Source organism: Dipodomys spectabilis, unplaced genomic scaffold (assembly GCF_019054845.1).
Source record: "Dipodomys spectabilis isolate Male_0828 unplaced genomic scaffold, ASM1905484v1 ptg000422l, whole genome shotgun sequence".
Classification (NCBI taxonomy): domain Eukaryota; kingdom Metazoa; phylum Chordata; class Mammalia; order Rodentia; family Heteromyidae; genus Dipodomys; species Dipodomys spectabilis.
In genome coordinates this window covers 7,198,504-7,303,841 of record NW_024871099.1, presented here as the reverse complement: position 1 = coordinate 7,303,841, position 105,338 = coordinate 7,198,504, and the positions used below count along the sequence as shown (strand labels likewise).

Here is a 105,338-nt window from a genome sequence, read left to right as displayed (position 1 = left end):
CATTTGCTGTGGCAAGTGAGAGGCCCCGGGTTCCATCCCTGTACTGTTACACAAACTAGATGGCTGGCTATTCTCAAGGGGCTCTTGAACCCCACTGTTTAGGTGGGGAGGTCCCCCTCTATATGCTGTGTTCACTGGGCATCCCAAGTTCTGCCTCTGATTCAAGGTACTCATTTTGTAGCTGCATGACCAGGAAGGACTGGGCTACACTCTTCACCGATAAGAAGGTTCAGAGAGGGTGAGTGAGTCATCCAAAGACCCACAGCAGCCAATTGTTAGAAACCCAAACCTGCCACCTCCCAAACCAAGGCCTCCCCCCCTCCACTACTCCAGGCCCCCCAGACTGCCCTGACTCACCAGACCCCGGGGGGCGGCACAGGAAGCACAAGTACCCCCACATGCCCCAGGCACCCACTAGGCTGCTGCCTCCGCTGCTCGCGGCTCTCTGAGCCAGGACCTGGGGCGGGGGCTGGGACGAGGCTGGGGGATTACCCCCAAAGCATATGTCAGCAGCTTCTGCCCCATTGTGTAGCCAGGCACAGCCATGGGGCTTGGGCAGCCACAGGCCCAGGCACCAGCTCAGGTAATCCCCCTGCCCACCTGTCCCCCCCACCCCAAGTGCAGGCCTCCTCTGAGGGCCTGGAGGGGGGCAGGGCGCAGGACCAGGATGGCAAGATCCCAGAATGCTGGGGGCCTCCCTCCTCTCTTCCAGATTGTCCCCCTGCCCACTCTCAGCCACTGGGGAAGATAGGAATGTGCTGAGCTCTGGGAAATGCCTTCCAGGCCTGGGGCGGGGCCGGGACCCAGCCAGCACCGGCGCCAGCCTTCAGGGACCATGGAAGGAAATGGGACCCTGTGGTCAGCGTTGCTGGGAAGAGAGACCTTCCCTCTCTCTGTCTCTCTGTCTCTCTCTGTGTCTTTCTGTCTCTCTCTGTCTCTCTCTCCCGCCCCCCTCTTTCTGATTGACTCAAAAACATTCCCTTATTCATTTATTCATTCAACAAACCTTCCAGAGGCTGAACCCTTGGGGGGACCTCCACCTTGGGGATAGACTGTCTGGAACCACATCCTCAGATTGCAGCCTCCTGAGGAGCTGACATGACTGTGAGCCATAGCACCTGGCTTTGTTGGTTGTCCTGGGGCTTGAACTCAGGTGCTGTCCCTGAGCGTTGAGTTGTTTTTTTTTTTTTTTGGTCCGGTCGTGGGGCCTAACTCTGGGCCTGGGCGCTGTCCCTCAGCTCTTCAGCTCAAGGCGAGCGCTCTACCACTTGAGCTACAGCGCCACTTCCGGTTTTCTGGTGGTTTATTGGAGATAAGAATTTCATGGACTTTACTGCCCAGGATGGCTTTGAACCGTGATCCTCAGATCTCAGCCTCCTGAGTAGCTAGGATTACAGGCGTGAGCCACCAGCGCCCGGCTCACTTCTGGTTTTTTTGGGGTGATTAATTGAGATGAGAGTCTCATGAGCTGGGCGCTGGTGGCTCATGCCTGTCATCCTAGCTACTCAGGAGGCTGAGATCTGAGGATCGTGGTTCACAGCCAGGCCAGGCAGGAAAGTCTGTGAAACTCTTATCTTCAATCAACTACCAGAAAACTGGAAGTGGCACTGTAGCTCAAGTGATAGAGCTCTCGCCTTGAGCTGAAGAGCTGAGGGACAGCGCCCAGGCCCAGAGTTCAAGCTTCACAAACGACAAAAAAAAATGTCTCATGGACTTTGCCTACCCAGGCTGGCTTTGAACCTGAGTAGCTAGGCCTATAGGCAATGACCACCAGCACCCATCTTTTTTTCTTTTTCTTTTTTTTTGCCAGTCATGGGGCCTGAACTCTGGGCCTGGGCGCTGTCCCTGTGCTCTTCAGCTCAAGGCTAGCGCTCTACCACTTGAGCCACAGCACTTCTTCCAGTTTTCTGAGTGGTCTATTGGAGACAAGAGTCTTATGGACTTTCCTGCCCAGGCTGGCTTTGAAACGCAATCCTCAGATCTCAGCCTCCTGAGTAGCTAGGATGACGTGAGCCACCTGCACCCGGCGTTCATTTTTCATTTTTAAAACTGTCTCACTCCGTAGCCCAGGCTGTCCTTGAATTTATCATCTTCCTGCCTCAGTCTCCCTAGTGCTGGGATTACAGGTGTGTGCCACTACATGCAGCTCCTCTGTTTTTCTCTCTGTCTCCCTGTCTTGCTTCTCTTCATCCAAGGGGGTGTGGCTAGAGGAAGTTGAGTTTAGCAGGCTGGGGGGGGAGGGGAGTGAGGGGTGGCACTAGTGTCCGGTTCCTGCCCAGGTCACTCCAGTAAACACAGGACATCCTGTGGGGCTGGGGTGGGGGGATGGGGAGGAAGGCGGAAGCCACTCCCCCAGGGACCACCCTCTCCTGTCCCAGGCAGGCAGAGGACTCATCCTGTCCTGCCCAGTGAGGCCCAGCCCATTCGTACCCACCCTTTATGCCCGCTCTCACTCCCTGCTCTGTCTACAGAGCCCCTGCTTTGGGGCCCTGTGCACCGCCTCCCTCTCAGATCTGTTCTTCCCCCTGGTCACCATCCCTGGGTACCCTGATCATCCCCCTCAGGTCCCCATACCTCCTTGCACACCCCATCCTCCATCACCCTCACAAGTCCTGCGGCCTCCCTGTCCCTCCCCTGGGCTTCTGGACTCCATTATTTATTTATTTTTTGGTACCAGTCCTGGGACTTGAACTCAAGGCCTAGGTGGTATTCCTGAGTTCTTTGGCTCAGGCTAGAACTCCACCATTTGAGCCACAGCTCCACTTCCAGTTTTTTCCGTGGCTCACTGAAGATAAGAGTCTCATGGATTTTCCTGCCCGGGCTGGCTTTGAACCGAGATCCTCAGATCTCAGCCTCCTGAGTAGCTAGGATGACAGGCGTGAGCCATGGGCACTCGGCTTGGAGTCCATTCTTATACCCCAACCATCTGACAGTTGGAGGGACAGATTCCCTAATGTCTTCCTAGTAGTTTCCTCTCATGTCTCCTCTGCTGTCTCCCTACAGTGACCACTCCTCAGTTTCCCAGTTGCTTAGAGACCCCTGAAAATATGAACATTATAGAGTCCTTTAGCCTTTGCACATGCTGTTCCTATCTCCCTCACCCTCCCCTCCCCAACAAAAACAAAACAGCTCTGGGAAGTAGATCCAGTTATTGTTTAGGTTTACAGACAATGACTGGGTGATTTTAAGTACCTTCCTTACAATCATACAGCACCAGAGTAGCTAGGAGTTACACACACACACACACACACACACACACACACACACACCATGGTGGCCTGGCTTGCAGGTGCAACCTCCCCTTCTTTTATTTATTTATTTTTTGGTTGGTCGTGGGGCTTGAACTCTGGGCCTGGGCGCTGTCCCTCAGCTCTTCAGCTCAAGGCAAGCTCTCTACCGCTTGAGCCACAGCGTCACTTCCTGTTTTCTAGTGGTTTATTGGAGATAAGAGTTTCACGGACTTTCCTGCCCGGGCTGGCTTTGAACCGTGATTCTCAGATCTCAGTCTCCTGAGTAGCTAGGATTACAGGCGTGAGCCACCAGCGCCCGGCAGAAACCTCCCCTTCTCTTTCAAGCTCCTTCCCTCAGTAGTGTATGAATGTCATTACATTTCTGCAAGGTAATATTCTCCCCTGTATCTGCGTGGCCTATGATGTTCCCTCTCTCCATTGCTTCTGAGTTCTGTCGTGCAGACAGCCTCACACACAAACTCCATATTAAAAAAAAAAAAAAGCATATCCTCTGTACAACTAGTCTCCATATATTTGTTTGTTTCTTTGCTTTGCATATGCTGGGGCTTGAACTCAGGGCCCTGGGAGCTGCCCCTGAGCTCTTCACTCGAGGCTAGCGCTCTACCATGTTGAACCACAGTGCCACTTCTGATTTTCTGGTAGTTCATTGGAGATAAGAGTCTCATAGACTTTCCTGCCCAGGCTGGCTTCAGACTGTGATCCTCACATCTTAGCCTCCTGAGTAACTAGATTACAGGCATAAAGTACCAGTGCCTGGCATACAACATCGCTCTTAACAAGCACTCAGTTGCTTATCATATGATGCTCTATCTTTGGCAGAGAAAAGGGAAGGGAATTTTGTTTGTTGTTTTGTTTTTTCTTTTGCCAGTCCTGGGGCTTGAACTCAGGGCCTGGGCGCAGTCCTTGAGCCACAGCACCACTTCCAGCTTTCTCTGGGTAGCTTCTTGGAGATAAAGAGTCTCATGGACTTTCCTGCCAGGGCTGCTTTGAACTACAATCCTCAGAGCTCAGCCTCCTGGTTAGCTAGGATGACAGGGGTGAGTCACCAATGCTTAGTTGTTTTTTGTTTTTTTTTTGGTACTTGGGGGGTCAAATCTAGGATGTTGCACTTGCTAAGCAAGTGCTCTCTCCAACCCAGCCCTTATGTCCATGTTTATGGTGACAGTTTTACAACAACAGAGGCCTGATACTTTGGGAAAGGAGCATGTCCTTTTGCATAAAAGTACCACTCTGATCCCATCCTTCTGGTATCCCTGCGCGTATGAGGGGTTCAGGCCTGAGACCCTGCCTCTCTCCACCTCTGGCCCCCCTTCCATGCTAGACTCCCACGTGTTGGGTCGGCCCCTGGGGGCCAGGGCACCTCAGCCAGCAGATTCCAGAGCCCACGTCATTCCCGGCAGAGCCGCCCGCCCTGGCACCACTACTGCTTTTCACAGTGCCTTTGTGTATTCCAGTGGGGACCCCTCACCCCAGCCCCTCCACCCACCCCAGGCCAGCTGCGCCCTAGGGTGTTCACTGAAAGGCAGCCCAGCCACCCACACACATTTCCTGACACCTGGAGAGCCGTCTTCCACTTTCTCCCCTCCCTCACTTTTAAAATCCTTCCATCATTCAGCAGAGATTTATGCCCACATCTTGTGTACCTAGCCCCAGAAAAAGTTTGGTCCTCTTCTTTTTTTTTTTTTAAGTCGGTCGTGGGGCTTGAACTCCGAGCCTGGGCGCTGTCCCTCAGCTCTTCAGCTCAAGGTGAGCACTCTACCTCTTGAGCCACAGTGCCACTTCCAGTTTTCTGGTGGGTAATTGGAAATAAGAGTCTCACAGACTTTCCTGTCCAGGCTGGCTTTGAACCGCGATCCTCAGATCTCAGCCTCCTGAGTAGCTAGGATGACAGGGCGTGAGCTACCATCTCCAAACTCCTTTTTAGTTATTTCTCAGATAAGGTCTTGGACTCTTGCTCATGCTGACCCCCAACTCCATCCTCTAAGTCCTTGCCTTCTGAGTAGCCAGGATTACAGGCATGCATTACCACATGGGACCCCGTTTCACTGCAGACCAGCAGACTAGCTGAGAGTGCAGGATGCAGAGATTCCCCCGGCCCCAACCCCTGTGCCCGGTGAGCAGGAGGTAAGGCCGACCTGGCCGTCCCGCTGGCCCCGCCTCCCCTAGCCGCCCCGCCCCTCCCGCAGGATGCAGGGCCGGGCGCCAGGGGGCGCCGGCGAGCGCGGCGCGGACTCCCGCGGTCTGGGTGGTTCGCGCCGGGCGGGGATTCACCGGGGCGCCGGGGAAGACCCTCACGCCAGCCCGGGCACCTGGACACCCCCCCACCCGCCTCCCCCGGGCCCAGCACCGCGGCTCCGGGAAGCCGAGTTCCGGCCGCCCCATCCCTCCTCCCAGCTCCACCCCGGGCCGGCCGCCGCGCCCGGAGCTTCCGGCCCGCGGGGAGGAGAGGAGAGGGGAGGGGGCGGGGGAGGGCCTGGGGTCGAGTCCGGGCCGGCCTGCAGCCCCGCCCCGGCCCCGCCCCCTTCCGCCCCGCCCCCGCCGCCCCCGCCCCGCAGGAAGGACGCCGCCCGGTCCCGTGCCAGGCCCGCGCGCGCGGCCCCGCCCAGCCGGGCCAGGAATGCGGCTGGACGGCGGGGGCGGCCGCAGGCGCCCGGCCCCGGATCCGGCTCCAGCTGCGGCTGTGTGGCTCGGGCCCGGCCTGGCACCTGGGCAGGTGACCCCCAGCCTGCCCCGACCCCGACTGGCTGCTTCTGGCAGGAGAGCACCCCCCTCGCCCCCACCCCGGGCGCCGGTGCTCCCTCTCCCGGCCGCCGAGCCAGGGGGCTCCGGTTTCAGCTGTCCTGCCTGCCCTTTGCCCAAGGCGATCGGAGGCCAGGAGACTTTTTTTTTCTTAACTGAGGCCGTGTCTCCCTCCCTCCCCACCCCCCTTTTACTATTTTCCTAGAGAGTTTGCCCTTGCCCTGTGGGGTTCTGCTTTCCTTTCTAGCCTATTCTCTTGGTTAGCTTTTTACTTATTTATTTTGGCCAGGTCTGGGTTTGAGCTCAAGTCCTGGACGCCGTCCCTGAGCTTCTTCAGCTCGAGGCCAGTGCTTTACCACTTGAGTCCCAGCTCCACTTCCAGCTTTTTGGTGGGGATCAGAGTCTCACTGACTTTCTTGCCTGGTCTGGCTTCCAACCGTGATCCTCAGATCCCAGCTTCCTGACTAGGTAGGATGACAGGTGTGAGCCACCAGCACCCACCCAGTCTGGTGTCCTTTTTGAAGTAGGGGGTGGCTGTGTATCTCAGGCTGGCTTTGAACTGTCTGTCCTCTTGCCTCAGCGAGCTGGGACTACAGGCGTGATCTTGCCCATTCTGGAAGCTCTCTTCCCTCTCCCTGCAAAACACACAGGGAAGGACAGATTTATTCTTTTTTAAGTGGCCTAGGGCTTCACACTTAGGAACACACAGGCAGGGCAAGGAAACAGGGCTAGGTGTTCTGGAGAAAAAGTCCCACCAGTTGTCAGACTAGTTCTGCTTCTTCAGTGAAATCCATGGTTTGAAACAGTTCCCCCAGTGGTCATTGCCAGAGCCTCAGTCTCTGTCATGGTTGTTTTGGGATTAAGTGAGCTAATACGTGTCAATGCTTAGAACAGGCCTGGAGCCCCATTTATGCTCAGTAAAGCTTCATATCTTCGTTTTAATAAACTTACGTATTGTCAGCTGTAGGGCTAGAACTCAGGGCCTAGTGCTGTCCCTGAGCTCTTTTAAGGATAGCACTCTACCACTTTGAGCCACAACCCCACTTCCAGTTTTCTGATGGTTCATGGGAGATGAGTATTACAGACCTTCCTGCCTGGGCTGGCTTTGAACATGATCCTTAGATCTGTCTCCTGAATAGCTAGGATTACAGGCATATGCCACAGCTGCCTGGCCTATGATTTTTTTTTTTTAAGGTGCTACAGCTCATGCTTTTATTAATGAGATCAGACAAAGAAGCACACAAAGTTGAGATTTCTCAAGAATGCTTTTAATTTCAAAAAAATAAGTTGAGCTCTCTTCCTATATTAGGGAAGGAAAAGCCAGGGTTAGTGCCCCAGGAAATAGTCTAGTACAGGGCCTGGGCCAAGCATGTCAATCACCAGGTCCTGTCACTCATCAGTAGGGGCCTATTCCACTCCACCACCAGCCCCAGACAAGAGGATGGACGTGAACTTGCCCAGGGACTGATTCTGTCTCTCCAAGATGGTCAGGCCCCATCCTCTATTCCAGGGAAGCCAGCCGTGTGTCTCTAGTAAGGGCTGGTCCTACCACCAGACTCAGCTCAGCTAACTATCCCAGCCCTGGGGGTCAGCGCTCAAGCCCCTGTGTGCCCACCAGCACATCCATGAGGTAGTCCAGCTCCGCCTCATCCAACACAGGAGCTTCCTCCTTCCCCAGCCCGTTCTCAGAGTCCGGTTTATGGCCCTCGGCAGCTGCAGGTGCCCAGAGTTCGCTGTCATACATAGAAGTATCAATATCCTCAAACAGACCCTCCAGTCCATCGTCCAGCAGACAGCCTGTGGCTGGGCCTAGCAGGTCCAAGGCACCCAAGCCTGCTGGAGCTCCCCCAATGGGGCGGCCTGGTGGCCCCTCGTCTGGAAGGGGTTGTGGGGCCTGACTCAGGCCCTCAATATGGCTAAGGTCCTCCAAGAGGCCAGCCATGGAGGCTGAGAGGGCGGCATCTGAGCTGGCCAGCAAGTTATCAGTCTCCATGGGGGCCGGGGGTGGGCTGGACACGGAGGGGAGGGCTGCCGAGGGGGCCATGGAAGCCTGGATCCGGCGCAGTGTGTTCACCACCAGCACCAAGTGTCTCAGGTCAGGTTCGCTCTGCCGCAGGCTGTGATGGAGCTTGAGCACGGAGAGGTCAAAGAGGGAGTTGGAGGCCACAACTGGAGGAGCTTGTGCTGTTGAGGGGCCTGAGTCCAGCCACCAGGTATCCACTGTCAGGGTTTCCTTCTCCACCACCTCCTCCTCCTCTTCCTCCTCCCGCTTGCGCTTTAGACCCTTGCTCAGCATCATCTGCGGGGAGGGAGAGCAAATATTAAGTTCACACACTGGCTGTGACACACTGGATAAGTGACTTAACCTCTCTGAACCTTGGTTTGTTTTCTTCCTTCCTTTTTTCTTTTTCTTCACCCCCTCTCCCTTTTTTGGTACTATCCTGGGACTTGAACTCAGAAACCTCAGACTGTAGCTCAGCTTTTTTTCTCTCATAGGTGATGCTCTATTACTTGAGCCGGGCCTCCAGATCTGGCTTTTTGCTGGTTGATTAAAGAGGAGTGGCTCAAACTTTCTGTCTGGGCTGTCTTCAAACCATAATCCTCAGACCTCAGCCTCCTGAGTCGCTGGGATTACAGGTGGGAGCTACTAGTGCCTACTTTGAGCCTGGGCTTTCTAAGGGAACTTTGAAGATTTGGAGGATAGGTATTCCTACTTTATGCATTGTTTTAGAGATTAAGTGAAATAAACAAAAAGGACTTGAGAGGAGGATGAGTTTAATGGGATACATTGTATGGCAATGAGACCCCTGGTACAACTAATAAATGCTAATTTAATGAAAGCACTAGCAACACTGCCTGTTACTTGGTAATTGCTCTTATGACTACATAACTTCATAATATCTCTTCACCAAATGGTGTGGAATAGTGAGCCTTCTTTTCATTTACAAAAGCACCTGTTTGACATAGCGTATCTGTTATGCATTGAACACTAAATTTGAAAATGCAAATAGTCCTAAGAAGACACCAAAAGATTCTAGAGGTAATCTGGGAAGACTTCCTGAAGGAGGTGACATTGGAACTGAGCCCTGATAATAGGAGGTAGGAGCCATGGAAGACCCAGGGGAAAAAACATTCTGGGAAGAGGTCACAAGGCAAAGAAACATCCAGAAGCTTGGTAAACCAGAGCTGCAAAAAAAAAAAAAAAGGAAAAGTCCAGTGTGTGGCCTGCCCACTCAGAGGGACCCCCGCAGGGGTCCGGGTGGGGGTGGGGCACAGGGAGAAGACCGCAGCTGGGCGGAGCAGGGAGCTGGGCTTCGGAGTGGCGGGAGTCACAGGCCCGAGGGTGTCAAGCAGGGTGTGATCTGATTTAAGTTTCCAGAAGATTCCCCTTGGCTATGGCAAGGGGGAGGGGGTGTCGCAGGGCGGTTGTGGGGTCTGAAACCCAACCCATTGAGGTGTGTGTGTGGGTCTCCGTAGGTAGGACAGGAGATGCTAGTGAGGGGCATGGAAAGGGGTTGAGGACTTCTACGGGAGAAAGAGTTGGACGGGGCTTGCGGAATGGGGGGTGGCAGCAATCGAGATGGGCACGGGGGGGGGGGGGGCGGTGAGAGACAGACAGGGGGTCGGTGACTGACAGACGTTTCAAGACGCAGGGTGCGAGGGCCTGAAGGTGTTTGGACCACTGACCCCAAACTACATGGGGGGGGGGGTTACCAGGAAGATCACAGGGTCCGGCCCCCCGGACCTAGGCTAGATCTCACGACTCAAAACCGGAGTCTTCTCGGCCCCCCTCGGCCACAGGCAGCCCGGGAGTCCGGGAACCGCAGGAATTCAGCCCCCACCCTGGCTCCGCCCCCGGGCCCGCAGCGCCCCCTAGCGGCGTCCGGGACGCCCCCCCACCCCCATCCCAGGGGATTCCGGCCCTTCTGACCCCGGGATCCCCAACACTGCCTTCAGTCTCGCCCTGCGACTTCTGCCTGCCGGGCAAGACGTCGGGACCCCCCCCCGACGGGCGGTTCTGTACGCCCCGGGCTTCCGGAAGGCCGTGGAGGCGGCGGCGGCGGCGGCGGCGGCGGCGGGGGCGGGTGAGTCACGCAGCCGGAGCCAGGGAGCCCGGCGCCTCCGCCCCCTTCTCGGGCTGCGGCGTGATTCACCCAGCCCGGCCCCGGGCGGGTGGCACGTCAAGGCCCGGACGTCTCGATCCTAGGTAAACCTTCATCTAACCTAAGCCTTGGGGATCGAACACGCCAAGAAAGCGGGGGCCCGCCGGTAACCCCTTCTCACCCCAGGCCCCTTCATTTACATACCCAGTTCACTCGCTGCCAATCAGAACGAAGACGTAGCCACCTGCAGCCAATCAGGAAGTGGCGGCGGCAGCATCGCTCGCTCACTTTCCACCGGCAACCGGCGCCCGGCTCGGGAGACGCAGTTCTGACTCTGGCGCACGACTTCAGACTCTCGACTACCCTTAAGGGCCGCCCACTCGCGTGGCGACCACGCCCTCCTTCCCAATGATTGGTCCTTGACGGGGGTGGGAGGAGCCTGGATGCGGTCGATTAAAAAGGCGAGGTCGGCTTTAAAGGCGCATGCCCAGATGGCTGCTGGAGGCTAGGAGCAAAGGCTAGTAGTGATTTGCCCGAAGGGAGGCGGGAAGGGAGGGGAACTGAGGCAGGTTGGAGAGGCCTTTTGGCTTTTGAAACTACAGATCCAAACCCAGAGGGTTAGGTACCCAGACCCTCAAAGGGGGTACACGCTAGGGCTCAAATCCTATCTCTATAACTCACTAACCTGTGGAGAAAGGCCTGAACTCTGCGCCAAAAATCTGTTAAATGGGAATCTTCTTGCTTACTTCTTGAGAGTTAAGGTCAGATCGTGTCTGTAAGAGCATTCTACCGGATTCAGCGGATGATGGACAGTTGGATTCAGTTGTGGTTGAAGACCCAGGGTGAGGTGGGAAGGCAATGTCACCTATGGGTGCCACCTAGATAGGCATAGGTGGCTTATTCTTGTAATCCTAGCTACGCAGGAGACTGAGATCTGAAGATGGAGGTTTGAAGCCAGCATGGGCAGAAAAGTCTGTAAGACTCTTATCTCCAAATAAACTTCTAGCTAAAAGCTAGAAGTAGAGCTTTGCTCAAGTGGTAGAGCACCAGCCTTGAGCAAAAAGGCTTAGGGACAGAGCTCAGGCCCCGAATTCAAGCAGCAGTACCAGCACAAAATGAAAAAAAAACAAAAACAGAAAAACAATGGGGGAGGGGGGTGGTAATTGGGGGAGAGCCCTTGAAAAATACTATGTAGTTTCTTTATTGCAACCAAAGTAGCAGGTGAACCTTTTAGTTAGTTCTTGAGTTGGGATAGAAGGAAAGCAACTGTAAATGACTTTTACCTAGGCATAGCAGTGTCTACTGGTAGTTCTAAGCTGGGAAGGATCTCCTGGGTTCAAAGGCAACAAAAGATATTTGCATATGAACTGGATAGTAGGGGCTGTATTAGGAAGATCTTCCATCTCCACTACAAATATCTTAAGAAAAGTAACTTCATGGGAAGAATTATTTTACTCAACAGTTTCAGAGTTTTCAGTCCATCCTGAAGGAGGGGTCGTGAGGAAATAACAGCAGCTCACCTCCTGGCAGCCAGGAAGCAGAAAGAGGGAGGGGGAAGAGGGAGAAAAAAAGAGAAACAGAGTACTAGCTTTTTACTCTAGAAAGCGTCCTCCTTTGTAAACCCTTTTCCTTCAGTCAACCAAGTTCTGTGGGATGGTGGCACCAGCATTCAGGGCCAGCCTTCCCCCAGAGTTAATCATCTCTGGAAATACTTTCACAGACACACCCAAAGGTGAGCTTCAACTAATTTCCTAGGCACTTTCCAGTGCAATCAAATTGGCACTTAACTTTAACCATTGCAGATGATATTGTGGAATTCTCCACTCTCTTAATATGGGAAATAGTATTTCACTTGTGGTTTATAAGTGAATATTCTTTATTTTTTTTCTTTCACTTTTGGGGGTATTGGAAGAGAAGCCAGTGACCTGAGGGTTTTAGGCAACCACTCTGACACTCAGCTTTACCTCAGTCATCACCCCTAGAAATATCATTGACCATTTTTTCTTCTTTCTTTCTTTCCTTCTTTCCTTCTTCCTTCCTTCCTTTTTTGGCATTGCTTGTCTCACTGTACAGCCCAGATTGGCTTAGAACCCAAGATCCTCCTGCTATAGCCTCTCAGTGCTGGAATTACAGGTATGCATCCCCATGCTCCACTTAACTTTTTTCTTTCTTTCTTTTTTTCTTTTTGCCAGTCCTTGGACTTGGACTCAATGCCTGGGTGCTGTTTCTGAGCTTCTTTTGCTCAAAGCTGGCCTCCACCACTTGAGCCACAGCTCCACTTCTGGCTTTTGGTGGGTCATTGGAGATGAGTCTTATGGTCCTCCTTACCGGCCCTGGCTTTGAACCATGATCCTCAGATCTCAGCCTACAGAGTAGTTAGGATTATTGGCATGAGCTACCAACATCTGGTGGGCTGATGGCTTTTTTTTGGGGGGGGGGGAGCTTGAACTCTGAGCCTGGGTGCTGTCCCTCAGCTCCTCAACTCAAGGCGAGTGCTCTACCTCTTGAGCCACAGTGCCACTTCTGGTTTTCTAGTGGTTTATTGGAGATCAGAGTCTCACAGACTTTTCTGCCCAGGCTGGCTTTGAACTGTGATCCTAAAGTCTCAGCCTCCTGAGTAGCTAGGATTACTACAGGTGTGAGCCACCGGCGCCCGGCCTGATGGCTTTTTTTTTTGGGGGGGGGGGGAGGTCAGGTCGTGAGGCCTGAACTCTGGGCCTGGGCGCTGTCCCTCAGCTCTTCAGCTCAAGGCTAGCACTCTACCACTTGAGCCACAGCACCACTTCCAGCTTTTTTCTTTTTGCTTATGTGGTGCTGAGGAATCAAACCCAGGGCCTCAGGCATGCAAGGCAAGTGCTCTACCACTGAGCCACCTTCCCAGCCCCCTGATGGCTTTTTAAGAGGCAGAAAGTCAGAACTGGAGGCATGGCTTAAGTTACAGAGCACTGAGTTCAAGCCTCAGTATAGTAATGAGGGAGGGAGACACAGGGGGAGGGGGGGGAGAGAATCCTTGAGCATTGTGGCTCATATCTGTAATTCCAGTTGTTCAGGAGGTAGATATCAGGACAGTCCACATTTGAGGCCAGCAGAGGCAAAAAAAAATTGTGAGACCCTTATCACACCCAATATGATTGCAATTAAGCAGGAAGTATTGATAGGAGGATCATTGTCTGAATCAATCTGGGCAAAAAACAGGAGACCCTATCTGAAAAATAACTAAAGCAAAACAGGGTTGGTGGTAGAAAAGCCTACCTTGAGTTCAGTCCCCAGTACTTTCACAAAACAAAGGAAGAAAAGAAATAAAAAGGGGCCAGGCAGGTGCTGGTGGCTCATGCCTGTAATCCTAGCTACTAAGGAGGCTGAGATCTGAGGTTCATGGCTCAAAGCCAGCCCGGGCAGGAAAGTCCGTGAGACTTAATCTCCAATAAACCACCAGAAAACTTGAAGTGGCGCTGTGGCTCAAGTGGTAGAGCACTAGCCTTGAACTGAAGAGCTGAGGGACAGTGCCCAGGCCCACCCAGAGTTCAAGCCCCACAACCGACAAAAAAAGGGGGAGGGAGAATAAAGTACAGAGGGAGAGAAGTGAGGAAGCGTCATTTGAGCAGACATGACAAAATTCAAGCAGCAGCAAAACTCTGGGCATTCTTACTGGGAACAGCCAGTGCAAAGGCCCTGAGGTGCTATATGTCAGATAGCAAAGTTAATTGAATTGGGAGCTGCCTGGGAGATGGAAGAATGTATCAGGACCTTTGGACCATTTAGTGGATCTTCTTTCTCCACCTGCAGAATTAATTGGGTGATGCAAAAGTCCCTGGAAGATGAGTGAAGACAAAAAAAGAATTTCTGCTTGTGTTCAGTGCTAAAAGAGAAGAGAGGCCTGGGAGTGAGGGGAGGGGCCTTGGCTAGGGTGATTAGACTGAGCTTCTCCCGAGGAGGTGACTCGGGAGCAAGGAATTCGAAGTTGGGGAAAAGAGAGAGGGGGGAGATAGAAGGGGATCAGAGAGAGGGAGGGGGAGGAAAGAGGAAGGGGGGGGGAGGGAGAGAGCGAGAGAACCAGAGCGAGCAAGAGAGCGAGCGAGCAGGACTTGAGAAATGGAACCAGAAGGGAAGTCACCAGCCCTGGGGAGGGGGGAGGGGAGGGAGGGGGAGGGAGGGCTGATGCCTGGGGAGCTCAGCCTCAGCCACTGGTCCCGCCCAGCCTCGGCCTCCAGGGAGGGAGGAGGCGCCAAGGCGGCTCCAGCTGCCGTCGTCTCTCTGGTCTCCTGCTGGCTGGCCAGCCAGGGAGGAGGGTTGGTAGGTGGGAGGGGCAAGGCCTCCCTGTCCCGCCCAGGGCCACCTCGGCCCATTTTTACCCCCCCCCCCCCCCCCCCCCCCCGCAGTGCGGCGGGGGGAGGACGGGTTGGGGAAGGTGGACTCTGCCCTCAGGGGCTCCATTCCTCCTCCACAGGGCCAGCCTTTCCACTTCTGCAGCCAGCGTTTTGCTGGGTGCCACAGGAGCCTCGATGATCCCCTGCACTGGGGGGAGTGATCCCAATGAGGCCTCTTCTTTCTGTCTTGCAGCCCAGTAGCAGTGGCTCACATCTGCAATCCTAGCTACTTTGGAGGCTGAGATCTGAGGATCTAGTGGTTTGAAGCCAGCCCATCTGTATTGATCTAATTAACCAACAAAAAGCCAGAAGTAGAGCTGTGTCTCCAGTGGTAGAGCACTAGCCTTGAGGAAAACAAACAAAAAAGTGACAGCATCCAACCTTAGGACTGGAATGCATGTGTGCACATGCACATAATCTTTCATTTAAAACAGAATGAATGTTGTGTGCATGCTACAAGAACCTAGGGTCTGGGGCTGGGAAGGTGGCTCAGTGGTAGAGCGCTTGCCTTGCATGCATGAGGCCCTGGGTTCGATTCCTCAGCACCACATAAGCAAAAAGAAAAAAGCCGGAAGTGGCGCTGTGGCTCAAGTGGTAGAGCACTAGCCTTGAGCTGAAGAGCTGAGGGACAGCACCCAGGCCCAGAGTTCAGGCCCCATGACCAGACTGCCCCCTCCCCCCCAAAAATAAACAAAATAAAAAGAACTTAGGGTCTGAGACTTGCTGGACCACTGATTACTCCAAATCATCACACTTCAAGGATTTCCTAGGTAATTAAACTCTGGGCCTGGGCGCTGTCTCTCAGTTCGGCTGAAGGCTATTGCCTTACTACTTAATCCACAGCACCACTTCCCATTTTCTGGTGGTTCATTGGAGTTAAAGTCTCATAGACTTTCCTGCCTAGGCTGGCTTTGAACCTAGATCCTGAGCCACCAGTGCCTAGCATACAACAGTGCTTTTAACAAGCACTCAAACACTTACCATACAATGATACATCTGCTCCATCTTAGACAAAGAAAAAGGTAAGAAATTTACTAGATCCCTCCCATCATCCCAGGGACATTTACACACTGAAAGCAACACCAGCTCTCTCCAAAATACTTTTATTTAAAAAAAAAATTACAATAATAAAAAAAAAAAATCCCCAAACCCACAAACCCTGCCTTTCTTAAATATAATGTGGTTTCCATCCATTATTGCACATGGTCCGGCCTGGTTATGAATCAGGCTGCTGGAACCGGGGTTCTGCCAAGGAAATGGGGTTCAGCCTGGGAGGAAGATGATGGGGGGAGACCAGTCTCTCCTCCTCCCTCAGAACAAGCTGGCTGCACAGTGCTGTCACTCTTGGACTGGCCCAGTTTATCTTTCCTGAGGCCCCTGTGTGGTCAACCAGGGGAGTGGGAGGTGGACATGGACGAAATGTGGTCATGAGAAGGCAGACTCCAAGCAAGAGTCTCGTTAAGGCATCTGGAGCAGATAAATTAATTCAGGAAGAGCCACCTTCACAGAAGGCTGCGGTAACCAGACATACACACGTGCGGGACAGTTTGTGGAACCCTGAAACAGGAAGAAAGGAGGTCACAGTCTCTTTTTCAGAGTCTAGACACACACATACACACAAAGTCACATCCAGGGACCCAGCCCACCAAGGCTGACTGGAAGAAGGATTGTGGATGGGTTTTAGGACCCCAGAATGATTTCCATAATGTGGTCTAGTTCATTCCACTCCCAGGACCCAGGGGCACAGAAGAGGTTGTGTGAAGGTTCTGGGGCAGCCAGTGCAGGTTCCTTTTCCACTCCAGATGTGTCAATGTCCATGAAGAAATCATCCAGGCCAGAGTCCCCCAGGTACTTAGAGCTCAAAGCTTCTAAGAAGACTGGCCCAGGCTGGGCCAGCCCTTCATTTTGAAGGCCTGGGGCAGCCACTGGAATCTGAGGTGATTCTGTCTCCATGGAGGTCTCCAGCTCCCTGAGGATGGAGCCAATGGTGGTGGAAAGGGAGAAATCTTCTTCGCCCAGAAAGAGGGGCTCAGGGGGTAGGGCCGGAGCTGGGGACAGATGAATGGCAGCCTGGAGCTGTTGCAGGGTGTTGTGGATGAGGACATGCCTACGGAGGCTGGGAGCTCGGGGACCCAGGCTTTGCTGGACTTTGTCTAAGGAGATTCGGAGCAAGGCCTGGTGATAGCTCTGAAGGCGTGCTGGGCTGCAGTCCCATTTCTTTTCCTCCTCTTCCTCATCTAAGTCCGAGTGTTTCCTCTTCAAGCCTCCCACCATGATGCCCTGTGGAGAGACAAATGACAAATAAGGCATAATAGTGGCCTGAAATCGCATTTCTCAGGCAGGCCTGTAGAGCTGCAAGTGATTTTGTCTCTCTGTGTGTGTGTGTGTGTGTGTGTGTGTGCGCGCGCGCGCGCGCGTGCACCAGTCTTGGGACTTAAACTCAGGGCCTGGGCACTATCTCTGAGCTTTTTTGCTCAAGGCTAGTGCTCTAACACTTGAGATACAGCTCCACTTGAGACTTTTTGGTGGTTAATTGAGATCAGAAGTCTCACATACTTTCCTGCCAGGGCTGGTTTTGAACTGCGATCCTCAGATGTCAGCCTCCTGAGTAGCTACTATTAAAGGCTTGAGGCACCGTTGCCCTGCTGTCTTGTTCTTGGTCTCAACTGACTGGGAGCGCACCCAAGAGCAGGGAAGGAGCCGCCTTCCTCATTCCTTCCAACAGCGCCTCTGATTTCCCTAAAGTGCGCCCCAAAGGAAAGCTTGCTAGATCTCAACTAGCGCCAAGCTCCGCCCCCTCACGGATCACCCAACCAGACCTCGGCGTCCCAGAGGCCCCGCCCTCCCCCGGATAGCTATTGAGCATCTAGGACCGCCCCCACTTGCCCCGGCGGCTTCTGGGAAATGTGGACCCACAGTAGCTCGGCACGCACAGTGACGTGAACGGGTACTACAATTCCCAGGGGGCTTTGCTCTTCAAGGGGACGGAGTTCCCCCGCCCCCACCGCAGAGCAGGCGCACTAGGCTCCTGGCTGGTGGGGGGAGGGGAACCCGGACGTCCAGCTGCCGGGCGCCAGCCGAGCCCCGCCCTCTATTGCCTCCGGGGCTGTGGGTCTGAGCTCCACGCCCGGAACACCCATCCCCCACCCGACTCCAGCTCTAAGACTGCTTTCACCCCGTCTCTACAATCGCCCCAAGGTCCAGGATTCTTCCCCAAACGGCGGTGGAGTCTAGAAACCCGGGCTCTCCTCAGTTTGTTCCAAGCTTTCTGATACAAATGCTTTTGTAGGGGGAAGACTTAGTATCTCAATTCTGAGATTTTCCCCCCAACCCCTATCCTCCGACTATTTTCCTATTCTCCGACTACACGACACCCCTAGATTTCACCTCCAAGTGCCACGTCCGGCAGCTGAGACCCTCCAACACTGAACTCTTCCCCGGCATACACTCCCTGCCACGGCGTCTGGTGAAGAGTCTGGGGATTCCACAAGTCTCGGGATTGTCTAGAAATGCTCGAAACCCCAGCCTTAAACCTCTTACAGTTTTCCCAGAACCATCACGAAGTTCCCAATCCAGGCCGTCCCGAGAAGAGCCGAACTGTCCCATTAAATTCTTTGCTCTCCAAAAGTTTCTTCCTCTGATTCGCTCTCGTATCCAAACCCGCTCCCCTCGCCAAAGCGCAACTCTAAACTTCCTCCAGTTCAAAAACCTTTCCTTGCCTCCCTTCTGGGATCTCGAACTCAAGTCTCCACCGGTCCTTAGCCCTCAAAACCGCATCACTCAAGCTTAATAAGGAGCGCCCTCTACTCCGGCTCAGACTCCTCCTTCGCCCGTCCCTTCCCGCCCCCAACCACAGGTAAATCCCACTCCTCACCACAGCCTCCAGGTTCGCAACCACCACCTCCAGGGACGCCGGCCAGACGAGCGTCCGAACAGAGCCGAGTAGAATCCTCGCTCACCTTCCTTGGGCCTCCGAGTCTCGGCCTGGACCCATCCAGCCCCGCCCCGGAGCTGGACCGCCACCTGCGATTGGCTGGAATTCTGCCCAGGGCAGGGCGACGATTGGCTGGGCGGAGCCGCCGCCCGCCGCCCGGCACCGCCCTCCCTGCCTGCCCCTCCCTAACGCCCGGGACCATTTAAAGGATTTTTGACTTGTCAGGGGCCGGGTTAAGTCTCTGGGCTGGAGGATGGCGAGGCCATCAGAACGTTTTTTTTTCTTCTGCCGGGCGCTGGTGGCTCCTGCCTGTAAACCTCGCTACTCAGGATCTGGCGATCGTGGTTCTGAAGCCAGCCCAAAGAACCATCCAAAAGCCGGAAGTGAAGCGGTGGCTCTATCGGTAGAGTTCTAGCCTTCAGCGAAAAGCTCAGGGAAGGCGTCCCAGGCTCTAACTTCAAGCCCACGACGGACACACGGACACACACACACACACACACACACACACACACACACACACACACACACACACAGAATCTCTTTTTTTATTCGGCTAAGATTCCTGCCACATAGAGTTCTCGCTCTCTCTCTTCTTGGGCTGAACCTCATCTGAAAGAAGGAAGGGTGGCACTCCCCACCCCCACTCGGCGTCTCCCCCCCCCCCCCCCCGCCGGCTTCACAGCAGGGCGGGGCTAAGCAGCCGGAGCAGGCCACGCCCCCGGGTTTCCCGAGGCGGGCGCTTGGGAGCGGAAGGTGATGACGCACTAAATACCAGCCAATAGTATGGCGCGGCCTCTGTTGCTTGGCGACCTCAGCCCCGCCCCTCTTAGGCTCTGTGCACCCGAAGTAGGAACCCTGTTTTAAGGTTGGTTGGTGGTTTCTCTGCGCGTTTTCTGGTGGTCCCTCCCGGATAGCCACTCTGCAGCTGGAAAGTTTTCATGACTCCCCACCACTCTGGAAATAAAGTTCAAAGCCTTTGTTTGTTTGTTTGTTTTTGAAACGGACTGTTTCAAAGGGCTGGCCCTTCTATTTTCCTAACTCCACCCCTGAGTGCTAGGATTATAGTAGCACCACTACCCTTGGCTCAAACTTCTTACTTTCCCCTGGAAGCCTTTCAGGATCTGGCCAGAGACGCCTGGCACTATAAAATTCACTTTGTTTCCTGGCTATAATCCTGGCTATTCCAGAGACTGAGATCTGAATATCCCGGTTCAAAACCAGCCTGGGCAGACATTAGGATTCCCAGATTTCTAGTTTCAATTAACCAGCAAAAAGTGAGCCAGGAGCAGGTGGCTCTAAAGATCTCCTCTGTGATCCTATCTATTTACAAGGCTGAGGATCACATGTTCCAAGCCAGCCCAGGACAGGAAAAGCCAGAAGATTCTTTTTTTTTTTTTGGGGGGGGGGGGGTCCGGTCATGGGGCCTGAACTCTGGGCCTGGGCGCTGTCCCTCAGCTCTTCAACTCAAGGCTAGCGCTCTACCACTTGAGCCACAGCGCTACTTCCAGCTTTTTTCTTTTTGCTTCTGTGGTGCTGGGGAATCAAACCCAGGGCCTCAGGAATGCCAGGTAAGCACTCTACCACTGAGCCACCTTCCCAGCCCCCAAGCCAGAAAATTCTTATCTCCAACTAACCTTCAGAAAGACAGAAGTAGAGCTGTGGCCTAAGTAGTAGATCATCAGCCTTGAGCAAAAGAAAGCTCAAGGACAATGCTCAGACCCTGAATTCAAGCCCCGGTAACCAAAATTTAAAACAAAACAAAAAACTTGAGAAAAGTATAAGTGAACAAAGAGATAAGCTGAGAGAAGAGTCAGAGTCAGAGTTGAGTCTTCTGGAATAAATTGAAGCTCTTGGCTCAAGATTTACTTATCAGTCGTTCCTCAGGGCTCATTTCCCAGAATCCCAGCCTTCTAGGCAGGGGCAAGGTCTTAGTCGTACTGATGGGATGGGTAAGTACAGTGCCCATTGTACTCATCCGTGGTGAGACAGCGCAGCATGAAGTGACCCAGGTCATGCTTAGAGATGACCCTCGAAGGCCCCCGTCCATCCAGAGTCACAGTGTAGGCCCCAGTGAGTGGCTGGTCCCCTGAGAAGTAAAGAAAGGCAGGGTGAACTTGATGTCCTTTTTTTTTTTTTTTTTGGGTCCAGTCATGGGGCCTGAACTCTGGGCCTGGGCACTGTCCCTCAGCTCTTCAGCTCAAGGCTAGCACTCTACCACTTGAGCCACAGCGCCACTTCCGGCTTTTTTCTTATGTGGTGCTGAGGAATCGAACCCAGGGCCTCGAGCATGCAAGGCAAGTGCTCTACCACTGAGCCACCTTCCCAGCCCCTTGATGTCCTTTCTTTCTCCTCCCCTCCCCCATTTTTCCTACTGTGTATGTGTGTGCCAGTACTGGCACTTGAACTCAGGGTTGAAAATGTGTCATCAGAATTTGTTAAGACAAACAACCAACAACAAAACCATCAAAAAAAAAAAAAAAAAAAGCTGGGTGTTGGTGTGGTTCACACCTACCCTTTTAGTTCCTCAGGAGGCTGAGATCCAAGGATCTGGGTTCACAGCCTGTCTAGGCAGGCAGGCAGGAAAGTCCTTGAGACTCTCCATCTCAATTAATGAATTAGCCTCAACTGCTGAGATGACAGGCTTGTGTCACCTAACCCAGCTCAATTTTTACTTTTAGAATAATGAGAAGAATCCCTATAGATACCTCTGGAAGGTGTGGTGGAACAGGCTGGTGACAACTTACCTATATGTGGAGGCATAACAGCCACATACTTCAAGCCAGACTCCTGCAGAACTTTGTGCATCCGGATGTGGTCATTGGTCACGTCCTGCAGGCGTGGGGGCACCTTAGCAGGGTCCCATAACAGAAAAGCTGCAAGGGTGGGAGGGAATATATGGAGCAGGTCAGCCAGAGCTGTCTTGTCTTTACAGTAAGGACAGAATCTTTCAGCAGCTGAGTGCTAGTGGCTCACGCCTGTTAATTCTAACTACTCAGATGGCTGAGATCTGAGGATCGAAGTTCCAAGCCAGCCCAGGCAGGAAAATCTGTGAGACACTTAGCTCCAATTAATCAGAAAAAGCTGGAAGTGAAGACACAGTGCAAATGGCTGAGTGCCAGCTTTGTATGAAAAAGCCCAACGAGGGCTGGGAAGGTGGCTCAGTGGTAGAGCACTTGCCTTGCATGCTTGAGGCCCTGGGTTCGATTCCTCAGCACCGCATAAGAAAAAAGCCGGAAGTGGTGCTGTGGCTCAAGTGGTAGAGCGCTAGCCTTGAGCTGAAGAGCTGAGGGACAGCGCCCAGGCCCAGAGTTCAGGCCCCACAACTGGACCCCCCCCCAAAAAAAAAAAAAAAAAGAAAAAGCCCAATGAGATCATGAGTCCCTGAGTTCAGTACCAGCACCAAAAGAGGGGGAAAAAAAAAAAACCAGAAAAACAAAAAAACTTGGCCTGGTGAGGCAGGCATTCAGGAGGCTGAGGCAGGAGGATCCTAAGTTTAAGGGTGGCCTGGGCTACACATCCACATCATGTCTTCTTCCAACACACTTCCTTCCCCCACCCCATTTACATATTTGGGTTCCATTTCCCCTTCAAAGTTTGAGGTAAATGAGTCTGGTGGCTCACACCTGTAATCCTAGCTACTCAGGAGACAAGGATCTGTTTTTGTTTTTGTTTTGTTTTTTGGGTCTGGTTGTGGGGCCTGAACTCTGGGCCTGGGTGCTGTCCCTCAGCTCTTCAGCTCAAGGCTAGCACTCTACCACTTGAGTCACAACGCCACTTCCGGCTTTTTTTTCTTTTTGCTTATGTGGTGCTGAGGAATCCAACCCAGGACCTCATGCATGCAAGGCAAGCGCTCTACCACTGAGCCACCTTCCCAGCCCAGGATTCAAGGATCTGAAGATAGAGGTTCAAAGCCAGCTGAGGCAGGAAAGTTTTTGCCACTCTTATCTCCAATTAACCACCAAAAAGCTGAAAGTGCAGTGCCCAGGCATTGAGTTCAAGCCCCCGTACCGGTACACACACACACACACACACACACACACACACACACACACAAAGAGCAACAGAGATGACTTTACTCAAAGGCCTCTGGGCCTTTGCACATGCTGTACTTGCTGCCTCAGACCCCTTATCACTATCTGGCAGCTTTCCAACAATACAATCCAGCTGCTCCCTCACAAGGGAGGCACCTAAGGATGACGTGTATAATGACAGCTATGGAGAGAGTCTGGTGTACCTGCCAACTGCCGCAGTGTCAGCTGAGATGCAGTGAACCCAGCTGGGAGCCAGCCATTGGGTTTGCTGCTTCCTTCCTGGGAGAATCTTACACACAAAGGAACTCTGTAAGTTCCCTGAGAGGCTCAGACAAGGGATTCAATAAATGCTGCTACACTGATTGCCTGTAACTCTTGTTAGCCACCTGCAGCCTCCCTTCAGAGCAGTGTGTGTGTGTGTGTGTGTGTGTGTGTGTGTGTGGTGGAACTTGAACTCAGGGCCTGGGTGCTATTCTCGAGCTTTTGCTCTCAAGGCTAGCACCCTGCCCCTAGAGCCACAACGCCACTTCTGGCTTCTGGGTAGTTCTCTGGAAATAAGAATCTCACAGACTTTCCTGTCCAAGATGGCTTCCAACTGCGATCTGCAGATCTCAGCCTCTTGAGTAGGTAGGATTAGAGGCATGAGCCACTGGCGCCTGGCTCAAGCTTTTTTTTTTTTCCTTTTCTCTTTCTTTCCTTTCAGTGCTGGGAATGGATCCCAGGGCCTTATGCATGCCAGGCAAGCACTTGGGCCTTGGCTAGATCCCAGCCCCTCAAGACATCTGATGGTATAATGGACATCCATCCATAATGGGGTCACCACTTGGAACCCCTCTGTGAGCTCTGTCAAGCACATTCAACTGGCCAACAGTTTGTCCCTTGAGTCAGCCAGCACACAGGTCAAGGCACACACTTGGTGCTCAACAGATGCTGGAAATGCGAGAGCCCTGGCTCACCAGCGCGGTTTGAACCCCCCGACTCAGCCCCACCTCCAGGACCCACCACCCACCCGAGGTGCACGCCACGACCTTGTCCACTCCGTGCGCCTTCATGGCCGCCACTATATTCCGGGTGCCCTGGGACATCACAGTCGTGGGACCTTAGAGGGGACAGAGAGTGGCTGTCACTGCTGGGTGGTGGCGGCGGTGGCAGGGGTGGCAGGGGAGGGGCTGGGGGTGGGACTGGTGCTGGGGGCCGCGGTGCAGGGGTGGGCCGTGGGCACAGGGGGGGCTCAGTACTGAGGTCAGTGCCAGTGCCCAGGAGGATAATGATGGCTTCCTGTCCCGCCACCGTCTTGTCCACATCGGCGGCCTGTAGAACGTCACCCACGACCACGTGGGCCGGCTGGGGCCCCTCAGACGGCAGCCTGGATGCGTCCCGCACCAGCACAGTGACTTCATAACCTGTGGTCAACCAGAAGTGAAAAGGGAGGTCAGCGGATTTGTGGGAGAGCACTCGGAGTCTGGATGGTGCCATAAGCCCCCAAATCCATTGCCCACATCCACTAGGCTGAGACACTGGTTCACTGGTATAGGACTTTTGTTGTTGTTGTTTTCTGCCAGTCCTGAGGCTTGAACTCAGGGCTGGGCACTGTCCTTGAGCTTCTTTTGCTCAAGGCTAACACTCTACCACTTGAGCCACAATGCCACTTCTGGCCTTTTCTGTTTACTTAGTGCTGAGGAATTGAACCCAGGGCTTCATGCATGCTAGGCAAGCACTCTACCACTAAGTCACATTCCCAGCACTGAGATACTGGTTTGAAAGGTACTGGTTTGTAATCATTTCCCGCCGCCCCCTCTCTTTTTGTTGGTTGTGGGGCTAGAACTCAGGGCATGGGTACTATCCATGTGCTCTTTTCCTCAAGGCTAGCACTCTACCCCTTGAGCCACAGCTCCACTTCCAGTTTTCTGATGTTTAATTGGCACTTTCCTGCCTGAGCTGGCTTCTAACTATGATCCTCAGATTTCAGCCTCCTGAGGAACTAGATTACAGGCATGAGCCAACAGTACCGCCCCCTCCTTCCTTCCTCCATCCCTCCCTCCCTCCCTTCCTTCCTTCTTTCCTTTCTTCCCTCCTCCCCCCCTCTCTCTTTTCTTTCTTTTCCCCTACCACTTGAGCCACAATTCCACATTTGAGATAAGACTCTTGGGGTTGGGAAGGTGGCTCAGTGGTAGAGTGCTTGCCTTGCATACATGAGGTCCTAGGTTTGATTCCTCAGCACCACATAAGCAGAAAAAGCCCAAAGTGGCGGTGTGGCTCAAGTGGTAGGGCACTAGCCTTGACGTGAACAGCTGAGGGACAGTGCTCAGGCCCAGAGTTCAGGCCCCACTACTGACAAAAAAAAAAAGAAAAAGGCTCTCATGGACTTTGCTGCTTAGGCTGGCATTGAACCATGATCCTCAGATCTCAGCCTCCTGAGTAGTTTAGGATTACAGGTGTGAGCCACCAGCACACACTCTCTCTCTCTCTCTTGTTCCACCACTTGAGCCACAATTCTACTTCTGACTTTTTTCTTCTTAAATGGAGATAAGAGCCTCATAGACCTTTCTGGCTGTGTTAGCTTTAAACTACGATTCTCTGGTCCCAGTCTCCAAAGTAGGTAAGATTACAGGCGTGAGCCACCAGTGCTGGACTCCAAGACCGTGGTCAGAGCAGGTAAATCCACAGACACAGGAAGTGGATAAGTGGTTGCCTCAGGCTGGGGTAAGGTTAAGGCAGAAAACAGTGAGTCGGTGGGTGGAGGCAGTGAGAAAGGAGAGGACTTCTAGGAGTTTCTTTCTAGGATGATGAAAATATTCTAAATTGATTATGATATCATTTGCAGAACTGTGAATATATTGAGAGCCATTTAATTGTTTTTGTTTTTTGTTGGTCCTGGGGCTTGAACTAAAGGCCTGGGCACTGTCCCAGAGCTTTTTAGCTCAAGGCTGATGTTCTACAACTTGAGCCTTGACTTTCCTGTCTGAGTTAGTTTTGAACTGTGATCCTCAGACCTCAGCCTCCTAACTAGCTAAGATTACAGGCGTGAGCCATTGTTGCCTGGAGAATTGTGCATTTTAAATGGAAGAGTTCTATAGTAAGTGAATTATAGCTCAATAGAACAGTTACAAGAAAAAAAAAAAAGAGCAGGGGCTGGGAAGGTGGCTCAGTGGTAGAGCGCTTGCCTTGCATGCATGAGGCCCTGGGTTCGATTCCTCAGCACCACATAAGCAAAAAGAAAAAAACCGGAAGTGGTGGTGTGGCTCAAGTAGTAGAGTGCTAGTCTTGAGCTGAAGAGCTGAGGGACAGCGCCCAGGCCCAGAGTTCAGGCCCCACGACTGGCCCCCCCTCCCAAAAAAAAAAAAAAGAAAAAAGAAAAAGCAGCCAGGGCATGGCACTTCATGCCTGTAATCCCAGAACCTGAAAGGCAGAGGCAAAAGGACAAGCCTGGGCTTCATAGTGTTCTACCTGCTCCTAGCTTTCCAGACAGATCTTTCCAGTTATGTCTAAGTGTCTCCTTGATCAGATTCTCCTAGGGACCCGCTCCCCCCGCCAAGCCTTGATACACAGCCTGCTCTCCTCAGTACTGTCTCTTCCAGGACCCCTCAGGACCTGGCCTGGTCTATCCAGACACTGCACTCCTTCTGTTCCTCAAACACACATGATGTTCCCTGCCCCCTGGCCTTTGCATGTGCTTTGCCTCTGTCTGGATCACCCTTCACCTTCTTTCCCCAGGTCCCCCAGCCATTTGTACTTCCTCTGTCACCGTGCTCCTGCTGACAGGAGAAAAACAAGAGCCCTCTGCAAGTACAGGGCTGAGTCATTTGTCACTGCCGTCTCCCTGACCCCATACAAACGTGAAAACTCAGGTTTGAATGCCCCGTGGACCTGTTTTTGTTTTGCTTTGTTGTTTTGTTTGTTTTGAGATAGCCCAGGCAGACCTCGAACTCTAGACCTCAAGAATCTGAGTTTACACACTGGCTTGGTTACTGATTGCCTAAAGAAATTCATACAATGCCTTCCTCCACTGGGCCTCAGCTGCCTCTCCTGTGCTCACTCTCTGTGATCACTCTTCTTTAAAAAAACAACAGAAAAAAGACACGCAAAAAAACACTGGGCACTAGTGGCTCCTGCCTGTCATCCTAGCTACTCAGGAAGCTGAGATCTGAGGATTGTGGTTCCAAGCCAGCCTGGGCAGGAAAGTCTGTGAGACTCTTATCTCCAATGAACCACCAGAAAACTGGAAGTGTAGCTGTGGCTCAAAGTGGTGGAGCACTAGTGTTGAGGGAAAGAGCTCAGGGACAGCACCCAAGCCCTAAGTTCAAGCCCTACAACCAACAATAAAGAAAGAAAGAGCTGGGCACCAGTGGCTCATGCCTGTAATCCTAGCTACTCAGGAGGCGAGATCTGAGGATAGCAGTTCAAAGCCAGCCCAGACAGGAAAGTCCATGAGACTCTTATCTCCAGTTAACCACCAGAAAACTGGGGGTGATGCAGTGGCTCAAGTGATAGAGTAGCCAGGCCCAGAGTTCAAGCTCCACAACCAAAAAAGAGAAAAAAAAAGAAAGGAAAGAAGGAAGGAAGAAAGGAAGGAAGGAAGGAAGGAAGGAAGGACACAGGCCTGGTGTTGATGGCTCACATCTGTAATCGAGGCTCATCAGGAGGCTGAGAGGTATCTAAGCTATCAGTTTTGTTTTTTATTTTGTTGTTATTGTTGAAGGCTTCAGCCACACCTCCACTTCCACCCTTTTGGTGGTGAATTAGAGATGAGCTCACAGTTTCCTGCTGGGCTGGCTTTGAACCAAGATCCTTAGATCTCAACCTCCTGAGTAGCTAGGATGACAGGCAGGAGCAACTAGTGCAGGATTAGCTAAAATACATTTCTGTCGTTGATAAGCCATCTAGTGGATAGTATTTGTTATGGCAGCCCAAACAGTTCTCAACTCAGCCCTGGCTTTGACTCCGAGTTGATGTTACGTAATAATGAGAGGCAATGGACACACAGAGAATTTCCAACATGACAAGGGCTCTGCTTCACTCTTCTCAGGAGTGAACTGGGTGCTTTTTGTTTGTTTTTGGCTTTTTTACTTCTTGTAGTGATGGAATAGAACCCAGACCCTGGGTTCTATCCATGTCAGGTAAGCAAGCACTCTTTTTCTTTTGTGCCCATCCTGGGGCTTGAACTCAGAGTCAGAGGCTGGGTGCTGTCCCTGAGTTCTTTCACTCAAGGCCAGCGATCTACCACTTGAGCCACAGCTCTGCTTCTGATTTTTTGCTGGTTCATTGGAGATAAAGAATCTCTCAGGGCTGGGAAGGAGGCTCAGTGGTAGAGTGCTTTCCTTGCATGCCTAAGGCCCTGGGTTTGATTCCTCAGCACCACATAAGCAAAAAGAAAAAAGCCGGAAGTGGCGCTGTGGCTCAAGTGGTAGAGCGCTAGCCTTGAGTTGAAGAGCTGAGGGCCAGCGCCCAGGCCCAGAGTTCAGGCGCCATGACCAGACCCCCCCCAAAAAAATCTCTCAGACTTTCCTGCCCAGAGTGGCTTTGAATCATGATCTTCATATTCTAGCCTCCTGAGTAGCTAAGATTACAGGCATGGACACCAGTACCTGGGATTACAGGCGTGGGCACCAGTAGTCCAACAGACCTCTTGGTTAACAGAATCACAAGGAGATAAATAAGCCCCAATTGATCCAAACCCTTCTTATTTCCTTTTTTTTTGTCGGTCATGGGGTTTGAATGCTGGGCCTGAGCGCTGTCCCTCAGCTCTTCAGCTCAAGGCTAGCGCTCTACCACTTGAGCTAGGTAACACTTCCTGTTTTCTGGTGGTTTATTAGAGATAAGAATTTCACAGACTTTCTTGCTGGGGCTGGCTTTGAACCTTGATCCTCAGATCTCAGCCTCCTGAGTAGCTAGGATTACAGGCGTGAGCCATCGGCGCCAGGCTAGCCCTTCCTATTTCTGATAGGAACAAGGGAGAACTTGCAGAGTTCTCAGAAAAGGCAGAGCACCCCTATGTTCCCCACCTCCTTAGCCCACAATCCACTTGGGTCAGCCCTGGGACCAGCAGGCATGTAAGTGAAACCTATGGATTTAGGGATTAAGGTGAAAGTAGTCACACACACACACACACAAAAACCAGATATTTAGGATGACTCAGCATGTTCCAACTTCTCCCTCTTCCTTCCCATCCAGTCCCTAGAAACGCTTATCAGCAAATTAAAATTTAATTGAGCCCTGGGCTCAACTACTTCCTCAAATCCAAGATCCTCACACAAGGCCCTAGGAGCAGTGGACAACCTGCCTAGTAGTGGAGAAAAGAGTCCCCTCTCCCTAGCAGCAGGGCATGGTAGGGCTCCTATGCAATCCCAGCCGTTGTGAGGTTGCGATGGAGGATTGTGAGTGTGAGATCAGACTTCCAAACTGTCTCCCCCCCCCCCAAAAAAAGTGCTGGGCAGTGGTGGCTCATGCCTGTCATCCTAGCTACTTAGGAAGCTGAGATCTGAGGATCATGGCTCAAAGCTAAGGGACAGTGCCAAGGCCTTGAGTTCAAACCCCAGTTTACAGAGAGAGAGAAATGGGGGCGGGGAGACATTGGCTGAAAACAGCAAATTCTGGATACTGAAGATCTCCACTCCTTTTGGGGCACACAGATATTTTATCTTCAGGGTCCCTGAGGCTTACTGGGGTGGAGCCCCATATCTGGAAGTCCCAGGCCCTGCTGGTCACTGGTAAACTCTAGAATGAGGTGCAAGAGGTAACAGATAATCCTGCACCCTCTCCTGGTGTAACCAGAATTTTCAGCCCTCACTGACATTTCTAGGATTAGAGCAGGTGTTCACAACAACTTTTCCTGTAACTTTTTCAATGTTCTTTTTGTGGTATCCAAGTCAAAAATCAGCAAATTTATTTTGTGCTTAAGAGCAGGACCTGGCACACTCGTAACCCTAGCTACTCAGGAGGCTGAGATCTGAGGACTATGATTTGAAGCTGCCAGACGTTGGGGCTGTGGCTTCAGTGGTAGAGTGCCAGTCTTGAGGGAGAAAGCTAAAGGACAACACCTAGGCTTCTGAGTTCAAGTCACAGTACTGGTGCGTGCACACACACACACACACACACACACACACACACACAGAGGAATTGAGTTTAAACCTTAGCACTACCACTCCTGTGTCATATTGGGCGAATCATTCTCTGGGCCTCAATGGTCTCCTCTATCAAGTTGCCCTAATACTATCACTCTCCCCAGATGAGGGCTGTCAGGTTATAACACAAGTGGACAGAAAGCACTGCTGGATGGCAGGCAGACGCTGGCTGGGTAAATTCTCTCTGGGTGTACCCACAGTCACCACTACAATCACGGTGAATTGCACAAGAGCCCTGGATTTACCCACTGCTGTGTCACTGGAGTCCCCCAGGCCCTCATGGGCTGATTTCAGTTTTTTGTGCCTTAGACTCACATAAAACGAAATCTCCTGGCCTCCCTGCATTCATTGGCCCCGTGGTCTTCTTCCTTTGCTAGCTGACTCTTCACGCACCTGACTGGGACACTGAGGGCTCCATCCAGCCCCCGCCTGGTCCTATGACACCCCCCTTTTTTTTTTTTTTTTGGTCGGTTGTGGGCCCGAACTCTGGGCCTGAGCACTGTCCCTGAACTCTTCAGCTCAAGGTTAGCCCTCTACCACTTGAGCCACAGCGCCACTTCCGGCTTTTTCTACTTATGTGGTGCTGAAGAATCGAACCCAGGGCCTCATGCATGCAAGGCAAGCGCTCTAGCACTGAGCCACCTTCCCAGCCCTGACACCCCTTCTTAATGCTCTGCCACGTGCACCGCCCCCATCCCACCAACAATGACCCCTGCTCATGCCTGCTTGCACCGCCTGCGCCATGGTGGTGAGTCCGGTCTTTCCAGTGGCACCGAAGATTGCGATCTTCTTGACAGTCATGATGCCAGGGGGTCCAAGGGTCTGCAGGCCAGAGGCTCGGGACGCGCGGGAACTCAATGGCCGCTGGCAGGGTTCTCCGCCCTTCTTTAGTTGGAGGGACGGGGCGGAGCTAGTTTAAAGAGCCACGCCCCAGGCCCGCCCCTGGTTTACAAGTCCGTGGGCGTGGTCATGAAACCACGCCCCCTCGACTGGGCGGGGCAGGAGTCCGTTTTCATTTCCTCACTGTCTAGCGCCACCCTCTCTCACGCTTACACTTGAAGGCCCCGCCCCCATCTGGGAAGGACGCGAGTAGGAGGAATCAAGGGAGCTTGTCACTCATCATCCCGCCTCCACGCTCCAGCCAATCAGAGAAAGCCAGGCTGGGCGGGAGTCACGCCCACTGCCTCTGCTCCCTTTCGCCCGGTCTTCCCAGCATCTGGGGTCGGAGGTGGGACTCTGTTCCGCTTAGAGCTTTACCAGACAAGCTAAGGGCCAAAGGACAGGGGGCGGCGGGGGTGTGCCACTGTAACGGTGTGACTATGCACTTGTGTGACCGTGCTTGTGGGTGCCGTCCCGTGTGTGTGTGAAGGCGTGTGATCCCACGTGTGGGAGGCACTCCATGTGTTCTTTGGTGACCTTGGGTGACACTGTGACAGCGAGTGTCAGCCTGTGTGACAGCACAGGAGTGTGGCATTATTCGATTGGGGATTATTCGATTGTTACTGGGACGCCACATTTGTCATGGAAGGATGTGTGAGCCCAGAGCCCCATAGTCGGTGTCTCTGGGGGTGTTACTAATGGTGGTGACCATGTGATTGATGTCTGAGTGTGTCCCCTTGTGCCTGGGTGTTTGGTGTGACAAGCTTGAATTATTATTATTTTTTAAAATATTGGTCGTGGGGCTTGAACTCTGGGCCTGGGTGCTGCCCCCCGGAGCTCTTCAGCTCAAGGCGAGCACTCTACCACTTGAGCCACAGCACCACTTCCAGTTTTCTGGTAGTTTATTGGAGATAAGAGTCTCATGGACTTTCCTGCCTGGGTTGGCTTTGAACCATGATCCTCAGATCTCAGCCTCCTGAGTGAATAGGATTACAGGCGTTGAGCCACCAGCGCCCAGATCACAAGCTTGAATTTTACTTACTTATTTTTGTGCTGGCATTGGGGGTGGAACTCAGGGTCTGGGAGCTGTCCCTCAGTTTTTGTTGTTTTGTTTTTTCTTCACCCAAGGCTGGTACTCTACCACTTGAGCCACAGCTCCTCTTCTAGATTTTTTTTCTGCCAGTCCTGAGGCTTGAACTCAGGGCCTGGGCACTATCCCTGAGCTTCTTTTGCTCAAGGCTAGCTAGCACTCTACCATTTGAACCATAGCACCATTTCTGGCTTTTTCTGTTATGTGGTACTGAGGAATGGAACCCAGGGCTTCATGCATGCTAAGCAAGCACTCTACCACTGAGCCACCTTCCCAGCCCTCTTCTGGATTTTTTGCTGGTACATTGGAGATAAGAGTCTTATGGACTTTCTTCCCCGGGATTGGGGTTGGGGTTACTCAGCCTCCTGAGTAATTAGGATGACAGGTGTGAGAGCCACCAGCACAGGTGGCTGGTGTGACAAGCTTGAGTGTGTAAACATGAAGGCAACTATGAGCTGGTGAAGATGGGTGATGGTGTACAACACCACATTGTTGTTGATGGTGATAGTGTCCTATTTGAACATGTCACATGGGACAGACACTCTCTTCTTGTGTGGGATAACTGGGTGTGACAGTTTGAAGGTCTGACCCAGAGTGATCTCACACAGGGAGTGACACAGATATGGAGAATGTGCTTGTGATGTTGTGGTGACCCAGTGTGTGTGTGTGTGTCAGTGAATGTCAGCGTGGGAATGTGTGTGTCAGTGGGGGTGTGGGCAATGTGTGTGTGCATGTGTCAGTGTGGGAATGTTAGTGTGTGTATCAGTGTGGGATGTGTCTGTGTGTCAGTGTCAGTGTTTGTGGGGGTGTCTGTGTGGGAGATTTCAATGTGTGTGTCAGTGTGTGGTATGTTCTGTGGGTGTCAGTGTGGGTGTGTGCAACAACCAGTGTCAGCGTGTCAATGTGTATGTATCAGTGTGGGAATGTTAGTGTGTCAGTGTGGGTCAGTGTGGGATGTGTCCATATGTATGTCCATGTGTGTCAGTGTGGGTGGTGTCAGTGTGGGATATGCGTCTGTGTGTGTCAGTGTAGGTGTGTGCAACAATGTATGTCAAGGTAAATGTGTCAATGTGTATGTGTCAGTGTGGGAATGTTAGTGTGTCAGTGTGGGCAGTGTCAATGTGTGTTTGTGAGTGTGTGTTAGTGGGGTTGTCAATGTGGGGGTGTCTGTGTGTATGTCCGTGGAGGGTGTCAGTGTGGGGGTACCAGTGTGTAAGTGTGTGTGTGTCTGTGTGTCAGTATGTGACAATGTCAATGTGTGTCTGCATATGTGTCAGTGGGGGTGTCAATGTGTGACAGTGTGCATCTGTGTGTGTTGTGTCTGTAGGGTTGTCAGTGTGGGAGTGCCAATGTGTTCGTGTGTGGGTATCAGTGTGTGTGTGTGTCAATGTGGGGTGTCAGTGGGTGTCAGTGTGTGGCTGTCAGTGTGTGTCTGAGTGTGTCAATGTGAGGTGTCTGTGTCAGCGTGGGTGGGTTTCAGTGTCTGTGTGTGTTCTGAGTGTGTCAGTGTGGGGATGTCAGTGTGTGTCAGTGTGGGGGTGTCATTGTGTGTGTGTAAGTGTGTGCAGTGTGGTTGTCAGTGTGTCAGTGTGTGTCAGTGTGTGTGTCAGTGTGGGGGTGTCAGTGTGTCTGTCAGTGTGTGTGTCCGTGTGTCACTGTAGGGTGTCAGTGTGTGTCAGTGTGGGGGTGTCATTGTGTGTATCTGTGTGTGCAGTGTGAGGTTGTCAGTGTGTCAGTGTGTGTCAGTGTGAGTGTGTGTCAGTGTGGGGGGTGTCAGTGTGTCTGTCAGTGTGTGTGTCCGGGTGTGTCACTGTGGGGGTATCAGTGTGTGATAGTGTCGGGTGTCAGTGTATGTGTTAGTGTGTGAGTGTGTCCGTGTGGGGGTGTCAGTGTGAGGTGTGTGTCAGTGTGGGGTGTCAGTGTGTGATACTGTGTGACTGTGCTGTGCCCCCTCTCCAGCGGAGCGCACGCAGCGTGCGGTGGGGGTGAGGGCGCAGGATCCCGGGGTCCCGGGCGTGGGGCGCGGGGTCCCGGGGTCCGGGGTGGCGCGCGGGGGCCCCGGGGTCCGGGGCGGGGGCGCGGGGTCCCGGGGTCCGGGGCGGGGGCGCGGGGTCCCGGGGTCCCGGGGCCCGGGGTGGGGCGCGGGGTCCCGGGGTGGCGCGCGGGGTCCCGGGGGTACTGGGTGGGGCGCGGGATCCTGGGGTCCGGGGCGGGCGCGCAGGGTCCCGGGGTCCTGGGCGGGGGCGCGGGGTCCCGGGGTCTGGGGCGGGGACGCGGGGTCCCGGGGTCTGGGGCGGGGGCGCGGGGTCCCGGGGTCCGAGGTGGCGCGCGGGGTCCCGGGGTCCGGGACGGGGGCGCGGGGTCCCGGGGTCCGGGGTGGCGCGCGGGGTCCCGGGGTCTGGGGCGGGGGCGCGGGGTCCCGGGGTCCGGGGTGGTGCGCAGGGTCCGGAGGTCCGGGGTGGGGCGCGGGGTCCCGGGGTCCGGGGTCCGGGGTGGCGCGCGGGGTCCCGGGGTCCGGGGCGGGGGCGCGGGGTCCCGGGGTCCGGGGTGGCGCGCGGGGTCCCGGGGTTCGGGGCGGGGGTCGCGGGGTCCCGGGGTCCGGGGTGGCGCGCGGGGTCCCGGGGGCGCGCTCCGCTCGGCGGCGGCGGCCGCGCTCGTGGGGGAGGCGCCCAGGCTGGGGGAGGCGGAGGAGGCGGCGGCGGCGGCGGCGGCGGCGCATGCGGATCTGGCCGAGCTGGGGACCGGCGGGGCCGAACCGAGCCGGGGCCGGGCCGGGCCGCGGACACCGGCGACGGGGAGGAGAGCTGCCGGGCGCGGCGACGGCGATCGGCGGGGAAGGCAGCCCCGGCGTGCGGCCGCGGGCCCAGGTGAGCGGCGGTGCGGCCCGGGCCCCTCCCGCAGCATCCTCCCCTGCGCCCCGGCCTGAGCCCCTGCCTCCCGCATCCCAACGCGGATCTCCCAGAGCTGAATGGAGGCTGGGGGTGGGGGGGTGGATCAGAGCAACACGAGCCCCCGACCCCCCGATCTGGTCCGTCCTCGGAGCCAGGTCTGCCCGCAGGCCTTGTCCTTCCCCGGCCCCCTCCTCCCCAGGATGACCGGTCCTGCGGGGACACAGGGAGGCATTGCCGCTCGGAAACGCCTGGCATTACCCATCCCACCGCGGCCCGGCTCTGCGGCCCGGCCAGGACCCCGCCACCCCTCCCCTCCCATCGCCTTCTCCTCTCCCTGCTTCACCTAAGGCCACTGCAGCTCCCCGGCTGTGTGCGACCCAACTCGCCAAGTACTGTATAGAGCTTTGAGCCCTACTTCACAGGGAAGGAAACTGAGGCTCCGAGAGGCCAAGTGGAAGATAGCGGCTGAAAGATGCAGAAAGAATACAAGCAGGGAAGTGGAGCTGTGGTTCAAGGGGTGGAGCGCCAGGCTGGAGTGAAAAGAAAAGCTCAGGGACAGTGCTCAGGCCCTGAGTTCAAGCCCCAGTACCGGCACACACAGGCACACACTAAATAAGAAATCGTATTGAGAGCCTGCCGTGTGCCAGATACCACAATCCCTTGCTTTATTCACTCGTGTCACCTCCTGGACTCTAACAAAGGAACCAACTGAAGATCAGAGAGGGGACGTGATTTGGCCCAGGTCACACAGGTGGTCATAGACTTGCTTAACAGCTTTCCAGAGAAGCAAAGAATAGCAATGGATTTTGGTGTGTCCTCGAAAGGAGATAATTAACTCCACTCTGGGCTACAATCCAGTGGATTGCAACTGTCTGGGTCTTTGTGTGTGTGTGTGTATGTGTGTGTGAGAGAGAGAGAGAGAGAGAGTGTGTGTGTGTTTATGGGGTTTGAACTCAGGGCCAGGGCACTATCCCTGACCTCTTTTGCTCAAGGCTAGTGCTCTACCACTTTGAGCCACAGCTCCTTCTGGTTTTCTGGTGGCTCATTGGAGATAAAAGTCTCCTGGGCTGGCTTTGAACTGCAATCCTCAGCTCTCCGCCTCCTGAGTAGCTAGGATGACAAGTGTGAGCCATGGGCACCTGGCTCTTATAGACACTTTTGCATGGCTTGTTTTCTCCAAGCAATCTGCTGCTTGAATCTACTTCTGGCTTTTTCTTGATTAATTGGAGACAAGAATCTGATGGTCTTTTCTCCCTGGTCATTAGTGTTATTATTTATTTATTTATTTTGGGTCCAGTCATGGGGCCTGAACTCAGGGCCTAGGCGCTGTCCCTCAGCTCTTCAGCTCAAGGCTAGCACTCTATCACTTGAGCCACAGCACCACTTGCGGCTTTTTTTTTCCTGTTTATGTGGTGCTGAGGAATCGAACCCAGGGCCTCATGCATGCAAGGCAAGCGCTGTACCACTGAGCCACCTTCCCAGCCCCTCATTAGTGTTATTTTACTTTGAGTTCTGTTCTTAATGTTATTGTTTAATAATAATAATAACAGGGACAGGTTGCGGAGTGGTTTTTCTGGTGCGTGCCACTAAGTCATGTGACATTCACATAGTCTTTTGAAAGTAGTCAGGATGGACATTGTTGTCACCCTCTCTCAGGGACAAAGACTACTGGACTCAAAACCAGTCATGGGGGGGGGGGAATCTGAGCTCAGACTGTGGTTCCAGCCCTAACCTACCTTTTCCCATCCCTCTCCCCCACCCCAGGCCTTATCTTCCCCAATGGCACAGGTTCCAGGGGAACTGGACAACATGGAGGGCTTGCCTGCCCCCAACAACAACAACCCTGCAGCCCGCTGGGAGAGTCCAGATAGAGGCTGGGACCGGGAGCCAATGGCCACCTCCACAGCAGCCGCTTCACTCTTTGAGTGCTCTAGGATCAAGGCCTTGGCAGGTCTGTGGAAGAGGGCTGAGAGTGTGGGATGGGGGGGGGGGTGGTTGGGAGGACAGAGAGGGGAGAAGAGGGAAGTGGGAGGGGATCTTGGGGGAGCCTTAGACGCATTACTGCCTAAGAACCTTGCTAGCTGGGAGTAAGGAGGAAAGTAAATGAGCTTTGCCCAACAGAACTTTCCATTGTTTCCATTGTGAGGGAAGCCTGGATCTGTGGTGGTTGGAACAATGACCATGAGTATATATGGCTCTAGAGCACTTGAACTGTGGTTAGTGCCACACTTGAGGGACTACTTTACATCTTAGTGTTTTAATTACTTTTAATTTATGTAACCACGTGGAGCTCAGCGCAGAGCTGAGCATGGGCCAGCCCCACCTTAGAAGCCAGCTCTCCCTCAGTAGCTAAGGTAGTTTCAACTCCTTGTGTAGCCCAGCCTGGTTGCAAACTTGAGACCCTTTTGCCTGAGCTCCCTGGACGGCTGGGATTATAGAGGCAAAGCACTATTCCTGGCTCATAAAATGAAAATAATTGCAAATATATAACTTTACAGTCACAAGCCTTAGAAATGTGTGTGTGTGTGTGTGTGTGGCTTGAACTCAAGGTTTCTAGTACTCCCTTAGCTTTTTTTTTGTTGGTCATGGGGCCTGAACTCTGGGCCTGGGTGCTGTCCCTCAGCTCTTCATTTGAGCTACAGCTCCACTTCCGGCTTTTTCTGCTTATGTGGTGTTTAGGAATCGAATCCAGGGCCTCATGCATGCAAGGCAAGCGCTCTACCACTGAGCCACCATCCCAGCCCCGCCCTTAGCTTTTTTAGCAAGGCTGGCACCCGACCATTTGAGTCACAGCTCCACTTCTGACTTTTTGTTGGCTAAAAGATAAGGATCTAGCAGGCACTGATGTTCCCTGCCTGTAATCCTAGCTACTCAGGTGGATCTGAGATCTGAGGATGTTGGTTCAAAACCAGCCTGGGCAGGAAAGTTCATGAGACCCTTTCCTCCAATTAATCACCAAAAAACTGGAAGTGGAGCTGTAGCTCAAAGTGGTAGAGCAATAGTCTTGAGCAAAAGAGCTCAGAGACAGCACCCATGACCATGACCAAGAAAAGAAAAGAAAAGAGCTGGGCACCTGTGGCTCCACCTGTAATCCTAGCCACTCAGGAGGCTAAGATCTAAGGATCAGGGCTCAAAGCCAGCCTGGGCAGGAAAGTCCATGAGACTCTTATCTCCAAACCACCAGAAAACCGGAAGTAGTGCTTTGGCTCAAGTGGTAGAGTGCTTGCCTTCAGCTGAAGAGCTCAGGGACAGCTCCCAACAACCAACCAAAAAAAAAAAAGAAAAAGAAAAAGTTAAGAGTCTCATGAACTTTCCTGCCTAGGCTGGTATCAAACCAAGGTCCTCTGATCTCAGCCTCCTGAGTTGCCAGGATGACAGGTGTCAGCCACCCAGGTCCAGTGCAAGCCTTAGAAACTTTGATCCCTGGCTGGGCGCTGGTGGCTCACGCCTATAATCCTAGCTACTCAGGAGGCTGAGATCTGAGGATCGTGGTTCAAAGCCAGCCCCGGCAGGAGAGACCGTGAGACTCCTATCTCCAATAAACCAACAGAAAACCGGAAGTGGCGCTGTAGCTCAAGTGGTAGAGCGCTCGCCTTGAGCTGAAGAGCTGAGGGACAGCGCCCAGGCCCAGAGTTCAAGCCCCACGGCCGACCAAAAAAAAAAAAAAAAGAAGAAACTTTGATCCCTGGCTCCAAGGATTGCAAAGCTGTGAAAGACTAAACTCTAATATACATAGATCCTTAAGACATCATTTTGAACTGTTAGTGTTGCAGATTAGAAATAAGGAAATCTGGGGCTAGGAATGTGCCTTTGTGGTAGAGTGCTTGCCTAGTATGTGTGAAGCCCTAGGTTCGATTTCTTAGTATCACATAACAGAAAAGCCAAAAGTAGCACTGTAGCTCAAGTGATAGAGTGCGAATCTTGAGCTGAAGAGCGGAGGGACAGTATCCAGGGCCAGAGTTCAAGCCCCACAATTGACAAAAAAAAAAAAAAAGGAACTGTGATGTGATCTTACAACTGTGGATCTTTCCTGGTGTTTGAGTGGATTGGATCCAGGACCTTAAGATATCAAAGTATCAAAGTCTGAGAATGTTCAAGTGCCTTATTAAAAACAAAAACAAAACTAGCATAATAGGGCTCGGACTGAGTTCAAGCCTCAGGACTGGCAAAAAAAGAAAAAAAAAAGAAGTGGATGTGGCTCAACTGGTAGAGTACCAGTCTGACCTTAGACCATAAGGCCCTCATGTATTCAAATCACAGTACCAGCATTAAAAAACCACCACCGGGGCTGGGAAGATGGCTCAGTGGTAGAGTGCTTGCCTTGCATGCATGAGGCCCTGGGTTCGATTCCTCAGCACCACATAGCAGAAAAAGCTGGAAGTGGTGCTGTGGTTCAAAGTGGTAGGGTGCTAGCCTTAAGCTGAAGAGCTGAGGGACAGTGCCCAGGCACAGAGTTCAGGCCCCACGACTGACAAACAACAACAACAAACAAACAACCTACCACCACAATAAATAATAATAATAATAATACTGCTACTCAGAAGTCTGAGATTTAAGGATTGCAGCTTGAAGCCAGGCCTGGGCAGGAATCTCCAATGATCCACCAGAAAAACCAAAAGTGGCATTGTGGCTCAAAGTGTTAGAGCACTAGCCTTGAGCAAAAGAGATCAGGGACAGCACTCAGGCCCCAAGTTCAGGCCCCACAATCAACAAAAAATAAATAAAAGTTAAAAAAAAAAAACAAAGCTGGATGCTGGTGGCTCATACCTGTAATCCTAATTACTCAGGAGGCTGGGATTTAAGAATCAAGGTTCAAAGCCATCCAGGGCAGGAAAGTTGGTAAGAATCCTATCATCAGTAAAGTACAAAGAAGCCTGTAGTGGAGCTGTGGCTCAATTGGTGAGCACTAGCCTTGAGCAAAACAAACTCGGGGATAATGCCCAGGCTTTGAGTTCAAACCACAGGACTGGCAGAAAGAAAGAAAGAAAGAGAGAGAGAAAGAAAGAAGTAAATTTGATACTATGTAATTTATATCTTTTACTGGAGATGTAATAATAGTAGTACTAATATTAAAGCAGCTAGGAAGAAGGCTCCTGATCAATTTCTCTGTAGCCAAATGAAACAAATTTTCTGCTTTCTTCTGCTACCTTCTCATGTACCTTCTGGTACCCTTGGGAGGCAGGAAATGTAGAGTCAGCTTGTCCAATCCTGTTGCTCTAGACAGAGAAGGCCTTCCTGTCTCTTCTCCACTCTGCAACCAGAGGAATTCCTGAGCTACACCTGTCATCCTGACAATCTCCTCCTTAAGTGTTCACTCACCATATTGCCTGTGTCCCCACTAACCTGCATTCTGTAAATACAGTTCCAAGAATGGAGTGAGCACCTGTTGCACAAATGAATGAACAGTTCCAAATAGGCTAGCAAACAGGAAAAGATATTTCAGGAACATCTGTGCTGGTGGCTCATGCCAGTCATCCTAGTTATTCAGGAAGTTGAAATCTGAGGATCTCAGTTCAAAGCCAGCCTGGGCAGGAAAGTCTGTGAAACTCTTATCTCCAATGAACCACCAAAAAGCCATAAAACGGAGCTGTAGCTCAAGGAGTAGAGAGCTAGCCTTGAGCTAGTCAGGGACAGCATCCAGGCTCTGAGTTCAAACCCCAGGACCTGCACCAAACAAACACAAATATTTCAGGATAACTTCATAAAAGAAAGCAACCTTGTCACCAGGCACAGCATCCCTGGTGGGAGGAGCTGCCAAGACCTAGGCCTGAGCAGGGTTCAGCTGGGTGGTGCAGGGCTGGAGAGGAGCTGGAAAGGGCCCCCAAGGCTTCGCGGAGGTAGGATTCATGAGGCCCCTTCCCCAGATGAACGGGAGGCCGTGCAGAAGAAAACCTTCACCAAGTGGGTGAACTCCCACCTCGCCCGCGTGGGCTGCCACATCGGGGACCTCTACACCGACCTGCGGGACGGCTTCGTGCTCACCAGGCTCCTGGAAGTGCTGTCTGGGGAGCCGCTGGTAAGGGGGCCAGATGGACTGGAGAAAGGGGGTGATCCTGGGGGTTGGGCATGGCTGGAAGGGCTGGATTCCAAGCAGGGGGTGGGGAGCCTAGTTAAAGGTTGGGTAGGGCACCCCACAAATGCCCTGTGAGTACAAAGCGCCTTGGTTTGAATGGGTGGAGCCCTGGCACAGGGATGAAGCTTGGTAGTGAGGAGTTGGGGTGCCTAGATTGCAGAGGAACTATTGGAGGGGGCGTGGCTTCACTGCAGGGGGCGTGGCTCCCAGGAAGGGGCGGGGCTTTGTTATAAAAGGACAGCCAGGTTGTGAGCTAGAAAGGAGCCTGGCTGTAAAAAAGCCAGAAAGAATTCTGTTGCAAGGAATCAGTGGATTCTACGTTGGAAGATAAGACTTAATGAAGGGGAGGGGTCTTGGGGTGAGGGCAGAGACCCAATGGAAGGGGCGGGGCTTCATGATGAGCGTGGGCAGACCCAATGAAGGGGCAGGGCTTCAAGTGGAGGGGCGGGGCTTTCAGGGAGGAGGTGGGGCATCAGTGAATAAGGGTGAGATCAGAAAGTTGAGAAGCCCTTGCAGTGTGACTCTGGAAGGGATCTACAAGGAAGGACTTCTTTCTTCAGACCTGGGTGGGTTTTGAATCTAGATAGGACTGAAGGGGCGTGGTCTGGTCTTGGAGGCAGGGGCGTGGCTACGCGAGGGCGTGGCCGAGGGCACCTTGCCCACTGCCCCTCTCCCACCCTCCCGCTGCCCTAGCCGAGGCCCACGCGGGGCCGCATGCGGATCCACTCACTGGAGAACGTGGACAAGGCCCTGCAGTTCCTCAAGGAGCAGCGCGTGCACTTGGAAAACGTGGGATCGCACGACATCGTGGACGGGAACCACCGGCTGACGCTGGGGTTGGTCTGGACCATCATCCTGCGCTTCCAGGTGATCACCGAGGGACCCCTGATCAGCTCTCCCCTTCCCCATGGGTCCTCGGGAGGACGTCCACCATCCGTTCCCTAGGTGGTGGGAAGGGAAATAAGGAGAAACTAATTGTCAACTCATTATGATCATGTCTATATTGTTTATTCTGTGTGTGTGTGTGTGTGTGTGCCAGTACTATGGCTTGAACTCAAGGTCTGGGGACTGTCCTTTAGCTTTCACTCAAGGCTGGTGCTCTATCACTTGAGCCACAGCTCCATATCCAGCTTTTTTTTTTTTGCTAGCTAATTGGAGATAAGAATCTCACAGATTTGTCTGCTTGGGTTTGCTGGCTTTGTACCTTGATCCTCAGATCTCAGCCTCCTGAGTAGTTAGGATTCCAAGTTCGGCCACCGGTGCCTGGCACTCAAACCTTTCTTTGCATCTTCCCAGATTCAAGTCATCAAAATCGAGACGGAGGACAACAGAGAGACGCGCTCAGCCAAGGATGCTCTGCTTCTATGGTGCCAGATGAAAACAGCTGGGTGAGCGCCCCCTCCTCACAGACAGGTGGGCCCCTAGCCTTTGGGGTTCCTACTGGGACAAGAGCTTAAGGAAGAGCCAGCCGGAGCTAACAAATTGGTAAATAAAACATGTCCACTTGAAGGCCAAGTTCAAATGTGGTGGGGGGGGGGAGGGGGAGGTCCCAGTGCTAGGGAAGTGGTGGCTGTTCCCCTGCCCCCTTCCCCATCCCGCCCTATACATCAGGAGGTTCCCCAGCCCATGTCCTAGCTCTGGCCACTCTAACTCTTGGCAGCCACCCCTCTCTTTAGCAGGGTACTTGCCTGGTCTCCAGCAATCCAGGGAATGTAATTAAGGGTCCTGGGCACCTTCTGTGTAGTTGAGATGATGAAGGTAGACATGGGCTCTAGTGGGTGTGTTATGTTGGCGGCCCAGCTCTCTGCCTTGTGAAAGGAGCATGGCCTAGAACTCCAGCACACCCAGGAAAGCAGAAGGGACAGATGGCAAGGAGGGTGGGCTTCTTGGTGACGCCATTCTGGGGCTGTCTATGCCTTGCAGTGAGGTCTGTGACTCCATGTGTGTCTTTACCTCTATGTCTGCTGGTCCCTGGACTGACCTCACACCTGCCCTACTTTCTCTCTGCCTTCCTGTCCCTCTGTCTGTCCGGTCCCTCTGTCCTCCTGTCTCTTTGTTGTTTTTTTTTCTGTCTCCCTCCACCCCATTTCTATCTCTCTCTTTCCTCTTTCTTCTCTCCTTTCTTTCCTTTGCCTCTTTCCTTGTCCTCTCTTGTATTTCTTCATCTCCCTGGCTCACTTGACCGATCGATCAATTCTAATATCTATCTGTCTGTCTATCTATCTATCTATCTATCAATCATCTATCTACTTTCTATCTTAAATATTCATCTACCCATTATCTATCTGCCTATCTATCTCTATCCATCTGTCTGTCTATCCACCCATTCATTGGTACATTTCCCTACCCCTACTGGACATCCATCTTTTATGTCTTCCCTTCCTGTATTCCATCCTGACTCTGCCCACCTCTGCCTCTGCCTCTCCCTCCCCACTGCTAGTTACCCAGAGGTGAACATACAGAATTTCACCACCAGCTGGCGGGATGGCCTGGCCTTCAACGCCCTCATCCATCGGCACAGGTACCACCTGCTCGGGGACAGCCCAGCTCTGATCCACCTCCTGCCCTGTGCCTCTGCATTTACACCTGTGTGTGTGTGTGTGTGTGTGTGTGTGTGTGTACAGACCGCCACACCTCCACAGCTTCCATTCCTTTATTCCAACACACACATACACATTCATTTCCCTTTCCACATCTGCCCTTCATATTTTTCAGGCAGGCACACCCACATAAAAAACTTTTGGGAGGAGTTGGCAGTACTGGGTTTAAACTCAACACTTGCTAGGCAAGAACTATACCATTTGGGCCACATGCTGTCAGGCCACAGTTCCACTTTCAGTTTTTTGGTGGTTCACTGGAGATAAGAATCTCACAGACGTTCTTATGCAAGCTGGCTTCAAAAGATGATCCTTATATTTCAGCCTGCTGAGTAGCTGGGATTATAGGCATGAGTTAGGATCATCCCACAAAGACTCACACAAACATTTCTTCCACAAGCCAGGTGCTGGTGGCTCATGCCTGTCATCCTAGCTACTCAGGAGGCTGAGATCTGAGGATCATGGTTCAAAGCCAGCCCAGGCAGGAACGTCCATGAGACTCTTATCTCCAATAAACCACTCAGAAAACTGGAAGTGGTGCTGTGGCTCAAGTGGTAGTGCTTGCCTTAAGCTGAAGAGTGCAGGGACAATGCCCAAGCTCAGAGTTCAAGCCCCATGACCAAAAACACCAACACACACACAAAAAAACAAACATTTCTTCCACAGATTGGCAAACCCACATATTGGCATGTAGACTGATTTACAGGTGCCCAGCAACAAATGCACATACCATGTACACTCCTAAGGCTGTTCACAGCACAGATACACACAGCTCAGCCCCACACCAGCACCCCTTGGCTTTGTAGGGGCCCCTTGCTCTGGGTGGGACTCGGATGAGGCTATCCCTGGGAGCCTGCCTGCTGACTGCCTGCTCTATGCCCCATACCCAGGCCCGATCTTGTGGATTTCGGCAAACTCACCAAGTCCAACGCCAACTACAACTTGCAGAGAGCCTTCCGCACAGCTGAGCAGCATCTGGGGCTGGCACGTTTGCTGGACCCTGAAGGTCAGCCCTGGGTGTCCCTAGCCCTGATTTCCTCCCTGGGGAGGGGGAATGGCCAAGATCAGTTCCTTCTCAGATTCCATCCCTTCTAGCACTGCCACAGCCCAGACTCAGTTCAAAATCCCACCTGTATCCCAGCCCTGCCTCCCCCTCGATTTCCCTTCCCACACCCTCCTCTTAGCCCTCCCACCCCCTTCTCCGGTATCTCCGATCTGATGTGTGTGTGTGTATGTGTGTGTGTGTGTATGTGTGTGTGTGTGTGTGTGTGTGTGTGTGCCAGTAGGTACTGTCCCATAGCTTTTTCACTCAAGGCTAGCACTCTACCACTTGAGCCACAGCTCCACTTATGGCTTTTGCTGGTTCATTAGCAGTAAGAGTCTCAGAAGCTGGGTGCCAGTGGCTCACGCCTGTAATCCTAACTACTCAGGAGACTGAGATCTGAAGATTACAGTTCAAAAGCCAGCCTAGGCAGGAAAGTTCAGTGAAACCTCCAAAACGGGAAGTAGAGCTGTGGCTTAAGTGGTAGAGCACCAGCCCTGAGCAAAATAGCTCAAAGACAGCATCCAGGCTGTGAGTTCAAGCCCTAGGGCTCTCTCTCTCTCTCTCTCTCTCTCCCCACCCCTCTCTCTCTCCAAATAAACCAACAAACAAACAAATAAGGGGTTCAAAGATTTTCCTGCCTGGACTGCTCTGAACTACAATCCTCAGATCTCAGCCACCTGAGTATCTAGGATGACAGACGTGAGCCACGGGCATGAGGTATAGACTAATCTCATCATGGTTTCTATGTGTCAGGCACAATTTAACTTCATGAGGTGGGTTCCCCCAGGGGACAGATACAAAACCAAGGGACAGGCCATGTCACTGAAGGTCACAGCTACTGAAGTCTCCATCATGTGCCCTTTCTTCCCTCCCCGCCCCCCCCCCCACTTCCCCTTCCTCTTCCCCCCCAGATGTGAACATGGAAGCTCCGGATGAGAAGTCAATCATCACATATGTGGTGTCTTTCTACCACTACTTCTCCAAGATGAAGGCCCTGGCGGTAGAGGGCAAGCGGATTGGGAAGGTTAGGAGGAGCAGAGGAGTGGGCCTGGGGAGTGGCTGGGGCTAGGAGCCAATGACACTAAGTCCACCTTCCTTTACTGGCTCAGGTCCTGGATCAGGTGTTGGAGGTGGGAAAAATCATAGAGCGCTATGAGGAGCTGGCAGCCGAATTGCTGGCCTGGATTCATCGCACCATAGGTCTTATCAGCAACCAGAAGTTTGCCAACTCCCTGAGCGGGGTGCAGCAGCAGCTTCAGGCTTTCACGGCCTACTGCACACTGGAAAAGCCTGTCAAGTGAGACCCCCAGCTCAGGAGGAAGGGAGAGGGGTTGGAGATGGAGGCATGGAACAACACCCCCTGAGTTCATGCCCCTTCAAGGTTTCAGGAGAAGGGGAATTTGGAGGTGCTTCTCTTCAGCATCCAGAGTAAATTGCGTGCGTGCAACCGTCGCCTCTTTGTGCCTCGGGAGGGCTGTGGCATCTGGGATGTTGACAAGGTAAGGCTGGGGGTGTAAAGGACAAATGAAGTTGTTGTTGTGCACTGTTCGAGAGAACACATTGTAGACATTATGAGTCAGATGCTTATTAGGTTATTAGATAGTTTCTCAGGAGTTATAAGGAAACTTTTTTTTGTTTTGTTTTGTTGGGTCATGGGGCTTGAACTCTGGGCCTGGATGGTGTCCCTCAGGTCTTCAGGTCTACGCTCTACCATTTGAGCCACAGCACCACTTCCAGCTTTCTGTAGTTTATTGGAGACAAGAGTCTCAGGAACTTTCCTGCCCAGGCTGGCTTTGAACTGTGATTCTCAGATCTCGGCCTCTTGAGTAGCTAGGATTACAGATGTGAGCCACCAGCACCTGGCCACTTCCGGCTTTTTTTTTTTTTTTTTTTTTACTGGTTAAATGGCGATAAGAGTCTCAAGGACTTTTCTACCCAGCCTGGCTTCCATCTGTGATCCTCAGATCTCAGCCTCCTAAGTAGCTAGGGTTACAGATATGAGCCATTGATGCTTGCTTACACTTTTTTCCCCCCTAATTTGCATTAAGGTCTTATCTCTGACAGAAATGGTCTCCAACAGGGTCATTAAAGTGGGAGATAAGCTGGGTGCTGATGACTCTGGCCTGTAATTCCATCTACTCAGGACGCTGAGATCTGAGGATCGTGGTTTGAAACCATCCCGGGGAAGAAAAATCTGTGAGACTCTTATGTCCAATGAACCACCTCCAAACCAGAAATGGAGCTGTGGCTCAAGTAGTTGAGCACCAGCCCTGAGTAGAAAAAGCTAAAAAACAGCACCCAGGCCCCGAGTTCAAGCCCTAGGACTGGCACAAAAGTAAAGTGGGAGATACTGTTGAAATCTGACTGTGTTTTGTCTTCCTCAGGCCTGGGGTCAGTTGGAGAAGGCAGAGCATGAGCGGGAGGCTGCCTTACGGGCTGAGCTGATCCGGCAGGAGAAGCTAGAACTGCTGGCCCAGAGGTTCGACCACAAGGTGGCCATGAGAGAGAGCTGGCTGAATGAGAACCAGCGTCTGGTCTCCCAGGTACAAGGTGGAGCTGGGCTCCATGGGAAGGGAGGGAACGTAGGACACATGGCCTTGAGATCAAGGGAACCTTGATTGCCTTAGCAATGGGGAAAGGTTGAACTCACCTCCTAGGTTGACAAATGATGGCAAGAAAGGTGTCTTAAGAGATGAGAGGAAGCCGGGTGCCAGTGGCTCACACCTGTCACCCTAGCTACTCAGGAGGCTGACATCTGAGGATCGTAGTTCAAAGCCAGCTAGGGCAGAAAAGACCATGGTGCTGTGGCTCAAGTGGTAGAGCAATGGCCGTGAGTGAAAAAGCCAAGGGACAGTGCCTGGGACCTGAGTTCAAACTCCAGGACTGGCAACCCCCTCCCCCCAAAAAAGAGAGAGAGAGTGGAGCTGAACTCCAGGTGAACAGAAGAGGGAGCATGGTCCCCAGGAAACTAAAGAGGAAAGAATTTATTTCTTTGGAAATAGCGTTGTAACTGGTGTGGGAACTCAGCAGGATAGAATTGGGCTCCTAAGTAACGGAAGAGTAAACCAGACTCGAGGACAATGGGAAGATGGGGTCTGCTTCCTGGGTGACAAGCTGAGGGGTTAGAGATGCAGCAGAGGGGAGGGAGAGATTGGTCTCCAGCATCATGGAGGAGGTTAGGGCTCAGTTCCAAGGTAGGTGGACAGGATGGGGCTGGTCTTCAAGGTAACAGGAAACTAGAGCTGATTCTTAAGGTAATTGAAAGGCGGGGCTGGTTGCCAAGGTAACAGGAGGAAGGTAGGGCTGACTTCCAGGGGAGCTGAAGATGGTGGGGCTGGTTTCCATGGTAACTGGGAAAGATGGGGCTGGTCTCCAGGGCAACAGAGGATGGTGGTATTGGCAGGCAGGATAAGTAGAAAGTGGGGAGTACCTGGTATCTAGGGTGATGGGGAGGGGGGGGGAGTAATCAGGGCCCAAGGTAACAGCTGGACTGGGGAGGCCCCATGCTGAGCATCTGGCCTGCACTATTCAGGACAACTTTGGGTACGAGCTGCCAGCCGTGGAAGCAGCCATGAAGAAGCACGAGGCAATCGAGGCAGACATCGCAGCCTATGAGGAGCGGGTGCAGGGAGTGGCCGAACTGGCTCAGGCATTGGCCACCGAAGGCTATTACGATGCCCGGCGTGTGGCGGCTCAACGGGACAGTGTCTTACGCCAGTGGGCTCTGCTGACTGGGCTGGTGGGTGCCCGGCGGACTCGCCTGGAGCAGAACCTGGCTCTGCAAAAGGTCTTCCAGGAGATGGTCTACATGGTGGACTGGATGGAGGAGATGCAGGTGGGGACCAGAGGAGGGACTGGAGGCCAGTGGTGGGTGTGGAGGACAGTGGGGTCAAAGAGGTAGAGATGGAGTGAGAGAGACGAAGGACCAAGATTAAGAGACAGAGAGCCAGGCACTAGTGGCTCATGCTTGTAATTGCAGCTACGCAGGAGGCTGAGATCTGAGGATTGAAGTTCAAAGCCAGTCTGGGCAGGAAAATTCATAGGACTCTTATTTCCAATTAATCACAAACAAACAAACTCTAGAAGTAGAGATGTGGCTCAAATGCCAGCCTTGAGCAAAAAAGCTAAGGGACAGTGTTGAGGGTCTAAGTTCAAGCCCCAGAACCAACACACACACACACACACACACACACACACACACACAACAGAGAGAACCAGAGTACAAGCACAAAGTTTGCTTTGATCTCTTTAGATCTACAGAAAATTACACGCTGCTAATGTCAATTTGGGAACGAAAAGACATTAACTAAAGATAAGTGAATAGCTGGGCATTCATGGCTCATGCCTTCCATCCTAGATAGTCAGGAGGCTGAAATCTGAGGATTGTGGATAAAAGCTAACCAGGCAGGAAAGTCCTTGACACTCTTATCTCCAATGAACCACCAAAAAGCCAGAAGTGGAGCTGTGACTCAAGTGGTCGAGTGCTAGCTTTGAGCAAAAATCCCTCAGGGACAGCACCCAGGCCCTGAGTTCAAGCCTCAGGATTGGTGTGCACGCACACGTGCATGCACACACACACACACACACACACACACACACACGATAGATGGAGACAGACAGAAGGGATGGAAGGAGAAAGAGAAGACGACAACGGAGCAGGAGTAGAGGTGAGGAGTTATGAGATGAAGGCAGAGAGGGGATCCCACCGAGATGGGGGGCCAGAAACAGAGGTGAGGGAGAAACACACCCAGGGAGAGTCAGAAACAAAGTCCACTCAGGCAGAGATCAGAGTTCCAACCATGATATCCTGTGGCAGAGGGCTGGTATGGGGGAGGGGATGAGACGGGATAGATGAGTGTCCTCCCCCCCCCCCCCCCCCCCCCGGCCCACAATTCCACATGCTTTGTGCTTCCTGATCTACAGGCTCAGCTACTGTCCCGGGAGTGTGGACAGCACCTGGTGGAGGCGGACGACCTGTTACAGAAGCACGGGCTGTTGGAGGGGGACATCGCGGCCCAGAGCGAGCGGGTAGAGGCTCTCAACGCTGCGGCCCTGCGATTCTCCCAGCTGCAGGGTAAGTCCAGGAGGAGGGGTGAGTTGAGGTGTCTGAGGATTGGCACTGATGGAGGTGAGGAGGATTCCTGACAGATGGAAGAGAGTGAGAGCCTTGTCTGTGGAGACATGTAAGCAGGGACTAGGTTCTCTTTTCTTTTCCATTTCTGTCCAAGACTGGGACTCGAACTCAGTACCTGCTGCTTTCACTCATTGGCTGGAGCTCTACCAACTGAGCCATGCCTCCAACCCTGTGACTAGGATCTCATGTTCATTAGGAAATTTTGGAGAGAGGTTAGCCCCCCTGACCCCTTCCTGCTTTGAGATTCTACAGTAAATAGCCCATATTTATTGAGCATTTAAGGGCTCAGCCTTTCCCAGGTCCATCCCAGTGAACACCACTAAAAATACAACATGCTGGGCACTGGTGGCTCACGCCTGTCACCCTAGCTACTCAGGAGGCTGAGATCTGAGAATCATGGTTCAAAGCCAGCTCAGGCAGGAAAATCCCTGAGAGTCTCCAATGAACCACCAGAAAACTGGAAGTGGAGCTGTGGCTAAAGTGGTAGAGTGCTAGCCTTGAGCAAAAAGAGCACAAGGACAGTGTCCAGGCCTAGAGTTCAAGCCCCAGAACCAGAAAAAAAAGTCACCCCCCCCCCAAAGATAATACCTAATCAAGACCTGTTGGATAATACCTAGTCAAGACCTGTTCAGTCAAGACCTGTTTGAAAGTAATGGATAGAAACTCAATGCACTCTATATGAAGGAGTCAAGAGAAGTATATTAGTCTATGTAAATGACTAGGGAGGCATGTGGTTCTATAATGCTTTCAAGACTTAGTCTCTCTCTGTTTCAAGTGTCTATGTTAGTGTCACTGTCAGTCAGTTCCTCCCCTTGTGGTGAAAAACTGGGGATGCTTCGTCCTTGTATCCACAACATCCCAACCACTTAACACACCCAGAAGGAGAACAGTTCCCCTTTCTCTCAAGTAGTTCTGCCAAAAGGTCCAAGGAAGGATTTCATTGGCCCACTGTGTTTTCCATCTTCATTGCTCAGCCAATCATGTGGCACCAGGACATGCAAGGCTTTCATTGGCCTATATCTATGTGACATGTCTGCCCGTTCCAGGGCTAAGAAGAGTGTCAGACCCCTGACTGAGAAAATCAGGAAGAAGTCTCGAAAGCAGAGCATGGATGCTGATAGACAAAACTAAGATGGCATCTAGAAGGTTCCTATTTACTGAAGCCAATGCCCATCAGTCAGAGAACGCCAGGAAGCTCTCTATAATCCAACCAAGGTGGATTGGTTGGCTATGGCATACTTGGGACACCACACAGCCTGTCAGTAAGAATCATTACAAGAAGGCTGAGTGTGATGGTATATGCTTGTAATCTCGGTTACTCAGGAGGTAGAGGTAGGAGAATCACCATCTCAATCTTGCCCAGGCAAAAGTGTAAGACTCTGTCAGAAACAGCATAAAACATAAAGGGCTGGTGTCATGGTTCAAGTGGTAGACATTTGTTTGGCAAGACATTTGTTTTGGCCCAGAGTTTAATCCCTGGTATACCAAAACACCCCACAAAACTTGCAAAAGGACTTGTTGGTAGGATTTGGTGCTGGCTTAGGTGAGGAGATGGGTCAATGCAGTGGGTGTTTTGGATAGGAATGAGAGGAAATTACATGATTGAATGTACATAGTAATTGCTTATTTTGTGTGTATATGCTAGTACTGGGCTTGAACTTTGGGTTTGAGCACTGTCCCTTAGCTTTCTCACTCAAAGATGGTGCTCTACTACTTGAGCCACATGCACTCCAGTTCTGGCTCTTGGCTGGAAATAAGAGTCTCATGGATCTGTCTGCCTGGGCTGGCTTCACTCTGTGATCCTTGGATCTCAGCTTCCTGAGTGGCTAGGATTACAGGTGTGAGCCACTGGTGCCTGGCTGTATTAATTATTTTTGTGCGTATGTGTGGGTATGGGGCTTGAACTTAGGGCCTGAATGTTGTCCTTTTATCTATTTTGCTCAAGGCTGGAGTTCCACCACCTTAGCCACACACATACCTCCACTTCTGGCTCTTTGCTGATTCATTGGAGATAGGAATCTCACAGTCTTTAGTGCTTGGACTTGTCTTTGATCTGCGATCCTCAGGTCTCAGCTTCCGGAGTAGCTGGGATTACAGGCGTGAGCCACGGGGTGGGGTGGGGGGAACACTCAGCCACAAAGATTTTCTAAATGATCTTCCTTTCTCTTACCTCGTGGGCCTTGGAGAAGGGACAGCTTCTAATGGGATGGAAAGGAGGTCTGGATAAGTAACGTGAGCATCATCTTCTCTCGGAGGTCCATACCCAACTCCATCCTCTCCTTCTCCTGGCCCAGGCTACCAGCCTTGCGACCCGCAGGTCATCTGCAATCGCGTGAACCACGTGCATGGCTGCCTGGCGGAGCTGCAGGCGCAGGCGGCCCGACGGCGCGGGGAGCTGGAGGCGTCGCGGAGGCTGTGGGCGCTGCTGCAGGAGCTGGAGGAGGCGGAGAGCTGGGCCCGGGACAAGGAGCGGCTCCTGGAGGCGGCGGCGGGGGCCGCGGCGGGGCCGGCGGCGGGGGGGCGCGGCGGGGCCGGCGGCGGGGGGGCGCGCACGACCTGTCCAGCACCGCACGCCTGCTGGCCCAGCACAAGATCCTGCAGGGCGAGCTGGGCGGGCGGCGGGCGCTGCTGCAGCAGGCCCTGCGGCGGGGCGAGGAGCTGGCGGCGGCCGGCGGCGGCCCCGATCTGGGCTCCGGCGCCGACGCCGTGCAGCTGGCGGGTTTGGCGGAGCGCGCGGCGAGCGCCCGGCGCCGTTGGCAACGCCTGGAAGAGGCGGCGGCGCGGCGGGAGCGGCGGCTGCAGGAGGCGCGGGCCCTGCACCAGTTCGGAGCCGACCTGGACGGGCTCCTCGATTGGCTTCGCGATGCTTACCGTCTGGCAGCCGCCGGGGATTTCGGCCACGACGAAGCGTCCAGCCGGCGCCTGGCGCGCCAGCACCGCGCGCTCACCGGGGAGGTGGAAGCGCACCGCGGGCCCGTGGGCAGCCTGCGCCGCCAGCTGGCGACGCTAGGGGGCGCGAGCGGCGCGGGGCCGCTGGTGGTGGCGCTGCAGGTGCGCGTGGTGGAGGCCGAGCAGCTGTTCGCCGAGGTGGCCGAGGTGGCGGCGCTGCGGCGCCAGTGGCTGCGGGACGCGCTTGCCGTGTACCGCATGTTCGGCGAGGTGCACGCGTGCGAGCTGTGGATCGGCGAGAAGGAGCAGTGGCTGCTCGCCATGCGCGTGCCCGACTCCCTGGACGACGTCGAGGTGGTGCAGCACCGGTGAGCGCGCGCTCTGGGGTGGCAGGGTTGGGGGGGGTCCCCCAGCCTCCGGATGCTTTGCTCAGTCCCCAGGCTCATCCTTAATGGGCTTTGTGACGATCTGGAGTTTGTCCAACCTCTCTGAACTTCTCATTTTGCCCATCTGTAAAATGGGGAGGAAAGCTGGGCGCCGGAGGCTCACACCTGTCATCCTAGCTACTCGGGAGGCTGAGATCTGAGGATCGCGGTTCAAAGCCAGCCCCGGCAGGAAAGGCCATGAGACTCTTATCTCCAAGTAACCACCAGAAAACCGGAAATGGCGCTGTGGCTCAAGTGGTAGAGTGCTCGCCTTGAGTGGAAGAGCTGAGGGACAGAGTGGGGGGGGGGGGGGACAGTTCCACAAACTGGTAGGAACATAAAATGAACTCAGGAGGGAGGGAGTGCGCTGGTGGCTCAAGCCTGTGATCCCAGCTACTCAGGAGGTTGAGCTTTGAGAATCACATGTTCAAAGTCAGCCTTGGGCAGGAAAGTCCTTGAGACTTTTACCTCCAATTAACCAGCAAAAAGCCAGAAGTGGAGGTATGGCTCAAGTGGTAGAGCACCAGGCTTAAGGGAAAAAGCCAAGGGAAGGTGTGAAACCCAGAGTTCCAGCCCTAGTACTGGCACACAAGAAGGAAGGAGGAAATAAGGCAGGCAGGCAAGAAGGAAAGAAAGAAGGACGGAAAGAAATGTTAGTAGGTGTGAGACACTTAACAAGTTCCCTAGGGGTACTACAAGCATTCCCCATGAATTTATCTTCATCCCAGCCAAAGTTACTCACAGACAGCCCAGCCTAGGCTGCCGCTCAAGCCCCCCACCCTGTAGCAATGCTATCTCCACCTCTTTTTTTGGGGGGGGGTCCAGTTGTGGGGCCTGAACTCTGGGCCTGGGCACTGTCCCTCAGCTCTTCAGCTCAAGGCTAGCGCTCTACCACTTGAGCACCAGCGCCACTTCCGGCTTTTTTTCTTTTTGCTTATGTGGTGCTGAGGAATCGAACCCAGGGCCTCATGCATTACAAGGCAAGCGCTCTACCACTGAGCCACCTTCCCACCCCTATCTCCACCTCTTGTCCCTCGCCTGCTTTACATTTACTTCCCACCTTCCTGCTCCATGTATCATGCACCAAGTTGTCTGTGGCCTGACCTAAGCCCAAGTGTTAAATTAATGGGTGGACGTCTGTCCTCTACCTACCCCCACCCTAGCATCTTATCCATACATTCATCCATGCATGCATGCACAGAGATTTTTCTGAATTCATCTCCAGTTCCAGAGCGGGGCTTGAATAACTGTGCTCACAATTGTTTTATACATTTTTTTGGGGGGGTCCGGTCGTGGGGCCTGAACTCTGGGCCTGGGCGCTGTCCCTCAGCTCTTCAGCTCAAGGCTAGAGCTCTACCACTTGAGCCACAGTGCCACTTCCGGCTTTTTTTTCTTTTTGCTTATGTGGTGCTGAGGAGTCGAACCCAGGGCCTCAGGCATGCAAGGCAAGCACTCCACCACTGAGCCACCTTCCCAGCCCTACATTTTTTTTTTTTTACAAGAGCAGACCATGCTCAGTCCCTTGGCATGCCATGTGGTGGGGCAAGTTGGAGCAAGAAACAGCTGGAAATTTAGAGAGGCAGTTAGGTTGGGGTCTCGGGTTGGAAGGAGATAGGCTTGAACTATAGTTAAGAGTACAAAGCCAGGTGCCAATGGCTCATGCCTGTAATCCTAGCTTACTCAGGAGGCTGAGATCTGAGGATTGTGGTTCAAAGCCAGCCCAGTAGAAAAGTCCATGAGACTCTTATTTCTAATAAAACCAGAAAACTGGAAGTGGCGCTGTGGCTCAAATGGTAGAGCGCTAGCCTTGAGCTGAAGAGCTAAGGGACAGCACTCAGGCCCAGAGTTCAAGCCCCATAACCAAAAAATAAATAAAATAAAAGAGTCCAAGTAAACTGGCCCTGGCCTGGGGGCTAATGGACTGGGATCGAGGTGCTAATCAAGGCCCAAGGGGGTCAGTTAATCTTGGAAGATGGTGGGGAATGCAGAGGAAGGCCAGGGCAGAGTCACAATGGCCATGAGAGCCCCAAGGAAATGTATAGCAAGCTTTAAGGTTAGAGGTAGATCAAAAAGGAGTTTAGGCTGGTGACTGAATTGTGACTGGTGGTCAGGAGTTCGAGGTGTGGGGTCTGAAGATGTGGGGGGTGGGTGAGATGGGCCAGGGAGGGTGTGATGGACAGTCCATAGACTCAGGATGGGGTACTTAAGCAACCAAACATGTCTGTAGTCAATCAAAGAGAAGGAACTGGCAAAGGATTCTGGGAAATAGCTGGAAAGGTAGGACCAGAGCCAGGAAAGAGGAAGTGAATCAAGACTCAGGGCAGGGCTCCAGAAGTCTGACCCATGAGCATCTCCATCCTCTTTTTCAGATTCGAGAGCCTAGACCAGGAGATGAATAGTTTCATGAGCCGCGTCCTGGATGTGAACCACACGGTCCAAGAGCTCGTGGAAGGAGGTCACCCCAGTTCAGATGAGGTGCGCTCTTGCCAGGACCACCTCAACAGCAGGTAAATGGGGACTGGGCCTGGAAGTTCTTCCTGGTATCGTACACTGGTTTTTCCCCATCTTTCTCTTCATATTCAACCACCATGATAATCAAACCAAATTGTAGCAAATTGGTAGCCTCCCCCTTCGACTTTTCTTCCATCTCCTCGTCCTCCATCTTCTCCTCCTCCTCTTTCTTGTGGGGTTTGAACTCAGAGCCTGAGCACTGTCCCTGTTCGCCTTTGTGCTCAAGGCTGGCATTCTAACACTTGAGCCACAGTGCTATTTCCAAGTTTTGAGTGAATGTAGATGGCTCTCATGGGAACTTCTGTGCCTGGGCTGGCTTCAAATCACAGTCCTCAGATCTCAGCCTCCCGAGTAGCTAGGATGACAGGCGTGAGCCACCGGCAACCAGCTCCAACTGGTTTCTTTCTTCTTAAAACACTTCCTGAATGTTCACTGTGTGTAGAGCTCATAAATTGTGTGTGTGTGTGTGTGTGTGTGTGTGTGTGTGAGAGAGAGAGAGAGAGAGAGAGAGAGAAAGAGAGAGAGCATGTGTGCCAATACTGGGGCTTGAACTCAGCACCTGGGTGCTGTCCCTGAGCTTTTTCACTCAAGGCTGGTGCTCTACCACTTGAACCACAGCTCCACCTCTGGCTTTTTGCTGGTTAACAGGAGATCAATATCTCTGCCCCCCACCCCCAGCTGGCTTCAAAATATTCCCCCCCTCCCCTGGCTCCAAACAGCCATCCTCAGATCTGAGCCTCCTTAGTTGCTTGGATTACAGGCTTGCGCTACCAGTGTCTGGCTTGCCCTACATCCAGGACCTGTTTGCTCGAAGCTGTGTGCTGGATGGGGCTCCATTTTAACAGGCTAACGGGTCTTTTCCAAGTCCGGGCCCGTGGCCTGGCTTCTCTCCGGGATGGATGGGTGGGGCTGAGGGGAGGGCCCCTCCCTGTATAAGCCGAGCCCCTGCCCTCCCGTTGCTCTCTTTCCCCTGGGCAGGTGGAACCGCATTGTGGAGCTGGTGGAGCAGCGCAAAGAGGAGGTGAGCGCGGTGCTGCTGGTGGAGAACCACGTGCTGGAGGTGGCGGAGGTGCGCGCCCAGGTGCGGGAGAAGCGGCGGGCGGTGGAGAGCGCACCCCGGGCCGGCGGCGCCTTGCAGTGGCGCCTGAGTGGCCTAGAGGCGGCTTTGCAAGCGCTGGAGCCACGCCAGGCGGCCCTCCTGGAGGAGGCGTCCCTGCTGGCCGAGCGCTTCCCGGCGCAGGCGGCGCGGCTGCACCAGGGCGCCCAGGAGCTGGGGACCGAGTGGGGCGCCTTGGCGAGCTCGGCCCAAGCCTGCGGCGAGGCGGTGGCGGCGGCCGGGCGGCTGCAGCGTTTCCTGCACGACCTGGATGCTTTCCTGGACTGGCTGGTGCGTGCCCAGGAGGCAGCGGGGGGCAGCGAGGGGCCCCTGCCCAGCAGCCTGGAAGAGGCCGATGCGCTGCTGGCGCGCCACGCTGCCCTCAAGGAGGAAGTGGGTCAGCGCGAGGAGGATTACGCGCGCATCGTGGCGGCCAGCGAGGCGCTGTTGGCGGCCGATGGCGCCGAGCTGGGCCCGGGCCTGGCTCTTGATGAGTGGCTCCCACACCTGGAAATTGGCTGGCACAAACTGCTCGGCTTGTGGGAGGCGCGCCGGGAGGCCCTGGTTCAGGCCCACGTCTATCAGCTCTTCCTGCGTGACTTGTGCCAGGCGCTCGCTGTGCTGCGCAATCAGGTGCCAACTCGCAGGGGGTATGAGGCTGGCGTGGGTGGGGGTCCTGGGCCCCCTGTGGGGACGGTGGGAAGTGATCTAAGTGCGTGATCTAATTTCCAGATCATTCTGGGAAGGGAACCAAATATAAGAATTTAGAGGATAGAAAGCCTCAGTTCAGGGGCTGGGAAGGTGGCTTAGTGGTACAGTGCTTGCTTAGCACGCATAAAGCCCTGGGTTCAATTCCTCAGAAAAATCTAGAAGTGGCACTGTGGTTCAAGTGGTAGAGTGCTCGTCTTGAGCAAAGGAAGCTCAGGGACAGTGCCCCAGGACTGGCAAAAAAAGGGGGGAGGTCTGGGAATATGGCTTAGTGGTAGAGTGCTTGCCTAGCATGCATGAAGCCCTGGGTTCGATTCCTCAGTACCACATACACAGAAAAAGTCAGAAGTGGTGCTGTGGCTCAAGTGGTAGAGTGCTAACCATGAGCAAAAGAGACATGAGCTCAGAGACAGTGCCCAGGCCCTGAGTTCAAGCTCTAGGACTGGCAAAAAAAAAAAAAAAAAGGAAAGAAACTTTCAGTTTAGCTGGGCGCTGGTGGCTCACGCCTGTAATCCTAGCTGCTCAGGGGGCTGAGATCTGAGGATCACCTGTTCAAACCTAGCCTGGATGGGAAAGTCCTTGAGACTCTTATCTCCAATGAATCTCTCTTCCTCTCTCTCTCTCTCTCTCTCTCTCTCACACACACACACACATACACAGCCATAAGTGGATCTGTGGCTCAAGTGGTAGATCACCAGCCTTGAGTGGAAAAAGCCAAGCAAGAGTGTAAGGCCCTGAGATCAAGCCCCTAGTACCAGCATACACACACATACACACACAAAGCTAAAAACCAAGGCAAAATCAAGCGCTGACAGCAGGTATACGCTATGGGCACCAAGTGCAGTTGAAGGATATACTCGCTACTTTGGCAGAGACTGGTAAGTTTCAGAGACTTGAAAAAGAGAGGAGGCCGCCCTGGTGCTATCTAGAGGTCAGACAGAGCATTCAAGCATGAGCAAAGGCCTTGAGGTAAGGCCATTTCTGGCGTGATGCACTTGAACCCAGGAAAGGGGAATGGGAAGAGTCCTTGGATGGTAGCTGGAGCTGGAGGAAGCTGACCTGTGTTCCCTTTCATTCCCAGGAGGTGGCGCTGTCCAGCGCAGAGCTCCCAGGCACGGTAGAGTCTGTAGAAGAAGCCATAAAAAGACACAGGGATTTTCTCACCACGATGGAGCTGAACCAGCAAAAGATGCAGGTGGCGGTGCAGGCTGCCGAGGGCCTGCTGCGGCAGGGCAACGTCTACGGGGAGCAGGCCCAGGACGCTGTGACCCGGCTGCTGGAGAAGTAGGTCCTCACATGGAGGGGGACAGGGACAGACATGCGCTCATGCCAATGTGGGACCCATACCTTTTAGAAACCTGAGCCTACACTGTGAGCAGAGGCCAGGCTGACTGGAGATGGATGTCTGGGCCTGGGTCCAGCCTGCTAAGTGTTCTCAGGCCAACACCTGCCCCCCCCCACCTCCCTATGCCCTGTGGGGGCATCATCCTGCCTCCCTGTGCTCCAATGCCATCTCTCTCTTCTCTCTTTGCATTTCTGCCATCCCCTGTCTGTCTATCAGACTGACTCCCTGGTGGCATCTGACCGTCTCTCTGCCTGTCCCTAACTGGGGTCTCCCAACTTCCTCCGTCACTTCCCTCCCTCTTCCCCTCTCTTTCATTGTCTGAAACTGCTTCTCTTTGTGCAGATGTGCTGCTACTGGGGCTTGAACTCAGGGCCTGGACACTGTGCCTGACCATTATGTGCTTAAGGCTATCACTCTACCACCTGAGCCACATTTCTACTTCTATCTTTTTTTGGTGGTTCATTGGAGATAAGAGTTTGTGGATTTTTCCCACCCAGGCTGACTTTGAACTGAGAGCCACAGATCTGCCTCCTAAGTAGTTAAGATTACAGGTGTGAGGGGCTGGGAAGGTGGCTCAGTGGTAGAGTGCTTGCCTTGCATGTATGAGGCCCTGGGTTTGATTCCTCAGCACCACATAAGCAGAAAAAGCCAGAAGTGGTGCTGTGGCTCAAGTGGTAGAGCGCTAGCCTTGAGCTGAGGGACAGCACCCAGGCCCAGAGTTCAGGCCCACGACAAAAAAAAAAAAAAGAAAAAAAGAAAAAAAAGAAAAGATTACAGGTGTGAGCCATCCATCTCCTCCCCTTCTCCCTCCCCCCTCCTCCTCCTCTTCTTCCCCCCCCCCCCTCCTCCTCCTCCTCCTCCTCCTCCTCCTCCTCCTCCTCCTCCTCCTCCTCCTTCTGGATTTACCAGGTACTACACAAGTGTTCTACTACCACATTCCCTAGCTGTCTGTTTCTCTTTCTCCTCCACCTCTTTCCTTGTCTTTGTACCCCTATGGGTCTCTGTCAATATTTCTCTCTTGAGGTCTCTGGCCATGTTTATGTGTCTGTGTCTCTATATTAATACGTCAGGCTCTTTTTACCCCCCCCTCCACCTCTCTCCTTTTTTTACTTAGTTTTAGTCTCTGAGTATCTTTTACTTTATCTTTAGTTCTGTATTATCTCTGGGCTTGACTCTCTTTTTTTTTTCCATTTTTGCTTAATTTATTTTGACTCTCTTTTCCCCCTGATTATGTGTGTGTGTGTGTGTGTGTGTGTGTGTGTGTGTCTGTCTGTCTGTGTGTGTGTCTGTGTTCTGTGTGTCTGTGTGTGTATACGTGCATACCAGTCCTGGGGCTTAAACTGAGGGCCTGAGCACCATTTCTGAGTGTTTGTGCTCAAGGCTAGTGCTCTACCATTTTGAGCCACAGCACTGTTACTGGCTTTTGAGTAGTATATTGGATAGACCTTCCTGCCCAGGTTAGCTTTGAACCATGATCCTCAGATCGCAGTCTTCTGAATAGCTAAGATTACAGGTGTGAGGCACCTGTTTTATTTTCATTACCTCTGTCTCTCCAGATTTGTCTAATTCTCTGTCTCTGTCTCTCTGCAGTACAGCCCCTGCCTCTGTCCCACCTCCTCCTCCACCCTTTCTTCCCCTTCCCCCTCCTCCTCTTAAATTTTTGCGTCTCCCCACCAGGGTTTCTCCCAACCCTTCCCTCTCCCATCCCTAGGAGCCAAGAAAACCAATTAAGAGCCCAGCAGTGGATGCAGAAGCTATACGACCAGCTTGGACTGCAGCACTTCCTCCGAGACTGCCATGAGGTAGGACCTCCAGCTGGGCCCCCGGGGGCCTGGCAGGGAAGGGGGGCAGTGGTGTCCCCTTTCCTGGGGAGGGACTTGCTCCGTGGCAGAGGTGGGTGGGGGTGGGGACGCCCCATCCAAGTGGGTCGTGGAGCGATGCTCCCCCTGCGCCACCAGGGGGCGCGCGGGAGCCCGGTCTCAGTGCGCATGCCCCGCGGCGCTGGCCCGCCCACGCCGGCTCCAGGGTATAGGGGTGGGGCCCGGGCGCCCCTGGCAACGGCGCGCGCCCGCGCCTACGGGTCCCGCGGGGACGAGCACCGATCTCACCTCTCTAGAGGTCTGAGAAAAGCGATCTGTTCCAGGAGCTCCAGAGAGTGGGGGTGGGGTTTTGGACAGTTGGGGGTGGACCTTGACTCAAACTTTGGGCCCCCTCCCCACAACTCTAAAAGCGTCCTGGAATGTAATGTCTTCTACACACACACCTAAGGCCGGGTCCCTATCAGAGATGACGAGTCAGGAGACTGGCTGCTTCCCCTTCCTTCTAGAACTGTGGTAGACTCTGCTCACATTAGTTACGGCCCAGTATTTCCCTAACCTCTAAAGAGAGACAATCCTAGCCCCAAAGATCTTCCATCTGAGCCCCTTCCCCCCCAGATCCTCCACCTGAGCCCCAGATCCTCCACCTGAGCTCCTTCTTCCCAGACCCTCCATCTGAGCCCCTTCTTCCCAGATCTTCCACCTGAACCCCTTCCCTCCATCCTCCATCTGGGCCTCTTCCCCCCAGATCCTCCACCTGAGCCCCTTCCCCCCCCATCCTCCACCTGAGCCCCTTCCCTTCCCCCCCATCCTCCATCTGAGCCCCTCCTCCGCCCTGGATCCGCATGATGAACCAGAGATGGCTTTGGAGTCAGGTCCTTGTTCTCCTCCCACCCCAACTAACGATAGTTCCACAGGGAACCCCCAAACACGCCATGGACGAGGGGATCTCCGCACCCCACCCTCCTCCACGCGCAGGTGGCTAGGCCAGGCCGCGAGCCCAGCGGGGATGGTTGTCCTGCGCGCCCCCGCCCCGCAGACGGTCCTGGAGTATTACAACAGATGTTCCAGGTCCCCGTCCCCTATTTCCTTCCTCCATCTGGACCGCCAGAAACCTGAGCCTCTTCCCGTTAGAGATGCCTCAGGGGGTGCCTCGCATCTCCCCGAGTCCTCCCCACCCCGGGGCTCAGGTTCCCCCCCACCCTCGCCATTGTATTTGGTCCAGTGCGCCCCCCCACCCCACTCCTGAGACGGGAGAGTGTCCTAGACCCAGAGGTCCCCACGGGAGCCGGCTCAAAATCCCCTCCCTCCCCCCAGCGTCAGGGGGAGTGGTGAGTCCTCCTTCACCCCAATTAGGGCCTCCTCCCCCGCCCCCCCCCACCCGCATGGAGGCGGGCCCGGAGGCCGGGGTGGGGGGGGGAAGGCGCGCGCGCGGGCGGGCGCGCGTCCGCGGCGCGGGGGCGAGGAGGGAGGGGGCGCGCGCCCGCCGCAGCTCCGCCGCCGTCCCCGCCGCCGGCCCCGCGTCCCCGCCGCGGACTCCCCGCCGCCGCCGCCGCCGCCGCCGCCGCCAGGTCTCGGGGGCGCCGGGGTGCGGGGGGGAGGGGGCGGCGCGCGCGCCCGCGGGCGGGGCGGGGGGCGGGCGGGGGCGGGCGGGGCCGCGGCGGGGACCCCCGCCCTGGGGGAGGGGCGAGGGCGCCGAGAGCTGTCCGCGGTGCTGGCGCGGGGCGGCGCGGGCGCGGGCGGGACTTGGGGAGCGGGGAGGGGGGGAAGGAGGGGGTCCCCCAGGAGAGGGAGGGGACGGGGGCCACTTAACAGACCTCCTCCTAGGGGAGTCCGCTTATCTTTGGGGGCTCAGCCTCTGGGGGGGGTCTCTGCTCTGGGTCAGGAGGGCGATGTGAGGTTTGCCGTGGGGTTGTCCATCTTCTGGGGTTCTGGCGGGGGGTCTGTGTCAGCTGCGGGTGATGGGGGGGTGAATCACTTTTGCGGGGGCCTCTGCTCTTGGCGATAGGGTTCGCGGATTGAATCTGTGTTTGGAGGGGAGGGTGACTGACTTGGGGTGTCTTGGTCGTTGGGGAGTTCGGCTTTATCCGCAGTGATAAGAGGTGGTAATTACTTTTTTTGGGGGGGGGAGGTCGTTACCTGGAGGACCGGTACCGTCTCCTCCTTGGGGGGCGCTTTGCCTTCGCCGTGGGCTCTGGCTGCCAGGGAACTCTGCCCTGCGTTGGGGCAGCTGGGGATTGATTGATCTGGGGACTGGGCATTTGTGTGTGCCTCTGTGTGTGTGTGTGTGTGTGTGTGTGTGTGTGTGTGTGTGTGTGTGTGTGTGTATGTCCCTGGGGAGCAAATACTTAAGGGGTGCGGGGTGGGGCCTGGCCAGCTTGGGAACTGTCCTTCGGTATGACAGCATCTGCCTCCGGGGACCGTGGTGTTGGAGTCCGTGGTGTTTCTCTCTCTCTCTCTCTCTCTCTCTCTCTGGGGGGGGGAGGAGGAGGATCTTATGACTAGATGGGGGGGGGGAAGAGGAGGAGGAGCAAGCTTGTCTCAGGTGTCAGGTCTGGCCATAGCAAAGAGGTTGTAGCTTGGGGGGGGGGGGCAGCGTCCTGTCTTGCCTTTTATTTTTATTTATTTATTTTCTTGGAGAAGGTCTCGGAAAACCCCTGGTCCTGTGTGCAGGGAATTGAGCTGATGGCGTGATTACATTTTGAATGGTTTTGTTGCTGGTTTCTGTTTGGGGAGCAGAGTGTGAGAGAGGTTTGGTTTAATTTACCTTGGAGAGTCTAGGGCTGGATTTTGGGGGGCTTGGCTGGTTCGGGGAGCAAGAAGGCAGCCTTGATGCTCTCATTTTTTGGGGTAAAGGTGCAAAAGGATTAGCTTTGATTGGGAATTTAAGCTGATCATAGTTTGGGGAACTACGGGCTGGATTTAGGGAGCCCTATGGGTTCCTCTTGGGGAGAACACGAATTCAGTTGTGTAGGATTGGGTCTGCATTAGATGGGGGGCTATTGGAGTTCAATCTGGCTGCGTTGGTGTGAGTGCTGGAGTTAGGTGGAGTGAGTATATTAGAAAAGGGTGAAGATCTTGAACCAATCCTTAGGTAGGGGAGCAGGCGACTGAATTGATAGGTCTAAGCTTGGGGCTGGGAGCTGAATTGGGAGTTTGCTAGATTTGTTTGGAGAGCTTGTTTTGGTGCTGAACATGCCCCTGGTCTTGCGTGGAGACTTGTCCAGTCTCAGGACAGGTGAACTGAAGGATTTGCTAGTATTTGGGGAACTTTCCATACATATTCTACAGAGGACATAGCTTGAGTTTGTCCCTCTCCACCCACCCACCCACCACCAATGTAAAGGCCTCCCTTGCAAAGATTTGCCCATCTCTACCTCGTTTGGATGGTTCAGCCACCTGCTCTCCCAACCCTCCCCCCCCCCCCCACCTCAACAGCCCAGGATCTGACAAATGGGGTTTCCTGTAAAGACTGAGATGGGGTGGGGGTGGGGGTGGCTGAAGCATCCTGCCATGCCCTGCACAGCTGGATGGCTGGATCCACGAGAAAATGCTGATGGCGAGGGACGGCACACGTGAAGATGGCCACAAGCTTCACAAGAGATGGCTCCGGCACCAGGCATTCATGGCTGAGCTGGCTCAGAATAAGGAGTGGCTGGAGAAGATCGAGAGGGTGAGGATCCCGAAGGCCCCTCTGCCTCATTTCCCATGCCTCTCCGTGGCCATCCTGCTGACCTTGCAGCCCTGAACTGGTTCAAGCCAGCTCTGTGTCCTCCTAGCAGTGCAACCTCTTTGAGCCTCAGTTTACCCACCTACCTGCAAAATGGCCAGCCTCTCTTCTAAATGATGCATTCTGTTTGTGAATTCTTCCACCTCCTGAGGCTTGAACTCAGAGCCTCATCCTCTCCCCTCATCCTCCCTCTCTCTCTCTCTCTCTTTTCCCTGGTTAATTGGAGATAAGAGCCTCTAAGATTGATCTCCCCAGGCTAGGAATGTGGCTTAGTGGTAGAGTGCTTGTCTAGCATGTATAAAACCCTGGGTTCCATTCCTCAGCATCACATAAACAACAAAAAAAGTGGAAGTGGTCTGTGACTCAAGTGGTAGAGCGCTACCCTTGAGCACAGAGAGTGTTGGGCATAGAGACCAGGCTCTGAGTTCAAGCCCAGGACTAGAAGAAAAAAAAACAACCTGTGATCCTCAGATCTCAGCCTCCTGACTAGCTAAGACTCCAGTTGTGAGCCATCAGCACCCGGCTTGTGGTAGTATTTTTAATATTTAAGATCCATGTGGCTTTGGGCTACCAAAGTACTGGATCACCATTTTGGAGGCATCCAGATAGAGAATTACTTATGATCCAACTCCCCAAACTACCCTTACTGCCCATGTAATTGTAACTCCTCTGTACAGTATTCTCACACACACAAAAAAAACTACCCTTACTCTGCCTGAACCCCTAGACCTGCAAGCCCTGGAAACCCCCAATCTTCTTCCTCAGATGAAGAGATGGAGATTGTCCTTATACCTTGAAATAGCCATTGGTACCTCATAAATGGTAGCATAGAGCCAAGTCCAGTTTTCTGGACTAGGAGTTAAATGGAAATTCATTCTTTGCCTCTTGATCACTCTCTTCTATCTCTCCATTCTGCCCGCCTCTTCTTCCTCACTTCCTGCCCTCTACCACTGCCGCAGGAAGGCCAGCAACTGATTCAGGAAAAGCCGGAGCTGGCGGCTTCTGTGAGGAAGAAGCTGGGTGAGATCCGGCAATGCTGGGCCGAGCTGGAGAGCACCACCCAGGCCAAGGCCCGGCAGCTCTTTGAGGCCAGCAAAGCAGACCAACTTGTGCAGAGTTTCGCAGAGCTGGATAAGAAACTTCTTCACATGGAAAGTCAACTGCAGGATGTGGATCCTGGTGGGGACCTGGCCACTGTTAACAGCCAACTCAAGAAGCTGCAGGTATGGATGGCTGGGGATGTTCAGGTTCCACCCACCCCCTGACCAAAGTATTTCAACCTGAAGGGATTTAATGCTGGGATTTATTTCAAGCTTGTGGAAGAGCTGGAAGAGCACAAAAGGAATACTGAGGCAGTATTTGCTAGTAATAACTGTTAGAAGCAGTCACTACTCACAGGGCACAGGGCATGGAAAGGAAGCTGGGCGCCGGTGGCCCATACCTGTCATCCTAGATACTCAGGAGGCTGAGATCTGAGGATCGCAGTTCAAAGCCAGCTCAGGTAGGAAAGTCTGTGAGACTCTTATCTCCAATGAACCATCAAAAACCAAAAAGCCAAAGTGGAGCTGTGGCTCAAGTCGTAGAGTGCTAGCCTTGAGCACAAAAGCTCAGGGATAGTACCTAGGCCCTGAGTTCCAAGCCCAGTACCGACACAAATTAATTAATTAAGAGGAGCCAAGGAGCAGTAGATACATAATCAGCACACTGAAGCTCTCTCTAGATCCTGGTACCTTTTGTTTGAAGAAATGAAGGATCAGAGGTAGGAAAGTCATTGAGACTCCAATTAACCAGAAAATAAAAATGCTGAGCTAGAAATAAAGCTGTGTCCCAAGTAGTAGGACACCAGCCTTGAGCAGAAAAAGTCAAGCAAGAGCCGGGTGCTGGTGACTCACTCCTGTAATCCTGGTTACCCAGGAGGCTGAGATCTGAAGATCTAGGTTCAAAGCCAGACCAGGCAGGGAAGTCCATGAGATTCTTTTTTCTTTGTTTTTTTTTCTTTTGGTGGGTCGTGGGGCTTGAATTCTGGGACTGGGTGCTGTCCTTCAGCTCTTCAGCTCAAGGCGAGTGCTCTACCACTTGAGCTACAGCGCCACTTCCAGCTTTTTCTGCTCATATTGTGCTGAGGAATCAAACCCACGGCCTCATGAATGAAAGGCAAGCACTCTACCACTGAGCCACCTTCCCAGCCCTTCCATGAGATTCTTATCCCCAATAAATTACAAAAAAAAAAAAAAAGCTGGAAGTGGAGCTGTGGCTCCAGACGTAGAGTATTAGCCTTAAGCAAAAGAAGCTCAGGGGGGCTGGGAAGGTGGCTCAGTGGTAGAGCGCTTGCCTTGCATGCATGAGGCCCTGGGTTCGATTCCTCAGCACCACATAAGCAAAAAGAAAAAAAGCCGGAACTGGTGCTGTGGCTCAAGTGGTAGAGTGCTAGCCTTGAGCTGAAGAGCTGAGGGACAGCGCCCAGGCCCAGAGTTCAGGACCCACGACCAGACCCCCCGCTAAAAAAAAAAAAAAGAAGCTCAGAGATAACACCCAGACCCTGAATTCAGGCCCCAGTACTGGCACACACACAAAAAATCAGTAGCCAAAAGCTGGGTTGGAGGCATGACTCAAGTGGTAGGGCACTAGCCATGTACAAGGAAACTAAGCAAGGGTGGAGCATAAGAAGATATGATTTAGCCAGGCAGTGGTGGCTCACACCTGGAATCCTAGCTACTCAGGAGACTAAGATCTGAGGAACTTGGTTCAAAGCCAGCCTGGGCAAGGAAAGTCCCCAAGACTCTTATCTCCAGTTAGCCATGTAAAAACGGGAAGTGGCACTGTGGTTCAAAGTGGTACAGCACTAGCCTTGAGTGAAATAGCTCAGAGATGGTATCCAGGCCCTTAGTTTAAGCCCTACAACTGACAAAAGAAAAAAGAAAAGGACAGAGAAAAGGAAAGACAAGAGAAAAGAAAAGAAAAAAGTGGCTGCTCACATACGCTTCTGCATTTGATCTGTCCCTGTCCCCTGGGTCATCTTGTTTCTGAAAAACTCTGTGGAACACTCCATAGGGCATTAGAAGGAGAAAGGCAAATAAGACCTTACTTTTATTTATTTATTTATTTTAAAGTTGTAACTAACTAGTAGCCAAGTGTGGTATTACTTTCCTGTAATCCCAGTCACTTGTTAGGCAGAGATAGATGGCAGTTTTGGAGTCTGGCCTTGGGCAAAAAAAGGGTAAGATACTTATTTTAAGGAAACAAACCAAGCTGGGTGCTGGTAGCTCACACTTGTAATCCTAGCTACTCAGGAGGCTGAGATCTGAGGATGGCAGTTCAAAGCCAGCCTGGGCAGCAAAGTTTGTGAGACTCTTTATCTTCAATAAACCATCAGAAAATCAGTAGTGGCACTGTAGCCCAGGTGGTAGTGAGCTCGCCTTGAGCTAAGAAGAGCTGAGGGACAGCACCCAGGCTCAGAGTTCAAGCTCCATGACCACCACCACCATCACCAACAAAGAAAGAAAGAGAGGGGGGGAGGGAGAAAGAAAGAAAGAAAGAGAGAGAGAGAGAGAGAGAGAGAAAGAAAGAAAGAAAGAAAGAAAACCAAAAAACCAAAGCACTGAGGATGGGATTTCCCTCTGAGACCCTTAATTCAATCCTCAGTACTGAAAACAAAACAAACAAAACCCCAAACAGTGACCTTGTCCACAACCTTGACAAGATGTTGGATTCCAGGGTGTCGAGGCCATACTTTGAGACGCGCGGATGGCTGCACCAGGCTGTGCCTGGCACCGTTAGCCCCGCCTCCTCTCTGCAGCATTGCCAGCAAGCCACCGTTACCTCATGCGTCCAGAAAAAGCCACTGCGCAGCAAGCATCTGTGGTTAGCTCAAGGTCACACAGCCACCAGGTGGCTGTGTAGTACCCTGTAATTCCCCTCCACCTTTCTCCCTGGATTACTTGTGGACCCCATTGGAGACCTGTGGCGATCCTCAGGCTGGCCTCTGACAAATGAGTCACAGCTAAGATCTCCAGGCCCCTCCCTGGCTGGCAGGTACTGAACACAGCAGTGACTTGGCTGTAAGTCTTCTCTTCCGGGTGAGGCCAGTAGTGTAGATGGCCAGACTCGAGGAAACAAACAGGAAAAGCAGCCAGGGACCCAGGAGGAGAGCCTGAGCTCAGTTCCCAGCCCAGATGCATGCTCTATTTCCCCCCCCCATCTCCCCTGCTATCTCAAGGAACTCATCTGTGTGAGCTTTACTGGGTATAGAAAGGTGCCACTTAAGCCAGGCCTGAGGATCACAGGTCAAAGCCAGGCCAGCCAGGCCAGTCTGTGAGACTTATCTTCAATGAAGGCTCAGAAAAACCTGGAAGGGGCATTGTGGCTCAAGTGGTAGAGCGCTAGCCTTGAGCACAAAGAGGCTCAGGGACAGCACCCAGGCTGAGAGTTCAAGCCCCAGGACCAGCAAAAAAGAAAAAAGAAAGGAGCTGCTTAGCACAGTATTTTTTTTTTTTTTTGTCGGACGTGGAGCTTGAACTCTGGGCCTGGGCGCTGTCCCTCAGCTCTTCAGCTCAAGGCGAGCGCTCTACCACTTGAGCTACAGCGCCACTTCCGTTTTTTTGGTGGTTTATTGGAGATAGGAGTCTCACGGTCTCTCCTGCCCGGGCTGGCTTTGAACCGCGATCCTCAGATCTCAGCCTCCTGAGTAGCTAGGATTACAGGCGTGAGCCACCAGCGCCCGGCTAGCACAGTATTTTGAACCTGAGTTCAAGTCCAGCCTGAACTACAGAGCAAGTTCCAGGTTAACTTGGTCTATCCACTGAGACCCCAGCCCCTAAATAACTGGGGCTATGGCTCAGTGGACGGAATACCTGCCTAACATGTTTGAGGCCCTGGGTTCTATCCCCAATGCTGGAAGAGATAGATAGATAGACAGACAGACAGACAGACAGACAGATAGATAGATAGATAGATAGATAGATAGATAGATAGATAGATAGAGTGGCGCCCTGTTGGCTCCTACCTGTCATTCTAGCTACTCAGGAGGCTGAGATCTGAGGATCATGGTTCAAAGCCAGCCCAGGCAGGAAAATCCATGAGACTCTTATATCCAATGAACCACCAGAAAAGTGGAAGTGGCGCTGTGGCCACAGTTATTTTTTTCTCCCCCTTTCCCTTGGTCATGTTTTACTTACGAATTTCATTTGTTTCTGTTCATATCCCTCTTAGGGCACTTTTCTCTGTGTTGCTTTAAAAATATATTTTGAGGGGGCTAGGAAGGTGGCCTGGTAGAGCGCTTGCCTTGCATGCCTGAGGCCCTGGGTTCGATTCCTCAGCACCACATAAGCAAAAAGAAAAAAGCCGGAAGTGGCGCTGTGGCTCAAGTGGTAGAGCGCTAGCCTTGAGCTGAAGAGCTGAGGGACAGTGCCCAGACCCAGAGTTCAGGCCCCACGACCGGACCCAAAAAAAAAATATATATATATATATATATATTTTTTTTTTTGAGGGTAGCATATGGAATATGAATCCACTCTCTGAATTTTGCCAATTATGGGGTGTCTTATGCAGAGTGATGCTCTAGCCCACGGGGCAGGCACTCCCATCCCCCCCCCCCCCCCGGGGCCAACACTAGGGTCCCCACCACAGCCTCTCCCCCTCTCCACAGTCAGATGGGTGGGACTCAGGCAGCTCTCTCTGTGGCCCTCCCAGAAGTGGCCAGCTTGGGCCTTGCGTCCCTCTGGCTGGCCATATTGGTGTCAGAAGGCAGATATGGGGTCTCTGGGGTGGGGGTGGGGTAACAGTGAGAATAGGGTGTCCATTATCGAGAGGAGAGGCTGAGATCTGGGTAGGACAAAGGATCTGTGGTCAGAGGGATGGGGGAGGGCAGTCTTGGCACGCTGGGCTCTGTCCCGTTCCCCAGCAGAGGGAGCTCGAGGCAGGGAGCGGACCCAGTGGGGCCAGCGCCCCCAGATGGTGCCCAGCTAGGGCCTTAGAAGCTGCAGAGGGGAGGGGCGGGGGCCTCCCGAGGCCCTGCTGTCCCCTTGGGGCCTGGCCATCCAGCTTAGTGTGTGGCCCTGGCTGTCCCCCCCCCCCCCCCCAGTCTTTGTTCCTTCCGTTACCACCTCAAGGTTTACCTTCTGGATCGTTCTCTCTGCTGGCCACCTCACTTTTTATTTGAATTTCTCCTCTCTGCCACTCTTCCTCCCGCTGCCATTACCCCCTGGTGGCCTCCCCAGGTCCCCACTATTCCAGTCGGGATGTCACCTCCCTGCTCTAGGCCGTGTGCTCAGCATCCTGGCTCATGGCCTCTTGCCTGTCCTTACTGGCCCAGGGAACAGATGGTGGCGTCCTGAACCCCTGATTCTAAGCCCTCAGGGGCCCCCCAGCCAGCTGGTCCTGCTGAGTGTGACAGGGTGTGGGGGAGGGGATCCTTCCCCACCCCCCTCTCCCGGCTGTGCACCCCAGGGTTTGAATCTCTCCTGTGAAACCCAGATCTGTGACTCCCACCTATTTGAGATGCACTGTCCCGTTTATAGAGAAGCAGAATGGCCAAGAGTTTGGCTGGTGAACTGTGGTCCTAGGTTCAAATTCTGACTCAGGGAAGTTTTTACTGTGGGCCAGAGATGGCTCCCATTCCTCTTGGAGCTTCAATCTCCACAGCTGGAAGTTGGAAAGGAGCATGGAGGATCCAAGTGGGAAGGAGGCTGATCCAACATCTTGACTACTGTATGACCAGGAACTGAGGCTGCTATGCAAGAAGGCTCTTCTGTTTTGGTTTGTTTTCTGGTCCTAGGGCTTGAACTCAGGGCCTGGGCTCTGTCCCTGAGCCTCTCTGTGCTCAAGGCTAGCACTCTACCACTTGAGCTACAGCACCACTTGTGGATTTTTCAGTGTATGTGGTACTGAGGAATGGAACCCAGGGCTTCATGCATGCTAGGCAGGCACTCTACCACTAAGCCACTTCCCAGCCCCTATTTTGTTTTAACTTGGATACCTTAAAAACAAAATAACAAGCCAGGCATGGGGGAATACACCTGTAATTCCAGCCCTTGTGAGACTGAAGCAGGGGGATCAGGAGTTCAAGGCCAACCTAGGCTAGGTAGTGAGACTCCTGTCTTAAAATAAAACACCCAAATAAAACACCCAAAAACTGTTACATAATATGCTACAGAATGGTTTGGTAGGGCTGGGAAGGTGGATCAATAGTAGAGCGCTTGCCTTGCATGCATGAGGCCCTGGGTTCGATTCCTCAGCACCACATAAGCAAAAAGAAAAAAGCCAGAAGTGGCGCTGTGGCTCAAGTGGTAGAGTGCTAGCCTTGAGCTAAAGAGTTGAGGGATAGCGCCCAGGCCCAGAGTTCAGGCCCCATGACCGGACCACCCCCCCAAAAAAAAGAATGGTTTGGTAAATTTTTTGTTTTGTTATGTTTGGTGCTGAGGATGGAACCAAACCCAAGACTGCATATAAGCTAGGCAAGTGCTCTAGCACTTGGGTTGACTTGGGTTGAGCTACAGCCACAACCCAAAAGTCTAAAAGGACCATTTCTTCTTTAATTCTGCTTTTTTTTTGGCAGTTGTATGGCTTGAACTCAGGGCTTGGGCACTGTGTCTGAGCTCTTTTGCAAAGCTAGCACTCTACCACTTTGAGCCACAGCTCAACTTCCAATTTTCTGGTGGTTAGTTGGAGGTAAGAGTCTCACAGCCAGCCAAGGCTGGCTTTGAACCATGATCCTCAGATTTCAGCCTCCAGAGTAGCTAGGATGATAGGTGTGAGCCACCAATGCCCAGCTTGATTCTGCTTTTTTTTTTTTTTGTAAATCTTTTTTATTTTACCGCAATTGTAATTGTTCATCTGTTTGTGTGTGTGTGTGTGTGTGTGTGTGTGTGTGTGTGTGTGTGTGTGTGTGTGTATGTATGTGTGTGTGTTGGTACTGAGGCTTGAACTCAAGACCTTATGCTGTCCCTTAACTTTTTACTCAAGTCTAGCAAATGGAGTCACAGCTCCATATTTTGTATGTGTGTGTGGTTAATTGGAGATAAGAGTCTCATGAGCTTTTCTAGCTGGGCTAGCTTCCAAATGTGATCCTCAGATCTTAGTCTCCTGAGTTACTAGGATTACAGGTGTGAGCCACCAGTACCCAGCAATTGTACCTTTTAAATTTCCATCTTACAAGGTTTTGATTTGTGAAGTGCTGAATTTCCCCATGCCGATTGTGCATTGGATAGGTTGGGATTGTGGGGTACAGTTCACACCCAAATCAACTTAGGCAACATAAACTGAAAATCCCAGGGCTTGTGTAGCCACAGGGATGGCTGGATTTGTTTTCAAATTAAGTTCTCAGGAATCTGTCCATTTTTCAGATGTCTGGTTTTGTCACTCACTGACTTCTTTTTTTTCTTTTTGCTTATGTGGTGCTGAGGAATCGAACCCAGGACCTCATGCATACAAGGCAAGCACTCTACCACTGAGCCACCTTCCCAGCCCGAATCTGTCCATTTTTGAACCTTGTGTTAGTCTTTGGGAGGCAGGTGGTCATGGGCCTTGAACTCAGGGCCTGGGCGCTGTCCCTTAGCTCTTCAACTCAAGGCAAGCACTCTACCACTTGAGCCACAGTGCCACTTCTGGTTTTCTAGTGGTTTATTGGAGATAAGAGTCTCACAGACTTGTCCTGCCTAGGTTGGCTTTGAACTGTGATCCTCAGACCTCAGCCTCCTGAGTAGCTAAGATTACAGGTGTGAGCCAACAGTGCCCAGCTTTCCCTGAGCTCTTTGACTCAAGGCTAGCGCTCCACCACTTGAGCCACTTCTGGTTTTCTGGTGGTTCATTGGAGATAAGAGTCTCACAGACTTTCCTGCCCAAGCTGGCTTTGAACCGCAATCCTCAGATCTCAGCCAGGGTTATAGGGATGAAACACCAGCGCCAGCCCCTGTGTTAGTCTTACCAAGCTTTGCCCTTCCTGGGGGTGGGGGGAGGGTCTGCAGTATCCTAAACTCTGTCAGTTTAGGAACCCCATGGGAAACTGAGCACACACTTTCCCAGCCTGGGAGAAGAGTTTTCATTGGCTCATCTTGGGTCACATGCCTACCTTGACCCAATCATAAGCTGAGATGTTTCAAGTTTTCATTGATTGGCCCTGAGTCACATGATTAGGTTTCATTCCCCCCCCCCCCCCCCCCCCACCAAGAAAGCTAGAACTAGAAGTGTTTTCATTGGTCTACTTTAGGTAACTTGACCATATCTCACCCAATCATGATTGCCAGAGTAACTTTACTGTTCTGATTGGCCATGACCTAGCATGGAGCTCTAGGTTTGATTAGTTCCTCGGTGGGATTTAAGATCTTTGTAAAGCAGGGAATGGGTGTTGGCCCTCGGGCAAAGCCACAACTCTACACTACAGAACATTAGAATGAACATTTTTACTCGGAAACTCTGGGAGGTAGTTGCACACTGAAAATCTCAGCTATTGGGAAGTTAAGGCAGAAGGATCATGAATTGGAGGCCTCGGCTACATAGCAAGACCCTGTCTCAGAAACAAAACAAGAGCCAGGTGCTAGTGGATCACACCTGTAATTGTAATTATATAGGAGGCAAAGATTAGAAGATTAAACTTGGAAGCCAGCCTGGGCAGGAAAGTTTGTGAGACTCTTATCTCCATTTAACCACCAAAAAGCCAGATGTGGAGCTGTAGTTCAAGTGGTAGAGCGCCAACATACAACACCTAGGCCCTTAGTTCGAAGCCTAAGGCCAACCACACAAACAAAAGCAAAAACAAAAAGCCTTGACTCAGTTCTTAAGTTGTAATTTTTGGTTTATAGCCATTTTCTATAATCTGGTACCTCTTAATTTTATTATTTTGTTTTCTTCTTTAGCTTTCCTTCATCTGTTTAGAATCACATAATTAATAGATAATCATATTCTTTTGATTAACTCACTAACCTAGAAGTCTTCAGTAAAACATCTCCCTGAACCTCTACATCCACTCAAACACCCCAATATGAACCTTAGGTTTTACTTGGTGTGCATATTTCCAGATCACTGAAGAATATTTTTATTATACATTTACAATCTCTTCTTATAATTGCATTATACATTCACTTCATTGAAAAATACTTTTATTAAGTAGTTGTGCAAAGTACATTCACTTTTAATGCTTTCATCTTATTTATCTTTCATCTTTGATTTGCACGTTTGAAAAAAATACATCTTCATGGTCCAAGCATCAAAAATCATATTTTAAAAAATCCTTTGTGAAATTTTTTTCCATCAGTCCATGTTCCTTTCACAAAGTTCCCATCCCCCACCCCATCAATGCCACCTGCTATTAATTACTTGTTTACTCCCAGGCAATTTTTCATGCATGTACAATTCCCTACAAATACATATCATATGGAAGTTTCTCGATGGCTTTTTTCTCTTCCTAGGAACTCTGCTCACCCACACTCACGCAGATTTGGTTAACTATTTCATTCTGGCTGGGCAATGAGGTCATTCCCAAGTTTTTCTCATTACAAACTCCATCCACTACAGTGAAATTCCTGGACACATCTTTTTTTGTGCGTGGGTGCCAGTGTGTCTGGAGCTCGTTCCTCGAAGGGGAAGTGCTGGTTCCCAGTTAAGCATCTACACATTTTGCATTTTGATTAAGACCTGCCAACTTGCTTTCTAAAGAGGCTCAACCAATTCATACCACCCATGGTGGCTGAACACTTCTATCTCCCTCCATCCCTCCATCTCTGCCAACCCTAGATACCATCCGTGTGTGTGTGTGTGTGTGTGTGTGTGTGTATGTGTGTGTCTGTGTGTATTTGTTGCTGGTGGTGGTGGTGGTTGTGGGGCTCGAACTCTGGGCCTGGGCACTGTCCCTGAGCTCTTCAGCTCAAGGTAGTGCTCTACCACTTGAGTCACAGTGCCACTTGTAGTTTTCTGGTGTTTAATTAGAGATAAGAGTCTCAACGGAATTTCCTGTCCAGGCTGGCTTTGAACTGTGATCCTCAGATCTCAGCCTCCTGAGTAGCTAGGATTATAGGTGTGAGCCACGGATGCCTAGCCATCTTGTATATTTTTGCCAGTTGGATAGATAGGAAAGAATATCAAGCTGGGCATGCCATGGGCTCACACCTGTAATCCTAACTACTCATGAGACTGAGATCTGAGGATCATAGCTCAAAGCCAGCCTGGACAGGAAAGTCCAGGAGAGTCTCTTTTTGGGGGGGGGGGGGTCCGGTCGTGGGGCCTGAATTCTGGGCCTGGGAGCTGTCCCTCAGCTCTTCAGTTCAAGGCTAGCGCTCTACCACTTGAGCCACAGTGCCACTTCCAGCTTTTTTCTTTTTGCTTATGTGGTGCTGAGGAATCGAACCCAGGGCCTCATGCATGCAAGGCAAGCACTCTACCACTGAGCCACCTTCCCAGCCCCAAGGAGAGTCTTATCATCAATGAACCACCATGAAAAACAGAAATAGAGCTGTGGCTCAAGTGGTAGAGGTGTTAGCCTTGAGCAAAATTTCAAGAACAGTGCCCAGGTGCTAAGGTCAAGTCCCAGGACCAACACACACGCATACACACACACACACACACACACACACAATCAATCAATCAATCAATCAATCAATCTGGATGCTTGTAGTTCATGTCTATAATCCTAGCTACTCAGGAGGCTGAGATCTGAAAACCTCCGTTCAAAGCCAGCCCAGACAGGAAAGTCCACGAGACTTCATCTTCAAGTAGCAAAAAGTTGGGCTGGAAGTGTGGCTCAATGGGTAGAACCACACTGTCCAACTTTTTAAATTTATTTTATCAGATACATTTTGTCCTGGGGAAGCCATAGATTAAAGTCCTTTTACCTATCCCCACCTTATAGCTAGGACAAGTACACGCCGTCATGCCTGGCTTGCTGGATGAGATGGGCTATTGCTTTTTCTCCCACGTGGCCTCTAACCTGAATCCTTCCAATCTCTTCCTTCCAACTAGCTGGGATTACAGGCATATGCCATCACATCTCAATGCTTTTGCACTTTCTGCCTATGCTCAAGGTCCTCCGATGATCCAGATTACTATAGTTTTGTATTTCTTTTTGCTATGTGGCAAAGTAATTTAGCCCTTTGGAAAAACTACTTCACCTCTGTGAACCTCAGTTACATTCTCTGTAAAACTGATATGATCAGCCGAGAGGGTGGCTCTGAGGATGGATAGACCATCTTAGACCTGAAGGTTAGGTAATCTTCTTTAAGTGAGTTATTTTATTTTATTTTGTTTTTTTTGTTGTTGTTGTTGTTTTTGTTTTTTGCTGGTCCTGGGGCTTGGACTCAGGACTTGGGCACTGTTCCTGGGCTTTTGTGCTGGAGGCTAGGGCTCTACTACTTGAGGCACAGCCCCACTTTGGTAGTCAATTGGAGATAAGTCTCACAGACTTTCTTGCCTGGGTTGGCTTTGAACCGCGATCCTCAGATTTCAGCTTGAGTAGCAGGGATTATAGGCGTGAGCCACCGGCTCCTGGCTGAGCAGGTGATATTTGAGTTGAAGTCTGACTGGCCAGGATAAATGTGCCTGGCAGAGAAACAGCAAAGCAGAACCCGGAGTCAGGGACTGGCTCAGACTGCTGCGGTATCATACGATACCCCTCATTGTGGCTGGTCAGCATGGATCTCACTGTGGCCTGGGTTCCCATTGGAAGGGAACTGGGGAGCCACAGCAGGCTGGCAAGGGCGGGCACAGCATAGTGACGCTGCCCCTGTCCCCACAGTCCATGCAATCTCAGGTGGAAGAATGGTACCGAGAGGTGGGAGAATTGCAGGCGCAGACGGCTTCGCTGCCGCTGGAGCCGGCGAGCAAGGAGCTGGTGGGCGAGCGGCAGAACGCGGTGGGCGAGCGCCTGGTGCGGCTGCTGGAGCCGCTGCAGGAGCGCCGCCGCCTGCTGCTTGCCTCAAAGGAGCTTCACCAAGTGGCCCACGATCTGGATGATGAGCTGGTGAGAAGAGGAGGGAGGGAATGGGGGCGGGGTGAGGAGTGGGAGCGGGATGGGGGGAGGAAGAGCTGGGTGGTGGCCATGACAGGTCCAGGCTGACAGCCCTTCACCCCCTCCCCCCTGTTCCTGCCGCTCACTGAATTATTCATGAAGGCATTTATTTATCCACTCATCCATTCTTTATTCTGTTTTATCTACTTCTGGTGCATTCTCTCCTCTATTCATTTCCTCCTTCAACCACTCCACTCCTAAGTTTGCTCATTCATTTACTGGAGCAAGAATTTGTTCGCCCACTCCATCACTCTAGGTCCAGCCCTGTGTTTAGAATCTATCCTGGTCAGCAGGATGACTGCCCACAGACAATTCAGCATCTAAAGGGAAGCCGGGCACTGGTGGCTCACGCCTATAATCCTAGCTACTTAGATGGTTGAGAGCTGAGGATCATGGTTCAAAGCCTGCCCCGGCAGGAAAGTCTGCGAGACTCTTATCTCCAATAAACCATTAGAAAACAGGAAGTGGTGCTGTAGCTCAAGTGGTAGAGCACTTGCCTTGAGCTGAAGAGCGCAGGGACAGCGCCCAAGCCCAGAGTTCAAGCCCCACAACCGACAGGAAATAAAAGGTGTGTGTGGGGACACAGATTTGCGATCACTGGGCCCACTTATGGCAAAAGTTCAAAGTTATGGAGGGCTGTCTGAGGACTTAAGCCTCTGAGGTCAAGAAAATCCAGGAGTGAGAAGAATGGACTGGGAATTTCAGGAAGCAAAACCTCCATGTGGCATGTGCAAAGGTCCTGGGCTAAGCAGAATCTGCCAAAGTACAGACATCAAGACTAAGTGTCAATGCAGGCAGCTCAAGGCAAGTCATGGCTCTTAGGCAAAGGACCTTGAATACTGTGGCAGAGGGGCTGGAAGGATTCTTGGGATGTAGGCACTCTTGGAGATAGTCTCTTTGACCTGGCTCTCTGTGTCCTTCCCAGGCTTGGGTTCAGGAACGGCTGCCTCTGGCCATGCTGACTGAGCGAGGGGATGGTTTGCAGGCTGTCCAGCAGCACATCAAAAAGAACCAGGTGAGCGGAGCCCATTGACACACAGAGAGAAACAGCTCAAGGGGGTAAGTAAGGGAAAGACAGACAGACAGATGGGCACCGCAAATTTTTCTTAGATTTTTTTTTCTTAATTTCTCTGTGTATGTACACAGGTGTGCACTGGGGCTGGGGCTTGAACTCCCTCTCACTTGGCTTTTTCCATTCAGGACTGCCACTCTACCACTTATGTTACTTTTTAAAAACTTACTATAAAAGTGATGTGCAGAAGGGTGATTCACAGATCTCAGCCTCCCGAGTAGCTGGGATTACAGGCGTGAGCCACTGACATCCAGCCTTAAAGCCACTTCTTTTGTATTTTGATGAAATACTATGGCCAGTGGTTCATCCTTGTCCTAGATGATGCGTGGTTTTTGTTTGTTTGTTTTGCTTGTTAGGGTTTTTGTTTGTTTTCTGAGAACAAGCTAGCCTCCAACTTGTGGTCCTCCTGCTAGCAGCCTCTTGAATGCCAGGATTAAAGGCATGGGGTTTATGAGTGATCGAGTACTGGCAAAATGGTAGCTAGCCCGTGGTCAGTGATGGGTGGGTGTCACTCAGTGGACCCTGCTTCTCGGGGTCTCTGGAGGCCCCCCTCTATTCGGATCTCCCCTCTCTGCAGAGCCTGCGTCGCGAGATCCAGGCGCACGGGCCGCGTCTGGAGGAGGTGCTGGAGCGCGCAGGCGCCCTGGCCTCGCTGCGCAGCCCCGAGGCCGAGGCCGTGCGCCGGGGCCAGGAGCAACTGCAGAGCGCCTGGGGCGGGCTGCGGGAAGCGGCCGAGAGACGGCAGCAGTCGCTGGACGCCGCCTTCCAGGTGGAGCAGTACTACTTCGACGTGGCCGAGGTGGAGGCGTGGCTGGGTGAGCAGGAGCTGCTCATGATGAGTGAGGACAAGGGCAAGGTGCGCCCGGGCTGGGGGACCGCGGGGGGTCCGGGGGCGCCGCAGCCGGGGGCCGGCCGCTGCCGCCTCATGGCAGGCGCCCTGTGTCCCTCCCTCCCTTCGCCACCCCCCCCCCCCCCAGGATGAACAGAGCACCCTGCAGCTGCTCAAGAAGCACCTGCAGCTGGAGCAGGGCGTGGAGAACTACGAGGAAAGCATCGCGCAGCTTTCGCGCCAGTGCCGGGCGCTGCTGGAGATGGGGCATCCGGACAGGTGGGCGGCTGAGGGGCGGGGCAACGAGGGCGGGGCAACGAGGGGGCGGGCCGGTTCCCAGGAAAGGGCCAATAGAAACCGAGGCTTCACTGTTAAAGGGACCAATAGAAACTGAGGCTTCGCTGTTAAAGGGGCCAATAGGAGCCGAAGCTCCTCTGTTAAAGGGACCAATAGGAACCAGGCTTTGCTGTTAAAGGGGTCAATAGGAGCCGAGGCTTCACTGTTAAAGGAACTAACAGGAACCGAGGCTTTGCTGTCGGAGGTTGGGGCACGACTAGGATTGGATGTTGGAGTGGGATGGGCCCTCAGGGTCGTGTACTGGAACCCTTGGATTAATGGCTGGATACAAAATTGGTGCCACCGTGGGACCAGGAACAGCTGGGAGGAGGGTCGTTGGATATCAAGGAGTGAATTAGGGAAGCCATGGCCAGGACAGGCTGTGTTGGGAGGACAGAAAAACCTGGGGTGTGGAGATGGGTGTGGAGGCCAAGGCTTGAGGCCTCCTGATTTGGTTGGGTGGTGTCACTTCACTGGGCCTCTGGGAAACCAGGCCCTGGGCTGGGATCCGTTAGGGGGCACACTTGATAGACATTGGGAACTGGGCACTTGTGGCTCATAGTTGTAATCCTGACTGCACAGGAGAGTGAGATCTGAGGGTCGCAGTTCAAAGTCAGCTAGGGCAGGAAAGTCTGTGAAACTCATTTCTAATTATCTAGCAAATCTGTTAGTGAAGGTATAGTTTTAAGGGGTAGAGCACTAGTCTTGAAGAGAAAAAGCAGCTAAGGGACACTGACCAGGCCTTGAGTTCAAGCCCCAGAGCTGACACAAAAAGAGAGAGAGAGAGAAAGAGAGGGAGGGAGGGAGGGAGGGAGGGGAGGAGGAAGGAAAGAAGGAAGGGTTGATGATCACTGCAAAAGGAATTAGATGATTGTGACTTACTTAAGTGGTAGAGTGCCAAGCAAGCTTAAGGTCCAGAGTTCAATTCCCTAGTACTGTAATAGAAAGAAAGGAAGAAAGAAAGAAAGGAAGAAAGAAAGAAAAGGAAGGAAGGAAGGAAGGTCAGACTCAAAGAGTGAGCAAGGGGCTGGGAATGTGTCTTAGTGGTAGAGTGCTTGCCCATCATGCATGAAACCCTGGGTTCGATTTCTCAGTACCACATAAACAGAAAAAGCATGGCTCAAGTGGTAGAGTGCTAGTCTTGAGCAAAAGAAGCTCAGGGACAGTGACCAGGCCCTGAGTTCAAGTCCCAGGAATGGCCACACACACAAAAAAAAGTCAGCAACCCCCAAAGCAAAAACAAATAGAAATTGATCAGGAAGGGCTAACAGCATAGCTTAGTGGTAGATAGTTTGTAAGGTGATTGAGTTCCCTGGTCCCTGGACAGAGTAGGGGCCAGGTGTAAAAGAAACTGGGTGAGTCTGGATTGGGGGCAAGCTTATCAAACCTTGGATGTAAACACTTTCCCTGAGTGCTGAGATCCAGTGCAATGGGCTGAATCTGAGACTTGCAGAAAACAGTGGGGGACATGACCCTTGCCTGGCAATGCAGGGAAACAGCCTTGCTGTGAGAAGAGGAGATTCCAGGGTGGGAAGCCTCAAGGGGCTCTTTTCCCTGCCCTCCTTTCCCTCATCAGTGAGCAGATAAGCCGGCGTCAGTCTCAGGTGGATCGTCTGTACGTGTCACTCAAGGAACTGGGCGAGGAGCGCAGGGTGAGCCTGGAGCAGCAATACTGGCTGTACCAGCTCAGCCGTCAGGTGGATGAGCTGGAGCATTGGATTGCAGAGAAGGAGGTAGTAGCTGGCTCACCTGAGCTTGGCCAGGACTTCGAGCATGTCTCGGTGAGCATCATGGGGAATTGCATGGGTATGCATCAGGAGCAGTTACTGAGTATGCTAGTAAGGTTCTCTGGGTCTCAGTTTCCCCATTCAATATCATAGGGATAGCAGAAGCACTCCTGGCTCTGTTATGAGACAAATTAACACAATGCAAAGCACTTAAAACTATATGTGAGACTCGGCACTGGTGGCTCACACCTGTTATTCTAACTATTCAGGAGGCTGCGATCTGAGGATCACAGTTCAAAGCCAGTGAGGGCAGGAAAAATCCATGAGACTTTTATCTCCAGTTAACCAGCAAAAAGGTGGAAGTGGAGCTGTGGTTCAAGTAGTAGATGCTAGCCTTGAGCAAGAAAAGCTCAGGCACAGCACCCAGGCCCTGAGTTCAAGTCCTAGTCCTGGTATAACACATTTTTATTTATTTATTTTATTATTTAATTTATTTATTGCCAGTCCTGGGGCTTGAGCTCAGGATCTGTGCACTGTCCCTGAGCTTCTTTTGCTCAAGGTTAGCACTCCACACTTGAGCCACAGCACCACTTCCAGCTTTTTCTGTTTATGTGGCACTATTGCTATGGTACTAAGGAATGGTAGTAAGGTACCCAGGGCCTCATGTTTGCAAGGCAAGCACTCTACCACTAAGCCACATTCCCAGCCCCACAACACATTGTAAAAGGCTGAAGATGTAGCTCAATCGTAAACACTTGCCTGGCATGTGCAAGATCCTATGCTGAATTCCCAGCATCTGACAAAGTACAACTGTGCATAGCACGTATTCAATATGCAGCACAATGTCATTTATTAATACTCTATTATTATATGATTCTATTATTGCTACAGATTGTTTAAGAAGTGTTAGATGTTATTTCTATTTTACTGGTTTATTGTTATGACTGTATCTGACATAAGGAAGCAGGTTGGAAGGGCTGGGGGTGCAGAACTTTTGCCCACCTTGATGCTATGCACCCCCCCCCACACCCACACCCACACCATGGCCTTGTGGCAGGTGCTGCAGGAGAAATTCTCAGAGTTCGCCAGTGAGACAGGCACAGCCGGCAGGGAGCGGCTGGCAGCCGTGAACCAGATGGTGGATGAGCTGATCGAGTGCGGGCATACGGCAGCAGCCACCATGGCCGAGTGGAAAGATGGGCTGAACGAGGCCTGGGCCGAGCTGCTGGAGCTCATGGGCACGCGTGCCCAGCTGCTGGCTGCCTCCCGGGAGCTACACAAGTTCTTCAGCGATGCCAGAGAGCTTCAAGGACAGATCGAGGAGAAGCGCAGGCGGCTGCCCCGCCTGACCGCTCCGCCGGAGCCGAGACCCAGTGCCAGCTCCATGCAGAGGACCCTGCGAGCCTTCGAGCACGACTTGCAGCTCCTCGTGTCTCAGGTGGGCGCCAAAGGTGCCAAGTGGAAGGGGCCTGGACAGCAGGGCCAAGCGAAGTGGGCCTGAGCCAGAGGGGAGGAGGAAGGGGCGGGACCTGGGCCACGGGGGCAGGGACTGAGGGTGGGGCCTGGGCCACAGGGCGTGGTGGGGGCGTGGCCTGAACTGCAGGGAAGGGGTGGGGCATGGCCTGAATCATACGGATTGGTGGAGGGGCCTTAGCCACGGGGGAGGGGCGTGACCTGTGCCGCAAGGGGGCGTGGCCTGGACAACGGGAGGCCAGGAGTAAGGGCATGGCTTTGGACCACAGGGGAGGTATGGGGCGGAGCCTGGGCCTCAGGGGAGGGGGTTGAGGGCGGGGCCTGTGCCACAGGGGCGGAGAGAGAGCGGAGCCTGTGGCAGGTGGAGGGCTGGCCCCCCGACCTGGCATGCCCCTCAGGTACGGCAGCTGCAGGAGGGCGCAGCCCAGCTGCGCACCGTGTATGCGGGCGAGCACGCAGAGGCCATCGCCAGCCGGGAGCAGGAGGTGCTGCAGGGCTGGAAGGAGCTGCTGGCTGCCTGCGAGGATGCCCGGCTGCACGTGAGCTCCACGGCCGACGCCCTGCGCTTCCACAGCCAGGCCCGGGACCTGCTGTCTTGGATGGACGGCATCGCCAGCCAGATCGGAGCAGCTGACAAACCCAGGTTGCCCTTCATCCCACTTGGGGCTTCCTAGATGCTTCTAGCATCCTTCCCCAGCCATCCCCAGCCTATGTCCAGTCACCTTCCTGTAGCAAAGAGCTGATATCCGGGCACAACCTGTGTGTGCCAGACTTGTCAAGATTCCTGTCAGGCCTAGCATTGGGTTAGATGGTTACCCAGGAGACCTAAGAACTACATGCTTCTAACTAGTGGCCTGTCCTGTCTGCCAGGGAGGCTGAGGCCAAGTCCAGGAGTGTGCACTAGAAGATAAGGACCTGAAGGGCAAGGTCACGTGGCATTGTTCTTGTGATTATGGGCCTTGAGCCTTCTTTACTCAACAAAGATTGTTTTTATTTTATGTATTTATGTATATATTTATTTATTTGCCAGTCCTGGGGCTTGAACTCAGGGCCCGGGCACTGTTTCTGAGCTTCTTTTGATCAAGGCAAGTGGTCTATCACTTGAGCCACAATGCCACTTCTTGCTTTTTCTGTTTATATGGCACTGAAGAATCAGACCCCACTCTACCACTTAGCCACGTTTCCAGCCCAGATTTTTTTATATTTTTGTGCCAATCCTGTGCCAGGCCTCAGGGCCTGGGCGTGCTGTTTCTTAGCTTTTTCACTCAAAGCTGGCGCTCTACCCCTTGAGCAACAACCACTTGGGCTATTGCTGGTTAAGTGATGGGAGCCTCAGGGACTTTCCTGTCTAGGCTGGCCTCAAACCTCAATCCTCAGATTTCAGCCTTGTGAGTAGCTAGGATTACCCAACAGCGAAGATTTATAGATTTGATGTTGGGCCTTTCATATGCCAGGCTCATGTGCTACTCTGAGCTGTTAGAAAATATTTACTGAATGCTTGTTGGGGTCTGGATGGTGAACAGGCTGAGCTCTTGCCCCAAGGCTGCTTACATTCTGAGAGGGAAGACTAAACTACTCTCCCCCAAATATTAGTTCATAGAGTGAAACATTGCAATGAAGAAAAATAAAGCCAGGTGCTGGTATTTTTTTCTTACACCTTTTTATATTTTATTATCATTATATAGTTATACAGAGAACTTACAGATGGTAGGGAAAAAACAAAGGAGGAGGTAACAATGCTTGATAGGAAATGTGCTCATTACCTTGCTCATGTAATTGTAACCCCTCTGTATGTTATTTTTTTAAGTTTTTGTGAAAATACTGTACAGAGAGGTTACAATTACATGAGCAAGGTAATGAGTACATTTCTTATCAAGCATTGTTGCCTCCTCCTTTGTTTTTCCCTTACCATCCCTGCCCTCCCATCTCCATGGCTACATTGCCCCCCCCACGCCACAGATGCTGATTATACCTATATCCTAGCTGAGATCTAAGGACTGAGATTCAAAACCAGCCCAGGCAAAGTGTGTGAGATTCTTCCTTACAATTAATCACAAAAAAAGCCAGAAGTGGAGCTGTGGCTCAAGTGGTCGAACACCAATTTGAATGAAAAAACAAAAACAATATAAACAAGTGTGTGAGCCTTTGACCTCAAGCCCTAGTACCAAGATACAACACACACACGCAAGCACACACACACACACCTCTCTCATTGAATTAGTGAAGATGCTTCAGACCCAACTTGGTCATAAGAGGAGGTCTGAAAAGCTGAGAAGAATCCATTTCAGGGATTTGGGCTCATTAGCACCTGCCTATGGGGGACAGGCAGAGGCAGGGCAGCTGCCTGTGGCTCAGGTCCCCGCCCACCATCCACTGCAGAGATGTGTCTTCTGTGGAGGTGCTTATGAACTACCACCAGGGCCTGAAGACGGAGCTGGAAGCACGGGTGCCTGAGCTGACTGCCTGCCAGGAGCTGGGGCGCTCTCTCCTGCTCAACAAGAGTCCCATGGCTGATGAGGTAGGAAGGGGTGGGAGTAGAGGGTTCTCCTCTGCCCCTCTCATTGGCCCAGGAGTTACCCCTGATGTTCTTCCACCCAATCATTGATCTCAGATCCAGGCTCAGCTAGACAAGCTGGGAAGTAGGAAGGAAGAAGTGTCGGACAAGTGGGACCGCCATTGGGAGTGGCTTCAGCAGAGTGAGTGGAGACCTGGACACGTGTGGTTCAAGGACACAGGGACTTCATGGCTGACCAAGGTTCCAGGGATGACACGGACATATTGCATCCAACCCATGGGTCCCAAGAAACAAATCTCAGGGCCTGGGAGAGTGAATATGAGGGCTCCCTTACTATTGAATCTGGTTGTATTGGACTACAGGAGAGAACCTGGAACAGGTGGCCGAGATCTGAGGATCATGGTTCAAAGCCAGACCAAGTAGCAAAGTCTACTTTCAATAAACTAGTCAAAAAGAGGGTGGGGGGGAAGGCTGGATGCGGGCACCAGTGGCTCATGCCTGTCATCCTAACTGCTCAGGAGACAGATCTGAGGATTGCCTTTCAAAGCCTGGGTAGGAAACTTCATAAGACTATTTATTTTTTTATTTTTGTTGGTTGTGGGCCTTGAACTCTGGGCTTGAGCTCTGTCCCTCAGCTCTTCAGCTCAAGGCTAGTGCTCTACCACTTGAGCTACAGTGCCACTTCTGGTTTTCTGGTGGTTTATTGGAGATAAGAGTTTCATGGGCTTTCCTGCCCGGGCTGGCTTTGAACCACGATCCTCAGATCTCAGCCTCCTGAGTAGCTAGGATTACAGGTGTGAGCTACTGGTGCTCGGCATCCTTATGTCAGTTAACCACCAGAAAAATGGTAGTGGCTCTGTGGCTTAAAGTTGTAGACCACTAAAAGGGCTTAGGGACAGCACCCAGGCCCATGACTAACCAAAAAACAACAGCAACCAGAAGTGGAGCTGTGGCTCAAGTAGTAGAGTGCTAGCCTTGAGCCCAGAAGCTCAGGGACAGTGCCCAGGTCCTGGGTTCAAGACCCAGGACTGGGTTCAAGAGCCAGGTACCAGTGGCTCACACCTGTAATCCTAGCTACTCAGGAGGCTGAGATCTGAGGATTGCAGTTCAAAGCCAGCTTGAGCAGGAAACTCTGTGAGACTCTTATCTCCAATAAACCACTCAGTAAACCATTAGTGGCGCTGTGGCTCAAGTGGTAGAGTGCTAGAGCGCTCGCCTTGAACTGAAGAGCTGAGGGACAGCGCCCAGGCCCAGAGTTCAAGCCCCACGACTGACAAAAAAAAAAAAATAGAGGAGATAGCTCTAGGTTGACTCTGCTGTACAGCCAGCATGTCTGGGCCAGGATGGGTGAAGCAAAAGAGGGATTAGATGTCCCCCCAACGCCTTTCCCTGCATGCCTGCCCCCAGTGCTGGAAGTGCACCAGTTTGCCCAGGAGGCGGTGGTGGCTGATGCCTGGTTGACAGCTCAGGAGCCCCTCCTGCAGAGCCGGGAGCTGGGCAGCAGCGTGGACGAGGTGGAGCAGCTTATCCGGCGACATGAAGCCTTCCGCAAAGCAGCCGCAGCGTGGGAAGAGAGATTCAGCTCTCTACGACGCCTGACCACGGTCAGCACCCCAGACTCTGCCTCCCACCTGGACTTGGAGGCCTCAGTCCTGTGTTGAGAGTGGAGACAGATGCTTACTGGGCAATCAGCAGGTGTGAAGGGGGCAGGAACAGACTGGCACTAGGAAAAGCCAGAGGGTACAGGATACAGGGAGCCTGGATAGCAGAGGCCCAGAGGGCCAGGAGAATAGAGCAGCACTTGATCTGGTTGTAAGAATGAGGTGAAGAGACCATTATAACTTACAGTCTGGGGGCTGGGAATGTGGCTTAGTGGTAGAGTGCTTGCCTAGCATGCATGAAGCCCTGGGTTCAATTCCTCAGTACCATATACACAGAAAAAGCTGGAGGTGGCGCTGTGGCTCCAGTGGTAGAGCGCTAGCCTTGAGCTTTGAAACAAAGCTCTGGGACAGTGACCAGGCCCTAAATTCAAGCCCCAGGATTGGCAAATAATAATAATTGTTATTATTATTTAAAGTCTGAGTTGGGATATTAAGGAATTAGTGTAGAGGAAGGTCAGAAAGGCACCTGTAAAATAATCACAGCTACTCTGGAAATTGAGCTCTGGCGGCTCTTGAGTGAGCTCAATTTCCAGGCCAGCCCAAACAAAAAGCTAGTGAGACCCCTATCAACAAATAACAGGAAGCGGGTGGGGAGACCAAAAAACAAAACAAAACCAAAGCCTGTAATACCCTGTCTGAAAAATCACTAACGCAAAAAAAGGACTGAGCTCAAGAACCTGCCCTGACCAGTTCAAGGCCCCGAGTTCCAACCCCAGTGCCATCAAAAATAAAGATTTGGCCTTCGTTTACCTAAAGACTAGGCATTCATTAAGCAACTGGTAGAGAATAATAACGCAGGGCCTGGAATCCTTGCTCCTACAAAGCACCCATAAAGCTGAATGTCCAGGCAGAACCGCCCCTCCAACTGACCCCTCTATCCCCACCCCTTCTTGACTCCAGATCGAGAAACTGAAGGCCGAACAGAGCAAGCAACCACCCACCCCTCTGCTGGGGCGCAAGTTCTTTGGGGATCCCACGGAACTGGCAGCCAAAGCAGCCCCTCTGCTGCGACCAGGGGGCTACGACAGAGGCTTGGAGCCCCTGACCCGAAGGGCCTCGGACACGCTGTCGGCCGAGGTGCGGACCCGGGTGGGGTACGTGCGCCAAGAGCTCAAGCCCGAGCGCCTGCAGCCGCGCATCGACCGGCTGCCCGAGGCCCCGGCCAGGGCGGAGCCCGTGTCCCCGCCGGCCGCGCCCTCGGACACGGTGGACGCGCCAGTGTCCCCCATCACGGTGGTGGAGCAGGTCCGGCCTCGGCCCGAGCGCCAGGAAGCTGCAGATCGCGCCCCCGAGGAGCTGCCCCGGAGGCGGCGGCCTGAGCGCCAAGAGTCGGCCGATCAACCCGAGGAGACTTCCCGGAGGCGGCGGTCGGAGCGGCAGGAGTCTGTGGAGCACGAGACGGCGCACAGCCTGACGCTGGGCCGCTACGAGCAAATGGAGAGGCGAAGAGAGCGGCGGGAGCGGCGGCTGGAGAGGCAGGAATCCAGCGAACAGGAGACGCCCACCAGAGGAGAACTGGTCAAGGGGTGAGGCCTCCCAGCGATCCGGAAGGGTGCGGGGAAGCCAGACCTCCCAGAACCCCAAAGGCCCCCAAGAGTCAGGAACCCCAAGGAGCAAGGTGGCATCCTGGGTCCCGCCAGAGGTGGATGGGCCTATGGTTCGCATGGGCAGCCTGCTTGATTGATTGGAGGAAGAGCAGAGACCAAATCTATCCTAGCTCTGCCTCCAGGAAGCTCAGAATCTGGGGGAGAAGTCCCTGGGGGATGACAGACTTGTCACCAATCAATGATAGGGCTGGGATGAGGATCCCAGTGGAAGAGAACTCAGGGGGGGAACGTATAGAAAGGTGACAGTGGGTTCGAACACTTGGAGATGGCAACTTGCTTTTTTTTTAATCTTGAGACTGGTTAAAATTCAAAGGGGGAGCTGGGCACCGGTGGCTCACTCCTAGACTCCTGGCTACTCAGGAGGCTGAGATTTGAGGATCATCGTTCAAAGCCAGCCTGGGCAGGAAAGCCTGTGAGATTTTTTTTTTCCTTGTCGGTCATGGGGCTTGAACTCTGGGCCTGGGTGCTGTCCCTCAGCTCTTCAGCTCAAGGCAAGTGCTCTCCCACGTGAGCCACAGGGCCACTTCCAGCTTTCTGGTGGTTTATTGGAGATAGGAGTCTCACAGACCTTCCTGCCCAGGCTGGCTTTGAATGATGATCCTCAGATCTCAGCCTCCTGAGTAGTTAGGATGATGGGCGTGAGCCACGACCGGCCACCTGTCGGATTTTTAAAATCTCTAACTTCCCAGCCCAAAGCAGGCAGTGGAGAGATGGTTCAAATGGTAGAACGCCAACATTGAGCAAAAAAGCTAAGGGACTATACACAGACTATAAGTTTTCACAGCCTTAAGTACTAGCGTGCATGCGTGCGCACGCACACACACACACACACAAACACACAATCTATAAGAGATACTGGTGCCATGGCTCCTCTGAGTTTTAACCTCAGTACTGTCAAACCTTAAAGGGAAGAGAGGCTTTGTATTGGGCATTGGTATTTTCACACATCTGTGGAGACAGTGAACAGTGGACAGGGACTGGTGTTTCAGGTTAATAGACAGAAGCCCTCTCTCTAGTCAGGCATGCCAGGCTCTGATAAAAGGCACTCCTGCTCCATTGAATCTTTTTGTCCCTCCTCCCTCAGGAAGGCCACCCTGGCTGACATTGTGGAACAGCTGCAGGAGAAAGAGGCAGGCCCGGGGCTCCCAGCTGCAGTGGTAAGTTGACCAATGGCTGGCTGTGGGGGACTATGAAGACCCCTCTCCTTAGAGCAGGACCAAGGATCTCAGAAACAGTGATCAGTGTCCATCTCCGTACCTGCACCTGCACAGCCAACGTGGAACTCTTTTTTTATTTTTTGGCCTGTCTTGGGGCTTGAACTCAGGGACTGAACACCGACCCTGAGCCTCTTCGTGCTCTACCACGATCCACAGCGCCACTTTCAGCTTTTTCTGAGCAGTTTATTGGAGATAACAGTCTCACGGACTTTCCTGCTTAGGCTGGCTTCAAACTGTGATCCTCAGATTTCATCTTTCTGAGTTGCTACGATTACAGGTGTGGGCAGCACCCAGCTTCAACATGGAACTCTTAGGACACCCAGAGGCGCCCTACAATCTGAAAAATTCTCTTAGGCCTGGTGTTGATGGCTTACACCTGTAATTCTAGCTACTCAGGAAGTTGAGATCTGAGGATCGCCATTCAAAGCCAGCCTAGGCAGGAAAGTCTGTGAGACTCATCTCAATTCACCACCAGAAAACCAGAAGTGGCGCTATGGCTCAAAAGTGGTAGAGCATTAGCCTCAAGTGAAAAAAACTCAGTGACAGTGTCTAGGCCTGAGTTCAAGCCCTACAAATGACAAAAGAAAAATCCTTCTTAGAAAGGTGGAATATCTGGCTGGGAATGTGGCTTAGTGGTAGAGTGCTTGCCTAACATGCATGAAGCCCTGGGTTCCATTCCTCAGTACCACATACACAGAAAAAACCAGAAGTGGCGCTGTGGCTCAAGTGGTAGAGTGCTAGCCTTGAGCAAAAGAAGCTCAGTGACCAGTGCCAGGTCCTGAGTTCAAGCCCCAGGACTTGCAACACACACACGGGTAGAACCTCTAACCTAAGAGATCATCCCCTCCCCAATCCTTACCCTTCACCCTACACACATAATTAGGTTCATGTCCTGGACTCCCTATTTCTTCAGCCTTGTGGGGACCCAAATTTCCTCATGGACAGCCACAAAAAAGAGAAGACACCCCTAGATTTCCCTTTACACCTGACCTATAGGTCCAGCTCCCTTTTCTTCCCACATTTGGGCAGGATTCCTGGCAGACTCACACCCAAGATCTAAAGGAACCCCCAAAGAGTTAACCAACCAGTCCCGAGTTCCTTCCATGCTAGCCTCCAAGGCAGACACGGATGGGACCCAGACCCAGGGCGCCTCCAGACAGATAACCTCCATGCCCTTCCCTTCATTCACACAGCCATCGCTGCCCCAGCCTCGCGAGCTTCCCCCGGGCCGCCTGCCTAATGGGCTTGAGCCGCCCGAACGGACACCTCGGCCGGATCGGCCGCGGGCTCGGGACCGGCCCAAGCCCCGACGGCGGCCGAGGCCCAGAGAGGGTGGCGAGGGCGGGGGAAGCAGGCGCTCACGCTCCGCCCCGGCCCAGGGAGGCTCCGCCCCCGCGCCTCCGCCCCCGCCCACTCACACGGTGCAGCACGAGGGCTTCCTGTTGCGCAAGCGCGAGCTGGACGCCAACCGCAAGTCATCCAATCGGTGAGCATGTGGGCGGGCTTTCGAAGGCGGAGCCTCCAGGCTCACAATGTCCAATCAGTGAATAGCAAAGCATGGGCGAGGCGGGACTCAACTTCTAGGTAGCGTAAGCTATGAATGGGAGAGGGTCTAGTTAGTGGCTGAGTGGACGGAGATGGGTTGGGACCTTGACAAAAATGTCCTGAAGCCGGGCACTGGTGGCTCACGCCTGTCATCCTAGCTGCTCGGGAGGCTGAGATGTGAGGATGGCGGTTCAAAGCCAGCGACTATGGTTAAGGAGCAAGCCAGAGGTGGAGTCTTGTCACGAGGGTTCTAGTGACGTATGAGGTAGAGGCTCAAGATGTCATACACCATCTGGGAGTCTTGAGGAGGCATGCATGTCTCAGTCACTCAGGAGGCTGAGATCTGAGGATCAAGAGTTAACGCCAGCCCGGGCAGAAAAGTCTGAGAGATTCTTACCTTCAATTAATCAGCAAAAAGCCAGAAGTGAAAGGGTGGCTCCCGGTGGTGGAGTGCTAGTCTTGAGTAAGGGATGGTGATGCACAGAACCTGGAGGAGACAGTAATTGACTATTGTGGGAGTAGGCTAAAGAAAGACAAGCCCTGGAGGCACCGCACTGGGCAATAGGCTTGATATTGGGAGCCTTAGATGATTCCCACAGTGCAGGAACAGCCAGCCACAGGAAAGAGAGCCCTGGGTAACTGTGCTAACTAGCTTGGACAAAGGCCCATTGGTCGGAAGGTCTACTGCCAAGCCACAGTGTTGTAGCTTTGCCTAAAACTTTTATGTCATCTACCCAGGTCGTGGGTGAGCCTCTACTGTGTGCTCAGCAAGGGGGAGCTAGGCTTTTACAAGGATGCCAAAGGCCCAGCCTCAGGGGGCACGCATGGTGGGGAGCCACTGCTCAGCCTGCACAAGGCCACCAGCGAGGTGGCTAATGACTACAAGAAAAAGAAACACGTCTTCAAGCTCCAGTGAGCAGGCCCCCATCCCCCGACCCCATCCATGGCAGGTGGGAGGGATCCAAAAGGCCCAGCTTGCTTTATCCAGCAGGCCTTGGGCTCCCCTGAAGGACATTGGGAAGGGAGGAAGAGGGAAACTGGGCCCCTTGAGATCTTTCAAGTCCTATGTCTCCTCTTCCAGGACCCAAGATGGCAGCGAGTATTTGCTTCAGGCTAAGGATGAGGTGAGATGACCCTCTATGTAGCCCTCAAAGTGATATGGCTGGTTGGGTGACTGGGTCCTGATCCAGAGTGATAGGGCTATAGCAGGGATGTACATAGGCTAGCGTTATCAAGGCTATAATGACAAGATAGTGGGAACCCAGGGAAGGCCCCTAAACCAGGAGTGGTAGGAAGAGGCTCAGCGAGGACTGCCTGTAGTCCCTGATGCCAAAGTCCAACTTCCTTACCTTGGGTACTTAGGTGATATTGGAAAGATAGGAGGAGAGACTAATTTCCAAAAGGGGTGATCCAGGGTCTGGGCACCAGTGGCTCACATCTTTAATCTCAGGATAAGATCTGAGGCTCCCGGTTCAATGCCAGCCTGGGCAAGAATAGCCCATGAGACTCTTAGTTCCAATTAACCCGCAAAAAAAAATACGGGAAGTGGGTGTGAGGCTCAAGTGGTAGAGCACCAGCTTTGAGTGAAAAAGCTGATAGTGCAAAGGTCCTAAATTTAAGCTACATTGCCAGCACGCGCGCACACACAACTGTGAAGTAGGCCTTATTCTGCCAGCCCTCATTTTCCTTATCCCTAAAATAATTTGTTATGATAGTGTATTTGTGAGAATTAAATTAGTTGATACATACAAAGTACTTTACTCAGAGTCTGGAAAATATCACTGAACTATATCTGCCAGGATATTTCCCCTTGTTTTGATGATTTATCTCTAGCAAAGGTTGCATATAATCCTAGATACGTGTAAGTGAAAGAATTCACAAAAGTGCCCTGAACAGACAATGGTACATTATAGATTGCTGCGTAAGTGCTTGTGTCCTCATCTTTATTAACATGATTACCTGGGGGGAATGAGGGCATTCAGTTCTAGATCATTCAGCTCCTGTCTTCCAAATATGGACCCTGTGTCCTGCTTCTTCCTCCAGGAGGAGATGAACGGTTGGCTGGAGGCTGTGGCGGCTTCGGTGGCCGAACATGCAGAGATTGCCCGTTGGGGCCAGACACTCCCTACCACATCGTCTACAGATGAGGGCAATCCCAAGCGAGAAGCCGGGGAGCGCAGGGCCAGTGGGCGCCGGAAGTGATCCCCAGCACCTGCCCCCAGGTTCTGACAAATCTCCCTGGCCCTCCTCTCTTGCACTGTGGGCACAAAGACACTTTCCCTTCCGCAATGGCCGCGGAGGCACCCTGACGGGCACTGGAAAGGAGGGGACTTCTCCCACACCCCAAGAAATGGGTGGGTGTATGTGTGGGGGAATTGCTGCCCCTATAGCCATATCTTGGGCCCCTTCCCGCTCGCCAGCCCCATCCCCCCACCCCAGGTGCTGGGGATCCATTATTTTTATGCAATAACTGAGCTTGGGGGGTGGCGGGCAGGGGGCCAGTTAAGTCAAGCCCCTCCCCTACTCCAGTCCCCAGATCCTGCCCCCCCCTCAAAAGAAACTGAAGTGGTGGGGGCAATCATTCCTGGACTCCTCTCCGCCCTAAGGATGGGCACGGGGGGCGCTGGTGAGGTCCCCTGGACCATCCAGGGTGCTAGGGGTGGGGAGGGGACAGCCCCTCCTTGCCTTTACCTCACTTCCAATGCTGCCTTGACTTCTGTCTGGGAGGGGGGAGCTAAGGGGCCCAGGTCCCTGCACTCTGCCACCTCAGAGCCATGCGGTTAATTCCTGACTTAGTTTATTTTTGCAAAACGTCGACCCCCACCTCTATCCTTCCCCCTCCCCCTCCCCCTCCACCCCTGCCCCGCATCCGCGCCAAGGCTTTTAAATGGGAGGGGGCGTCAAAGCTCAAGAAAAACAAACACCTGTCTTCCTCTCCTCCCCCCCCTCCAACTGTAAATGACATGTCACAGGAAGGGAGGGGAGAGGGGGAGCCCTCCCCCCTGCATGCTTCTGGCTGGAGCACCTCTCTAGGGAGTCTGGCAGGGTATCGGGTTGTGGCAGTCCCCCCATGGCCGCCTGGAGGAGCCGCTGGAGCCCCGGGGTGTGGGTGTGGGGCAGTGTGGCTGGCGCACACTGTATGTACCTATAATAAACCCTTTGGCTTTGACGGTCTGCACTGGTTTGTTCGCGCGTTACCGGCTCAAGCAGGAGGCTTGAAGAGTGGGCTGGAGTGGCGGGGTGCAGGGACCTTCTTTATGTACCCCTCCGTGTGGGTTGATTTCTTGGTCTAAATACATGCTCCTCTGTACTGGTACTGGAAGCTGGACTCAGGGCCTGGGCACTGTCCCTTAGCTTTTTCCTTCAAGGCTGAGCACTCTACCACTTAAACCATACCTTCACTTCTGGCTTTTTGATGCTTAATTGGAGACGAGTCTCATAGACCTGTCTAGGCTGGCTCTGAACCCAGATTCTCAGTTCTCGGCCTCCTGAGTAGCTACAATTCCAGTCGTGAGCCACTGGCACTCACACGTGCGCTTTGATGAACCACTAAAGTCACACCTAAACCGCAAACCCTGAAGCGATGGGAAAAAAAAACACAAACTTCCCCAAAGAAGCCACGGCGCCCGTCCGCTCCGTCCAGGGCAGGAAAGGCGGATCCCTTTAAGGAGGCGGAGAACTAGTTGCGACCTGCGAGCACTCTGTCCAATCACCAGCTGTCCCGGGAGTCTCCTAACCAATGAGCAAGCATCGGGGGCGGGATTTGAGTGCACACCCGGAAGTGAGTGCAAGCTGACCGGCTCACCCCCAGGGGCCATGGCGGCGGCTGAGACGGCGGCCGAGGGGGTCCTGGGTCGCGGCCCTCCCGGGGAAGTGATTCATCTGAACGTAGGAGGCAAGAGGTGATGGTGGGAGATTCCTTAGACACCCCCTCCCCCCCATCCTCGGAGCCGGGGAGCCGGATGGGAGTCGTAACTTCATCCCTGTCAATCAAGGGTCGCCCCGCCCCCGTGCGGGGAGGCCCGGAGCCTCCCGGGGTGGGCCGCGAACTCGCGGCGTCCGGCGGGGGGGGGGGGGGGGAAGGGGGGAAGGGGGCGTCGTGTTTCACCCTCCTCCCCATTCTTCATCTCTTGCTTTCCCGGTTTAGATTCAGTACCTCCCGCCAAACGCTCACCTGGATCCCAGACTCCTTCTTTTCCAGGTGATCGGGGAAGGGAGTTTGGGGCGAGGTAGGGGTGGGAAAAGAGGGCGGGGTGGGAGGGGGGAAACCTAATCTGCACCATTTTCCTATCTCCCATCTCTGGTGTGTGGTTACCTGCTGTGTCTCCTTGCTGTAGTCTTCTGAGCGGACGCATCTCGACTCTGAAAGATGAGACTGGGGCTGTGAGTAGTCAAGCCACGGCTGAAATGGGGCGGCCCATAGCGGGGAGAGCATCCCACTCAGTCCCGCTTTGTCCTGTCCATCCTTTTCAAATCCCCCCCCCACCCCATCTTTCCATCCCTCCCTCTCTTCCTCCCTCAGATCTTCATCGACAGGGACCCCACCGTCTTTGCCCCCATCCTCAACTTCCTACGCACCAAAGAATTGGACCCCAGGTTAGTATGGATGAAAAGGAGGGAGGAAACACCACCATCTTCAAACCCTTAGAAATCTCTTAAGATAACCAAAAAGCTCCGCTCCATTTGGCTTACTTAGACTCTTGATTCTAGTAGAAATGAGTGCTTTAGCTAGGGAGAATGGCTCATAACTGTAATTTCAGCTACTTAGGAGGCCGAGGTCTGAGGAGCACAGTTCAAAACCAACCCAGGCAGGAAAAGTCTAGGAAACTCATATCTCCAAAAAGTCATGAGAAGTATTGCTATGGTTCAAGTGGTAGAGTGCCAGCCTTGAGTGAAAAAGTTCTGGGACAGCACTAGGCCCTGTGTTTAAGCCCTAGTACTGGCAAATAAAAAGAAAGAAAGAAAAAGAGAGAGAGAGAGAGGGAGGAAGGAAGGAAGGAGGAAGCGGAAGGAAAGAAAGAGGAGGGAGGGAAAAGAAGGGAAAAAAAAAACTGCCTTCCCAAATTTTCTGTACAGTTTTCTTTAACTTCTCCTTCAGAATTCTTTGCCCTTTCCTATACTCCATACCTTGACTCCTAGTCAATTCCTCTACCCAGGGGTGTCCACGGTTCCAGTCTCCTTCATGAAGCCCAGTTCTATGGGCTCACTCCACTAGGTAAGTGGGGATTCTCAGTTAATATGCTCACTGCATAGGCAACCAGTCTTCTGGGGATGCTTCCTGAATGTTCCCTATCTTTATTCCCTCTCTCTCCTGAAAGAGGGGTGGGTTAGAACTAAGACCACAGGGATTTGGCTCTGCCTCTGAGGGGATTTGCTTATTCTGTAGAGAAAGAGATAGGGAGGTAGAAAGGGACCTGCCTCAGCATCCCTTAAAGCCCAGCTTTGAGTCCTTCGTTGCAGTTCGTCGTCTACAGCTGAGGGAGGAGTTGGATCGATCTTCCTGTGGAAATGTCCTCTTCAATGGTTATCTACCTCCACCAGGTGAGAAATCCCAAAGGATAGGCTGTAATCTATATTTAACACAATGCTTCAGCCTTGTGAATCCTGAGACCTGATGGGAATTGTAGTTCTGTATCAGATGTTTGGCCTGATGCTTGGAGAGGAAGTAGGAAACAGTATTTTCCATGAGGCAGTGGGCCAGATAATTCCTTGAAAGCTCAGAAGCATACACTAGAGCACAATGGAAGTTGTAGTCCAGCATTGTTTTCTGTTTAGGAAGATTTTGGAAGAACTAGGGTCCTTCACATAGAAAGGAGGAAATTATTGATTAGACTCCCCAAGACAACCAGCCAGCCCACCTTTTGTAGAAAGTGCCCCCAGAGGCTGTTGGGAATTGTAGTCCACTAGACTGCTGATTAGTAGAAGGGACAGAAAGGGGAGATTTGATGTATGGCTTTATTTCCTTAGCCTCAGTCATTATCTACAGTTGTAAAGTTTGCCAGGACCTATGCTATTATTTTCCTTAGCTTTACCCGTTTCCAAAAAATGTGTGTACATGCATGCATGCACACATGAGTGCTAACACTGGGCTTGAACTCGGGGCCTTATGCTCTCACTTGGCTTTTTCTTTTTTTTTTTTTTTTTGGTCGGTCGTGGGGCTTGAACTCGGCCTGGGCGCTGTCCCTCAGCTCTTCAGCTCAAGGCTAGCACTCTACCACTTGAGCCACAGTGCCACTTGCGGCTTTTTCTGCTTGTGTGGAGCTTAAGAATTGAACCCAGGGCCTCATGCATGCAAAGCAAGCACTCTACCACTGAGCCACCTTCCCAGCCCTCACTTGGCTTTTTCATTCAAGGCTGGAGCTCTACCACTTGAGCTACACTTTCATTTCCAGATTTTTTGTTGGTAAATTGGAGCTAATTGTCTCCTGGACTTTCCTGCTGGGGCTGACATTGAACCATGATCCTTAGATCTCAGCCTCCTATGTAGCTAGGATTATCAACGTGAACCACTGTGGCCTGGCTGAAAGCTTCTCTTCATGTTAATATTGTAGTAGCCCTAAACTCTGCTCTGCAATAGACTTACAGGCACTGGGAAGGGACAAACTTGCTGTGTGACTCAGTGTCATTGAATGCTGCATCTGTATGAACATGAGGGAAGGGAGGAGGCAATATACACCCATAACTGTCATTACAACTATCACTACTCTATCCCTCCCCCAGTGTTCCCAGTGAAGCGCCGAAACCGACATAGCCTGGTGGGGCCCCAGCAGGGTGGAGTACGCCCAGCCCCTGTACGTCGAAGCAACACGATGCCCCCCAATCTGGGAAATGCAGGGCTGCTGGGTCGAATGCTGGATGAGCGAGGCCCTTCTCCACCATCAGGTAGCTTTCTGTCTTCCAGGGAGGTAAGGGCAGCCTGTGGACCCCTATGATCCTATTATAGGCCCTTGTCTTTTTCCCAAGGACAACCAGAGGAACCTGGGATGGTGCGATTGGTGTGCGGTCACCACAACTGGATTGCTGTGGCCTATGCCCAGTTTCTTGTCTGCTATAGGTGCCAGGAAAGGGGAGCGAGGGGGGGGAGGGTCTGATCTTGGATGGGGATGGTCTGAGATGGTGGTTAGTAATCCCTCCCCTCCCTTCCCCTCACATCCATCAGGCTGAAGGAAGCCTCTGGCTGGCAGCTGGTATTTTCTAGCCCCCGCCTAGACTGGCCTATCGAGCGCTTGGCACTAACGGCCCGCGTACCTGGTGGAGCACTGGGGGAGCATGACAAGATGGTGGCCGTGGCCACAGGCAACGAGATCCTGCTGTGGGCTCTGCAGGCAGAAGGCGGAGGCTCTGAGATAGGTACTACTGCTGGCCTTTTCCAGAACCCTCTGCCCTGGAGAATTCTGTAGACTGTTAAAATAGCCCACCCCACAGCATTCTTAACCCCATGAGAATTCTCTGTATCCCATGAGAATTCTCTGTATCCCATGAGAAAGCTCCAACCCTTCAGAATTTCATATCCTGGCTGAGCATCATGCTTCACACCTGTAACTCAGGAGGCTGAAGTTTAGATCTCAGTTTGAAGCCAGTCTGGGGCAGGAAAATCTTTGAGATTCTATTTCTAATATAATCAGCAAAAAGCCAGGGAAGCATGGCACAAGTGGTTGAGCACCAGCCACGCATGTGTGAGGCCCTTACTTCAAACCTCAGTAATGGGTGAGAAAAAAAGAATTTCAAATCTGGTTGGAATTCTTTGGTCTCTTAGGAAAATCCTCTTCTGAGGAAAATCTTCTTAGGAAAATCCTCCCTGGTACAATTTTCTCCCCCATCAAAGTCCACTCTTTGTTAGATCTCTTTGCTCTGTTAGAATGTTCCATGGGAGTAAAATCCCAGGGCATGTTAGAATCTGTGTTGTTGTTGGTGCTCAACTTTTTTTTTTTTTGGTCTGGTCGTGGGGCCTGAACTCTGGGCGCTGTCCTTCAGCTCAAGGCTAGCCCTCTACCACTTGAGCGACAACGCCATTTCTGGCTTTTTTCTTTTTGCTTATGTGGTGCTGAGGAATCGAACCCAGGGCCTCATGCATGCAAGGCAAGCACTCTGCCACTGAGCCACCTTCCCAGCCCAGTGCTCAACTTCTAAACCAATCTGTCCTTGGGAAAAAATATATCCATCCTAAACCAACATATTTTTATTCATTTGTTTTTGTTTGTACAAGTACTAGGACTTGAACTCAGGGCCTGAGTGCTGTCCTTTCGCTTTTTTACTTAAGGCTGGTCCACTTACTGCTTTTTGCTGAGAAATTGGAAATAAGAGTCTCACAGACTTTCCTGCCTGAGCTGGCTTTGAACTGCTATCCTCAGATCTCAGTCTCCTGTATATGGAGGATGATAGGTATGGGCTACCTGCACCCAGCTTTTTTTTTTTTTTTTTACTTTCTTTCTGCTGGAATTTCTACTGGAAAGAATTCCATGGCCCAATAGGATCCTCTGAGCCTTGGCGTTCCTGCTGCCACATCCCTCCCTGTGAAATGGGGTCCTGGCTGACTCTCCTTGTCCCGTCCTTGTCCCCCACAGGAGTCTTCCATCTGGGTGTGCCTGTGGAGGCCTTGTTCTTCGTGGGGAACCAACTCATCGCCACAAGCCACACGGGGCGCATTGGGGTGTGGAATGCTGTCACCAAGCACTGGCAGGTCAGAGCTCTGGCCAGCCTGGAGTCCCCCTTTCCAGATCATGTAGCCTGAAAGAGGGGTTCCTTTCTTTCCCACTGTACCTAGAGAAAGCCAGGAGATCCAGTGGTGGGCAGAGCCTGGTTATGTGTGTGTCAAAGGTCTTCCCAGGCCAGGCACTGGTGGCTCATGCCTGTAATACTAGCTACTCAAGAGGCTGAGATCTGACAATTGGGGTTGGAAGCCAGCCTGAGTAGGAAAGTCTATGAGACACTTACCTCTAATGAACTACCAGAAAACCAGAAGTAGTGCTGTGGCTCAGGCAGTAGAGCACTGGCCTTGAGCAAAAAAGCTCAGGGACAGTGCCCAGGCCCAGAATTCAAGCCCTATGCCCAGTACACAGAAAACAAATTGAAGAGAAACAGAGATGGAAGTTCAAAAGGGAAGGCCATGTGCTGGTAGCTCAGACCTGTAATCCTAGCTACTCAGGAGGCTGGGATCTAAAGATCACAGTTCAAAGCCAGCCCAAGCAGGAAAGTGTCCATGAGACTCTTAGCTCCAATTAACCATGCAAAAACTGGAAGTGGCGCTGTGGCTCCAACTGTTAAAGCATTAGCCTTGAACAAAAGAGCTCAGAGTCCTCCACGGTAGAACCCCTGTTTTCACTGTATTTGATGTTGGTATAATTTGTGGAGGGGAAGGGAAAAAACAAATTGTTTAAACAGGGATACAGGTGGACCCATTGCAACAATGAGATGTACAAGATGTTATGGCAGAGGGGGGACCGGGGAGATGGGAGGGCTGGGATGGGAAGGGGAAACAAAGGAGGAGGCAACAATGCTTGATAAGAAATGTACTCATTACCTTGCTCATGTAATTGTAACCCACTCTGTATGGTATTTTCACAATTAAAAAAAAAACTTATTAATTAAAAAAAAAAAAGAGTTCAGAGATAGCTCCCAGGCCCAGAGTTCAAGCCCCACGACTGACAAAAAAAAAAAAAAGTTCAAAAAGGAGGTACAGGACACGTAGAGATAGGCTATACCTGGCCAGGCTGGGAGAAGTAAGTTTGGGACCAAGGTGGGTCTTGGAGGGAAGGAGGGCACTTTGTGAGAGGTACAATAGAAGCAAAGGTGTGGAAGGTACCATACTACCTACCACCTCCTGCCCTGCCTGTCCTGGCTTCAGGTCCAAGAGGTGCAGCCAATTACCAGCTACGATGCAGCTGGCTCTTTCCTCCTCCTGGGCTGCAGCAATGGCTCCATCTACTATGTGGGTGAGCAACAGCTTCCTGGGGACCAGAGGGGTCCAGCTGGGTGCCTGGAACACGGCCTCACTCATCCCTCCCCCCCATCTTCCCCAGATGTACAGAAGTTTCCGCTACGCATGAAGGACAATGACCTCCTTGTCAGCGAACTCTACCGGGACCCTGCGGAGGATGGGGTCACCGCCCTCAGTGTCTACCTCACCCCCAAGACCAGTAAGCTCTCACACAACTTACTCTGCCCCCCACCTCATTACCAGCCATCCCAGGCCCAGCCTGTAGCCACGTTGCCACTTGTGTGGCCTAGCATGGGATTTATTATTTAGTCATTCAGCAAACATTCATGGAGCAGTGTTTTTAGGGCTTAGCTGGGGCCCAGCCTCTCCACTGGAGGCAGAACTGGCCGCTGGGAGTTCATCTTGCTGTTTCTCTTCTATACCTATGGTCAAGACATGACTTTTTTTTGTTTGTTTGTTGGTGGTGGGGCTTGAACTCTGGGCCTGGGTGCTGTCCCTGAGCTCTTCAACTTAAGGCTCTACCACTTGAACCACAATGCTACTTCTGATTTTCTGGTGGTTAACTGGAGTAGGAGTGGTTAATTGGAAAACTCATGGGAGTTCCTGCCCAGTCTGGCTTTGAACGGAGATCCTCAGATCTCAGCCTCTTGAGTAGCTAGGATTACAGGCGTGAGCCACTGGCGCCAGTCTAAGGCATGACATTTGTATGTTCATAAAACCAGAAAGGTAGCTGGGTGTTGGTGGCTCACACCTGCAATCCTAGCTACTCAGGAGCCTGAGATCTGAGGATTGCAGTTTGAAGTCAACCCCGGGAAGAAAAAGTCCTGTAGACTTCGTGCCCAGCAGACTTTCATTTTTCTCTCTTCATGTCATATCTATCTGTTTGTCTGATTCTGTGTCATCCTAATTCAGTTTCCTAGTTCCCCGTGTCTCTGTTTTTCTATCTCTTCTCTCTTACTGTCTTAAATTTTGCTTGTGGTCTTTGTACTGTGTTCCTTTGTCTTCCTAGCCCCGTATTTCCCTCATCTTACCATCTCTCTGTGTGTCTGTATCTGTCTACTTGCCAGCCTGCCTGTCTGTCTCTCTGTCTTGCCCCCTGATCTCTGGCATCTCCCCTGGATCTGTCTCTTTCTGTCCCCCTTGGTTTTTGTCTCTCTGTGATGCAGGTCCTGTCTTTGTCCCCCACCAGGTGACAGTGGGAACTGGATTGAGATCGCCTATGGCACCAGTTCGGGGGGTGTACGAGTCATTGTGCAGCACCCCGAGACCGTGGGCTCGGGGCCCCAGCTCTTCCAGACCTTCACTGTGCATCGCAGCCCTGTCATCAAGATCATGCTGTCTGAGAAGCACCTCATTTCAGGTGGGTCCCCTGCAGGAGAGACCAGCTGGATGGCCGCAGAGAGGCAAAAAAGAGTCACTCTGGGGTTCTGGAAGGGTTGAGCTTTGTGAATCCCATGGCTGAGCCTGACTCTCTGCCGTCCTGTGCTCTCCTCAGTCTGTGCTGACAACAACCACGTGCGGACGTGGTCTGTGACCCGCTTCCGTGGCATGATCTCCACACAGCCGGGCTCCACGCCCCTGGCATCCTTCAAGATCCTAGCTCTGGAGTCAGCTGATGGGCATGGAGGCTGCAGTGCTGGCAATGACATTGGTACTTCCTGGCTCCTGGCCCCTCCCCACTGCCTTGCCCGCCCCTCCCCAATGACCCCTGTAGGTCTCTGTCGACCAATCGAGCTGCTCTAGTTGACCTTCACCATTGATTGCTGGCCCCTGCTAACCTCCACTTGACCCCCTGATGACTCCTGTGGGGCTGTCACATTCACCAATTCCTACTGATAGCTTCCTGGCCCAGGGCCCCACCCACCCCCAGTCCAGCACCCAATCCCCTGATGGGCTTGAATTAACCACTGGTCCCTTTCTTCTTCCCTGACCCCACCCAGCAGCCTGGGAACAGGACCTAGGTCTAGAAGGGGGTTCAGCAGTGGGAAAGCAGGCCTTAGGGTCTGGAGGTCCAAGGGTCCCTGGCTAGCCCTGAACACCCACCCCTGGCTGTCCAGGCCCCTATGGTGAGCGAGATGACCAGCAGGTGTTCATTCAGAAGGTGGTGCCCAGTGCCAGCCAGCTCTTCGTGCGTCTTTCAGCCACTGGGCAGCGGTAAGGACTGTCCTCTGGGCCACAGAGGCCAGAAAAGGGGTCTCCATGGGAGGGCAAGCATGCTTGGTGGCTCAAATGGTAGAGTGCTAATCTTAGTGGAAAAGTTAAGTAAGGGATGGTGCCCAGGCCCTCAGTTCAAGTCCTAGAACCAGCAAAAGCAAAACAACACACACACACACACACACACACACACACACACACACACACACACACAAGCGGACTTGCACAGCCAGCGCAGCCCCTGATGGCTTGTTGTCCGCAGGGTGTGCTCCGTGCGCTCCGTGGACGGCTCCGCCACTACCGCCTTCACCGTGCTGGAGTGCGAGGGATCCCGGCGACTGGGCTCCAGACCCCGGCGTTACCTGCTCACTGGGCAGGCCAATGGCAGCCTGGCCATGTGGGATCTGACCACAGCCATGGATGGCCTTGGCCAGGCACCTGGTACTCCCTGCCTCACTTTGGAAGGCAGCTGTGCTACCCACTATACCACCAACGCCCACCCTCCCTGCCTCGCTCTGAACCCAGCCCAGGGCCCCCTGTCACTCCAGAGCCTGAATCAAAGCCTACTGTGGTGTGATCTCCTTTCTCACCCTGTCCTCCAGCTCCTTACCCTCACTTCCCCATCCTCCCCTTCACCTCTGACCCCTCCCTGTCACTCTCCAAATCTTTTCACCCATCTCAACCCTGGATGCTTGCACTACTACTGTCTTGCTCCCTGACGCTGCTTTCTGGGCCCCCAGCAGGTGGTCTGACGGAGGAAGAGTTAATGGGACAGTTGGAGCAGTGTGAGCTGGCCCCACTGGCTTCCTCCCGGTCCTCCCTCCCCAGCCCCTCACCCCGGACCTCACTTACCAGGTAGTAGCTCTATTTCTCCTCCATTTTATGGTGTGTATGTGGGGGGGGGGTATGACAGGCAACAGCAGTGTGGCCCTTGGGGGAGGGGCAGCCCACTGCCCCATGATGCCAGGTGCCCACCTCCCCCACCCCCTTCAGTCTCCACTCAGCCTCCAGCAACACCTCACTGTGTGGTCGCCATGGGAGCCCCAGCCCCCCACAAGCAGAGATCCGGCGCCGAGGGGGAGGCAGCTTTGTGGAAAGATGCCAGGAACTGGTACGGAGCGCGCCAGAGCCCCGGCGGCCACCCACACCAGCCCCTCGGCCCTCGGCGGGTCTTGGGACACCCCTTGCATCTCCCAAGAAGAAACTCAACGAAACTTCCTTTTAAACCCAGCTTGCCAAGGTGCCTTTGGATACTCTGCTCCCAGGGGACTCAGGTGCCCTTCTCCCCTTTCCCCCTCCCTGCCTGCTTCCCGTGGGAGCCCTGGGTTCAGGGCCAGGGCCTCCTCCAAGCAATCATTTGTTACTAGGTCTCCATTTCCCCTCCTCCCCCCACCACTACTTTTTTAGGAAGCCAAAGTAACTCTCCTCAATAACATTTTCACTGCCAACACCCTGTTTTGTATTCTTAGATTGTTTGGGGAGGGGGTGGCCCCTAGGGAGATGTGGGTCCTAACCGGGTTCCTGGTGGTAAATTTATGAGTATTTGCCTCTCCTGGTTTAAGAAATGGCTTACCATCTGACTTCAGGCATGGCTGGATCCAGGGGTTCAAAACCCTCATCCCCAAGGGCTTTCTCTTATCTCTTGGATTTGCTTTCCTCTAGGATGCATCATAGTCAATCAGTGGCGAGACGATCTTAGGGAGCTCTTTAACATTCTTTTGCTTTCTAGCAGCAGAAATCATAGGGTTGATCATCATTGGCTTGAGTTGGTTCAGATGAGCATTTCTGAACCCTTTAGTATGGTCACTGTGATGGATGGCTATAGGTCTTGTCTCCCAAGTAGCTGGAATTATGGACATGGACTGCTACACCCAGATGGCATGGAGATTCCTGACTCTCAAAATCTAGAGTAAACAGTTGACCTAAAAGGCAATGGATTCTAAAACCTGTGTGTTTCAGATTTCCTCAAACTCCAAAGCAAATTTTGTTTTGCTTGGTGCTGGGGATAAAACCCAAGGCCCTAGCTTGGTGCCTGTGGCTCACACCAGTAATTCTAACTACTCAGGAGGCAGAGATCTGAGAATTCCGTTCAAAGTCAGCTCAGGCAGGAACGTCTGTGAGACTCTTATCTCCAATAAGCCACCAGAAAACCGAAGTGACGCTGTGGCTTAAGTGATAGAATACTCACCTTGTGCTGAAGAGCTGAGGGACAGTGCACAGGCCCAGAGTTAAAGCCCCACAACTGAAAACAAAACAAAATCAAACCCCAAGGCCTTATGCATGCTAGGCAAGTTCTCAGCCACTGAGTTGCATGCCTGTCATGAATTTTTGTTTTAAATATTCTAGGACATTCAGAACACTGAGAAATATGTGACTGTTAGGAATTATAGAGAAGGGGGAGGCATATAGAATGGCAGCATGTCTAGAATACAGAGATATTATATAATGCTCCCCCCATCTAAAATACTGACATCATTGCCCAATGCAGAGCACTCTTG

The 105,338-nt window shown here is 52.8% G+C and overlaps 5 protein-coding genes and 1 long non-coding RNA gene across 6 annotated transcripts; 3 read left to right on the top strand and 3 right to left on the bottom strand.

Annotated features, from left to right (window-relative positions):
* Positions 1-7,239: 7,239 nt before the first annotated feature.
* On the bottom strand, positions 7,240-10,442 carry Sertad1 (SERTA domain containing 1). Its single transcript, XM_042667920.1, has 2 exons — positions 10,298-10,442; positions 7,240-8,289 (listed from the first exon to the last, which is right to left on the bottom strand). Exon 2 carries the CDS (start codon positions 8,287-8,289, stop codon positions 7,579-7,581), a length of 711 nt encoding a protein of 236 aa, XP_042523854.1. The 5' UTR covers positions 10,298-10,442; the 3' UTR covers positions 7,240-7,578.
* Positions 10,443-15,547: 5,105 nt separating this feature from the next.
* On the bottom strand, positions 15,548-18,449 carry Sertad3 (SERTA domain containing 3). Its single transcript, XM_042667939.1, has 2 exons — positions 18,335-18,449; positions 15,548-16,740 (listed from the first exon to the last, which is right to left on the bottom strand). The coding sequence occupies exon 2, from the start codon at positions 16,732-16,734 to the stop codon at positions 16,141-16,143; it is 594 nt and encodes a 197-aa protein (XP_042523873.1). The 5' UTR covers positions 16,735-16,740; positions 18,335-18,449; the 3' UTR covers positions 15,548-16,140.
* Positions 18,450-20,277: 1,828 nt separating this feature from the next.
* Positions 20,278-30,423, bottom strand: Blvrb (biliverdin reductase B). Its single transcript, XM_042667938.1, has 5 exons — positions 30,269-30,423; positions 23,664-23,828; positions 23,435-23,524; positions 21,139-21,267; positions 20,278-20,480 (listed from the first exon to the last, which is right to left on the bottom strand). The coding sequence occupies exons 1-5, from the start codon at positions 30,345-30,347 to the stop codon at positions 20,323-20,325; spliced, it is 621 nt and encodes a 206-aa protein (XP_042523872.1). The 5' UTR covers positions 30,348-30,423; the 3' UTR covers positions 20,278-20,322.
* Positions 22,482-31,635, top strand: LOC122097441. The gene is made up of 3 exons (XR_006145535.1): positions 22,482-22,846; positions 25,123-25,128; positions 31,616-31,635. It is a non-coding gene; the product is annotated as an uncharacterized LOC122097441 (long non-coding RNA).
* A 4,550-nt stretch (positions 31,636-36,185) lies between these two features.
* On the top strand, positions 36,186-93,026 carry Sptbn4 (spectrin beta, non-erythrocytic 4). The gene is given in 36 exon segments (XM_042667955.1): positions 36,186-36,357; positions 40,271-40,422; positions 41,173-41,346; positions 41,776-41,867; positions 42,920-43,000; positions 43,967-44,082; positions 45,033-45,145; positions 45,231-45,418; positions 45,503-45,620; positions 46,506-46,664; positions 47,654-47,956; positions 49,045-49,195; positions 51,550-51,794; positions 51,797-52,512; positions 54,939-55,076; positions 56,059-56,809; positions 57,966-58,168; positions 59,941-60,031; positions 63,573-63,719; positions 64,736-64,999; positions 76,495-76,719; positions 77,693-77,782; positions 78,417-78,695; positions 78,817-78,947; positions 80,581-80,785; positions 81,789-82,169; positions 82,603-82,847; positions 84,584-84,722; positions 84,816-84,900; positions 86,127-86,323; positions 87,281-87,906; positions 89,072-89,144; positions 90,398-90,690; positions 91,488-91,661; positions 91,831-91,873; positions 92,793-93,026. Coding segments are annotated over 36 exon segments (7,719 nt in total). The 3' UTR covers positions 92,952-93,026.
* A 1,484-nt stretch (positions 93,027-94,510) lies between these two features.
* On the top strand, positions 94,511-104,844 carry Shkbp1 (SH3KBP1 binding protein 1). The gene is made up of 18 exons (XM_042668149.1): positions 94,511-94,651; positions 94,897-94,950; positions 95,087-95,132; positions 95,272-95,345; positions 95,906-95,964; positions 96,210-96,290; positions 97,470-97,631; positions 97,713-97,803; positions 97,909-98,099; positions 99,314-99,429; positions 100,594-100,681; positions 100,769-100,885; positions 101,876-102,046; positions 102,182-102,337; positions 102,744-102,840; positions 103,103-103,281; positions 103,581-103,695; positions 103,834-104,844. Exons 1-18 carry the CDS (start codon positions 94,566-94,568, stop codon positions 104,063-104,065), a joined length of 2,115 nt encoding a protein of 704 aa, XP_042524083.1. The 5' UTR covers positions 94,511-94,565; the 3' UTR covers positions 104,066-104,844.
* Positions 104,845-105,338: the final 494 nt, after the last annotated feature.

Coding starts and splice junctions, on each gene's coding strand:
- Sertad1 (XM_042667920.1), bottom strand. CDS start 8,289: ATGATGCTGAGCAAGGGTCTAAAGCGCAAGCGGGAGGAGGAAGAGGAG.
- Sertad3 (XM_042667939.1), bottom strand. CDS start 16,734: ATGGTGGGAGGCTTGAAGAGGAAACACTCGGACTTAGATGAGGAAGAG.
- Blvrb (XM_042667938.1), bottom strand. CDS start 30,347: ATGACTGTCAAGAAGATCGCAATCTTCGGTGCCACTGGAAAGACCGGA. Junction 23,829..30,268: donor GGCGCAGGCGGTGCAAGCAG/GCATGAGCAGGG, acceptor GGTTGACCACAG/GTTATGAAGTCACTGTGCTG. Junction 21,268..23,434: donor GGTCGTGGCGTGCACCTCGG/GTGGGTGGTGGG, acceptor CCACCCTTGCAG/CTTTTCTGTTATGGGACCCT.
- Shkbp1 (XM_042668149.1), top strand. CDS start 94,566: ATGGCGGCGGCTGAGACGGCGGCCGAGGGGGTCCTGGGTCGCGGCCCT. Junction 94,951..95,086: donor CCAGACTCCTTCTTTTCCAG/GTGATCGGGGAA, acceptor TCCTTGCTGTAG/TCTTCTGAGCGGACGCATCT. Junction 98,100..99,313: donor AGGCGGAGGCTCTGAGATAG/GTACTACTGCTG, acceptor TGTCCCCCACAG/GAGTCTTCCATCTGGGTGTG.